The sequence below is a fragment of the Macrobrachium rosenbergii genome, chromosome 42, assembly GCF_040412425.1.
Source record: "Macrobrachium rosenbergii isolate ZJJX-2024 chromosome 42, ASM4041242v1, whole genome shotgun sequence".
Lineage (NCBI taxonomy): Eukaryota > Metazoa > Arthropoda > Malacostraca > Decapoda > Palaemonidae > Macrobrachium > Macrobrachium rosenbergii.
In genome coordinates, this window is record NC_089782.1 from 13442083 (window position 1) to 13586261 (window position 144179).

At 41.4% G+C, this 144179-nt stretch overlaps 2 protein-coding genes across 3 annotated transcripts; one reads left to right on the forward strand and one right to left on the reverse strand.

The window, feature by feature from the left end:
• Positions 1–17467: 17467 nt before the first annotated feature.
• On the forward strand, positions 17468–97319 carry LOC136827952 (uncharacterized). 2 transcript variants are annotated; one of them, XM_067085509.1, is made up of 3 exons: positions 17468–17955; positions 29065–29184; positions 88420–97319. In XM_067085509.1, the coding sequence occupies exons 1-3, from the start codon at positions 17775–17777 to the stop codon at positions 89910–89912; spliced, it is 1794 nt and encodes a 597-aa protein (XP_066941610.1). In that variant the 5' UTR covers positions 17468–17774; the 3' UTR covers positions 89913–97319. The 2 variants fall into 2 exon arrangements, with proteins under 2 accessions (XP_066941610.1, XP_066941611.1); XM_067085510.1 differs by lacking the exon at positions 29065–29184.
• Positions 97320–104956: 7637 nt separating this feature from the next.
• LOC136827947 (large ribosomal subunit protein eL22-like) lies at positions 104957–117455 on the reverse strand. Its single transcript, XM_067085501.1, has 4 exons — positions 117363–117455; positions 105956–106573; positions 105383–105504; positions 104957–105172 (listed from the first exon to the last, which is right to left on the reverse strand). Exons 1-4 carry the CDS (start codon positions 117369–117371, stop codon positions 105019–105021), a joined length of 903 nt encoding a protein of 300 aa, XP_066941602.1. The 5' UTR covers positions 117372–117455; the 3' UTR covers positions 104957–105018.
• Between the last annotated feature and the right edge of the window lie 26724 nt (positions 117456–144179).

The following is a 144179-nucleotide window of genomic DNA, read 5'->3' on the forward strand; positions in this document are numbered from 1 at the left end:
TTACCATAGGGAAGAGAGAAAGAAGTATCGACCGGGAAGAAGTTCTCCTACTGCAGATGCCTGGATGAAATGATACTTATCGAGTCTGTGGAGCTGGCAGCGACATTGCTGAGACCTGGGAATGGACTCCTTCAGGAGAAGTATCAATTTCCCATAGGTCTCGGCAATTCTTTTCACCGAACTTCCATCCTGCTTCCTCTCCTGTGCTCCGATTCGGGAAATACCAGCCCAGCTGGAGCTAATTGTCTCGGTATCCTGTCAAATTGCAGAAGCTTCCCCATGGTGGAGAATGGAGGTCTGCTTCCATTCCTCCATCCTTCTTTCCTCTTTGAAGTATGAGGAAGAGTTAGGCTAATGCTTAATTGAAGGAACCTTCGAATATGCTTGCATATTCCCCTCACATCGTTTGTCTACTGATGAATTCACCGATCGAGGAATAGGCGCACACCGGTAAGACTTTGTCTTGAAGGTGTGTGACCGAGACGATTAGTACCTTCTCATCACCATCCTGGGCTCAAGGCAGCCTTTTGGCCTTCTGAGAATTCAGGATGAGTTTTGCAACACTCAGTGGTTTCGTTGAACAACAAAACCACAGTAGTGGCATTTGTCAACAAATACCGTTGCATAGGTTAGGCTCTGCTGTAGTAAGTTAGCAAAACTAGCACCCCTCTTAGCAGTTAGGTAGGTCCATTTAGCTAGCTGCAGTGCAAAGCACAGCTCATTTAGGAATGCTAACTTACTAGCCGGAACGATTGACTTACTTAGCCAAGGCGTTCATGCCTGAAAGGGAAGGAATGCCTTTTTAAAGGGGGGAGCTCTTGTATACAGTATATTCCATTCATCCCTTTATCCAGTTAGATAGAAATTCAAATTTAACAGCAGCTGAGAAGACGCCATGACGAGGGCAGTGAACTGAGGTAGGCTTAACCCCCCAGATCACCTGTTTTGGGGTAAACAATACCACTCCTCAGCCCCCATCATCGAATGATTTGGGGGGTCAAATAGTCGTTTGGGACACAGGGGCGAATCCGGGCTGTAGATATATTATCCTTACCTTTAAGAGACTTGACTATAAGACCTATTTTCCCTACGACCTTTTGCTGGCTGTGTGACCGCTTTCAGATCCCTGATGTCCTGTGCCCAACCCAAGATAACAAAATCAAATGCGGTGTCCGAGACCTGAACGCCATGCACTCTATACCCAACCGCCATCATGTTGAGTGGTGCCCTTTTTCGTCTCCCTACTCTGGCAAGGGATGCGAGACTCCTGCTGCCTAAATTCGTCTAACGCCACGAGCTCTACGCAGAAGGAATAAGGTACGTCTGGAAGCATTCAGTCCCAAGCCAGTTTCTTTTTCTTCTTGTGAATTTCTCTCCATTTTCCAAATTTCCAACTTTTCATTCTCTTAAACAAACCCTCCTGTGTTCAATCAACCTAACAACCAAGCTGCCCCATGATTCCCCCCTAAGCTCAAATTAAATTAATTCAGTGATCAGAATTAGATTACTTCCTCCATAGTGTTATCTGTGCTAATTAAATTTAATTGATCAATTCCTCCATCATGCCTACTTAAGTTCATGTGAGAGAAACTCATGCAGTTTTGATTGCTAACCTGGAATTCTCTTCCAGAACCTGTTATCCAGCCTGTCTGATGGTCTGTGTCCCTGCCTAGAACAAAACCCTAGCATATACGTCTAACTGCCATCCTGCCAAGGTCTAATTCAATTCGAGCTTGGGACAAGTCATGAGGGGCAAGTGGGCTTGCTCAGTCGGATTGGACAAAGGAGGCTTTGTTTATGAGAAGGAAAAGTTGGAAATATTGAAAATGGAGAGAAATTCACGAGAAGAAACAGTTGCTGGCAGGAGACCGAAGGCTTCCAGACATACCTTATTCCTTTTGTGCATTGAGCTCGTTGCAAAAGACGAATTTCAGCTGCAGGAGTCTCGCGACCTGTGCCAACTTAAAGAAACGAAGAAGCACCAACTCAATGCTGTGGCGGTCGGGTAAGGGGTGCTGTCACCCAGGTCGCAGGGCATTCCATTCAATTTGGTTTTTTTGGGTTGGGCACAGGACATCAACGATCTGAAAGCAGTCACACAGCCAGCGAAAGGTCGTAGGGAAAATAGGTCTTATAGCTAACTCCTTAAGGGTCAGGATAGTAGCCCACTTACAGCACTTTTGTTCTTAATGGCTATCTAATCCCCCAAACATCGGATGATGCGGGGCTAAGAGGTCACTATGTTTTCCCCCAAAACAGGTGATCTGGGGGGTAGGCCTACATAAGTTCACCCCCCCTTCATGGCATCTCCTCCAGCCGCCATTAAATTTTATTTTCTATCTGATGGGCTAGAGGGACAAATGGAATATATATATATAAGAATATATATATATATATATATATATATATATATATATATATATATATATATATATATATATATACACACACACATACATAAACTTATTCACCCTTTGTCCTTATAATCAATTACACAAAGAGGTCTAATTGTGAGCCCTTCTAGTTCATAATTAGAGGAACATATCTGAATCAATGTGGTCCAGTGGTAAGAAAAGGTCTCAGCCATAAAGCAGCAAGTTTATATATATATATATATATATATATATATATATATATATATATATATATATATATATATATGTATAAGTAGATTCTACATATACTATATATATATATATATACATATGTGTGTGTGTAAAGTCACCACATCGGCGCCAGCGTAGTGTTTTGGTGGCGCCATTAATTAAGTCTCTGCTGAGCATGTTTTCTTTGGTGACTTCCCATTTTCTTCAAACTCAATTAGTCACGCCTAAAATGTGCCAGGTCACGCATTTTGAAGTGGCTCTCCACCCTGCGCAGCCACATCGATGGGTTCCGTTTTGTAAAGTCACCACATCGGCGCCAGCATAGTGTTTCGGCGGCGCCATTAATTAAGTCTCCGCTGAGCATGTTTTCTTTGGTGACTTCCCATTTTCTTCAAACTCAATTAGTCACGCCTAAAACGTGCCAGGTCACGCATTTTTAATCATTTTTACTTTATGAGTATTTATACAAATGTCACACATTGTGTATCACATGTTTCTTCATTCACAGGCATCAAGACTGTATCCATATTGTAGTTCTGGATGTTTTGTATTGTAATTTGTACTCGTTCACTGCATATTATTGTTTATTGTTTCGACCTCAGGTCACAGTCAATTCCATTGTCTCTCGCGGGCGGTGTCAGTCGGCCCGCTATATAAACTGCCTGGATCTGTAATAAAGTACCTGCAGCATTCACACTGTTTTAAGAAAAATCACCCATGAGAGTGTGACTTCAAAATAACCCAAGACATAAGCCCCTATTACAATCACCCATAAACTGCTAGATCAAGAACCCACTGTGAAAAACTTGACAAGACTTGACATTTTATATCGTATCTAGAAGATGAGTGAATGGAGGGTTGAGTATACCTTAGTTTAACCAGACCACTGAGCTGATTAACAGCTCTCCTAGGGCTGGCCCGAAGGATTAGACTTATTTTACGTGGCTAAGAACCAGTTGGTTACCTAGCAATGGGACCTATAGCTTATTGTGGAATTCGAACCACATTATAGCGAGAAATGAATTTCTATCACCAGAAATAAATTCCCTCTAATTCTTCATTGGCCGGCTGGAGAATCGAATGCGGGCCTAGGAGAGTGCTAGCTGAGTAAGATGTCGATCCATCCAATGAGGAACTGAAGTGCTTCAGCGTCGCAAAAGACCATCCTTTTTATAAATTTCAAGATTTAACTGTGTTACTGTAAGCAAATTTCTTAGTTCCAGAATTCCAATCAATCAAAAGTGCAACAAACAGTGTACTCCTCAACTATAAAATCACAATTTTTGAAAATATTTGTATTTTTCCTAACTATACAAACTTGAGGTCCTTTACATTAGGAATTACTTTCAGGCTGGAAATGGCCGTTGATCTTTTGAACAGGGTGGTTAGGAAGTTAACTACAGTCCGGTAGGTGGGAGTCCTGCTTGCCTGGATGTAAACATTCCAATTTGCCTTTCAGCCTAAGTGTCAGATTGAGGGGTGGCATGAGGTGGGCCTGAAAATGTAATGTAAAGGACCTCAGGTGTGTATAGTTAGCAAAAATACAATTTACTTTAAAAAATTGTGATTTGTTCACACATGATATACAAACCATTGGCCCTTTACATTGAGAAGACTCACTGGCTGGAGGGAGGAGTCTGAGTGAGTCTCTATGAACTGACTGGAGTTCACTGCACCTTGGGTTCCCTTCCTGGTCGAGAGAGCGAGGAAGGGAAAACCTGCCGCTTACGAAGTGATTGGGTTTTAAGAAATACGAGATCAATTGTCAGACTTCTGGCTTTTTCGTGTGAATGAGGAAGACATCATTTCATACAAAAATAGGCCGGGATGAACCTTAAAAAGTCGGCTACCGTAAGGCAAATATGAGTATTGGGTTTGTCTTATTGTCATGGTCTCCTTCCTCCCCTTGTTAGAGGAAGGAGTGGGTTTGCTTCTATGATCCTGAAAGGAAATAGAACGGAAGCTCGAAGTGAATGCTTACCTGCATCGACTGCCAGATCCAGCATGTAACGGCACGTCCACTCCCTACCCACAGGAAGAGAGCCAGGGGAAGAGGAGGAGAGGCCAGTCACTTGCACACTCGTTCTCACATCCACAACTGAGTATCTTAGGTGAGATGCAACCCTGTCCTGTTAGAGGAGCTGGGTAAGCTACAAAACTTCTTGAGCAGCCTCCACAGGTCCCAAGGAGAAGGTGTCCAAGGACTCGCGGGCAATATCCCAAAGGTCGAAAGAAGTGAAAGTGGTCTGTTGAGACCACACCCCCACTTTCAATACTTGAGGAACTGACAGGTTCTTCCGGAATATGAGGGTCTGACCAATGCCTGGGACTTTGTGAGCTCTCAGGCGGAAGGTACTGGTGTCGTCTTCTGCAGCAGCAGAGTATGCTCTCCTAATCGTCTAATGAAGCCAGAAAGAAATTGTGTTCTTGGACACCTCTTGGTTGAGCCAGCACTAAGAAAGAGTTGTCGACATTTAGGCCGGAGATGGCGAGTTCTCATCAGATAGCGCCGCAGCACTCTAACAGGACACAGTGGCATCTCATCTGGGTCATTACCAACAAAATCCTCTAGGGAGGGGATCGTGAAGACTCAAACCTAGCGTCAGGGACCGATGGGTTCTGAGTCTTCACTATGAAGTCCGGGACGAAATCGAGCATAACTGATCCCCATCCCCTCAAGTGTTTAACATCAAAGAAAAGTCCATGAAGTTCTCCTACTCTCTTTGCCGATGCCAGGGCAAGCAGGAAGATGGTCTTGAGGGTCAGATCTCTGCCTGGTGACTCTTGTAAAGGATCGTATGGTGCATGAGTCAGGCTCCTTAGCATGAGAGTCGCATCCCACGCAGGGGGCCTGAGGTCCCTCAGTGGGCAAGACCTCTCGAAGCTCCTCATCAGCAGAGAAATCTCGAAAGAAGAGGAGATATCTACCCCCTTCAGCCACAAGACTAGGCCAGGTGTGGTTCTGTAGCCTTTTACAGCTGAAAAGGAGAGAAGCTTCTCTTAGCAAAGAAAGGCAAGGAAGTCCGCGACCTGACAGCAGCTCTGACCAGAGAAATACTGTACCCCGTCTACGACACCAACCACAGAAGACGGCCCATTTTTCCTGCAGAGGACTGCCTGAGGTGTCCAGCCATCTCTGTTGCTGCATGGTGCGAAAAGCCTCTCACTTGCAGGAGATGCTGGATAACCGCCAGCCATGAAGAGACAGGGACTGCACTGCCTGGTGGTACCGCTCTAGGTGGGGTTGACACAGCAGGTTGGGGCAGGGAGGAATCCCTCTCAGTGCCTTGGAAAGGAGAGCTATCAGGTTGGGATACCAAACAGCCTGGGGCCATTTGGGAGCCACCAAAATCATCCTGAGATTCGGGGTGATCACCACTTGGCCGATCACCCTGCGGATCAGACAAAACAGAGCAAAGGCTTAGACATCGAGGTTGTCCCACGGGTATTGGAACGCATCCTCCTCAGCGGCCCATGGGTCCAGCACAACCAAACAGAAGACCTGAAGTTTCCTGTTGTGCCGGGTGTTGAACAGATCTATGACTGGATGCCCCACAGATTGAACAACCTCTCTGCGATGTCTAGGTGAAGGGACCACTCTGTCCATATCACCTGATTCTGGTGGCTGAGCTTGTCTGCCACTATGAGCCAGGCACGTATGCCTTTGTAGTTGAACTCTAGGGAAAGGAGTCTCCAGAGATCCTCCTGTCTGACTCGCCCCTCCCAGGGAAACCCCAGGAAGTTGAGGGGACAGGCGAGGAGGATCGGGCACCCCCGCCGGTCCTGCTAGCAGAACCAGCAGGAAGAGTGGTCATCAACCCACGGTGATGACAGCAACCCGGGTCCCAAGGAGAGCGTTGCGGTTCACACGAGCTGAGCTGGGCGCTCGACTCGACCAAGCCAGGCTGGTCACTCGAACATGATCGGGGACTTGGTGGAGTCGAACTCGCGGCTGGCTGACGAGAACTTGCGCTGTCCTCTTGACAGGCCCCAGTTTTCTTTGAGGCCAGGACCTCGCGAGACAACTGTACAGGGGACCTCCTCTGTCTTGCCAGGTGTTTGGACTCGAGAGACCGAAGCACCTACCCAGGAACCTGGCTTGGCACTGGAGGCAGTGCCAGCAGGCACAGCCGAGACACCAGCATGTCTTGGCTCCTTCTCCCGTCCTGTGCCCAAATCGGTGGAGAGAGCAGACTCTCCGGTACTGGTTCGGGATGCCCAAGTCTCCTTAGAGGCCTGGGTATTCAGAGTGGCTCGCGAGCAAGCATCCAACACTGACAGCCTTTGAAGCAGACTTCTTAGGTATGGCAACGGGTGTGCAGACCAAGGTTTGCATGCCCGCTGCTCCCAAAACACTAGACCCAGGGGTCAACGATTTAGTTCCTTGACCCAAAGGACTGGAAGAGCCGACGAGAGATCCCACTGTTTCCCCTGTGGAGGGAGACGGTACCTTAGAAGTCCTAGAACAAGATTTTTGTGGGAGGGGAGACAGCCTTCTTCTTCTTTGACCAACAAGCCTTGGAAGAAGAAGGGGAGAAGGTAGCAGACGACAATGACAACGAAGATGAAGACAAAGACGACACCTTCCTAGACCTCTTCAACTTCTTCTGCGTCATCTTCTTCAGGGTGGCAGTCAAGTCCCCCATCCAGGAAGGGAGCAGCAGATGTCACAGGAGCAGCCGGGGTGGCCAGGGTAGCAGGAGCAACCCCGGGCAGCAGATTTGTCAACAGTGGAGACAGGGGCAGCCAGTATAGCCTGGGAGCCAGGAGAGCAAGGAGCAGCGACTGGGGTGACCAAAACAACCTGGGCAGGTGGAGGAGCCAGGACAGGCCGAGAGCCAGGGAAGCCAAGGACAGCAAGTGGGGCGACCAAGATAGGTTAGGAGCCAACAAAGCCTGGAACAGTAGGAGCGGGAGCCACAAGATGAGGCATGGAAGAGGTCACTATCATTGAGGGTCCTGGCTGGGACAGTGATGCCGCCGAGAAGCCAGGAGGCAGAGGCACTGTGTGCTGAGATGCCGGCACGGCGGTCACCTGGGTCCCCAGGCAAGACGAGACAGTCACCGGTATCTTGGCAAAAGCTGTCATAGTCATAGTGCTGGTGGTAGCAGTAGCCATGGTGTGGGTTACTACCGGAGCACCAGTCAGATGTGCCAGGAGACCCTCCAGTTATGAGGCTCTAGGGAGACCCAGGTAGAAGTCAGATTCATAGTCTGCCCCCCCCCCCGAGGGGCCTCTACTGCCAAACCTGAAGAAAAAGTTGGGTCAATGGAGGGAGTCTCTTCTCGCTCAGGGGGGAAAAATTCACACCCAGGGTGAGGAGGGGCCCCAAGAAGGGGTCGTCCTGATGGTCCCCCCCCCCCTCCAAATCCTTCTACGCCCGAAGAAGTGAGCGAAGACGACGAAGGGGAGTCCTCTCCTGAGGGAGAGGCAGCCAGAAGGGTAAATTTGCCCGGAGAAAGAAACAATCCCGAACGGTTAGCCACCAAAGGAGTCAGTGGGGCTTATAATCCTCAGATGACGCCTTGGAAGGCTTCCTCTGGTACTGTTTCCTCCCCTCAAACTTCGCCCACTGCTCAGCCAACCAGGAGCAACACTCGGCACAAGTAGATAACCGTGAACACACGCCCAATGCAAGAGAGGCAAAGGGCATGCTGGTCCACATCAGTATTAGACCTAAAGTTGCACTTCCTCCCACCAACCCCAGGACACACACGATGGGGGAAGGAGGGCTTACGAGGTTATTTCTTTCATGGACTTGTATGCTGAGAACAAACACACAAAGCAATCACTAGCAAGGAAAAAGAAAAGATCCCATCAGGAAAACGGCTCAAGAGCAGTCAGGGCAGAGATCGAGCAACGTGTGCACCGCACGACGGCCGAAAGCAAATTGGAATGTTTACATCCTGGCAGGTGTGACTTCCGCCTACCGGACGGTAGTTAACTGCCTAACCACCTTGTTCGAAAGTTCAACGGCCATTTCCATCTTCGCTGGAAGTAATTCTTGATGTAAAGGACCAATAGTTTGTATGTTGTGTCGGAACAAAGACATGTAACAAAAGAAATAGTAATTTTATTTCAAATCAGAACCATCATGTTCATCCTCCATGTCAGTGATCAATCTCCACGTAACTCAGTACGCATCCTTTGTTATTTTCACTGATATCTAAACTTACTAGATAGGAGGTTTTGTCGGCAAAATCCCTGCAGAAGATTTTGTCGACAGGAGGAACAGTGCTCCTGTCTATACGAGTCCTTAGGTCACTCGTTATGCTCTTGTCTGCCACTGTTTTGACCAACTGTTCCTCACCACCTCGTTTAATGTGCAAACCATCACAACCTTTACCATTACTGAATAAGGCAAATCTTAATGAGGACACTGAAAACAGCGTCTTACACTACATTTCACCCAGAGCAAGACAATAGTTTACCTACCTACTACTTTCATAAGACTGTGGGAAAGCTTTAACATTGCATGCATTCATTACAATATCGTCTTTGGGGACAGAGCATCACTACCTCTTAAGCAGCAGTGAAGCCAAATAAATGACGAATCACTACCAGGTGCCTGGACTAACATCTTACTATCTGGATAATAAATTCTTTCTGTATTCTGAAGAGTGTCTTAGTTTGCACAATATACCCCCAAGTAGCATATAAATTCTCACTGGACTGCCGTCACCTTTCAACTTTCAAAGTAGTATGATGAACTTGGGTCATTATAAAATCAATATAGATGGACACCCCACTTGCAAGAAAACGAAACCATTCACACCACGAACAAATAAACTGAACAGTACCTTCAACCCTATTATACTCTTCAAGCAATGTTTTCAACTATTATCATATACCATACTTTTCAGTTAGCATGTGTGGAGTAACAAAAATGGACAGGATCAAAAACGAAAGAATAAGAGGAACTACTAAAGTCGTAGAACTATCAAAGTAGGCCCAGGAAAGAGGATTGCAGTGGTATGGCCATATGATGGGAATGGTTTAGACATATGTAGGGAGGAGAGTGATGCAGATGGAGGTACCTGGTGGGAGAGGAGAGGAAGACCGAAGCGAAGGTGGATGGATGTACTTAGAGAAGATCTGAGAGACAAACAGTTGTCAGAGGACGACGTGTTTGACCGAGCCAGATGGAGGAAAGCTGTCAGAAACATCGACCCCACATGGAAGTGGGAAAAGATGCAGAGAAAGAAGACCTCAATTAGCATACGACACAAAAATTGATGGGCAACCCAAAGGGAGACTTGTTTAACCACTAAGTGTTCTCGCATCTCTGATTATTTTGGGAAGCCAAGAGTACACTGAAAATGAAAATATTACTACGAACAAAGAGCCATCCGTATTCGTTCTCTTTATAAAAACTGCAGGCTCACTCGATGGGCCACAGTCGCTGATAGACCTTTGGAAGACGTCTTACACCACGAACAAATAATTGGACTGCAAGGAGAATCTACACCCTCCATCGTAGACAGCCACAATGCTGCCACAGGATATCACCAAAAAAAAATGGATATGTCAGAACTTACAGTCATCCTGAAACAAGATGAATATTAGATTCAACTTAAAAATAAACATCAGCGGGTGTATATTTTTAGGTTTATTGGTCCAGTTTTCAATCCAAAACTAAACAACAAAATTATTCTTGTGAACAATGCTCGTTTCTTGAAGTTTAGCATTGCTCATGATAACTCTGGACCATGATTTGCTTCTCACCATAGCTATGGCCTGCGTTAACCAGTATGTATAGCTATATGAAAAGCTTAGATAAATTTAAAATATTTATTGACCACCCTGCAACGACTCGGGTCCTGCGCACTATGCTTGCAATGTCAAAAAATGTCTACGCCTTCTAAAACACCTCTTTTTGTCATTTCTGAATTATTGTGACAAGTAATCTTCCGTTAACATCCCTAAGGCAAAATTCTAAACAGCAGAAATTGCGCCGCTTACGTTAGTAAAGTGAAGAGATTCTGCCATACCACCAAGGACAAACTATTTTCTTCACAAGCTGGTGCACAGGACACTTCCATCAAGTAAGCCACAACCCACGAACTTTATTTCAGGAAAAGCAAGAAACACGGGAGACTTACAATTGAATTTCAGTCTCCTTGTAGAATACAATACTCAACTCATTCATTCAGCTTATATCAATCAATTTTATTTTCAGTTAAAACATATTGCAGATCGTAGACTATACCTCAATCAGGGAGTATTTTTGCAATAGTTAACAATTTTGTCTCCCGATTAGGTGAATATAAGTTTTATCAGTTACTGTTAGGGAGTGGACCATCTTGACTTCATTACACCAGCCCTATTGTACATACTGACAATAATCACAAGCATCCACTGAAGGCCTACGGTACATGGAAAGAATGATAAATGTTTGAACTTTTAGTTTTTTTAAGCAGAGGCCAAAGGACAAGACATTTTATCTCAAGCCCTTTTCTAACCCATGGCTGAAGAAAACCAAGAAGAGAATCGAAGGGAAAACATGTATAGCTTCTCTGTGAACGAGCCATATCGCCCCCTAAAATGAAAGAGGGTATAAGACAGGACACACAAGTGGGAATAGAATTCCATTTAGCCATAAAAGGTTAAGACATCCAAAGAGTAAATGTGGGAATAAAAGGCCCGATAGGCATTGTGAGGTCACTTGACCAACTGAGGAAAGTACACAACATTGTAATTTTACTTTTATTTCACACGTGTGTTTTCTAAGAGAGGGTATTTTCATGCTCGTCTCAGTTAGGAAAATTATGATTCCACGAAGTTGTAAGGCATAATGCTTCTTAACTTACTAATGAAGTTTTGCCTTTTCCAAATTAATTAGTATCTATTTCCATACGTTGCAGGCCAGCTAAGTTTACCTTATAATGTTTCACAGCAATGTGAGAAAGATACAACAATAGTAATCATGAAAACCAAAGTGTCTTCAGACGTAACGTACCCTTACATAGCAGTAAAAGAACACGTACATAAACAACTAGAGGCCCATGACTGGTAATCATCCAGTGCTATGAAATTCCTATCGTCCGCAGAAATTTATATAGAACAGACTATGTCGCTTGATTAAGAATAAGTTAAGTATACATTAGTTTAACCAGGCCACTGAGCTGATTATCAGCTTTCCTAGGGCTGGCCCGAAGGATTAGACTTATTTTACGTGGCTAAGAACCAAATGGTTACCTAGCAACGGGACGTACAGCTTATTGTGGAATCCGAACCACATTATACCGAGAAATTAATTTCTGTCACCAGAAATAAATTCCTCCAATTCTTCTTTGGCCGGTCAGACTCGAACTTGGGTCTAGCAGAGTGCCAGCCGAGAACTCTACCGACTCGTCCAACGAGGAACTAAGCGTCTACACAATTGTATATAGGGAAAATTAAATTTGCGGGTCTCATAGTGCCTTCGGTGGAGTGCGATCGAGAAAAGGTGAACTGTAACTGTAACACTTCCTTCTGTAAACTTCATGTTCTGATTTGTCGGCATCTGAGTATTTTTCACTATCTCTTGTAATTTTTCCTCGAGTCCTTTCATAATTCTTAAGCTTTTCTTTGTCTTTTTTATGCCTATTGCACACAATTTTCTCACTGTTGGTCCAACAGCTTCCATACGAAGCTTAAACCAGTCTTCCACAATTTCTTTTATTAGTCTTTTCATCTGATTTGATAATGTTGTGGAAGAGCGCAATTTCCTTGCAATGCGTGACTCTGGCCACACCTCTAGTAGGGAGTACATTTTTGACCAAACACCTCTCGAGTATCCTATCCTGCGCAGGTTCCAGTTCTTTCTGTTAATTTTCTTTTATATAATTCAGTTTCCAGATATTTGAAAGTGTTGAAACCGCCACTTTTTCGTATGTATTTTGCTTTCCTCAAAAGCCATATCCTTCACTTTCATTTTGACCGGCAACATTTCTGTTTCCTTAAGACGGCATTCCACTTTTTTCCCTGTTTTGTCCCCACCATTCTCATTGGTATTTGTACTCATCAATATTTTTTCTGTACCTTCTTTACTCTGTGAAACAGTAGATTTCGTGCGAGTAGGACGTGTCTGTGAAGTGCTCTGTGTAAAGTGCCTGATTTGCGGGATGCCCAAAGTGAATACGAAGAAGAGGAAGGGAAAAGAGAAAACAAAGATTGTAGAAATTAAATCAAGTAGAGGAAAGATCAAACAATAATACGAACATTATCTCATAATTATCGAAGCGACACGTAAAGATGGAACACTAAGTAAAATACTGGAGAAGGATGAGTCAACCCAAATCGAGAGAGTCAGCAACTTGCGGAAATTGCTCTGAAGAAGTTGATGATGAAGGAATTTGCTGTGAAATGTGTGTTACATGGTTCCACTACGAATGCTCAGGTATTGAGGTCAGACACACACCTATACTTCGGAGTGACAGCATATTGTACATCTGTAAAAATTGCAAGAGTCATGAACAGAGAACATACAAGAAAACTTATTGAAGATGAACTTGAAGAAATAAAAGCAAACACGGAGATATTAGCCAAGTTGATTCAGGATTCGGCTCAGAAAGCTAGTGACGTAATGATCAACATAGATGAAATTCAAAACAAAATTGACAATGTTGATAAAGATGTAAAGACCATGACAAACATGGACAAAACTTATGCTGAATCACCAAAGACAAAAAAAAAAAAAAGTTCTTCTGATCACATCTACAAACTGAAGAGAGCACAGCAGTGAATGTAGAGAAATTATGAGTAAAATAACAGCGCCAGTTGAACAGGATAAAAAAAAAAAAAAAGAGATGGACACTTATTTGTAAGATTTCCAGACAGGAAAAACTTAGAAAAGGCAAAAGAGGAGATTCAGAAAATTAGCAATATATCAGTAAATGAGAAGGGTAAACTTAAACCAAAAATAAAAGTAATATATGTCCCGAAGGATGAAGATGACATTGTCAATAACATTGTAAAGAAAAATCCATGGATAGGTAATCTCGTTTCTGAAAATGACGACCTGAAAATTGTAAAGGAAATGAAAGCCAAAGATGACAAGTATAAGCATTGTATCATCAAGTGCACACCACAAATACAAAAGGCTATCTATGATAGAGGTGACAAATTGCGTACACTGTATATCCGTTGCAATGTATACGACTGTTACATGCCCTGTCAATGCTATAAATGTCAGGATTTTGGTCTAGTGCAACAAATTGTAGAAATAACTAAGTTTGCCCTACATGTGGTGAAAATCACAAATCAAATGAATGTGCTAGTGTCATCTTAAAGTCGTAAAAATTGTAAAGATGTAAAATCACGTCATGTATTTTACCTACTTTATTTCAGATTCTTTGTGTACCCCATCTTATGCATCATTGTACAATAATTCTGCCGATATGTATATCTACCTTTTATATGTCATGTAACAAATGTTGTACGTATTTTTAAAAAACACAAATCGTGTATGGACGCAGCGGGGGCCCTCGTGTCGCCCGCTACCTTTCCGTCCGCTTTTTGTCATATAGACACCTGTCGAGAATTTACGGGTCTGTGAAACAATCCCAGAAGAACCCCTAGGACACTACCTTCTTGACTGTACAGAAACAGAACAGTTAAGAACAAGTTATGAAGGAAATGAGACGTAGCTACCCAAATAACAAAGCACATACTGACAAACATCCATGAATTTGCAGGCTTGATTATTCTCTACCCACCACCACGGTAACTCTAAAGAAATACTTTTAACCACCCACTCTCCTTCCCAATTCTTAAATCAGACACAACAGACCCGAGACAACAAATCAAAAAGCCATACCATTCATCTAGCTGCTGAATCTTTTAGAAATCACTTTATATCAAAACCACCTTCCATCCACCAAATCAACACCAGTAACAAATACAAAAACAATACACACACAAAATTAGGACCGGACAAAACATGGCTTTAGATCACCACGAGCTAGCATACTAGCTACCTAAACCTACTACTCAATTCTTCTTTTTTTCCATCTGTTGGCCTCTCCCACTAGCCAACACTCACTGCTATCATACTTTATCCTCATCTGATGGGTACCTTAGGGTTCAAAGAATTGCAACCTTGCCTGTTAAATCTTTTCATTTCAAAAATCAACCTACAAAATGGATGATCATGATATGATCTAACCTACCCATCTCACAGACTCATCATCAACATAGAGTTACGGGCTGCTCTAGGAAATGAGCCCGTATAACAAGGCCAGCTAAATGTTGAAAAAACAACATCATTATTGAACCATACGACTGACCTAGTGATAAATCTGAAAAACAAAAACAACGAATCATTGTGAGTGACATACAAGCCTCACATTGTGCCTGATCTTCAAATGTGAAATCTCCAATACATAAACTAAAATACATTTAGTATAAATATCTGGAAAACCAAATGCTGTACACTGGAAAAATATCACTTATCAGAAACAAAACCAACTAAAGTGCAGATTTGATGAATTTACAGTTGAGAAATAAAACGAACATAAAGAAATCTTAAAATGATCAAAATCAAGCCAGGAGTGCAAGCAATAATGGTTATTCTAAAATAAACGAAATGACGAATACCTTTTACAGACAGACAAAAACAAAAACGGTGGTGGATTGGGAATCTTTGTCAAAAAGTATACAAAGTAGCTAATGAATCAAAATGCAAAAGTACATTTGAATACACCAACACCGAAAACGACATAAATCATAAGTAAAACAAGGCAAATAATAGATCGTTAAAGAAAATGCAGTGAAACTGTTAGCTGAAACAAAAATGAATTATTTGCGTGAAGCTGAAAGGTTTAAAAGAAAACCACGAAAAATGGAAGAACCATCTACCTGGAAAAAATCAAAAACAACGGGAAGTAGTGAAAAAGTTGGTCATTGTATCTCAGCCAGAAATCATTTTTTATAACGACTTGATTATGAAAACCAAGAAAAATATTAACAATAAAATGTTTAGTTGCAGAGAAAATCAAGAAAATCCATGACAATTTAGCTGTAATATTGGGACTAAAGAACCAAAAAGTTCTACCTGATGTAACTAAAGTATACTACAAAAACCTGATAAATAACTAACAAGAACTACTTTGAAGAAAAAAATTGAAAGAATCTGTCATAGTTAAGATAAGAAGAGGTCCCTCCTGATCTCCCAGTGATCACAATGAGAAATAGTAAATTCAGTCAGTTTAAAGAACTGAAATCAATGAATGACTTTATTAAAAACGAAAGTAAATTAAAAAAACCTTACTGTGAAAATGACCCCAAAATCCCACAATTTATATAAAAGAGGGACTCAAAACTTTCCCATCAGTTGCGGGAGCTATATTTTGATATTGTCAAAATGAGTCTAGCACATGCATCCTTCCCAAAGCTTGCTTGTATAAGGCCGGCCTATAAAGGAAAACGCGATAAAGATCTAAGCTCTCTATAGACCAATATCGAACCTATCGTACTTATCAAAACTTACAGAAATGGAAGTTAACAAACAAACGTGGAAACACTTGGAACAACTCAACATTATGCCTGATAATCAGTCAGCGTACATAAAAAAACTACTCAACAGATGCTACACTGTGCGCAATTATAAATTATATATATGGTAAAAATTATAGCAAATGGAAAATGTGGCATCTGGTTATGCTTAACCTAAGTGCAGCATTTTACACAGTCGACCTCAATCTCCTGCTTGAAGACCGAGAGCAGCAGGCATGGAAGATGATGTATACAAATGGTGCAAAAGCTACTTAGAATACAGGAAGGTTGCAGTGGTTATATCAAATGTGAAAGCAGAAAAGAAATGCCTAACAAAAGGAGTGCCCCAAGGCAGTGTTCTGGGTACACTGTTCTTTGGCATTTACACAATTGAACTATCTAGAATTCTAAATCAGCACGGGGTTAAGTATGAACTGTATGCTGATGACACTTAGTTCTGTTTTTCTGTCGAAACGGCGGAAGACGCCATTAGTAAAACTGATGCAATAACATAAAAAAATGGATGTCGGCGAAGAAATTGAAACTTAATGAAGACAACAATGAGTGTATGCTATTTGGATCTGACACTGCACTACGAAAATATGAATACTTCAAAAATATAACTATTGGTTCGTCAACAATATTGTAGCAGCAGTGAGGAACTTAAGAGTACTTATTGATAATAAATTGTCGATGAAGAACAATATATTGCTTATTACAAAAACCTGTAACTATCATATTAGCAACATTGCATTTATTAGAAAAAATACCTAAATGAAGATACTCTGAAAACAGCAATTTGCAAACACTTTCGAGGCTTGACTACTGCAACGTTATATACTACGGTCTCCCTAACTACCTACTTAGAAACTTGCAAGGAGTATAAAATAGAGCCGCTCGGTTAATAAAAGGACTACGTTCCCGTGATAGAATAATCTCAGCACTAATTGAGCTAAATTGGTTCCCATTAAAAACTAGAATAGAATATAAAATATAGGCTACTTATAGTCTTTAAAGCACTAAGATATAGTGAACCAACATATCTGAGAAACTGCAGACCTGAAATGAATATTGTAATCAGACATGCAAGTGAAGCGTGTAGGCTTTTTGAACCTAGAACAAATTGTAAGTCTGGCGAAAGAGCATTTGTACACTGCTGACCAAGACTGTGCGACAAAATACCGCCAGAAGTGAAGATCATACAAGAAGAAAGTAAATTTTAAAAAGAACTAAACTCTCCTATATTGCAGGAGCTACGATACTGACGAGAAAACACTAAAAGACAATTATAAAATATAAGAAGCACCTTATTTTGAAGACGTAGTACAAGGGTCCGCCAGAGAGGGAATCATCCCTATGGAGGGTTGTACATAAAACCACCAACCGTGCGTGAGTCACAAAGAAGTTGCACCCTCAGTTTCCTAAATGACATTCCCAATTGTTACTCCAGGGCAGTGAATCACAAGTTGAGCAGAATTAGGAGATGAGAGCTGATAGCGCCATCTATTGCTTAGAAAAGTAAACAGGAGAGATACTCTGTTGCAAGTATGTCAAAATTGTGTGACGTATAACCAGTCTTCGTCTTCTCCCTAGAGCGAGTGTGTAAGGCGAAAACCCAAACAAAAGTTGTGTTATGGTGATGTCGTCACTGCGGAAACCCCACTAACGCTTATTTTATTTGACAATAAAATATGCCTTCTTCATGCTGTGCCATTGGTTGCAAAAACCGTCATGTGTCGGGGTCGAGCAAAAGATTTTTCAGATTTCCAAAAGCTGATATAGAAAGGCGAAAGAGGTGGATCCAGGCGATAGGGAGAATAAACTGGAAACCAAACGATGGCAGCCGCATATGCAGCGATCACTTCGTCTTTGGTGAGAAATTAGGCTTTCGAGCTATCCGTCATTTGTCAGGGAAAAACCCTCACTGAAGCTTGTTAATCGTATGAATCCTGTCATTAATTTGTATTGAACTTATAGGTTATTTTAACCTAAGCTAATGTATCGCGGCTCCAGTAGCCTATGCCTACCACTTGTTCGAGAGCGAAATTACCCCATACCCATCAGCTTTTCGAATTATTAGTGATTGACAGTAAAGTAGTAGGTCAGTTATGATTTTGTAACTACTAGCCGAGTATTTTTTATCTGTTGTTTAACTGCTAGCTACTAGCTTTGTCCCCACTCTTATATTGTACTCTCAGAGGGATCCCAGTGTGAAAAATTATTTTTTTTGGGGGGGTTGGCGGTTGGCAGAGGAACCAGGCCCAGGTCAGTTACCGCCGCGGAACTACTATATAGTTCTACCAAAAGTTTATATCTTAATTCACAAAAAAAGATTCTCAGGTACATAGTTCATGCATGTAATCAGTAAACTACCAGTCCTCAAACAAATTATAGGCTTAAATGATGATGTGGTAAGGGCAGGTATAGGGGCATATCCTAACCTAGCTTAACTTAGGTTAGGGGCCTAGGTCCAACCCTTTGAACCCCAACCTAACCAGACCTAGAATATCAAAAGATTTTAGTTTAAGGCAGAGATCCATCTAAATCTTAACCCAGGGTGTCAGTTCCTACCTGACTTGGTTTGGTGATCCCTCCCCCCATCCCTCCACCCCCAGTTAACTTGATGTACAACTCAGTAAATTACAGGGATATAATACATTCTAACCTCACCTTCCCCAGCTTAACCTAGAGCTCAGTAAGTGAGCATGAAGTGTAAGGGATGCATACAGTATTGTACACTAATTGTGGATGAATTATAATTAAAAAATAATGTAATTATTTGTTACCTTCAGGATACGTTAAAGTTGATATTTTTTGCATCCAGTTGAGGTTGTAGGCCTATTGGAGTGCAAAAGCCACTTGTTCTCACTAGAATACAAACCTTTGTCTTTTATTTGGCCATACCTTCAACAAAAGTTGGTTCAGTCCTTGAAGCATGGTAACAGAATAATCGACTAGTGGCAAACAAGGGGCAGGGGAACTAGTCTTTCTTCAGCTTCGTTGCTATACAGGTGTCATGGCAGATGCTAGAATCCACAATGGGTGCTTTTGAAGTGATTTAGTTTTCTTATTGACCTTTTGTAAAAATCTTGGCCATTCATTTTGGCTTTAATGTTCATTGTTTTATGAATGTTGATGCCTGGAAAGAAAGTTTGATGAGCATGGATGTTCAGGACAAGACGATATCTTTGTGCTGTGTGTCAGTTAAGTGTGAACAGTGATCCTTCACTCGGTTGTTCATTTTTTCTTACAGAAATACAAATCATCTTTTATGTGGGAACATTCAGCACAAGCAGTTTAATGTCATTTAAGCTTGATAACAAGGTGGGTAATTGATGCCTGGTGGGTAAGTGGGGATCATTTGTAACCAAGCTCTCTTTCTTCAGATGCTGTTCAGAGTGGGTGTTGTTAATCAAGGGTATAGAGCAACAGTGATTTGTAGGGTTTTATGTTGTTAATTTTAATTCTTTCAGGAGACATTAAGCTGATCCCTGGGCCTGTACTCGTTACAGTAAGAAAAATTGCAAAGTACTTTACTCAGATGTTTGGGGCTTAGGTTAAATTTTCTTGATCTACAAAATTTTATTGGTCTCAAGAGTTGTGCCAGCAACTATGATTTGATGTTTTTATCTGAGACTCTTGTAAATAGTAACAAGGCAGAGGTTGAGTTTGTAATCCCGGGGTTTGATGGCCCTGATTTTATTTATCGTTGTAACATCCCACATGTGCAAGGTATGGCTGTATACACTAAGTCCAGGCAACTTATTTATTGTCAGAAAAATTTGGAGTGTAGTTGCCATGAAGTTCGTTTTAAAATTTTCTGGTAAGTTCTGTAATATTTACGTATTTGCTGTTTACCGCAATCCAGATATTGACAATTCTATAGCCTATATGACTGTCTTTTGGAAATGATTAATATGGCTCAGTCACAGGATTCAAAAGCTTTATTCGTTATTTGTGGAGACTAATGCAAAGCACAGTGAGTGGCTAAATTCAGATTCCACAGATCAACATGGCCAGTCTGCTCTTTAGGTCTTTGTGTCCTCCAATTTTGTCCAGCTAATTGAGGAACCCACGCACATTTCTGGTTATAGATTAGACTTGATATTCACTGATGTTCCAGCTACAGTATTGTGAAGTCCAAGGTCTGTAAATATATAGGAACTTATGATTATTGCACCAATGAGGTGGACATATCTGTCAATCAGTATACTGTATTCCTAATTCCAGCATTGGAAAAATGGTCTGGCTGGAATCCAGAGCCAATTGGGATCACATTATTAAAACTGTCAGGCACTTAATATTTTAGTTGCTATATCAGATCCTGATCCCAAGAAGCTGAATGAAGTGCTGATGGCTATTTTAATAAGATACCGTAAGATTGGGTAAATTTGGATGCAGGGTGAGTTCAGACGTTTTTTCAAAAAAATGTTATAGTAGAAGATATGTCATAAAAATAAACAATGAATTAAAAATTGTTGGTTATGATCCTAATCCTATTATTTTCCTCTTTTTATTATGGCAATGTCTTTTCCTAATGTTAAGTTTATGTATGGAAAAAAATATATCTGAACAGTATTACATTTTTTTTTTTATGTTGAAAAACTACTTTTGTGAAAAACAACCCAAAGCATGTAGAATGAATTGGGAGATGTCATTTTGTTAAAAAATAAGTAGATGGGCTATGCAAATCACGAATTTGCATCATTTACATGTTAAGTATACTTAGGCTAATTGGGCATTTAAATGATTCATAATTTTTTTCATTAAAAATGGTGTTGAGTTTGGACAGGTATAAAAGGTGGTTTGAATTCGGACAGGAGCAAATAGCTCTGAATAAGTATTAATATGAACAAAATAAAATTGTTTAGTCATATGGAAATTTTTTAATGAGTGATATATGTAAACATTAGCTTTTATTTATTTTACAGATAGATATGTACATCTATGGTACTTCATTGAGTGTAAATCATTGTGAAATTTAAAGATGTCAAAATCACAAAAGACAGTAGAAAGTGGTACAAAATCACAAAAGACAATGAAAAGTGATAGTGGTAGAGGTTCTTATATGAAAGTAAGGCCAGAGACAAAATTTCAGGAGGCGTGTGATGCCATTAGATAGGGCGATCTCAGTGTGTGACAAGTGGCATTCCATTATGGCTTCTCTAAGAGCACTCTACATGATGCTGTCACAAGAAAACACATAAAGAAATCTGGAGAACAAACTATATTAACAAATGAAGAAGAACCCATCGTAGTAGATTGTTTACTTACTCTTTCACAGTGGGGCTTCCCTCTAGACATGTTTGAGTTGCGTGTGCTGATCAAGATGTATCTAGATAGGCGTGGTGTTACCATTAAAAGAAGGGCACATTCATATTTGAAGCGTCACAAAAATTATCTGTCGCAGCAATTGAACCAGAACATTAAAGTGGCCAGAGCAAAGGCCACTCCCATTCATTTATACTTTAGACTTTTGGAAGCAACCATTGAAAATATACCTCCTGATAACATCATCAGTTATGATGAAACAAATCTGTCAGATGACCCTGAAAGAAAAAAAGTTATTGTTCGTAGAGGATTTAAATATCCTGAAAAGATAATGAATTCAACAAAGTCCTCAGTATCACTAATGTTTGCTTGTACAGCATCTGGAAAAATGCTTCCTCCATATGTAGTTTACAAAGCAAAGCACCTCTATGACTCGTGGACTGAAGGCGGACCTTCCAATACAAGATATAATTGTACTGATAGTGGGTGGTTTGAGAGTACAAAGTTTAAGGATTGGTTTTCAAAGTAATCCACCCGTATGCAAGATCAAAAGAAGGAGAAAAAAGTTATCGTAGGTGACGATCTTGCCAGTCATGTGAGTTTGGCTGTGGTGAGTGCTTGTGAGGATCAGAATATTTCATTTGTTCTCCTCCCTCCAAATTCAACACACCTCACCCAACCTTTGGATGTGTCAGTATTTGGACTTATGAAGACACACTGGCAGTCACTATTAAGTGAATTCAAAGCAGCTGCACTGGACAGGAAATGTGCTGCCCTCCCTAAGGCCAAATTCCCGACAACTGGTTAAACTCATGGAGAAACTTCAGGAAAACCAAGCAAAAAATATACAAGGTGGGTTCCGAAAATGTGGGATATATCCATTGAGCGCAGAAGAGGTAGTGTCTCACCTCCCAGAAGTAGACAGGATAAGTGCTATCAGTACTAGTGCAGGTACAGCTAATGAGCATGAAGATTCAGCAGGTCATGCAACTCCACTGCAAAGGCCTCCTCAAGCTGAACCCAACACCAGTGAGGCAAGTGGTGCCAGTACTGGTACTGATTCAGAGGTGGTACCAGTACGTTCTGCTCTTGATGCATCCTTGGTTAACATGCTTTCAAATTATAGGTATGGTCCTTCTACTTCAGCACCTACTCGTGGTAAAAAAAAAAGCTGTCAGTTCCCCCTGAAAAAAGTGTGACACATAAAAGACTTGGTCAGCATAGCATCTCAAGTGACAGTAGTGATAGTGGCAATATTGATGATGTTATTTTGAATAATTCAAGCCCTGAACCTGAACCTATAATACTCAAACGTAACAAAAAAAAAAAGTTGAATACTGGTATACAGCAGAGAAAGCCAATTCCATTAACCCTGGGATCAACTGCAAAACAAGATGGGATGACATGCAAGATGGATGAGAGAGAATTGACTGCTGTAATGATTGATAGAGGGGACTGAAATAATGCTTGAAGATGAAGCAGATACAGATGTGATGCTAGAAGTTGAAGCAGATACTAAAATGATACGAGAAGATGAGGAAGACATCTCTCAGGAGGACTTTGAAGGAACGGAGGCCCAAGGACGGAGTGGAGATAAAATCAAAACCAAAAGCAGTGACAATAATAATAAGGAATTTCAGCAGCAAGAGAAACCACAGGAAATGAAGAAGGCCAGAATCCTAAACTACATGAGTGGGTGGTAGTTCAGGTGTGTAGCAAACGGAAGAAGCATTACTATATGTCAGTAATTACTGAGGCGATGCCGAATATTATAGTCAGGTTTTTACATGTCAAAGGGACAAAAAATGTCTTTGTTAATTCAAATATACCAGATGATGAAAGCCTAAGAAATTGAAGAGAGAGATATTGTGATGCATGTAAATGAACTCAAGTTAGATAATAGAGAACGAATGATATTTGATGTAGATGTCAATAACTGGCCAAAGTAATGTATACTAGCGCTCAGGAATACTGTATGTCTTTCTATAGTTTTTTTTTCCTACAATGAAAATTGTTTGTGATAAGCAAGATGACATTTTTTTTTTTTTTTTATTAGTACTATAGATAGTATATTTCAATGGCTGGTAGCTAAGCATTCAGGAATTTGTCTTTCCAAAGAGAATTATTTTTTATATCTAGGAATTTGTCTCCAAAAGATTTATTTTTTTATTTCTAACTTACTTGTCATATGCTGGTGACCTTTAACTTTCAATAGGCAAAATGCCTTTATTTTATTGTATTAGTGTTTTCTTTTATTTTCTTTCAGCATTGTGTGTGGTAATGAAACCATTTCTTGTCATTAAGCATTAAAATAGTGTCAGAGCGTTTATTGCTATATTAAATGGAGATTTAGTTAATTTGTTTTGCCAAAGAAATAAGGAACAAGTCTGATAGTGTTGTATTATATTACTTTCATTTTTGAGCCATTTTTTGCTGATCTAATTGTCATGTTAAATAAAGTATCCACAAAGGAAGAAATATATTTTCTCATGTCAGTAATATCTCGAACGTTATGGCAGTTTGGTCCAAATCAGCACCAAGTTGCAGAGAATCTTTTTTTTAAAACTTTAAAAGTGTCCAAATTCACAATAGCTGTGTCCGGAAAAAAAGCAGAGGCATAGATGATCCATCTACAGCATATTTTAATGACTCGGAACTCTCCCTGTATGCATCTGAACTTGCCCAAAATTAAAGTTGAATTCAGACACCAAATAATGTATTATTCACATAATGAAATTGCTTACAAATTTTTGTGTTATCATTTGAAAGTCTCATGGGCCAGCTATATATATACAATACTTAACATCTGCTCTAGATAAAAAAAAAACAAGAGTTAGGTATAAGAAAAACATGAAAAAGCGTCCGAACTTGCCCAGTCTTACGGTATGTCCCTAGAAAGGTCATCAAATTTAGGACAAATGACCATGCTTTGATGATACAAGCCTACCAAGAAAAACAGACCAAACTCAATGCATGGAGAGAAAATCGTTCAAATGAAAATTACACCATTTTTGTTGAGTCTCGCCGCACTGCGAATAGAACTTACCATGCAACCGAGAGAAATTACAGTAATTCCTTGAAGAGGAAACTTGAAGGAATTACTCAGCCTCATCTGTGGTGGACCAAATTGGCATCATCTATGGCCCAGGCGCGTCTTCCATTCCACCACTACTAACAGGTGATGGTAGATTGGTTACTGGCCCTAGAGAAAAGGCTGAACTGCTTCATTGAACTTTTGATGCTAAGCAATCAGGAGAGGTCGTCCCTCTCTCTGATACTTGTCATACTGAACCTATTCTTATAAAAATTTGCATTTCACTCCAGGGATGTTAAGAAAATTCTGGATAATCGTGATAGCTGGAGTGGAGAAGATCCTGATGGTTTCTTCCTTTTGTTTTTTAAAAGTTTCTTATGTGTTGTCTCCCAAGATTGATTACTAGATTATAGATTTTTATGTCGACGCAGTATCTTTGTGGATGAGCGTAAGCTTAGCAATACAGTGCCTGTTCCAAAGAGCAGCATATCTACAGACTGGAGTAACTGCAGGCTGATCTCTATTCTCCCTGTGCTCTCCAAAGTTGCTGAAAACGTATTTTTAAGCCACTATGTAAGCAAGTGAAATCTAAATGATTGTTGGCTGATAGTCAATATGCATACAGGAAGCAGTTAGGTACCTGCGATGCTCTTTTAGACTTGACGTGCCAGTTGATAAGGGTTGTAAGTGCATAGTAATTAAAAGTGCTGCTTTCAATTTAGTAAATCACAAGGCACTTAGACTATTTATAAACTTCAGAATATTGGGAGTGGGTGGATATGTTTTAGGATTACTTCAGGATTTCCTTACAAGTAAGCAGCAGTGAGTTGCTGTGGATGGGGTCTTTAGTGAACCAAGACCTATTGGGTCTGGAGTTCCTTAGGGCAGTGTTCTTGGTTCACTGTTATTTTTAGTGTATATTATACAAGTGATATGGTTGTTAGCATGGAAAACAAGATTGTTCAGTATGCCAGTGATGCAACACTTGTGGGTGTAGTAGTCTCCACTTATGAGAAATGAAGCTGCCCTCAGCCTCAATTGGGATATGGACCGGATCAAGGAATGGTGTAGCCGGTGGGGTATGAGGCTGAACTCCAGCAAAACGAAAACACTATTGATTACCAGATCTTGTACATAGTTTCCACCCCGTCCTCCCCTTCAGTTTTAACCATTCTAGGTGTAACTTTTGAGAAACATCTGAAAGGTTCAGCAAATGCTGCATGAAAGTTGGGTGTTGTTCATAAGGCCTCATGTACTGTATTTATAACAGTGATAAAATCAGTGCAACCTGTTTTAGGGCATTTTTACTTCCTTTACTGGAATACTGTTCCCCAGCGTGGATCTCTGCTTCTGCTAGAGATTTATCTCTTTTAGAGTGGTTCATGGTGGTAGGTTTCTGTTTCGTAATAGTAGTAGTTGTGACTTGGACCATCATCGGATAGTCTCTTGTTTGTCACTTTTTCATAAGTTGTATTTCAGCAGAGATCTTTCACATTCACAGTTGATCCCTGATTCCCTTATCTGCTGAGAGCAACCAGATTCACTGAACAGCAGCACCAGTATGCGGTAAATATGCCTCACTGTTGGATTTCTCAGTTCCAGAGGTCCTTTATTCCTCACACCGTTGGACTGTGAGACAGCCTCCCAGAGAATGTTGTGCAATTGGAACTTTAGAAATTCAAGCGAAAATGCAGTGCATTACTACCTAATACTCTTCTTCATGCATTTTAATACATTATCTGTTTATCTATTTATTAATTTTTTTCTTTTTTAATAAGTGGGATCTCTTTCTGTATTTCACTTTACTTCCTCTTACTTCTTCCTAAGCAAGATCATATTCTTCGGAAGCTTGAATTTCAAGTCAGTGGCCTCTGTGGACTTGTCCCATATGAGTAGGTTTCATATACTGAATAATAATAATGATAATAATAGGAATGAGTATGTTTGGCTGCTTTAAGCCCTGCATTACCTTTAATCCTCATCTACAGGGTCAAGATCTGCAACCTTGACTCTCCCTGTAAGGAGTGTACTAGCTGGCCTCCCTCAAAGTGGAAGAGGTTTGGTAAGCAGGATGGGAAAGTTAAAGAGTGTTCATAAGTGTCTTTGGGATGGGGTAGGGGTCTGTGGGAGATATCCTACTTTTGACACCACCAAATCTTTTTGGTAACCATTCTGCCAGACTGTCCTGTCTCCTTCATTGCCCCTCCTACTCATTCTCCTGTAGCTCAATCTGAGGGTGGGCTTCTACCCCTGTATATGATCATGGTATGCCACCTCCTACTGCCTTGGATTCTCCTCCTGCACTTCTCTGCTTGTGTTTTTCTGGAAGTAAGGAGAGTGGAGTTGGCACTACTTCACACCCTGCATATCTCTGGATAGTGCGTGTGTGGACAGGCAGGTTTTATTGTACAGTACTTCAGGGTGTTGCAGATACTTGCATGCTCATGTTTGTGCTGACACTCAAAGTGTTCTGGCATATCTGTGACCTGATATGATTTTGCAAAATGTGCGTTCATGTTTACTCAGAACTTGTACTAAATTGGCTTTGACTGATCATGGGATTGGAAACTTGAACAATCTGTGAAGATGTCATCATTAGCTTGTGGTTGGGAGGTCAGTACCAATAGTTTCAGATGCATGGAACTTTAGTTGGAACTAGAGATTTGGAAAATAATAAATTGCAAGCTCCTCATATCCTCGCAAATATCTGAATATGAAAAGAGCAGGGGAAGTTATCCTTGGCAGGTTAAGGATTGGTCACATAAGGCTAACTCACAATTTTTAATGAGATGCAACTTATCAACCTGCTTGTACAGACATTGGTTCCTCTGATTGTTAGACAACTCTTGAAAGAGACATTTTTAGGTGCACAGATGGTGACTATGAAATGTTAAAACTTCAGGACCAAGTATTAAATAAGAAATTTTTAAAATTTACTTCCAGACACTGGAGTTTTAATGAAAGATTTAGTTTTGTCTACTGGTTTCTAGATATATTCACCTTATTAGGGGTTTTATTTTATATATTTTGCAAAATTATGTGATTTAACTTAGTTTTGTCAATGACCTATGGAGTCATGATGCCAGAAAACTTTAAATAACAACAGTCAGCACTACATCTCCCACTTCAGTGCATTGATTTTTCCTCCACACAAACGTATGCACAGACTGCAGTTCTTTTGTACATTGCTGTTTAGTGCACATAAATGCATATAACTGTTCACACTGGAAAAAAATGCTGTAAATATCATGGGGCAGATGATTGAGGGAGTACTTTATGAAAATTGTTCAAGTAAATTGTTTCAGATGCTGGCCTTCTGCTGAGAATATATACTTCTTGTAGTATTTTCTTTTACGGTGTTTTAGTACGTAAAGTATATAGTGAGGTCAGCCTCTTGTATGATATGCTTTTATTTGCTGTTTGGCATCAGTGACCCAGGCAGTCACAGTAAAAAACCTTAATTTCTGATTTTTTCAACATACATTTGGTGACAAGTACATATGAGAGATACAGTAAATGACAAAATAGACATGTCATGGCCTGTGATTTTTTTAAAGGCTCATCCAATTTAGGAGACGAATTTATTTACAGTTTTGATAAATTAATTAGATCTTTTAACTTAAGTAATCAGTTAATTAGTACACTTTAGCCTATTTATTTGTTTAATATAAGGAATGGTTTTTTCTGAGTAGATATTTATTTTTAGAGTCCTGTTATGTTGCTGCTGAATAACCACTCTGTGTCCCAGTGCCTGGTCTTTATGACCCTAACTCTGTACAGTAATCCATTTCAGTCCAGCTCAGACTCCCAGCATGCCAGACACCTCAGTGTTCAGACCTAAATAGCAGGTACAAGAAGCACTTAGCTGAAGCCCAACCAATATTTTTTGTAATTAAGAAATTTTATCCCAATTTGCTTATAATGATTTGTGATAGCAGTTTTTACGTTATGGAAAAAGATCTGTGGGCATTAGCACTGCAAATATTCTAGATTGTAGACAATAATTTCTGTTTAAATAAAAAGGACATTAAATTTTGAACCATTTGATGTTACCACAACAAAAGAAAGTGGGAACATACTTCAGCCAAGACCACTCAACAGTACCAATGAATGTATGGCAGTATTGTTTATTACTGTTAAATTTGGTTTAAAGTCTGGGCATTAGAACTTTGGTTTACATTGTCTTTATGCTTTAGCAATTTTGTCATTTTAGATAGGAACAAACTGTCAAATCACCACTGATGTGCACCAAAAACTTTCATCTGGTGGTCACCTAAAGATTAAGAATAAATTTAATGGAAGCATCCATTCTGTGGCTCCCAAGTGAGATAACTTAGTGAGACAGTGAAGGTTTAGTATACATTAATTTTGATGCCCCCAATATTGTCAAGTCTTCATTGGTACCATCCAAAAGTTAATCCCATTTAGGGCATCAGTTGTTGAATGTTTTCAAGTTTTATCCAAATCTTTTTTCAGATTTTACATAATATCGTTAACAGATGGAGAGGCACACAACTTTGGCAATGAGGAGTTTGCCTTACCTTCCAAAAACAGACTGATTTCCCAAAAAGCTTTATTGATGTAGGTAATGTTTATGTTAAGAAATTGCGTGTGTTTATTATTGTGGCATTGCTTCAGTTTTTGTGGTATGTTGTTCATGGTGTCTTTCTTCACAGGTGAGAAGAGTGATGATAAAGACTCCCCAAATTTTATCCCCACAATATTCACCCACACTAATTGTAAAGAGAAGATAAGATTAAGTAAAAGTTATGGAAGAACTGCAAACAAAAAGCCTGGTAATGTATTAAGAAATATATCAGCCTAGATTTAATGCATGTTTAAAATACAATTTTTGAAACTTTTTATTTTGTGTGTGTGCAAACCTATCACTTTTTGACTGCCTTTAGATGAGCCAGCTCCTTTTCCAGTCACTCAAAAAAGAACTCCAGGTTAACAATGCACATCCAGGCTCCCAAGTCCCTCGATATCAGCAGAAAATCAGTGATGTCAGACCCCTCTGCAAGCACTGTGGGATAGGAGGAGGGTCAAAATGCCTTGTAAAGTGATAGGAAATTAGTTCTTAAGATTTTATTTGTTTTGGGCACTGGAAAGCCATCACTTTATAATTGCCTGATTTGCTGTTTCGCAGGAGGAATCTTGTTATTCAGGCATTCGCATTTGGGGACTTTGTCTAGGAGTTCTGGGTACTAAAGTTGGATCATGAAATGGCTTAGTACCATGTTAGTAGTTTGTAGTACAGAAGTACTAAATCACTAGGAGACCGTAGTATTTTTTCATGTTTGGTGTAAAAACAGGTAACCTAACTGACAAAGCTTGGTGACAACTGACCAAGAATAAGACGAAAAGGAGTTGTAATGGAGAGCATTCTCCCTTTTTGAGAGTTAGTAAAAACTAGGCTTGCAGTTACGAGGGCAATAATTCCTCTTCCTCTTTTTATGATTTATGAGTGAAGTCCTTAGGTAAAATATGCACTAGGCAATTGGGGACTTCCACAAAGCAAAACTCATGATGGCAGAAATTTCTGTATTTCTTTTAAATGTCAGAGATGTGGATACAGCTCTGATTTCATAAACCCTGACTTTTAAGCTGGATGCAATAAGTTCAGAAGTATTAATAAAAGCTGTCATGACGACTTAACCTGGCTAGAGCAAAATTATATTTATGCATTTCATCTTTTGCATGCCAGTGGACAAATTCAGTGTATAGTAGTCAATCCAGAGCACATTCACCTTTGCATCCTGGTTTACATTTAAATGGTGCAGTTGTAAATGTCAATTACTTGTAAGATTTTAGATTAAAGTTTTGATAAGAAATTGACTTTTTAAAAGCATATATGAAATTTGTTTTCTATGTTCCCCAAAATGGTATCTTTCTGAAATATTTTTGAATGTTTTGTGATGAAGCTATTATATCTAAGATGAAACTACAGTATGTCCCCGTATTTATGGGTTTAGGGACCACAACCACCCGCGAAAAGCGAAATCCCCGATAAGTTGTTATCCCCCCTTCTAAAAATGCTTATAACTGTCTATTTTCAAACACCAAATATCCCTTAACCCTTAAGGGACGGCAGAATTTATCAATATGCAGCACCCAGACCAGGGAAACTTTGAGGTCGGTAAAATAAAATAAAAATCACGTCAATGAAATAGAATGACGTACATTCACACTGTATAAATAAAAAAATTCTAAAAAATTTTCCCTACCTTCCACGAGAAGTTGAAAATGACTATTGACAACCCCTTGTGGGGCCTCATTTACAAGACAGTCGTAAATTTTACCAACTTATATATGTTTTTTCTAATTAAGTTTTTTGGATTTTGTAAAATTATTATTACTGCTCACACAATATCAAAACAGATAAGAAATAAAAGCAGTAACAAATTTTTTGCATATTTGTTGTAAAATATTTACGTAAGTTTACGAGAAGGAAGATTCAGTAACTTTTTTTTTTTTTTTACGTGCTTTTTCTAACATTTCTTTGTAAAATTACATTTACAACCGACACACTGTCGTAAAAGACAAAAACAAAAAACAACAGCAACCTCTTCGTATATTTACAGGCAAATTTACACAAAGACTCTTGAGAGAGAGAGAGATGCAGTACCTTCCCCCTTAAAGTCACAAGCATTACTGATACTGGCCTAACTCTCACGTCTGTATAAAAGTTGCCATTAGTGAATTTATAGCATATAGAAGTATTGGCACCTTTGTTTCGAATCATTATTACCATAACAGTGGTGTGTAATTCTGCTTCACACACAAGTTCAATCCGTCCACCTCCCCAAACCTGTTTTACTTCACACTGAAGCTCAATCCGTCCACTAAGGTTTAAACTAAAATGCTTATAACTACCTATTTTAATGTTCAAACAGGAAATATATCTAAAACCATCATCCTAAAACACTTTAATATCATTTCAAAGCCAACTTACAAGATTACCCTTAAAAATATATGGCTTACAGCTACGTTGAAAACTAATCAAGTTACCCCTATATTCAGGCACAGCCATTTTCTCTCATACAGTTTTAGTTTTACTTTTGTATTTTTATGTTTATGATACAGTAATTCATATTTCATATTGACAAAGAGAGAGAGAGCAAAAATACATCTCACACACTAGTGACAGTACATACACAAAGCATCCAAGCTACAAGCTGTGTGATTGGCTACTTCCAACCCTTCTAGCCAATAGCATGTTGTACTACAAGCAAATCAGCATCAAGAAAAGCTGGGTGTCTTAACCCTTAAACGCCTACTGGATGTATCATACATCGACTAAAATTGTCTGTTGGGTGCCAAGTGGACGTACCGTGCACGCCGACTACAAAAATTTCAACCTTCAGTCAATTTTGACTCGACCGAAATGGTCGAAAAATGCAATTGTAAGCTAAAACTCTTACATTCTAGTAATATTCAATCACGTACCTTCATTTTGCAACAAATTGGAAGTCTCTAGCACAATATTTCGATTTATGGTGAATTTTTGAAAAGAACTTTTTTTCTTACACCAGCGGTAACTCGGCCGAAAATTTCAGAAATTCTTTCGTCCTTTTGTCGTAATTTTTGCACTGTTCTGTATTAGCCGTTACATAAAGTTTTATATATGAAAATGTGCGCAATTTCATGTACAATACAACAGAAAATAACTCATGGTTGTACCTTTTATCAGTTTTGAAATATTTTCATATAAATCACGATAACTGCCAAAGTTTCAACCTTTGGTCAACTTTGACTCGACCAAAATGGTAAAAAAACGCAATTGTAAGCTAAAACTCTTACATTCTAGTAATATTCAATCATGTACCTTCATTTTGCAACAAATTGGAAGTCTCTAGCACAATATTTCGATTTATGGTGAATTTTTGAAAAAAACTTTTTCCTTACATCCGCGCCAGAAATTCTTTCGTCACATTGTCGTAATGTTTGCAATTAGTCATTACATAAAGTTTTATATATGGAAATGTGTGCAATTTCATGTAGAATACAACAGAAAATAACTCATGGTTGTAGCTTTTATCAGTTTTGAAATATTTTCATATAAATCCGATAACTGCCAAAATTTCAAGCTTCGTCAACTTTAACTCGACCGAATGGTCAAAAACGCAATTATAAGCTAAAACTCTTACATTCTAGTAATATTCAATCATGTACCTTCATTTTGCAACAAATTGGAAGTCTCTAGCACAATATTTCGATTTATGGTGAATTTCTGAAAAAAACTTTTTCCTTACGTCTGCGCTGCGTAACTGCCGAACATCTCAGAAATTCTTTCGTCATGTTGTCGTAATGTTTGCATCGTTTTACATTAGTCGTTACATAAACTTTTATATATGAAAATGTGCGCAATTTCATGTAGAATACAACAGAAGATAGCTCATGGTTGTAACTTTTATCAGTTTTGAAATATTTTCACATAAATCACGATAACTGCCAAAATTTCAAGCTTCGGTCAACTTTAACTCGACCGAAATGGTAAGCTAAAACTCTTACATTCTAGTAATATTCAATCATTTACCTTCATTTTGCAATAAATTGGAAGTCTCTAGCACAATATTTCGATTTATGGTGAATTTTTAAAAAAAACATTTTCCTTACGTCTGCGTGGTAACTCGGCCGAACGTCTCAGAAATTCTGTCGTCTCGTTGTCGTAATATTTGCTCCGTTTTATATTAGTCGTTACATAAAGTTTTATATATGAAAATGTGTGCAATTTCATGTACAATACAACAGAAAATAACTCATGGTTGTAGCTTTTATCAGTTTTGAAATATTTTCATATAAATCACGATAAATAGAAAAAATTCGACTTTCGGTCAACTTTAACTTGACCGAAATGGTCGAAAACTGCAATTGTAAGCTAAAACACTTACAGTCTAGTAATATTCAATCAATTAGCTTCATTTTTCAACAAACGGGAAGTCTCTAGCACAATATTTCGATTTGTGGTGAATTTTTGAAAAACATTTTTTACGTCCATGGCGTTAATTCATGCATCATTTTGTGATAATATTTTCTCTGTGTTGCTTTGATCGTTTTACAATTTGTTATATACCAAAATCATCGCAATTTAGTGTACAATACAACTAAAAAAATTAACTCATTAGCTTTAACCGTTGTGCTTACAGCGCGATTTGTATACAATTATATAAGAGTTTTTTTTTTTTGCGCTGTCATATATTCCAATATTTATATATGATAATGATATTTTTTTTTTTCATTTCTGATGGTTGCATACTAAACTTCAGGCAATGACAAAAAGGAGCCAAAATGAAGTCTTAATCTTAAAAACTAAGCGTGCTGTGATTTTTTGAAAAAACTTTTTTCCGCTTCGGCGCTAACTCACACCGACGCCACGCATACGGGAGACGTTTTTGTAAATAGAGGCTCGGTGTTTAAGGGTTAATGAGAGAGAGTGAGAGAGGACTGATATTGTTTGCATCAGTAAAAACAATTACAAATGTTTGGATGATCTTTTTTTTATACATATTATGATGATAATAGATCAATATAATAATACAGTGTAAATGGATTCTGTAAGTGAAATAACATTTTATTAATATTTTACACTGTTTTTTTCATTAAATGATATGTATACTGAGAGAGGGGGGTTGAACTGAGGTATGTTTACATCGTTAAGCTGTTTCGTGATTTTGAGGGATTTTACTGAACATTTTGTTGATATTTTGATGTGTTTTTATTAATATTGATATTTGAAAATTAGTAAATTTTTTATCATAAAAAATGTTTGTTCCGACATGATATACAAACCATCGGCCCTTTTCATTAGAAATTACTTATTCCGAAGCTGGACACGGCCATTAAACTCTTGAACAAGGTGGTTAGGCAGTAACTAATGCCAGGTAGGTTGGAATACCTACCTGCCCAGATGTAAACATTCCAGTTTTGCTTTCAGCCATCATGCATTGCAGACGTATTTTTGGATCTCTTTGCCTGACTGTCTTTAAGCTCTATTATCCCAGTGGGATCTTTCTGTATTTTTGTGTATATATTGCGTGTGATAGCCTTGCATAAGCTGTCATTCCCCTGCGTCTGGGTCTTGGGTTTGACGGCCAAGGACGTATTTAGAGGGGCATAACTGAGTGGTAATGCTTCTCTTCCAGTATCCCTTTATTTAGATACTGAAGGCGTTCCCCTGTACATTCGGAGGTATTAGATTGGGACATATATCTTCGCTCCCCTACATTGATAGGGACGTAAGAGTTCGCTCCCGCCCTCCATGTACAAGGGCATGACTACTTCCTTTCTATTTGTGCCGAGTGTTGTTTTTGCTGCCTGTGCTATAAAGAGTTGCGGGTTGGGGGAGGTTACAGGCGTCGTCGGAAAGTATTGCTTCCATGGCACCCTTAGTGACCTCCCCTCCTTCCTTTTCTCTCCCTGTAGATTCTTCCTTATCTCTCCTTCGGGCAAAGACTGCGAGGCGGGGGGGCCCACGCGGGCAGTCGGGCGACCTCTTCTAAGGGGCCTCCTCTCGCTGTGTAGGGCAGTTCCCCTCAGAGCGAGTGGAGTCTCCCTCTACTAATCATTACTTTTTCTTTCAGGTTGACAGTGAGCATCACAGGCACAGCAGTAGTTGGCCGGGTATCTCAGTTGGGATGTCTTTGCATGAAGGAGTTCCGACGTTTATTCAGTGTTGCTTCGGGATCGACCACAGTACCTGGTTGGAATGGCATGGTTCCACGTTGGGATTGTTCCAACTCTGTTCTCGCTGGTGCAGATTGATCACTGTCATTGATGGCCGTCATGAATGCTGTGGCACTGCCTCTGGCGTATCTGTGGTCCATCTGCTCCTGCCGTTTCCTGTGTTATGCTCCTGTTGACTCGACAACAGTCTCTGGGCGGCTCTTTCTGGCCTCCTGCTGTAGCCGTCATGGTCGTTCCTGTCGCTGCTGGTGACTTGCATGTGACATTCCTGACCGTTGTTGTAGCTCCTGCCTTTCGAACCACTTTCATAGCTCCTGCATCGGCTGTCCTAATCGTGCCTGCTGCTTCTCCTGGTGGTCGTGTCCTGGGCCGCTTCCGTTGTGATCCTGCCTAGCTGCCCTGGAGGTTACGATGTTTCGTGTCCACCATCCTGTAGATGTCAGAGTTAAGGTGAAGGAAGTGGCCCTGTGGAAGTAGCCGCCGTCTTCTTCAACTTATCTTCGATTCATCTTTTGCTGCCTTTTCCCTTCCTCTCCCAAGGTTCGAAAGGGCCCCGGGAACCGGATAGACCTCCGTCAGCCAAAGGAGAGGAAGGCTGCTTCTTTCCCCTTGATGCCCTGGGATGCCTAAGGACTGCCTCCTTCTGAGGAGGCAGTGGGTCTCTCGTTGGCTCTTCCCAATCTTCGGGTTAGGGAACCGATTTGCATACCCCTAGGTTTTGTGTTTCGGGAGCCGCGGGCGCGCAGACCTTGGTTTGCGATCCCGTTCCCAGTCCTAGAGGTTCCGCCTCTTAAGACGGGGCTGCTTTGGGCGCTCGTTCATGAGCCTCTTCAAGTGCTCGAGATTCTGTGGAATATCAAGTATCCCAATCTGGTCTGGAGAGTACTTTTCCCCGCCCAGTTTGGGAGTATTGCAAGAGAAAGGCCTTAGGCACCCAGGTGTCTCAGCACTTCCTGCCAGCAATACAAGTGCTCCCCAAGTGCTTACCAGTGCTCGGTCAGGTTCCCAGCTTGGTGTCTCGATCCTATCGGTTCAAACACCAGAAGAAGCCAGGGAAGAGATTCCTTTCAGGAGTCCTGTGGGACTTCTAAGGGATTGACTCTCCTCTGGAAAACAAGTTTCGCTCATTGGCTCTTCCTGCTCTCAGGCAGGAACCGATTCGCATTCTTCTCGGGGTCTCCTGTTTCAGGGGCCACGAGAACGCGGCCTCTCGAGGCCATGCCCTCGTTGCCAGTATTAGAAGTCTGCGTCTAAGACTGGTTCTGTGCCTGGCTCTGTTTTATTTCTTAGGAAACCAAAAGCAGCCTCTCCCGATTTTTGGGAGTCTCGTAGGTCGCTTGAATTCTATGAATCACGAGCGCTCTCCTGACAAGAGGCACAGGACAAGAGAAAGTGCCGAGATGACAGGTGTCTCGGTGCTGAGACGCCAGGTGTCTTGGTGCCGAGATGCCAGTTGTCTCGATACTGCCCGCCAGCTGCTTCGGTTGCTTAGCCAGGTTTCATCTTTGTGACTTGAACCTCAGGGTTCGAGCATGCAAGATAGCAGACACAGAACTCCCTTTAAACCTTCTTCTTGAGGGGCCTCAGCCTCAAAGGAGTTTAGAGTTCAGGAAACCAGCGCTAGTTCACGGCAGACGAGTTCCACCCTGTACAATTCGATTGTGTACACGCGATCGGCTTGGTTCGGCTAGGCTCGCTCGGCTCGCCCCGCCTGCCTCCCAGTCCTCCGCATACCACCCAGTCGGATCGCGTTCACATGATCAGCTCAGTTCGGTGCGGCTCAGCTTGGCCCCACTCATTTTTTCCAAATCGGGTTCTTGGCTCTGTTCGATTGAACTTTCTGCTCTTCCCAGGGAAGCGCTTTGCCACAGCACAAGCGCTCTTCTTCCCCCATGTGGCAATAATCTCCTTTGGTCAATTATCGCTCACGGTCCACCTCTCCTGCTGGTCTTACTGGCAGGACAGGTAGGGGTACTCCTCACCTATTCTCTTTTCCTCTTGGTTGTTCTGAGAGGCGTGAGACGGACAGAGAGCACTCTGACGAATTTGTCTTTGGAGTTCGGCTGCCTGGCATGCTTTGGGTTTTGGTCCCCCAATTGTCACGTAGTACAACCAGATAGCCAAGGAGGGTTTCTTGGGATCTGTCAAGGTCTTCCTCCAAGGAGAGAGGTACAGGAGATCCACCCTTCAGAAGCAGCAAGGGTCTTCCTCTTCAAGTTGCGATCGCCCTCGTTTTTCTGAGAATTTCGCACCGATTCATCAGTGCGAGGCCCCACGGGACAGGACCGTGGCTCCCCCAATGAATAATCTTCATCACTTGCAACCTCTGCAGTTCCCAAGGGGCCAAGAGTTTCGGGGGCCATCATGGTCCTTGCTTATGAGAGCATTCTTGACCAGATGAATACATTTCTTCGGACAAGGAGTTCATTCAGGTTGAAACACCAAGCTCCTCTCCTGCCTCAACAGAGTAAGAATTCTCCTTGCCTCGGAGGGTTTTGCTGACTGCAGGTTGTTCCAACTCTGCTTCACCCAGACTGGGTTCTCTCTCTGCTTCTGCTTGCCATGAAGGGTATTCTCTTCCGCAACAAGAGACAGCGATCTTGGAGGGCACCTGCTAGTTTCCTCCAGGCAGTCTCCTGATGGATCCACAATCCTTCACATTTAGGATTTCTCTCCTCGGATACGACCATTCCTGGGAAGAACCCTGCCCTCTGGCAACTGGTCCTGTCTGGGGGCGGGTCTTCCTTTACCAGACCGCATTTCTGGTGCTAAGAAGAAGGACTTTGTCCTAATTCGGATCTCTGGTTTCGTAAGTTCCAAGTTGGCACAACCCAAAGAAACGAACCTTTACTTGGTTCTGCCTTTCTCTTTCAGAGATTTGCCAGATACCTTGGTAACCAAGGTTCGTACCAGGGCACTGCCTTGTCCTTTGGACAATCTCTTGGTCATCCCGGCTCGACCTTGAGTTCAAACCAGCCCCCTCAACTCCTAAGAAGTCCCAGTCTTCGGAAGAAGATCACGGAACACATAGCCCTCTTCTTCCCTTCTGGGAAAGTGTGCATAACTCTCTTTCCACCCTCTTTTCCATAAGGGAGGAGGGAAGAAGGGAAGAGAGAAAGAAGTATCAACCGGGAAGAAGTTCTCCTACTGCAGATGCCTGGATAAAATGATACTTTTCAAGTCTCTGGAGCTGGCAGCAACATTGCTGAGACCTGGGAATGGATTCCTTCAGAAGTATCTATTTCCCTTGGGTCTCGGCAATTCTTTTCATCAGACTTCCATCCTGCTTCCTCTCCCATGCTTCCGATTTGGGAAATACCAGCCCGGCTAGAGCTAATTGTCCTGGTGTCTTGTCATCTTGCAGAAGCTTCCCCATGGTGGAGAATGGAGGTCTGCTTCCATTCCTCCATTCTTCTTTCCTTCTTCGAAGTATGAGGAAAGAGTTAGACTGATGCTTGAACAAAGGGACCTTCAAATATGCTTGCATATTCTCCTCACATCATGTGTCTACTTCCAGATCCATCGATCGAGGAATAGGCGCACACCTGTAAGACTTTGCCTTGAAGGTGTGTGACCGAGATGATTAGTACCTTCTCATCAACACCCTGGACTCAAGGCAGTCTTTTGGCCTTCCAAGAATTCAGGATGAGTTTTGTGACACTAAGTGGTTTCGTTGAACAACGAAACCACAGTAGTGGCATCCATCAACAAACAAGAGGGAATAGTTTTCCTCCTGTTTTATCTTTCAACATTTGCAGGTGCTCGAGTGTTCTATAGCACACTCGATAACTCAGTTAGCTAGATGCATTCATGGTGGGCGAGCTCTGCCTCGGGTTTGAGTGATCGAGACAGAACGTGCTCTTCACTTTTTCCTCACGAAGATTCACAAAGAGACTGCTCAACTGAGAGATCACTACCGTCCTTCTGTTGCCTCCCTGCAAAGGCCGGTTCCTTGCTCCTTCGTACCAGACCCAGGGGCTGCTACGGTGAGGCATGTTGTCTCTTTGGGATAAATTGATATATGTTTTTCCCTCCATATTTGTCTGTTTTGCTAGGGGTTCACAGTCATTGCTCACCCCGACAAATGCTGGAAGACTTTGCCTTTCACCCGACCTGATAACTCTGCTTCTGAGGCATCGAGAAGAGTTCTGCTTGACCCAGCCTTCTGTAGCAGCTACACAAGAAGCGGTTCTTCAGGCAGTCCATCCCTGTGTGTTCAGGACTGGGAGACCTTCCAGGTTTCCTTGCAAGCATAGGCTTTCTCGCTGAATGGCAACGGATATAGCTGGAAATCTCTTGAAGTCCTCTGCAACACTGTCCCAGAGACTGAATCTGTCTTCGCTGGTGGGTGTCGTTGACAGAACTTCTCGGGTCAGAGTCACTCTTCAAGTCTAGACTTCCTCGTCTTCTCCACTGAGGGTTGCTGCTCTCCCTTTCATTTGTGAAGAAGGTAGGCCCTTGCAACCTAGTCTTCTATCTGAAGTAGCCTTCTTCTCCTCAGTCGAGATTTAGGTATGGATGAGAAGCTTCTTCAGTCTTGCTATCCCAGGTAACTTTTTCATGGGTAGCATGTGACCATCTCTCATCTCGCTCCGGCCTTGGCATAGAAGATGGAAGAAGAGGTGAAGGGGATCAATACCTCGACTTCTTCTCAAATGTCTTAAGTGGACTCCGAATCTATCGGCATCTATTGTCGGGTTCAAGTCCTTCTTGTTCCCTTCCTCCTTGGACTTTGTATCGATGATCCAAATCAGTCATTACTTTGTCCTATTAGGGAGCTGTGGTACTTTCCGAAAGGCTCGACATTCCTAACCTGGACGTTGTCGACGTTTTCGCTAGTACTATCTCTCTCAAGGAAGAAGTGTCTAAGGACACATCTTTCTCCTGGCTTCGTGAAGCGATTGAAGGAGGTACTCGGCAGCTGGCAATGACAGTACCGGTACTTTCCACCCGAGAGCTCACAAAGTTAATGGCTTGGTCCATCCCTCGCATTCCAGAAGTTTCTGTCGGTCTGGAAGCAAGACCACACTCTTGTTTTCCTGTGGTCTTTCCCACAGGCCCTTAGAACCTCTTTTCGTTGGCCCTGTGGTGGCTGCTCAACAAATTGTATTTTCTGACCCGGCTCCTTCAAGAGGGCTAGTAGCATCTCGCCTAGGGTGTTGGTTCTGGAAGTGAGAAGGTTACTGAGAGTGACTGGTCTCTCTTCCTCCTCCTTCCTTGTCCTCCTACTTCTCCTTCGGGATGAGAATAGGACTTGAACTAGTACTTGCTGGATGTGGCATCTGATGCGTTAAGACTACGAATTGAGCACCCATTCTATTTTTCTTCTAGAATCATAGAAGCAATTCTGCTCCTTCCTCTAGCAAGGAGAGGAAGGAGAGACTGGCAATAGGGGAAACTCTAAGATTCTTCCAACCTATTTCGTTTGAGTTACGTTTCCTCACTCATGCAAAAAGGTCCAGTATCTGACGTTTGATCTTGCAGTTCTTACACTCCGATCAGTATGTCAGAGACACATTACTCCTCCTCCCAGGTGTGCAGAACTCCAGTCAGTTCAAGAGACTCACTCAGATTCCTCCCTCCAACCAGTGAGTCTTCCTAATGTAAAGGACCAATGGTTTGTATATCGTGTCGGAACAAATCACAGTTTTTGAAAGTAAATTGTATTTCTCCTAAGTATACAAACCTGAGGTCCTTTACATTACATTTTATGCCTGCCTCATGCCACCTCTCAATCTGAACCTGGACCAAAAGGCAAACTGGAATGTGTACATCCGGGCAGGCGGGTATTCCAGCCTACCTGACGGTAGTTACTGCCTAACCACCTTGTTCAAGAGTTTAACGGCCGTGTCCAGCTTTGCCATAAGTAATGCCCTAATGTAAAGGACCTCAGGTTTGTATAGTTAGGAAAAATACAGTTTACTTTAAAAAATTGTGATATTTAGTCACAAAAATAAAATGAAAATACAGTAATTAATGAATGTTGCTCTATGGAAAACTGCAAAGTAGTGAATTTTCTGTGATGTATTTAAGAGATACATTCCACAGAAAAACCCGCGATTAACTGAAGGCACGAGTGCTGATACACGATCTAGCAGGAACCACTGTATTACATCTAAGCATTTTATTTCTTTTCTTCATCCTTGTTTTGAGTACTGTTTTCCAGTTTGGTCTCCTTCATAGTGGGGTAATGCCATCAGTGTCCCTCAAGTAGCGCACTACTGTATGCATTATTTAAGGTTCTTTGCAGTACCCCTTCATCTAGCTGCAACCCCTTTCATTCTTTTTGCTATACTGTACCTCCATTCTTATTGTCTTTCTTTCATCGTACTTTCCACCCTCTTTTAACGATGTTTCAGTTATTTTCAGCGCTGAATGACCTCGGAGGTCCCAGCACTTGGCCTTTGGCGTACATTTTATATTCCAATCTAATGACCGTCTGGTCTCTGGGTGCTGATTCTCATCTCAAACTCTTGGCTTGTTTCATCAGACAAGTTTATTTTGCAGCATAGATGTAAAGTGAGTTCATGATGTTTGTTGCATAAAATGTACTACAAAAACAAACATCCTCTACATACTTCTTTACTTAACCTAGCTGTTTTTGTTCACAACACCAGGCAGGAAGCTGCTAAAAATACAGTTGTTTTCTAGTTCAGGCTTAATACTACTCAATTTCCTAGGAGTTTTATTTTGGCTAAAACGAAAATGTGGAATGCTGTAGTTTGCAACATGCAGTTGTGGAGGCTCCTGATCTCCAAATATCTAAAGAAGTAGCAAATTCATTCTTGCTTTCTGTTGACGTCTTCTGAATTCAGGTGTATCCATTTGTATTTTTCATTCCATATTTAGTTATTTATCATCTTTCTTATAACTTGTCTCTCTTTGCAGGCTAATTTCCCTTTGGAGCCCTCTTGGGTTCATAATCTTTTGACTTTGTCCATAAGGGTTTTCAGCTGAACATTTAAAGAAAATTGGTTCCCCCCCCCCCTTTCTGAAAGCTTTGGTTTTATGAAGATAAATCCTGATGACTTGTAAAAAACAAAGGAGGTCCACCTTGTTCTCCTGTTGAACAGGAAAGTATGGAATAACAAATAAAGATGGAGAATGAGGTTGGGAGGAGGTTGTCTTTGTGTTTCTGAAACCAGGCACCTAGGACAGGCCAGTGATTATATGTTAGTTTTAGAAGGTAGTCATTATTATTTTATTTTTATTTTCTGCATTAGTGAAATGGCATGGGTGTTTTGAAATGTATAAAAAGCACGTTTAATTTTATAAGTTTTTATACCAAAGCATTCTTTATGTTTAAAAGTATATATCTGTTCTTGTTGTGACGTCATAGGACCAAAATGGCGGGAGGGAGCAAAATGTAAACAAATGCAGGCTTCAGTGTTGAATAGAGTGTAGTGAGGTAGAGAGAGCTCTCTGATGGTTAGGGTGTTAATTTTGGGTTGTAAGTCTATTTTGTGGTTTTTTGTAGTCGTAAGCTGGATTATATTATGAAAGAAGAACAACGTGGACAGGTGGGTGGATGGCATAATTGTAGCATTTTTGGATGGGTTAGGCTAGAAAAACTTTCAAGTGGTAGCAGAGCTTAGTTGGTTAAAAATGGACAGATCTAATGGTAAACTTTGGGAGATGAAATGGAGAAGAGACTGTCTGAGATTTAGCAGGACATGGGTGATTATAAAGGATGGAGAGGACAAGTCGAAGATTGGCTTGTGGTGTGTGGAGAAGTGAAATATCCGGGGATAGAGATAAGAATGAGCTTAAAAGGAAAAGCTTTAGAAGTAACAGAAGGAATAGAGATGAACTTAGGATAAAGAGGGTTCAAAGACTCCTCCACTTTTGGGAACATTGGGAAGCGAGAGGAGCAGAAAGCTGGATTGTGAAAGTATTGAGGGAAGGTTATTCAATCCCTTTTCTACAGAAGCCTCATTTAACCAACAAGCCCATCATATTGACAGTCTACTCTGTAGGCTCCGAGAGGTTTTCTGCCATCTCCCAAGAAGTGTCAGTACTTCTCAAGAAAGAAGCAATCGAATTGATCGAGGACACCTTCTCACCTGGGTTCCACAATCACTTGTTTGTAGTCCCCAAGGCCTTGGGAGGCTGGAGGCCAGTTCTGGACATGAGTGCCCTGAATTTGTATGTCCAGAAAACCAGATTCAAAATGGAAACAAGCCAGTCAGTCCTTGCATCGATTCGCCAAGAAGATCGGATGATTTCGATAGACATGAAAGATGCTTACTTACATGTCCCAGTTCATCAGGACATGAGAAAGTTTTTAAGGTTCATTTTCCAGAGCAAGGTGTACCAATTCAGAGCCCTTTGCTTCGGCCTGTCCACGGCTCCACAGGTTTTCATGTGAGTCCTAGCTCCCATAGCAAAATGGTTACATTTGAGGGGGTGTCAACATTTCGCTGTATCTTGACAATTGGGTCATTTGCTCCCAGTTGAAAGACAAATGTGCGGAGGACCTTCACAAGACCCTTCTTCTCACCCAGGAATTGGGCCTGCTAATAAACTTTCAGAAGTCTCAACTAACTCCCTCTCAGGTGATAGCATATTTGTGCGTGAGGATTCCTCTCCCTTCAGTCCTGTTCTGCGAACAACTGGATGAGCCTGCTTGGGACCCTCTCGTCCATGGAACAGTTTGTATCCCTGGGATGGCTATACATGAGGAACTTACAGTTCTTTCTGAAAGTCAGTAGAAACAGAAAGAAATACCCGGACACTTTTGTTTTTCCAGTAACTCAGGAAATAAAGCAGGACCTGCTTTGGTGGAAATCAAGAGGCAAGCTTTCTCAAGGGAAGACACTCCTTCCTCTGAGCCCCGACCTAGTGTTTTATTCAGATGCATCAGACCTAGGTTGGGGAGCTCTCCTAGGAAACAAGGAAGTCTTTGGCCTGTGGAATCCAGAACAAAAGGGGTGGCATATAAATGTAGAGGAATTGACAGCAATTCATTGGGGATTGCAAGCATTTGCAACAGAGGTATCTGGAAAGACAGTGACTGTCCACTCGGACAATACCACGGCGCTGTCCTATGTCAAGAAACGGGGGAACTCATTGGTTTACCCTTTGCCAAGCAACAAGAGCCCTTCCCATTTAGGCAAATTGAAATCAGACTCAGATCCTAACCAGGTTCATTCACAGGAAGTGCAATGTATTAGCGGACATACGTAGCCGCCAAAAGCCAGTTTTCCCCACAGAGTGGACTCTAGGCCTCCTAGTGTGCCTAGAGTTATGGAAACTGTGGGGAAGGCCAGTTCTAGATCTGTTTGCGACCTCAGAGAACCATTGCCTTCCTCAGTATTGTTCGCCAGCCCCTGATCCACAAGCATGGGCGAGGGACACAATGCTCATAGGTTGGTAGGACAACGACCTTTATGCTTTTCCCCCCATTCAAGATGGCGATGGAAGTCATAAACAAGCTCCGGAATTGCCGAAATGTAATGATGACCTTAGTACCACCATTCTGGCCAGCACAGGAACGGTTCCTGGACTTGCTGGAACTTCATGACAGAATATTTCCAACCTCGGCTGTTGCCTGAAAACCACTATTTACTCAGACAACCTCATTGCAGGCGGTCCCACCAAAGACTGTCCACTCTGGTTCTGACCTCATTCAGAGTGTCAGCAAATTGGCATGAGCAAAAGGATTTTCAAAGGCAGTTGCAGACACTAATGCTCATTGCAGACAACAATCATCAAGCAAGATACTTCAGGCCAAGTGGACAGCCTTACATGACTGGTGCAAAAGACGTAACGTCTCATCTTCTAAGACGACTTTAATGGAGATTGGTGATTTCCTGCTCTACTTGAAATCTTACAGAGGTCAGTCTTCCTCAACCATTAAGTGCTACAGGGCAATGTTGATCTCAGTTTTTAGACATGGGGAATAGATCTCACTTCTAATAAAGATCTGTCAGATCTCATCAAGTTGTTTGACACGACTAAACAGAAGGAAGAAAAACTGGTAACCTGGAATCTGGACGTAGTCATTAAGTAGCTTTCGCAACCACGTTTTGAACCTCTTCAGTCAGTCTCTTTGCGGGACCTCACAAGAAAGACTTTGTTCCTAGTAGCGTTAGCGCTGCTAAGCATGTACAGTAAGTGAGCTACACGCTAGACAAGAAAATTGGATTGTTTCAGGGTAACACAATTTGTTCCTTCTAGGTCCTAAGGATGTAGAAAGGCTTCTCTGCCCTGTAAGGGCATTAAAATACTATTTGCTAAGAACAGAAAAGATCTTTGGTGTTTCGAGCAACCTTTGATGCTCAGTAAAGAACCCCTCTCGCCCTATGAGAGATCTGATAGTAAAGGCTCACTCACAGATTAAGGAGGATGTGTTACCTTTAGTAAAGGTAAAAGCTCGTGAAGTGACGGCGGTAGCCACATCCCTGGCTTTCAGACATAATTGGTTTATTTCCACTATTATCCAAACAATGTTTTGGAAATGCAAATCGGTGTTTGCATCACATTATGTGTGTGAAATTGAAACTGTTTATGAAAATTGCAGTACCTTGGGTCCAATTTCGGTTGCTGGTACGGTGTTGGGAGGAATGTAGGAAGTCTTCCTTCAATCCTTTCATCTTTTGCCTTGATTAACAGAGGCAAGTTGTAGGGGAGCCTGGGGGTATTATGTACTTGGAGTGCCCTCCAGTTTATCTTTTAATGGTTGGGTAATGGTTTTTAATTGTTGGCATTAGGCGACGGCTGCATTGTTTGTTCTCTGGTTTTATTATATGGTACTGTGCCCAGGGCAGGGGCAACATTTTTAATTCTTTATGTGCAATCGGATACTCCTTCACAGCAAAGAATCCCCCTGATTTAGCCTGCGACCCCTGGCTATACGGCCACGCCTCTACAGGTTGAGATGAACGCCATCCAGAGGCAGTACCTTCCTGTAGCAGCTCTCTCAACAGGTAAGGAACCAGCAAGCATTTTACAAATGCTAGCAGTTTTTCTGTTTCCTTTACATTGCAGTTATTATGGATTGGAGTAGATAATCCATGCATCCCACCTCCTGCAGTGTGGGATTCAGCTATGTAATTACTTGGCAAGTTGCTTATATAAAAATGACATTTTTATAATAAAATAAAGTTTTATATATACTTAGCAAGTAAATTACATGATCAAAGCCCTCCTTCCTCCCCTCGCATGTATAGAAAGGCATAAACATATTGATATCATTTGCTGAGGTGGTTCCTCTCTTACCTGAAAGTGGGCAGGGTCAGTCACCTAGCCAAAACAAAAGTAGCGCCGCCACGAATTTCAAAATTCTAGCTGCCGACGAGTAGGAACTTATAGGTATGTAATTACTCGGTAAGTATATATGAAACTTTATTTTATTATAAAAATGTCATTTTGCTGTTCTTACATTAATATCTGAAAATTAGTAAATCATATATTTATCATATAAAACAAATAAACACATGTTACATATGCATAATATTCTCACTCTCTCTTATCTCAGAAAGTAAAACAAAAAAAATACAACTCACTCTCTGACTACGTATGCACAAAGCATCCAAGCTACAAGCTTTGCGATTGGCTATTTCCAATTCTTTCAGCCAATAGCGTTTCATCATGGAGAGAGGGGGGGAAGGTTGCCACGAGCTCTGTAATTGGCTAATTCCAACTCCTCCAGCCAATAAAAAAAAATTGTAACGTGCATGTGTATGCATGCTTGCACTCATTCGATGATGGCTTTGTGAACTTTCTGGAGTTTCATATTTTTAAAGGATATACAGTATTTAGTTCATTAGAGGATATACAGTATAAAGTTCCGAGAGAGAGAGAGAGAGAGAGAGAGAGAGAGAGAGAGAGAGAGAGAAGCGCTGGACTGAGTTTTGTGTATATCGGTTAAAAAATTTATATCTTTCTATCAACCACTCTCCTTTCTATCTATCTATCTATCTATCTATCTGTCTATCCATCTCTCACATTTTACATATCCTTTGGTGTGAGAGAGAGAGAGAGAGAATAGAATTTGCCCAGGTGCTGCCCCCTTCACATGTCAATATGTCAAGATGATTGACAGACCGTCATCCCTCCCCCTAAAGTCAGAGACAGAAAAAGACTGGGAAAAATGAATTAAATGATATTTTGCTCTTCATACATTAACGTTAATATTTGAAAATTGGTAAACCATTTATTTATTGAACTGAGGTGTTAATGTACATTGGTAAGCTGTTTTGTGATTTTGTGGGATTTTAATTTAGCATTTTATTGAAATTTTTTTGTTTACATTAATATTTAAAAATTAGTAAATAATTTTTTCATCATAAAAAATATATTTAGTCTTGAAAATAAAATGAAAATACTGTAGTTGTGAATATTGCTCTGTGAAAAAATTCGCGAATTAGTGAATTTTCTGTGATATATTTAGAGGTAAGTTCCACAGAAAAACCTGCGAGTAACTGAAGCCGCAATTGCAAATCCGCAATTAAGCGGGAACCCACTGTATAGTCAATTTCTTCCTCTTCTTTTAACGCTGGCATCGTTGTAATCTCAGCTGCAGTCAGTAATTCCACCACATCATGGTGATGATGTGTATGTTGTAGAAAGATGTTTGTGTCCAATTATAAACTTTCCCACTAAGAACGATGAACTCCATGGAGACTATCTTGTATCCACTGTCATACAACTGGGAACCCTCCAAAAGTAATTATGTAGACGAGTTCTCGCAGACCTTAGTGATTCTGTAGCTTCTACAAAAGACTGCTGTGGATGTTTGCATTGGAACCACCATCTAGTCATCGGGAACTGGTTTCAAGTTACACTTTGTAGCTGTCACATCTTGTATCAATTGAAATTCACAACACCCTAAAGCTATATATCTTATGTAAACCCCTTATTGTCACAAACATATTTAATATGGACCAAAGTGCATCTGTCCTTGTAATCTGTAGCTGAAGATTGAAACTTACTACCCATTATGTACATGTACTTTCTACCCACTCTAACATCACCACTGAGTTATTATATGTACAAGGAAAAGGTCTTATTATATAACTGCATAAAAGTTCATTATCACTTGTCAGAATTTCAACAATTAACCCTCTGTCTGACAAATATACTGTTATTATCTCATAATCTCTGTATAAATCACTACCTGTGAAAATTATGTTGGACCCCCACTTTTAGGCTGTACCCTTTAACCCTCTAACGCCGAGCCTCTATTTACAAAAACGTCTCCCGTATGCCGGCGGCGTTCAGGAGTTAGCGCCGAAGCGGAAAAAAAGTTTTTTTAAAAAAATCACAGCATGCTTAGTTTTTAAGATTAAGAATTCATTTTTGGCTCCTTTTTTGTCATTGCCTGAAGTTTAGTATGCAACCATCAGAAATTAAAAAAAAAGTCATTATCATATATAAATATTGAAATATATGACAGCGCAAAAAAAAATGTTCATATATAATTTTATACAAATCGCGCTGTGAGCAAAACGGTTAAAGCTAACGGGTTATTTTTTTTTTTTGTATTGTACACTAAATTTCGATGATTTTGGTATATAACAAATTGTAAAATGATCAAAGCAACACAGAGAAAATACTATCACAAAATGATGCATGAATTAAATGAAGCAGACGTAAAAATGTTTTTTCAAAAATTCACCATAAATCGAAATATTATGCTAGAGACTTCCCGTTTGTTGAAAAATGAAGCTAATTGATTGAATATTACTAGGCTGTAAGTGTTTTAGCTTACAATTGCAGTTTTTGTCCATTTCAGTTGACCGAAGGTCGAATTTTTTCTATTTATCGTGATTTATATGAAAATATCTCAAAACTAATAAAAGCTACAACCATGAGTTATTTTCTGTTGTATTCTACATGAAATTGCGCACATTTCCATATATAAAACTTTATGTAACGACTAATATAAAACGGTGCAAACATTATGACAACGTGACTGAAAGAATTTCTGGCGGATGTAAGGAAAATGTTTTTTCAAAAAATTCACCATAAATCGAAATATTGTGCTAGAGACTTCCAATTTGTTGCAAAATGAAGGTAAATGATTGAATATTACTAGAATGTAAGAGTTTTAGCTTACAATTGCGTTTTTACCATTTCGGTCAAGTCAAAGTTGACCGAAGGTTGAAATTTTGGCAGTTATCGTGGTTTATATGAAAATATTTCCAAACTGATAAAAGCTACAACCATGGGTTGTATGTTGCTGTATTTACATGAAATTGCGCACATTTTCATATATAAAACTTTATGTAATGGCTAATATAAAACAGTGCAAAACTTACGACAAAATGACGAAAGAATTTCTGAAATTTTCACTCAGTTACTCTTGCTGGGCGTAAGGAAAAAGTTTTTTTCAAAAATTCACCATAAATCGAAATATTGTGCTAGAGACTTCCAATTTGTTGCAAAATGAAGGTAAATGATTGAATATTACTAGAATGTAAGAGTTCTAGCTTACAATTGCGTTTTTCGACCATTTGGGTCGAGTCAAAGTTGACTGAAGGTTGAAATTTTTTGTAGTCGACGTATGGTACGTCCACTTGGCACCCAACAGACAATTTTAGTCAACGTATGATACATCCAGTCGGCGTTTAAGGGTTAATAGTTTTACCACAAAAAGTGCATTTAGTCATGAAAATGATATGAAAATACAGTAATTAGTGAATATTTCTCAGTGAAAAACACCGCGAATGGGCGAATTTTCCATGAATCGGTAGATACGTTCCACAGAGAAATCCACGAATACATGAGTCCGCGAATCGTGAGAACTCAAATATGGGGGGTTTACTGTATATGTACATAACAAAGTATGTTATGACAAAGTGCCTGCAAATATCAAGTAATGGAATATGAATAAAAAAAGATAATTATGTAATTTATAATTTATACAACCAACCTAATAAAAATTGTGACATTGATAAACTTAAAGAATTATTTAATAATGCCAAAGAACCTACATTAATAGTAGGTGATTTTATTGCCCACAACCCAATAGGGGATTGTAATTGTACAAACTCAAATAGAGCAGGAAGTGAAATAGAAGAATTCATAGATTCAAACGACTTGTGCTGTGTAAATGATAACGAAATCAGCACATATTTTTCAAAAATATATGGAACTTTTTCCTCAGTAGACTTAACTCTGTGTACAACAAGCATAGTAGACAGATTGGATTGGAATACAGTTGATGACTTGCACACCAGTGATCATTTTCTAATATTAATTTCATTAATACAAAATAATCCCGCCAAGCATGTCCTTCAATATAACATTTGTAAAGCAGATTGGGAACTGTATAAATTCCACACCAGGAATATCCCACCATTTGAGTATGTACAAGATCATAATGAGACAAATAGATTTCTTGCTGATTTTATTAAAAATGCTGCTGATAAAGCAATACCAAAATCAAAATCTCATTCAGCAAAACACAAAGTCCCATGGTGGTCTGAAAAACTAACAGAATTAATAAAAATAAAATACCCCATTGGAAGACGATGAGATAAATTGAATAGAAAGTTCAGTAAAATAAATTAAACATTACTAATATTTGAAGAAAATTTACAAAAACTAACTTTATTATTATTAGAAATTGATATATTAAAACCTCTATATAAGAAAATATCTGCAAAATGTAAAAAAAAGAAGTAATTCAAGAAGAATCATTTCATGGAGGAAATATGTATCAGATCTCTCTAATAATACTCCCATACAAAACATACAGGAAAAATTACGGAAAATAAATGGTACCCATGTTAAACACCTAGACATGCCATACTAAAAGATGGGAAAAGAATACTTGATCCAAAAGAAAAATGTAATGTAATAGGAGAAAGCTTAGCAAAAGTAAGTAGTGATAGAAATTTAGATGTACACTTCCGCATAAAGAAAAATAGTATAGAATTAATAACAATAAATATGTAAACCATAGATGTGTAAAGTCACCAAATCGGGCGCCAGGATAGTGTTTCGGGCGGCGCCATTAATTAAGTCTCCGCTGAGCTTGTTTTCTTTGGTGACTTCGTTTTCTTCAAGTTCAATTAGTCACGCCTAAAACGTGCCAGATCACGCATTTTAATCATTTTTACTTTATGGTATTTATACGAATGTCACACATTGTGTATCACATGTTTCTTCATTCACAGGCATCAAGACTGTATCATCTATATTGTAGCTCTGTATGTTTTGTATTGTAATTTGTACTCGTTCACTGCATATTATTGTTTATTGTTTCGACCTCAGGTCACAGTCAATTCCATTGTCTCTCACGCGGCGCCAGTCGGCCGCAATATAAGCTGCCTGGATCTGTAATAAAGTAGCAGTAACTTTACCTGCTCGTTTCTTTGACACCTTACAGTGGTGACCCTCGAGTATCCCGGAGCCATTAGCGGACTCTCACACGACTCAGTCTTGGCTCCAGGATTTCTCCAAAACGCTCTTAGCGGCCTAAACACGCGCTGTAACCAGCGTTTGAGCGTGCTGACTCTCGCGGGCGTACCCCCACCAGCCGCCACTAGCGGAACCACACGGCGCACGAGTGCGACACGACGCGAAAATTTTTACTCCAGTAAGGGGTCAAAGGAGCGAGCATAGACGCGATATCCCCTCCTTCATGCAGTTAAACGCGACCCGCTGACTCGAGGTTTACCTACCTCCCATCACAGCCGCCGCCCCCCCGCATCGGTGGCCCTCCCGCAACTCCACACCAGCGCCCCGAACACACGACGGCGGCGGGCACACACCGCGGGCACGCCCTCACCGTAGAAGCTGCCGCCACGCAGGGGAACCCATCGATGTGGCTACGCAGGGTGGAGAGCCACTTCAGAATCGCGACCTCACGGACGCAAAATCCTACAGGCCGACACAGTGCTCAACGCCCTTCCGGAGGACGTGTACAGAAAACTCATCTCGCGAGTACCAAACACACACCTCACATACAGCACCACAAAAAGTTCCTCCTCAAGCTTGCTCCTGCCCATCGCCGAGCCGGCCGCCGTGCTATCGACCAATAATCCACGCCACCACCAATCCAAGAGACGCTGGGCATGGTCGTAGATCTCCTGTCAATACCAGTCTTGGGTGGCACAAACAAGCGCAGGAGATAAGCTTCATACGGGAAATCTTCCTTCGCCAACTCTCTCCGGAAGTACGCAACCAGATCGCTCACCCCTACACCATGCCTGTCGAGGACCTCATAGAGGCGGCACAACACTTCACAGACTCCGGCAAGGCTTCACAGCGGCTAAACCGCCACACAGCCGGTCAGCTCCGTCCCAGCCTGAAGAGGACGAGCAGCCCGTCAACGCCATCGCCAACAGGCGCCCACCGAACCACAGCAGACGGAGGTCCCCGGCTTGTCGCTACCACAAGTGGTTCGGAAAGGACGCCCGAAACTGCCTGCCGCCCTGCTCGTTCAACCCGCTCAAAAACGGGGTGGCGCGCCAGCAGGACAGGCCGCCATGCCAGCCGAAGAACCCAGGGCCTCAAAAACAGTAGGTTTTACGCCCGCGACACCGTCTCCGGCAAGATGATGCTGGTCGACACAGGAGCCTTTAAGTCGGTCTTCCCAGCATCCAGAGAGGACCGCAACCAGACACCAGACCCGCCGCTTCCTGACGGGCCGCCAACGGAACCCCATCCTCTCCCACGCACCAGGCTCCTGTCGATCTCCATCCTGGCCAGAGTTACTCCTGGGACTTCATCGTCGTGACGAAACCCCACTCCTGGGGGCCGATTTTCTGGCGCACTTCGGCCTGCTGAGTCGACGTGGGGCGCAGCGCCCTCGATACCGACTCCTGCCGGTCTCTCCCGTTAACGGCGGGACCCAGACCCACCATCAGCGCCGTCGCCCCACCAGTATGCACACCTTCTGTCGGAGTTCCTGAGGTATTTAAGCCCGAAGCCGCTAAGTCCCCGGGCCCCAGCCAAGCACGGCATATACCACCATATAGTGACTAAAGGGCCCCGACATGCGAAGTTCCGCAGGCTTCCCCTCAGCGCCTTCAGGAGGCGAAAAAGCATTCATGAGATGGAACAGATGGGCATCTGCAAGAAAGCCTCCAGTCCATGGGCCTCTCCACATGGTGCAGAAAACCGACGGCTCCTGGAGACCCCATGGGCGACTACAGGCGGCTCAACATTGCAACGGAGCCCGGCCACTACCCCCTCTGCCCATATGCAAGACCTCACAGCCTCCTTTCACGGGCCAAAATATTCACTAAATTGGACCTTCTTAAATCTTATTTCCAGGTACCTGTTGCGCCAGAGGACATACCAAAGACAGCCATCATCACGCCCTTCGTCCTATGTGTTCGCCTTCTCCACCTTCGGGCTGAGGAACGCCGGGCCACCTTCCAGCGGCTCATGGACAGCATCCTGGGGGACCTAAAATTCTGCGTCTGCTACGCCGACGACATTTCTCATATTTTCCAGGTCTCACAGCAAACACCAGAGGCACATCAAAGCAGTCCTCCAGCGCTCCAAGAAAACGGCCTCGTCGTCCGTTTAAACAAGTGTACCTTCAGCCCAGAAAGCAGAATTCCTGGGTCCGAGGTGTCTCCGACAGGCGTCCGCCTCTTACATCGAAGTGGCAGCCGTAGCCAAGTTCCCGACACCCACCTCCATCAAGGCCGTCCAGGAGTTCCTTGGGATGGTAAACTTCTACAGGCGGCCATCCCGGATCGCTGCACACCACGGCCCCTGACGGAAGTCCTAAAAGGTCAACCGAAGTCCCTGTCTTGGGGACCCAGCCAGCAGCAGCCTTTTCCTGACGGCCGCCCTCACCAAGGCAACCGCCTTGGCACACCAGGATCCCAAGGCTCCTCCAGCTGACGACAGACGCCAGTAACGTTGCCTGCGGTGCTGTTCTGAGCAAATCATCAACGGCGCCCCAGCCCCATCGCTTCTTCAGCAAGAAGTTCAGTCCCGCAGAGTCCCGCCACAGCACCTTCCGACAGGGAACTCTGCGCGATGTACCGCGCAGTTCGCACTTCAAGTTCCTCCTGGAGGGGACGCCCCTTCACAATCTTCAGACCACCAGCCACTGGTTCACGCCTTCACGAAGGGACGATGGTCTTCCAGACAGCAGCCACCTCTCAGCCATAGCCGAATTTACCTGTTCCGTCAGGTACCTCCCCGGCAAGAAAAATCCGTAGCAGACGCCTCCAGAGTCGAGTTGAACGCAGTGCAGCTGGGTGTAGATTACCAGGACCTTGCCAGAGAACAGGCCGCTGACCCAGAAACCCCAGCATACCGCACCGCCATCACATCCTCATGGCGGGACGTGACCCTCGCCCGGAGGCCCTGCAGCCTGCTGTGACATCAGCACAGGCCAGCCCCGCCCGCTGGTTCCAGCCTCACGCCGCCGCCAGGTATTCGACATCATTCACGGCCTCTCACACCCCTCCGCAGGACCACGGCCAAACTGCTTTCAAAAAGTTCGCCTGGCACGGGTGCAAAGGACGCCACAGCCTGGGCAAAACAGTGCCTGCAGTGCCAGACCAGTAAAGTGGGTCGCCACATGCAGTCGGGGTAGGCGAGTTCCCACAACAGGGCGCCGCTTGCCACATCCACATCGACGTCGTCGGGCCCTTCCCCATCAGGCGGATCCAGATACCTCCTCTCACGGTGGTAGACCGTTTCGGCGAGGTGGCCCTGCCACACCCATGCAAGAAAGCCACCGCCAGCGCGTGCGCTGAGGCCCTGCTCTCCAGTTGGGTTAGCCGCCGGCGTCCACCATCACAACCGACAGGGGCCCGCTTTCCTCCTCCGAAGTTGTGGACTGCCCTGGCTCAACTGCTGGGAAACCACGCACCACACCACCACAGCGTACAACCCAGCGGCCAACGCCTGGTGGAACGGTTCCACAGGTCCTTAAAGTCATCCTCATGGCCGCTGCACCGCCGAGGACTGAAAAATCAGCTGCCGTGGGTCCTCCTCGGGTTGAGACCGCCCCAGAGCCGAATGGCACCCATCCGCAGCTGAACAAACCTAGGGAACCCCTCGTGGTGCCGGAGCTCGTGACGGATGATCGCCACTCCCATCTCTGCAGAGGCTCCGCAGCGTGGCGGCAAGTTCGCTTGCAGGCGCTCATACATCGACAAAGCAACCCACCTTCATGCCGCGCAGCTGTCATCCGCCACCCACGCCTTCGTCAGAGTCGACGCCAGTCGTCCACCACTAACTAAGCCCTACAGGGACCCTTCCGGCGTGCTGGGGCGGAACAGCAAGGCGCTCCAGCTGGCACTCCCCAGGCAAGAACGACTGGGTTTCCATGACCGGCAAAGCCCGCCTTCCACCATCGGAGAGTCCGGCAGCGGCGCAGCACCCCTTCCGCCCCAAACGCACTCCAGCACGCCCTCACCCCGCGGGCGCCGCCGCCCCAGGAAGGAACCGCCAAACAGCAGCCTCACAGGCGGAGGCCCCTCAGTTATCTTCAAGGGAGCCGCGCGGGCTTTCAGCGCCAGCAGGTACAGGGATTAATCAGACGCGCCCTCGTCTTGGGGAGATTTGTAAAGTCACCAAATCGGCGCCAGGATAGTGTTTCGGCGCGCCACAAGTCTCCGCTGAGCTTGTTTTTTCTTTGGTGACTTCCGTTTTCTTCAAGCTCAATTAGTCACGCCTAAAACGTGCCAGGTCACGATTTTAATCATTTTTACTTTATGGTATTTATACGAATGTCACACATTGTGTATCACATGTTTCTTCATTCACAGGCATCAAGACTGTATCTATATTGTAGCTCTGTATGTTTTGTATTGTAATTTGTACTCGTTCACTGCATATTATTGTTTATTGTTTCGACCTCAGGTCACAGCCAATTCCATTGTCTCTCACGTTCCGGCGTCAGTCGGCTGCATAAATAACTTGCCTGGATCTGTAATAAGTAGCAGAACTTTTACCTGCTCGTTTCTTTGACACCTTACAGATGTATATTATAATAGAAAATTTAATATGGAAGAGTTGGAATTTGCTCTCTTGAACAGCAATAAATCTGCCCCTGGAGGTGACAGTATTTGATTTGAGATGATCTGCCACTTAGCACCTTTGGCAAAGTCGTACTTATTAGAGTTTTATAATCATTTATGGCTTCAAAATTTGGTTCCTGATGAATGGCATAAAGCTATAATTATTCCTGTCCCCAAACCTTGAAAGGATCCCAGTAATGTAAACAATTACAGACCAATTTCTTTAACAAGTTGTTTTCTGGGTTTCTGACCTGTCAATGGTGAAATAACCATTCAGCACATATTTCTGAGGTAAATTCATTTGCTAGATATACCAGAGAAAAGCTAAATGCAAAGCTGGGTTACTACCCCCAGTGCGAAACTCCATAAAATGGAGTCGTGTATATGAAAGAGTGAGTTTGTCACTATCACAGGCCTCCACCCTGTAGACATTCCCAATCTCAAAAGTCCCCAGAGCAAGGTGTTCCAAATAAACAGGAGAAATCCCGCCTAGTTCCGAGAGCCGCTTTCAGTGGTTGGGGATTCAATAAATCTATGTTCACACAAACTATCTCTTCCGCCGCCAAACGGAGGGAAATGAGCCAAAGCAACCAGACAGTTCCTCACGCACCAAGAAAGCTTCCTCACGATTCAAGAAAGAGTCTAGTTCTCTTCAGTTTGCTTCAATAACGGATCTGCTTCTGAAACCAAACTGAAGGATATAAACAGGGTATGGCGGAGATCGCGGCTAACATCAGGTTCAGAGACAAGGTGGTCCCAACTCCACCAATTTTGAAAAAGAGACTCGCCCTGGACAACAGTCAAGAGCTTATCAAAGTCAGTACCACTCCAATTTCCTCCATTAGTGACCTGCACCGATGTTTCTAAGCCGTGGGTGGGAGGATACTCTAACACAAGAAAGTACAGGGAACATGGCTCATCATATTCCTTCCGCCAGTTCCATATCAATGTTCTGAAGCAATGGCAGTTTTTCTAACTCTAAAGAAGCTGTTTCAAACAGACTAATCCATCAGACTGTGGTCTCACAGCGTGAGTAGTGTGCATTGTATAAACGTGGAGGTTCCAAGTCGAGCCGGATCAACCGGGCACGATAGCAATATTCTCCTAGCAAACAAGCACCGTGGCACCCGCCGCCACTCATCTGGCAGGAGTTCGAATGTCATTGCAGATTCCCTATTCAGGACAACTCCGTTGAGTCGGAATGGCCCCTGACAAAACATCATTCGAAAGGGATTTGCAGCCAGGTCCCAGGTCTCAGCATCTTCAACAGAATGCAACCACAAACTTCCTACAGTGTGGCTCCCAACCTGGACCTCGGCTCACCCACTGATGCAATGTCGATAGATTGAACAAGTGGCGGAGGATCTCTGTTCTCCAGTAAACTCAGCAATGAAAGTCCTGGCAATACCAGGATTATTCAAAGGCCAGGTGGCTCTAGCACCCAACTGGCCAAAGAGCAAATTGCTCTCTTCTAGAACTGAAGCTTCATGCATACAGATACCCAAACCAAAATTGACACAAATAGTACAAACTGGACTGTGTCAGCTTCATGAATACAGAATGTCAGCTTTATGATTTCATGAAATTTGCAGCTCAGAAAGATGCTAATATTAATCCAGCTAATACTTTATTTCTAGAATCAGATAAAAGGGAATCTACACTCGCATTACCATGATTCAGCAGTCAAGAAATTAGCACTTTCTGAAAGAATTAGCAAACAATAATGACTCACGAACCTTGCAACTTATCCTTTTTAGTATTTATTCGAAAAAGGCCCTACTTCATACCATTACTACAGCCAAATCAGCTTTGAAAAGATATTTTTGCATTAGTTTTAATATTAATTTAACGATTCTTATTTCTTCTTCAATCCCTAGAGCATATACGCTTGAGATCAGTAACCTCACCACATGGTTTCTGGTTCTAAAATTAGCATCAGAAATTGATAATCAGAATTGTTCATTCTAAGCCTGCATGGCTGACCTTATTCCTAATTAGTTTAGCTTCAGGTGCTGTAATTTGAGCTACGCCTCTATCTAGAGTCAACCATGTCATTTCTCCCACTGAGGAGAAGTTCTGCCAGCCCCCTCACCTTAAATTTCTAGCTAAGAATGAAGATCCTCGTGTAGATGGTCCCCTGGAAGGTTATCCTTCCACAAGACCATCATTATGTCCAGTCTTTACTTTAAAGGCATATTTAGACAGAACCTTTCATATAACTTCGAGCCCTCTTTTTGTGAGGGAAGGTGGAGGAACTGTTTCTATGAAGGCCATCAGACAACAGATTTTGTATTTTATTAAACAAGCTAACCCAGACTCAGTTCCAAAGGTTCATGATATTAGGCAGTGGCCACCTCCACTAATTATTTCATCATATGAATTTTGAGGATCTCAAGAAATATAATGGGTGGAACTTTGGTTTTCAAACGCCACTACGAAATCCCTAGAGGCTAGAGCTCCTCACTCTCTCACAGTGGCGGCAGGAAGCATTGTTCCTCCCTAAATGATACCACGATATATCTCGATTCTTTCTTGTCACTCTTCTCTCACCTACCTGCCTCATTTATTCCCTTTAATGTCCTCCAGGTCAGGTGCATACTTCATAGCCTGGGTCTCCTGACCTATGTTGTATATTGTCTTTGTCTCCCTTTTGTTAGCATTTGCTATTTAACGCCTATGTTTTAATGTTTTTCTATGTTTCTGTAAAAGGTCTCTACCTTAATGTTATTATGTCTTTATATGTTTTCGTTTTGGATAATTAAAACTCACTTGGACTAATAGTTTTATTTCTTTCCATTACAAAGGTTTCTTTTGATCTTCTTCAAGCTGGTATTTTTGATTCTCTGTCATTATTTCACCGGCTGACACAGGTCGGAAACCCAGAAAAGGGATTTTAACAGAGGAAAAATCTATTTCTGGGGGAAGACCTGTGTCACCCGGTGACCCACCTCTATTCTTTCCTTTCCCCCCCTAGTTAAAATACCATGCTTGGGGGGGGTTGCTAACATGGAATGAAGATGGCGGCTGGTTTGTTGATAGTCTGAGAAATGGTGCTGTAACTTCTGCACTCGCTCTGGGACTTTTGAGATTGGGAATGTCTGTTGGTGGGCGAGGCCCGTGATAGTGACAACCCACCTTCATATACACGACCCATTTTATGGAGTCACACTGGGTAGTAACCCAGCTTTGCATTTAGCTTTTCTGGGATATTTAAATGAATTTACCTAGAAATAAGGTGCTGAATGGATATTTCACTGGTGACACAGGTCTTCCCAGAAATAGATTTTTCCTCCGTCAAACCCCCTTATGCAGATTAATAGAGTAGCCTGTAATGCCTCCGACTAACATGGCACATTCAAGAAACAATGACTCCACCAATTCAGGTCACAATGTGGCAGATCTACGGGATTCTCTGTCTAACTAGCTGTCTTTTTTTATATTGGAAAGGCATGTGATACTACATGGAGATATGCAATATTAAAACGCTACGCAAAACAGCATCCGCTACATTACCCAGGTTGATCCAAACTTTTGACAAAACACACCTCAAGTGAGAAATAATGATATATTGTGAAGTACATTTCACTTGAAAAAGAAAGTTCCACAATGAAAGTGGTCTTAGTATAACATTGTTTACTATAGCAATAATAATAGATCAGTAATAATCTACCATTGGAATTAAAAGTAATTTAGATATAGATGATTTTGCCATATGTTATCTAGCATCTCGCTAAAACATGTAGTGAGCAAATCATTAATAAGACTATAATAAAAATAGAAGAATGGGCCTCATATCTGGGCTTTAAATTATCCATACAAAAGACTCGAGTAGTAATGTTTTATAAAATAAAAGAGCACAAAGGGTAAGAATAGATTTAAAAATTAGAAACCATAATATACCACTAGCCAAACAGCAAATTCTTTGGAATTAGTATTTGATACTCACTTGGAACTGAAAGTGCCCACATAACATACATGAAATCTAAATGTAAAAGACATTAACCCAATTAAAAACAATCAAACACTTACTTGGGGGCTGATAGACATACCCTTGCCTTTAATGTGGCTACAACAGTAAGTGTTCATTGGTTGACTATGGAAGGGGAATATATGGCTCAGCATCAGATGCAACGCTGAAAAACGTTAGGGACCCAGTTCATAACTTAGGACTTTGAATATGTTCAGGAGCCTTTAGATTATCACCAACCTCATCTTTACAAGTTGAATGGTGACCACCACTGCCCTCCATAGAGAGTTTGTAACGATAGAAGAGTGCCTGAGAATCTGTGACAAGTGATTCTCCAACAAAAAAATTATATTAATTAAGAGATGTATTTATAAACAATCACTTGCCACCTTTCCTCTTAGAGCTTAGAAGACTATTTGAGTCATTGAATATAAATGCACTGCCTTCAATGGTAAAAATTACCTTCTCCGGACTATGAATAAAATAAGAACTTGCTTGCACTTGTAAATTTCTGGTATATGCAGCTTACCTCAGTAATACATTATTGTATTTCTCTTGCCTCGGCAGCTTAATGTACCATGGTTAGCGTTTCAGTTTAGTGCAGTGACTGGTCTCACCCACTCAAGGAGAGTATCAGAACTACTTGGCAACATTCGGCTATTACATTTCTGCCGGCACTCAGCCAACACAGATCATTTTTTGTCAGCTTTTTCAAATCTTGTCAGGTCAGAGACCAGATTTGTGATGTTTTATCTCCTGATTTCAGGAGCCTCAAGCTATGCATTCAGACAGTTTTATTGTGCCATTTAATATGTCATATTTCACAACAGTAGCGAACTCATAATCAATTGTTTAACTAATGGCTATGTATTTTAAACTCACAATTTCTCCTTTACCGGTGATGTAAATGTGTTCAAGGTCGAACAAATAACATGATTTTGTTTTCACCAAAAAGCCCCATTCTTATTAGAATATGAGACTGCAAAGGATGATACTGTGTGTACTTGTCTTGCCCCGCAAAACTTACATTGCAATATACCCTGAACACCTGACCATCTGGTCACCTACCAGCCTGAACCATCCCCATAGCTTTTACCCACTAAGTGGGTAATAACCGTCAGCAAAGTACTAACGCTTACAGGAAAATCTAGTCAAATGAGTTAACTGGGAAGTACCGCTGGCAACATCAAGGGTGTCCCGCCGAAAGTGAGGCCGCAGATACCTCACTGCTTTGCCCGCTATGCTGTGTGTGGTGTGTCCCACATCAGCGAACTTTTGGTCATTTAGCCTGACTCTCTGTTCAAGAATTTGGACATCGTGATCACGATTTGGACATTTTCAACACATTTTCTCTCCTGCATGGATATTTTATTGATAGGATTGAACTTCTCCCGATTAGCTTTTTGGGACCTGTTTGATGTCAAACAAGAAGACGCCGTCTGCTAGCGCCGATAGTTCCACTTTTTTTTTTACATCTTCGACGACAGAGCCTTCTTCTGCTGGAGATGCTGACGCTCATCGGCCCTACACGTTCTGCAAGCGTAGGATGAGTACTCTCAAACACGATCGACATTCTGTTAATTTTATGTGTAGGAAGACACCGTAGTATCAGTCAGATAGGCAAGTAGTCTTGGTCAGTAGATCAGATGGAAGAATTATTCAAAAAGTTAGAGTACGCTACTAGCTGAGTATGTCTGGTCTATTTTTCTAGCTTTATGAGTAATTAACGGAAACTAGAGATAAGGATAGTAGTAATAGTGTTGTAGATACTAATCGTTTTTTCAGCCCCTGCTCGTTCCGAACCACCGAACGTGGTGCCGGGGTCATGAGAACCGGGAACCTCGAGCGTAGGATCTGTCGCCTTCGGGCGCCGAGCAGGCAGTGTTGGCAGCAGATTCCCTTCCTCTAAAAAGCAAGTTCTAAGGTGGATTTAGAATTAGGAATCTCTCTTAGGCTGGGGTAGGAATTCTAATTACGGCGGACAGGAAAAGTAGTTGAGCGTGGTCTTCTTTGGGTTTAGGCCCTCATTTAGATCAGTTGTCGGTTTTATTTCCTGTTTGTGCTGTGTAATCAAAAGGTTTCAGATCCATGGAGGCTCAGATTTGGTTTCTGATGCATCAGTTCTGAATTTTTGTTTTTCCTGAATACCTCCTTCAGGCCGTTCCTTTTCCTTTTGGGGGTTTAAAATTTTGTTCGTCTTGCGATGGTGGTAATTCTGGCGATCGAGTTTTTCCAATATTCATGATCATGTCTTAAAGAATTTTCTGGTTTGATAATGTCTATCAAGATTATCAGGGGCGGGGGGAACCAGTCTATTTTCTTTTAAATTTATGGCCTCGGTTGCTACGGAAATTTTCCTTTTTTTTTTTTTTTTCTAAGCCACTTTCTATTGCCCTTTCATCTTCTTTCGGTCTGTCTTTTGGAGGGTTCTCAGGGTCTTTGCATCCTGCTTTCTTGGCTTTTAACACAGCAGAGCAAGGCTTTCTTGCTTCAACCCTGCATTTAGAGCTCAGCTGCCCTCTTCGGTTAAGGGAAGGTACTTTTTACGGATCCATCGTGGCTCATCACCTTTGCAAATCCGGTAGTTTCTCAGCATCCGGTCTAGTTGCTTCTCAGGTGCGGCGGAGGCATCTGGCAACCTTTATTTCATTCTTTGCGGGTCTTTAACTGTAATGTACCGACGGCGGATGCGCAGCAGTTTGCCATCGCCCGCGCGCCAGCTGCCTGCGTATCAGCACCCATAGTTTCCTAACCGTAATGTATCCTCCTACAAAGCTTTGCGGATGCTACGCAGTCGGCGTATTCGGCCACGCCAGCTGCTTCAGTGTATCAAAGACCGTATAATTTCCGCAGCCTTTCCATCTCTCCAGGATAGTTGGTAACTACCCTCTTCTGTTACCTTCGGTTCGGTACCTCGTAAGTTTCCCTTCAATACTCCTTTGAGTTTCGGTCCGGTTGGGACCAAGGTATACCTTGGTTGGGACCTTCTCCATCTGTCCAACGTCGGCATTGGGCGCTCCTGTGGTTAATAAGTAGTGTATTTTTCTTCCTCCTCTTCGGCTTCTTTCTTTTCAACTTTCTGGCAGGTTTTCTCCCTCCGCCCAGGCATCCATGTTGGTTCCCACACCTGGTCTTCAGTTCCAGATTCCCATTCTCATTCGGTTTTGATACATCCGACGGAGTAATGCAAAGGCGGCCTCTTCGCTCAGGAGTGGGCGTGGTCCGCCAGGTGTTGCGCCATCCATGTTGGGTGGTGCGGGTTTGCAACTCTATACTTGGTGCTTCCAGTATGTCATTGATACGCCAGGTTTCCTTCACGCACTCCAGGTGTAGTGCCTGGGTTTTCGAGTTCGCGCTTGCTAGATCGGCCTGCCTCTTTCTTCAAGCTGTCGACGAACCGGACACCGCTTGGTCGTGTTCAGTCCGGCTACGATTGCTTTATTTGAAGAAGAGGATCCGGTACCGGATATTAGTTCTTCAGGCTACCGAGAATGAGAAGTGATGGTAGACTTCCCTTACTTAACCTCAATCTCAAGGCCCGAGGAGCTCACACTACCAAGCAACGATGTCTGAGCCCTACATGATAGAACTGGTAGTCGTCAAACAAGATGATTCTCTCCTCCGGTTCAGCACTGCTCGACACCTCAACACTTCGGTGTCACAAGGCTGGCATACCAGGTTAACATGTCTGACTGTACAACGCCTTTGGCAGAAGAGGAGGGGCTTTTGAAGCTTCCACCACTCATCCGGACATTCGAGAGGTTCTGTTGAGGGCGCTTTTTGTGCTCTGCAACAGTCTTTAGGGAGGAGGATTCTCCATGGTCTGCTCTGTAGCTGCCAGTGTGTGTCACAGCAAGCTGCGATTAGTGTGGCTGCTCTGGGTTCATGAGGTGGCCAGTATAAGAATCTTGTTGCTTCTAACTCATGTCTCCATGCAATTATGCATCATTGAAGGCACAAATGTGGAAGTAGAGGGTTCCTTGCCCAATAGGGAAACAGCCAAAATTCCACTCACAGCTTCCTTAGGGAGAATGTCTTCTCTCTCTCTCTCTCTCTCTCTCTCTCACCTAGGGTCTTGTGTTCCTCGCATGCTTTCTTCAGGTATGTCTCAGGAATCGCTGGGACTTCCATGAATGAGAATGCAGGTATAATCTGAACGATTCCTCGCTTGTCGGATCGTCTTATCAGTTGAAGCAGTTTATCTGCCATCCGGAAGGTCTATAGTCTCCCTCTTCCGACGCTCATCTGTACCAGATGCTCATATCAAGGTTGCGGAGCAACTCAGAGGAACCCAGGGCTTCGGGCCTCTGAGGGACTTCCGGAACGTAGAGGAGTCATAACCTTTGGGAACCTCAGGGCTGTAAGGAAGCTCATGTTTCTCAGTCCTAAAAACACAGCAATGGGTCTGCTTTACACATCGTGAATCCTGCCAGTCGTGATCTGAGAACTCGGGGGGGCAGGGGACAAGATCTAGAACTTGGAGGTAAGTACTTTCCTCACTTATCTGGTCTCATTCATCAGGTAATCAGGCCCGCGGTAGTGTCAAGATCGCCTATGACTCTAGCTCCTGCTGGCTCTAACGCCGTTCCGAATTCTAATGCTCCTTACAGAAGTCTCTGATGTTCCTCCCATGCGGAAGATCTTTAGACAAACCGATTTTCACCCATTATCATCCAAACTCTTAAGTGGATGAATCAGTTATGGCTACACTGCCGAGCAAACAGCCAGACAGTCCAGACACTCTAAAGCTGCGTCTATGGCTGGTGTTTTCAGCTTATAGTCAACCGTTAATAAGAATCTAATTGTTTCAGCCAAGCGTAGATAACTATCAGTAATATTTCATTTTCCTGGGGTACTTCTATGTGGCTGTGTAGAACAATTTTATTAAACCTTAAATAAATTTGACATCATCCCAGTATATTAAGCACTGTTAAAAGTTACATGCGTGATAAGCGTTGGCAGATGAGTTGGTATTCGTTGGATGTGTGAGGTGAGCAGCATAAATGACATTCAGGCCTCTGATTCACTAGTTTGCCAGGAGTTTTATGGTGGCTGTTGACTAAGTGTGGAATAATTTTCAAATACGGTCATGGAATGTCTACAGTCTCCCAAATGATTGAGGAAAATTCATTCCTTCATTGATGTTTCCCGAATTCATGTGTTTGGTTTGATTTTCTGTTCTCATATTTGTTTTCTTACCCTACTCTTCCCATGAAGTAGTGCAAATCAGAGCACTTTATATGTGGCGTACTGGCGTACCTAGGGTCCACTTTGCAGCGTCCTACAACACCATTCCCTGTGCGTGCTCAGTTCATAATCCCTTTACCCTCGCCTAGTGTTGTTTCCATGGTGCAGATGGGGTTTCCCAGTTACATGATCAAACCTCCTTCATAGGGTTTTCGGAAGATTTGAAGAAGAAAAGTTATTTGCCATTTATAAGTGAATTCTGTGGTAAAGTTTGAACTGGTATTATTTCACCCCCTGGTGTGTCATTCTATACACAGCTAGAGATCCCAGTGTGTTGAAAACTATCTAGATCAGCTAGTTAACAGAGTTTAGGCACATCATTTCATGTTTATGTTCTGTATTTATAGAGAATGGAACTTTTGCAGGTTCCTATTACCAGAACCTTGACGGAACCGGGAGGCGATGGCGAACAGAGATAGATCTGCGTAGGCAGAAGAATGATGAAACAATTTTGGAGAAGACACTGCGACTGCTGGAAAATGCTGAACAAAGATGCCAGGGAACACCTCGGCTGTGATCACATACAGGTGGTCGAGCTCATGGTATGTCCCCACTCAGAGTTTTTGTTTTTGTGAAATTAGTTTTAAATTGCTGTTGAGTTAACTATAAGTGCTAGATTTCTTGAGAGGTTTAGGGACTGGTATAGGGCCTCAAATTGCTGGTGCTGAGACACTGATAAATTTATTGCAGGTGTTTTGAATATAAGCAGTTGGAATCACCTCATTAACTGATGATCCTTGGTTTAAAGTTCAGCCATTTTGTGGTATACAATAGTTTTCAGAATTCAAAGTACACCCTACAGCCATGAATCTATCTTCCAAATTTATTAGTTATTGCAGCAAAGAATACTGTGGTTCTTGATGTTCATTAAATGGGTCACTTCTGATCTGCTGAAATATATCTGATATACCCACTCATAGAACATATGCAAGTCAGTCTTTTCATTTCTTGGGATTTGGTAACAAGCTGAAAGTTTGTTTCTTAATGAAGTCTTTAATTTAATATATTTTGATTTTGACAGTTTGCCACAGTAGCCATTCTGAATAATAGGCATAATGAAGGACAGACATTTATTGGATGTGTAAATCGTCTGGTAGCACTCTGGTAAGTAGCAATGATGGAAATTTTTATTCCACTGTAGGCTAGGACTAAATCCAAATAGTATCTAATGTGATTTAAAGTGCACTAGACCTGTGGTGAAATCTTGCAGGATTATTCTAAGCGTAGCTTTGTGTGGAAATGTTGGGGTAAAACATACAAAGCGGTCTTTTGCATTTTATTCTCACTATCCTTGTATTTGCTTTTTTTTCATCATGGGCCTAGGACAACAGATTCTAGATGATTGGGCTATAGGCCTTGTATTGGTTAGTAGCCTAACCAGCCAATACAACGCTTTTGCAACGTAATCAATAATAATCAGTTGTCATAGGCCTGTCAAGAAAAAAGAGGCAATACAAAGGATAGAGAGAAGTTAAATGCAAAAAGACAACTCTGTATGCTTTACCGCAAATATTTTCCAGACAAGCTACCCTTTGAGTAACCTTGCATGATTTTTGCCTATTTTATTGACATAGAACTCACTTGATTTTAGCTTTCTAATAATGAGAGGAAACAGGTATTTAGTGTTCTGGTGCTTTGGAATAATTAAAATTTTGAGTACCCAGGTCCAGTAAGTGGTGTAGCTAAACTCTTACTGTATGAAAGCCCACTTCAGAAAATAACTATGAAGAGGATGACATGCAGGTAAATGTATATATATATAAATTGGGTAGAACTATAGGATAGCTCCGCGTCGCCGACGGCACTATAACTTGACTTTTTCTACAGTTTTTCTGGTTGCTAATTATGAATTTACCTTTCATTTTTGGCGCTCGAGTCCAATTAACCTGTAATTAACCCTCGAAGTCCATCCAACAAGGGGTTTCCATACGATCTTCACAAGACAGAGCACGGGTGCGTCTGTTTTCGAATGGTTCGTATCTCGTCCGCAAGTGCAATAACTTGTTAACGTATGGGTACCCCGGGCCAGTACTAAACACAGCGAAAGCTTTTAATCAGTTTTGAAATATTTTTATATAAATCACGATAACTGCCAAAATTTCAACCTTTGGTCAACTTTGACTTGACCAAAATGGTAAAAAAATGCAATTGTAAGCTAAAACTCTTACATTCTAGTAATATTCAATCATTTACCTTCATTTTGCAACCAATTGGAAGTCTCTAGCACAATATTCAATTTATGGTGAATTTTTGAAAAACTTTTCCAAACATCCGCACACAGAAATTCTTTCAGTCACGTTGTCGTAATGTTTGCACTGTTTTATATTAGTTGTTACATAAAGTTTTATATATGGAAATGTGCGCAATTTCATGTAGAATACAACAGAAAATAACTCATGGTTGTAGCGTTTATCAGTTTTGAAATATTTTCATATAAATCACGATAACTACCAAAATTTCAAGCTTGGTCAATTTTAACTCGAAATTTTGTTGATAAATGGTAAAAAAACGCAATTATAAGCTAAAACTTACATTCTAGTAATATTCAATCATGTACCTTCATTTTGCAACAAACTGGAAGTCTCTAGCACAATATTTCGATTTAAAGTGAATTTCTGGAAAAAAAACTTTTTCCTTACTATCTGCCTAGGTAACTCAGCCGAACAACTCAGAAATTCTTTCATCATGTTGTCGTAATGTTTGCATCGTTTTACATTAGTCGTTACATAAACTTTTATATATGAAAATGTGCGCAATTTCATGTAGAATACAACAGAAGATAGCTCATGGTTGTAGCTTTTATCAGTTTTGAAATATTTTCACATAAATCACGATAACTGCCAAAATTTCAACCCTCGGTCAACTTTAACTCGACCAAAATTGTCAAAACGCAATTCATTTAAAACTCTTACATTCTAGTAATTTTCAATCGTTTACCTTCATTTTGCAATAAATTGGAAGTCTCTAGCACAATATTTTGATTTATGGTGAATTTTTGAAAAAACATTTTCCTTACGTCCAACGCTTAATTCTCGGGATAACATCTCAGAAATTCTTTCAATCGTTGCCGTAATATTTGCACCGTTTTATATTAGTCGTTACATAAAGTTTTGTATATGAAAAAGTGCGAAAATTTCATGTACAATACAACAGAAAATAACTCATGGTTGTAGATTTTATCAGATTTGAAATATTTTCATATAAATCACGATAAATAGAAAAAATTTACTTTCGGTCAACTTAACTCGACTGAAATGGTCGAAAACTGCAATTGTAAGCTAAAACACTTACAGTCTAGTAATATTCAATAAATTAGCTTCTTTTTTCAACAAACGGGAAGTCTCTAGCACAATACAGTATTTCGATTTATGGTGAATTTAAAAAAAAAATTTTTTTAACATCAGTAAACCATAATTCATGCATCATTTTGTGATTATATTTTCTCTGTGTTGCTTTGATCATTTTACAATTTGTTATATACCAAAATCATTGCAATTTAGTGTACAATACAACTAAAAAAATTAACTCATTAGCTTTAACCGTTGTGCTTACAGAGGAGCACTGGGGATTTGTATACAATTATATAAGAGTTTTTTTCGCTGTCATATATTGCAATATTTATATATGAAAATTATATTTTTTCATTTCTGATGGTTGCATACTAAACTTCAGGCAATGACAAAAAGGAGCCAAAATGAACCATTAATCTTAAAAACTAAGCGTGCTGTGATTTTTTGAAAAACTTTTTTCTGCTATTAGCGCTTAACTCATTAGTACTGAAAACTTGGGCTGCATATGGGAGACGTTTTTGTAAATAGAGGCTTGGCGTTTAAGGGTTAATCGGGCTAATTCAGGTGTTCAGGGAGTATATTGCAATATGAAGTTTTATAATAAAACTAATATTGTAATATTTACCTGAACACCTGAATGATTCCCACCCTCCTCCCCACTTCAATTTGAATAGTGGATAACCCAAGAGTATCTCGGCCTCACTCGGCCGGGACTTGCAGCAGTGTTGCCAACGGTAATTCAGGTAACTCATTTGACTAGATTTTTCCTGTAAGCGTTGGTAACGCTGACAGTTTATTACCCACTTAGTGGGTAAAAGCTATGGGGATGTAGTTCGGGCTGGTAGGTGACCAGGGCTAATTCAGGTGTTCAGGTAAGTATTACAATATTAGTTTTATTATGAAAACTTCATTTTCCTTTTCCGAAAAGCGTATAATGTGTTTGCTACCAAACTGATTTCCTTTGTAAAGAAACTTACAGTGTTGCATTCGCTGCTTCTTCTTTAGTGTAAAATATTAATGGTACGTTATATATCCAACCAATATTTTGGTTTTTGAAAGGCGTAACTATAAATCTCAAATGTGTGACAGGAATTGAGACGTGGATATGATGGTATTCTGTGTAATTCATCTTGGTCCGTAAAGGTTAACTTTCCTTTTCCAAGTAGTGTAATAAACATAACCTTGTATTCGCTCCGGACCAATTTTTTGAGAATGAAATGCACCAGCAAGTCTCAAATAATGTTTGATGACTATTGAGATATGTATGTTAAAGGAATTGAGATATCTGTATAATGGTACTCTGTGTACTTCATAAATTTGTTCTTAAAAAATTAATTGAATATATTATTACACTTTCCTTTGCAGAGAACTGAAAAGTTTAAGGGCAGGAATACAGTGGGAGAGAATTGTGCTCATTGTTTTGGTTATGACGTGCTTTTGGAGGATGACAGGAATCGTGAAGAGTTACACATTTTTTAGCTCCTTCTATGAGTGCCCAGTAGCGCTCTCCTGCTCGAGCTACTGGCTTGACGACCGCCAACTGCAGAACGCTCGGACCCTGCTCGAGCTACTGGCTCAGCAGCGCCAACTGCAGAATGCTCGACACCTTCTGAAGCTACTGGCTCAGCAGCTACCAACTGCACAACGCTCGGCGCCTGCTCGAGCTAGTGGCTCGATGGCCGCCAACTGCAGAACTCTCGGTGCCAGCTTTCAGGCGCTTGGCACCCGCTATCGGGCGCTCGGGGCTCACTCTCTGGCGCCTCGGCGTTTGCTCTCAGGCTCTTGGCACCAGTTACTGGTACCCTAGCGCCATCTAAGTCATCTCTCTCCCACGCTAACCTTCCTGCCCATTTTATCCACTTGCTCTCACGCCTGGCTCCCTCGCTTCCTTCTCATGCCATTGCCAGTCTTATTTTAGGTTAACAAATGTTAACCTTGTGGTAGTGAAGTATTGTGCAGTGGAGGAGGTGTCTACTCATCCCTCGATCCTCCTAGACAAAGGCCCCTGTCATACTCCCATACACCGGGAGGAGACATACTGGAAGTCCAAGGGAGGTCGGGGAGTTACACACGGGTCATCGGCCCCTGAGTCGAGCCTGTTGCCGGTCCCAGGTATCAGCCGCCTGGAAAGGTGTCTTTCTGGATGCGTAGTGGAGGGTGTGGCTGCTTGTCCCGCTGATTCTCCTTGGTGCAGGTCACTGCCATACTTCCCTCTACCTGGGAGGAGGCATACTGGTAGCCCAAGGGAGGTCAGTGGGGTCTGCCCACGGGCAGTTGTCTCCCCAGTCCAACCTGTTGCATCCCAGGTATGTATTTGCAAAGACAGCCACTGGAAAGGTGTCCGGAAGTGCATCTTTACTTTTCGTTCAAAGACCATGGAGGATTCTTTCAGTCCCCACATCTTTTTACAAGAGAATGAGGAGCCCTCCTTCCTGCAGCAAGTGGGACACTCCAGAACTAGTCATGCGCCAGGAGCAAGGTTCTACTGCTCTATACTTCTCGGGTGAGCAGCTTCAGGTTTTGCATTTCCTCAGAACATCCTGTTTCGTTGGGACATCATATTGACCGCCTTGAAGCAGACAAGCGTCCGGTATCAGCCAGGCTCCCTGTTGCAGCCAAGCGCCCTGATGTGGCCCAGCACCCTGATGCAGCCCAGCACCCTGATGTGGCCCAGTGCCCTGATGCAGCCAAGCGCCCTGACGCTGTCAGGCGCCCTGAGCGGGTCGGATGTTCTCTTTCATCGGAGCGCCCTTGTCACGTTACGTGATGGTTTTGCGGGAACTGCTGGTTCCCCGCTCGTTCCCTTTTGTGGATTGCTGCCTCCTTACCTTCAAGTTTTTTTTTATTTTGATGTTTTCGTGGTGAGCTGCCGTTTTTCTGTCTGCAGTCGGGTCTGGTAGGGCAGCGAGAGTAGCGGCAGTGGCAGCAGCAGCAGGCAGTTTTTGGAGTCGACGTTGGTCGAGTTTTTGAGCAGCAAATTGGAGCACGCCTGAAGTGGAGCCTCCGAGAGGTGGAGTGTGACCATGAGTAGTCGTGTGACCACGAGCTGCTCATCTTTGATGACAGCGTGAGGCTGTCCTGACGTCTCCATCGGGGTATTCTGGTTGGTGGATTTTTGTCCCTGTTGTGCAGCTGAGGGCTGTCTTGGTGCCCCGATGGAGGACGTATGTTTGGTATTTTTTTTTCTGCCTGCTGCTGTTTATTTTTGCCTCTTTTTTTGTTTAAAGCTACCTTTTATTTTTGAAGTTAATTGTTTATTTAACTTGATTTTGTTTAGAGCTGCCTTTTGGTTTTTTTGTATTTATGGTTTTATCTTTTACCAGACCTGACTCACTTGTAAATATTTTTAAAAATAAATTAATATTAAGCTTATTTTATTGTTTTTGTTGTTTTCTCCTCCTTTGTTTGTTGCATCTGCCGTCAGTCATGACAGCCCCCGTCCTGAGTATGTTAAAGAACCTGCATAACGGCCCACTGGTCGTTACAATGGCGACTGTGACAGGGCGGCTCTGTTTTGGCTGGCGGGTTGTTCACGGCATTGGGGGATCATGAGTGTAAAAAAAAAAAAATAATCATTTTTTTTTCTTTTAGGTGGGGAGGTGTCACGTTACGTGATGGTTTTGCGGGAACTGCTGGTTCCCGCTCGTTCCTTTGTGGATTGCTGCCTCCTTACCTTCAAGTTTTTTTATTTTGATGTTTTCGTGGTGAGCTGCCGTTTTTCTGTCTGCAGTCGGGTCTGGTAGGGCAGCGAGAGTAGCGGCAGTGGCAGCAGCAGCAGGCAGTTTTTGAGTCGACGTTGGTCGAGTTTTTGAGCAGCAAATTGGAGCACCCAGTGGAGCACGCCGGAGAGGTGGAGTGTGACCATGAGTAGTCGTGTGATGCAGCTGCTCATCTTTGATGACAGCGTGAGGCTGTCCTGACGTCTCCATCGGGGTTTTCTGGTTTGTGGGTTTTTGTCCCTGTCGTGCAGCTGAGGGCTGTCTTGGTGCCCGATGGAGGACGTATGTTTGGTATTTTATTTTCTGCCTGCTGCTGTTTATTTTTGCCTTTTTGTTTAAAGCTACCTTTTTGTTTTTGAAGTTAATTGTTTATTTAACTTGATTTTGTTTAGAGCTGCCTTTTGGTTTTTTTGTATTTATGGTTTTTATCTTTTACCAGACCTGACTCACTTGTAAATATTTTTAAAAATAAATTAATATTAAGCTCATTTTATTGTTTTTGTTGTTTTCTCCTCCTTTGTTTGTTGCATCTGCCGTCAGTCATGACAGCCCCGTCCTGAGTATGTTAAAGAACCTGCATAACGGCCCACTCGGGTCGTTACAGCCCTGAAGCTGCCGAACTTCCAATAGCACTTGAACCTCATCAAGTTTCCAAGCACCTTGCAGCTTCAAATAAGCCTTCTGCTTTGGACCCAGCACTTGAACCTTTGCAACAAAAAAACTGGATGATATCCTTCATCTTTTACAGAAACCTGCAGCGCAGACTTTCCCTGGACCAGATTAGACGACATCTCTGATTTCTTCTTTTGAGGAAGATGAGGAGCAGGATATGTCTTCTACGCCATTTGCGGCACTCCATAAAGCGCCTTCTTCAGCAGGTCTCGGATTTTTTCACTCCATCCTCTCCTTCTCCAGGCTCATCTTACATGGTGAGCTGTCAGCCTGTGGATTCGACTAGTCTTCCTAAGATGGTTCTTTCTGAATCTTTGAAGAAAGCTCTTTGCCAAGTAGAGGAATGGCTTTCTGACAAGATGGATCAAGGAAGGGTCTGTTTTAGTGTTCTCCCCCTCATCTCTCACGTAGACGGTACTTGTCGTTTGCAATGGGAGAAGCTCCTTTCTGGGGAGTGCCTGCCTCCTCCCAAGGGGACTTTTCTGCGCTCATTGACTTGGGGTGGAGATCGGCTCTCGCATCGGCGAAAACATTCTATTCAGCAGCTCAGGAGATGGATCACCTGTTGAGTATTTTTAAAGCCTTCGAGGCGTTGAGTTTTCTCGACTGGTGTTTGGGAGCTGTTGCCAAGAAGCTTCAAGAATCTCCTTCCTTGTGTGCTGAAGCCTCAGACCTGGAGAATTTTCTCTCTTGCACAGATAGAGCCATCAGAGATGGATCGCAGGAAGTAGCTGCCCTGTATGCCATGGGCGTCCTGAAGAAGCGCGAACTGTGGGTCTTGTTTAGAGCGAAGGGTGTTTCGACCCCACAGAAATCGGCCCTCCTGGTTTTCCCCTCTGGATAAACAGCATTTGTTTCCTCAAGATCTTCCTCTCGCAAATGAGGATTTAATCCTTCATGCTTCTGTGGGGATCAGGCTTCGTCTCTTTTGGGAAAGATGGAGCAAAAGAGGAGTGGATCAGTGGGTAGTCAGAGTTTTAAGAGAGGGATACTCTATCCCCTTCAAGGAGAATCTGCCATTGACCGACACTCCTGTCGTATTGACAGCTTACTCCATCGGCTAGGAGAAGTATTCGGCCTTGTTGAAGGAAGTGTCCTCTCGTCTGAACAAAAAGGCAATAGAATTAGTGAAAAATGCAGATATCCCTGGACATGCAGGACGCTTCTTTCCGTATTCCAGCTCACCCGGATTCGAGGAAATGCCTACGTTTCGTTGTCGAGGACCAGATCTTTCAAATTCAAGCTCTTTGTTTCGGTCTCTCAACGGCCCTGCAAGTCTTCACTTGAGTGTTGGCTCCTTTGGCGCGTTGGCTACATTTAGTGGGAGTGAGAATCTCGCTGTATCTGGACGATTGTCTAATTCGATCACCCACGAAGAATCAATGCATGAAGGACTTATAAAAAACTCCTCTTGACACAGGAATTAGGACTAACAATGAACTTCAAGATGTCACAAATGACTCCCACTGAGAAGATTCTTTATTTGGGAGTTCTGATAGACTCTCTGAGTTTTCAGGCTTCTCTGTCACTCAGAAGAGTGGAAGACTCTCTGAGGAAGGTAGACCTCTTATCGCGTCATTCTTGCTCCGCCACCCAGTGGATGAGTCTCTTGGGGACCTTGGCTTCTCTGGAGCAATTCGTAAGACTAGGGAGACTTCACATGAGACCTCCAGTTTTATTTAAGAGCTTGCTGGGATCGGAAAGTTCATCAGGACAGCCATGTCTTTCCAATAACCTCAGAAATAAAGGAGGATCTGCGGTGTTGGAGGTCTGCAGAAAGACTTTCGGAAAGGAAGTCGCTCACTTCAGTGAGCCCCGACCTAGACTTCTTTTCCGACGTGTCGAATGTAGGTTGGGGAGCACTCCTTGGGAATCTGGAAGTCTCGGGGAAGTGGTCTTCGGAAGAGAAAGAGATGCATATGGAGTTGAAGGCGATAAATCTAGGTCTACAACATTTTGCGACGCAGTTACACAACAAGACAATAGTGGTACATGCGGACAAAACCACGACCCGAGTTGTTTTTTCCTCACCTGACTTTCATCTCACCTGGCACCTGCTACAGCCAGGTGCCTGCTCTACCCCGAGCTTCTAGGAGCGCCCACCAGCTCCCGACTAATTAGTTAGCTGACGATCAGCTCTGCTGGCCCCACCCACAGCCTGGCATCAGCTCAGTACACCCGACACCAGCTTCTGGTGGTCTAACACCAATTCTCCTGCGTCCTTGGCTCTGGAGAAGAGTTGGAAGCTCGTTTTATGTTGGGGTTTTACAGTATGACCTGAGCAGGATTGGAACATAGGAGGTTTTTTCATGACCTTTAATGTTCTAGCACCCTCCATCTAAGAACGTATGGTCCTCTCTTGCGAATGGACTTGTTTTTTCTGATGTCACTCTTAGTTTCTGGAGAGCTATTGGCCTACTTTTAGTGGAAGCTAGACACATCAGTACAACCTTCTCTCGTAGCTTTCAGGCACGGTGTGCCCCCGACGTCCAGTCTATAATCAACCTTCTCCGAGACACTCTGAGAAGTAGGAAAGCATTTTGCCCCTTATTAGGGAGGCTAAGGGTGTCAGAACAGCTTCTACCTACTTAGCTTTCAGGCACTGTATGCCCCTGACGTCTATTCGACAATTGTCCTTCGGGAAGTGTAATCGATCTTCACTAGCCTTTCGAAGAAAGTTTAAACAGTGTTAGATTCTTGCAGTACCTTGTGATCATTATTAGTAACTGGCATGGCATCGTAGAAGGAAGCATAGGATTCTCTCCTACTATCTATTTACCTGGAGCACCCATTACTGTCAGTGAGTGGGTCGTGGTATGTATTTCAGTGCAAGTGACAGTCATATCTGGTTGTTTTTATTGGTACTGCGCCCAGGGCAAGGGCAATTATATATGCCTTGTCGGCCATCGGTGTACACCTTCGTCGCAAAGCTTAATCTTATACTTCGTCAGCCATCGGATTACTCCTTCGCTGCGAAGTGTCCCACTTAAGTAGAAGCGCTCCTGGCTTTACTGCCACACTGCTACATGTTAAGTTGAGCAGCAACCAGAGGCAGTTCTATACTGCAGGCTCTCTTAACTAACAAGGAACTACAAGCATTGTATCCAATGCTGGCAACTCATCTATTATCTCAAATCATTACATGAATTAATGGTTGGGATCAGAATTTGTCCATGATTCCCCACCACCTGTCAATGTGGAATCAGCTAATGTAATTACTGGGTAAGTTGCATATATAAAAATGATATTTTTATAATAAAATGAAGTTTTATATATACTTACTTAGTAATTACGGACAGAGCCCTCCCTCCTCCCCCTGCATGGACATAAAGTATAAACATAATGACGAATGTTTGCCGAGTAGTTCCTGATACTCTCATTAGTGCGCGAGACCAGTCACCTGCACTAAACTGAGGCGCCAACCCGCGAATTTTTTAATTTAAGCTGCTGGGACAAGAGAAACTCTAGTTAATGTAATTACTGGTTAAGTATATATAAAGCTTCATTTTATTATAAAAATGTCATACTTATCAGAAAGTTACTCCTATACCCCAGAACACCAAAGACAACATACAGTAGAGCATATATGCTGAAAAGGTCCACTTTACACAAAATATACAGATGGATCTAAATCAGAGTATGGAGTGGGATATGCTGCAGTATCCCAAGACAAAATTTATCAATTCTCACTACCTGATAATGCCTCGATGTTTACAGCTGAGTTATGCGCAATAGCATCAGCCATAAAAATAATTAAAGAAACCTCATGTAATAACTGTAATTTTTAGCTGCTTTAGAAGTGCCATCAAAGCCATTCAGAGTTACAAACCAGAAAATAACATTGTGCAACAAATAAAGTTATTAGTTCATAAGTTATATAATAATGGGAAAAATGTAGAAATATGTTGGATCCCTGCCCATATAGGGATTAAAGGAAATGAAGAGGCTGATAAAGCAGCTAAAGAAGCAACCCGTTTGACACGATCCAGTGTAAATATCCCAGTTAACGATTATTTAACACACATAAAAGCAGGCATTATAAACAAATGGCAAAGTAAATGGAATGAAGAACCTGAAAATAATAAGTTGAAGCAAATAAAACCTGGAGTTATAAAATGGAGTTAATCATACCAAAGAGAAAGACATGCGCAAGTAATTTTAACACGTCTCCGAATAGGCCGTACTTGTCTGACACATGGACACTTAATGAGCAGCCCACATGAACCAGCTCCCGAATGCCCAAAAGTACAATCAGCATCAGTTATCAGCTTTTGGAAGTGGATAAGTTGGTGAAGTTTTATCTGTCTGCAACGTTTTCAATTGACTCAATTTTTATATACATGAGGAAATGTAGATTAATTGATAAAGTATAAAAATTCATTTATGAAAATACAAAATCTAACAGGGCAACTAATATATAAAAAAATTCAAATTTAAAAAAATTTTAAGTTATTCAGAACTTTATCATTACTCAGTTTTATTTATTTTTTTAATTATATAGATAAAACTTGAGTAAATGTATTTAATGTGTGCATGTGTTCTAGTATGGAAGCATATGCCTTTTTGCATATTTCTAAAATTTCATTATTCATTCATCATTTAGTCCCAGTGTTTAGCCTATGGCTTAGACCTGGTACTCTATTTCATTTTAATCCTTTTGGGCCAGCCCTATGAGAGCTGTTAATCAGCTCAGTGGTCTGGTTAAATTATTTTATTATTAATAATAATAATAATAATGAGGGAAGATCGACTGATAAAAGTCAAAGTCCAGTAAACCGACCGACATCCCTGTATCCACAGAAATCAAAAGACTAGACCCAGCTGCGTCCCCTTTCACCACCAGCTTCCGTTCTCCTATATCTCCCGAAAGCCGTACATGACATTATCATTCTACCCTTTCCCTTTTGCTTGTTCTGCCCTGCAGAAATTCTGCCTATTTTGGGAACTTCGGGGATAACCTTCTTGAGGAGGTTTCTTATAGCTACTTTAAAAATTCTGATTTACTGACCAATCATTACTCTTTTTGAGTAACAGACAGAACCTAGCTCTTCAAGAATTTCAGGAGAGGGTGATGGAACACTCTGTGGTGCTCATGTTGGACAACACCAAAGTGGTGGCCTGTGTAAACAAGCAAGCTGGTGTCATGCCAATTACACCCCATGACAGTGCTCATTCATCAGTGGGTGATAGATCATTCATTGGACCTCTCTGCCAGCTATATCCCAGGCAGGAGGAATGTACTGGTAGACAATCTGAGCCGTCGAAGTCAGGTCATAGGGATAGGGTGGTCTCTGCACCAGGACATAGCAAACAGGCTCTTTCATCTGTGGAGAAGTCACTCAATAGACCTGTTTGCTACAAGGTTCAACGAGAAACTAGAGGTCTTCTGTTCCATGGTTCCAGATCCCACTGCAGTGGCAGAAGATGCCCTGCAACACCCTTGGGACAGTCTGGAGGTTTATGCCTTCCCTTCATTTTGCCTAATCCGTCAGGTTCTAAATAGGGTAATGGCCTCTCAGAATCTCCGATTGACCCTAGTTGCTCCCATGTGGCCTTATGCGGAATGGTTCCCCGATCTCCTAACACTACTGCCAGAAGCTCTGAGAGATTCCTCCATGGCACAACCCTCTGTGTTAGCCCCGCTTCCAGAAATACCACCACTCGGTAGGGTCCCTGTCTCTTCACGTCTGGAGGCTATCCAGTATCTCCTCCAAGCAAGAGGCTTTTCTCGCAGAGCAGCATTGGATGTTTCTGGCTATCTCAAATCTTCCTCAGTTGTGTACTATGGCAAATGGGCCGTTTACTGTGGTTGCTGTTGTCTGTGAGGTCTCTCTCCAGTCGAACATTGTTCAGCAAGTAGCCGACTTCCTTGTTTTCTCCGCAGAGAGAAACGACTTTCCGTGTCTTCCATCAAGGGTTACAGAGCTGCCTTGAGTGCAGTCCTAAGTATGAGGAATGTCACTCTTTCTTCCTCATGGGAAATCTCAATGCTTTTCAAGAGCTTTGAGCAGTCTTGTCCTACAAAAGAACTTAGACTGCCCAGTTAGGACCTGGCTTTGGTACTGGGCAGCCTCACCTGTGCTCCTTTTGAGCCTTTATGCCGTGTGTCAGACAGGAAACTGACTCTCAAGACGGTTTTCCTGTTGGCCCTGGCCTCTTTGAAATGAGTTGGTGAACTCCATGGTGTATCCTTTGATGTCAAACTTATGAGGGGTTGGACATCCGTAGCCTTCTAATTTGTCCCAGAATTCATGGCTAAGACTCAAAACCTCTCTTCTCTTGATGATAGATTTGAATCCTGTTCCATTCCGTCTCTTAATGACTTTGTTGACAACAATCTGGACGAATTGCTCCTTTGCCCTGTCAGAGCACTACGCTGCTATCTGAAAAGGACTCATTACCTCAGACTGGGGTGCCAAAGAGTTTTCCTTAGCACTGGCCAGAACAAGGAAGAAGTGTCCAAGAATACGATCACTTTTGGGCTTCATGAAACTATCAGACAAGCTTATAGTTCGACTTCATGCTCCAGTCCTAACACAGTGCATGCGAGAGCACGTGATGTTAGAGGGCTAGGCCCTTCTTTGGCATTCAAAAAGAACTAGTCTGTTCACAGGATTCTGAAGGTTGGCACTTGGCTTTGTTAGACCACTTTCACTTCCTTCTATCTGCGGGACGTTGCCCACAGGTCCTTGGACACTTTTTCCTTGGGTCTGGTGGTGGCTGCTCAACTGGTTGTATAACTCGTCCAATGCCCCTAGCGGGACAGTTTGTATCTGACCAAAGATTATGGTATGAAAGTGAGAAAGAATGAGATGACTGGTCTCTTTCCTTTTCCTTTCGCTTCTTCTCTACCTGGCAGGCAATGAGAAATCGTTCTATATGTGCTGGATCAGGTTTGATACAGGTGAGGCTGCAGTCTTTTTGTTTGAGTTTTGCTTATTCCTACATGAATATTAAAACTTTTGCCAAAGCAAGTCCCTCCTCTCTCTAGCAAGGGGAGAGAGGATTGATAGCAAACTATTGTTGGCTACAAAGGTTTGTTATCTACAGATGTAGTTTTTTAACTTCCTTCTACATTGTCACATTACATTGTACGAAGGCCCAGAAGTGTGGCTGTTAAATAATCACTTATTTATCATGCCTGAGGCTTCAGTTTCCTTCCATAGGCTTATATAAGCCAGGGAGAGTTACCAGGTGTGCTGAATCTCCAGTAAGACTCAGGTTTGTTCGACATGTGAACAAATGACAAATTTTTTAATCAGTTTGTATTTTTCTTAGCTAACAAACCTGCGGTCTTATACAGCCCACCTCTAGCCACTCCTTAATCAAGTTTACCTGTGCTGGAAGAAACTGAGGCATCACCTCCTCGATTCATATGTGATGGAGGTGACAGTTGCCACATAGGCCTATCAAGCTACCTCGTTGCCACCAATTCCTCGTGTGTTTTCTTTTTACCAGTTTCCAGCTGGTGCTAGGAGAATTATCCATAAGTTAAGACCACAGGTTTGTTAGCTATGAAAAATACAAATTGATTAAAAAAAATTTTTTCATGTTTCCTATCACTCTCCACTTTACCACAAAAACCACTGGAAGCAAAATTTGATTCTCTCTGTGGGAAGTTCCTCTGGCCTACCGTCATGGATTTTGGCATGCCATTGAAAATGTACTATCTACCGTTGGGCATTTCAACATGATTCCTAATTTGGATAACAATAAATGATTCCTCAGAAGTAGCTTCTATCGGACTATCAAAACTGTTAACTATAGTATTTGGCACATTGTGCAACAATCATGAGAAGTGCAGTAACTAATGAAAATTTTGTAACGAAATAGAATCGCCATCTACCCAGTCCGAGCCTCTTAATTTCTATACCAGATCCGAAGCTGCATGAAACAACTGTGAGCTATAGTCCACCATGGAACTCTGCCCCTTCCTAGTTTTATAAAATGTTCTAGTATCCCAAACCAAATCACCACATTCATCCACCCCATACACAGTTCTTAGAAATTTTAAAATCATCCCAAGGACGATGTTCTTGAATTCAAAACTCCAGCAGCATTTCCCAATATCTCCAACATCCAAAACCCTTTAGCTTCATTAAATGCATCTGTATCATCTGTGATTTTTCTGATAGTTAAGTGATTGTCAACACTTTCAGTAAAAATCTCCCAGGGGCTGTCTCAAACTACCACTTACCAAACTAGCAAACGGTTGTACAGGTGACGTGAACGTCGTAATCCTATGAATCAGTGTTGTATCTACCTGTTCCCCGTCTGACATTTTGCAGACTTTCACCTTCTTATATCTGTGTAAACCAAAAATACCCCTCACCCCCGATAAAATTGGCCTGATCTTAAAAGCAAGTACCCTAAGGAAAGAAATCACTTCCTATACACGCTCCATTGACGTCCACGATGAGCTGATCAGCAATGTCATATGTTTTCAAGGCTGACTCACACGACTTCCCACCAGAAAAAAAAAAAATCAAGTAAAATCCACCTTTTGATATCACCATTGCTTGTCTCCAAGCAGTATTTGCTGACCCCGCAACAGAGACCCACCCTTGGCACTAAGCAGAGAGACAACCCGTTATATCCCCCACACAGTACAACCGATATAAAAACTTGACAAGAAAAAAATAAAGAGAAAAGAAAACTGAATAAAGTCACCACATATGACATTATATCCCCCCACAATATCATATCATCTACTCCATGCACATAAGAAAGATGTTTCAACTCAAAATGAACTGATGGAAAAAAAAAAAAGAGAAATTGCTGAATATACAGAAATAAAAAACCCAAAATAAAAAAAACTCACTTTTACACCTTCCCTCTATATCATTGCAACCACCGACAATCCCGAAATCACAACTGCACTTGCAATCTAGGGCCCAAAAATATACAATTATGTTTAGACCTGCACTAAAGCACTCGTTAATCCACTTATCATTGAGACACTAATGGAGTTAAACTGACCGCCGACCACACCCAGAGCCAAAATGCTAACTTGCAGTATCCCCTCTGCAACAAGGTACCAACTCTTCCAACCTCTCAAGCTATGCTTAAAGATCATTAAATGAAATCCTATTTCTGTTGTATATCCATGTACCTAAATCCTATATCATCATTCAAACATCACTCTTCTGAGTGAATTCATAACACTGAAAAATTTAGTGTTTTACCGCTGCCACCAATTAATCTGTAACATGGAAAACAGATTATTAACACTTACCCTTAAAATGGTAGCCATGGCTCTCTCTCTCTCTCTCTCTCTCTCTCTCTCTCTCTCTCTCTCTCTCTCTCTCTCTCTCTCTCTCTCTCTCTCATGAAACTAAATGCACTATATGCAATGTGTGTAAATCAGACCTGGTTTACAAAAATAATTTATTCTGCAAACTAACATAAGTCATGTTAAAAATGTGATATGATAATAGAAAGTTATTGAACCACTTCCCAAGCCCATTATCCACTTGTAAAATGAAAAATGAAGTGTGATATTAATTCCCATCTCCCATCCAGTGACTGAGTATTTTTCCATTCTAACTTTTCATGTCTCTTTGTCACCAGTTCTCTTAAGTGGCCAAGTTCCTGTGCATGACTTTGTATGGCAAACTATGACTGTCCATGGCTTCCATGAGCACTTGCATGAAACATCTGTAGAGAGAGAAGCATCTCTCATTAGACTTAGTGTGACTGTCCATGGCTTCAGTTCCTCATTGGGCAGGTGGGTTCCATTCTCAGCTAGCACTCTGCTGGCTCCACATTTGAATCTTCAACTGGCCAATGAAGAATTAGAGGAATTTATTTCTGGTGATAGAAATTCATTTCTTGCTATAATGTGGTTCAGATTCCATAATAAGCTGTAGGTCCCGTTGCTAGGTAACCAATTGGTTCTTAGCCACGTAAAATAAATCTAATCCTTTGGGCCAGCCCTAGGAGAGCTGTTAATCAGCTCAGTGGTCTGGTTAAACTAAGGTATACTTAACTTTTTTTTTGTTCATGGCTTCCATGAGCACTTGCATGAAACATCCATAGAGAGAGGGAAACGTCTCCTATTAGACTTATTCTGCGACACCCCATAACACCACAAAAAATTATAAGAAATGGTAACAAAATAATAGGCCACTAAATGAGAAGTGATTGTTTGATTTCAACACTCACCCTTCCAGCAACGAATTTGGTCCCAGGGAAAGCCCTTCTCACGCATCTCCTCCAAATTGAAATGTATGCCTTTTTCACAAAAGTGCTCACCCTTACCCTACAAGCTGCTTTACAAATCACATAAACGTACAAACATATTTTCCACGACACACCCATATCCGGATTTAAACAGGACAGAGCTTCTCGACCATTTGAGACAGAATGCTGGCACAACTTCTGCCCACGTTTGTCTCCAAGTCTTCAAGGTGACTTTCACCCCAGCACAGGATGCTGAGTTTGCAGATGATTGGGTTTGCAAATACTGTACCATCCACCTGTACATTTGTTGATTATCGCAAAAACATTACATGTCACGTATTTACGAACTCATGGAAACATATACAGTATACTACTATGGAGTAATCCATGCCTACCTATCTTCAGCTATTATTGAATCGTCTCCGAAAAGCAAAATCCTAACTCTATACACCTGGGTCACGTGGTGTGACCTGGATCAACCTACCGTCTTCCATTGTGATCACAGCCATCCTAGCTTTCACGCATTTTCCGAGTCTTCTCGTATTCATTCATGCTGTTCTCTGTTCTTTGTGATTGGAAGTATGTACTCCCCATGCCAAGTGATTGTCTGGCTGTATTTGCCGCTCGTAGTTTTCGTGTTGGTTTTTGTCCCTTGGTGCAGGACAAAGAGTGGCGTACTAGAACGTGATGCTGGTGCGTCTTCATCTCGGAGCAAAGAATAAGGGTTGTTTCTTTTTAGTTGCATATAGCCATAATAACATAGTGGGAGGTTTTTTTTTCTTTGGAAAGATCTTTTCTGGGGTCTGAAGAGTGATTTTTTTACCAACATGATTACACACGTTGGCATTTGCCTGACATTCTATTGTTCTTGTTCTGTCTTGCTCTGCCCACGGTGATGGAAGAAAATGGGAAGCTTGAAGTATGTTCTGCTGGCCATCCCTCAAAATGTCTTTGAGGGATGTGGTGGAATTCCTTCTCTTCCTGTGTCAAGAAGAGTACCTATCCATGTCTGCAATTAAAGGTTATAGGGCTGCCCTCGCCCGAGTGTTCAAATCTAGGGACATAGACCTTTCAGCGTTATGGGAGCTGTCAGGCATGATCAGAAACTTTGACAAGAATTGCTCCCCTCAGAAACTGAATCTCCCTGAATCGAGCATCACCAAGGTCTTGGCTTCCCTGAGGAAGCTATCCTGTGAACCGCTCACAGGGGCATCAGACTGGGACTTGACCCAACTCTTAAAGTGGTTTTCCTGTAGGCATTGGCATCAATGAAGAGGGTAGGGGAACTTCATGCCCTCTCATACGACATTACCCCCACCCATGGGTGGACATTGATTGGCTTCACCTTCCTCCCAGAGTTCAGGCCAAAGACCCAGAACCCCTCCACACACGACCCAAGGCTTGATGGTTTTTCCACCCCTCATTAAAGGACATCGTAGGGAGGATAAAGGGCAAAATGTTGTTATGCCCAGTCAGAGCCCTGAGAGCCTACCTTAGACATACCACCCCCCACAAACCAGCCCATCGGAGACTTTTCTAAAATAGGGTTGGGAGAAGCGAGAGATCTCGAGGGACACCATCTCCTTCTGTCTGCGAGGTGATTGTGAGAGCATAACACTTGGATCATAGCGAAGATATGGGTCCAACCAGAGTCAGGGCTCATGTGGTCTTCAAGACCTAAATTTCATAATCAATCAATCAATCAGAGGGATAGGACCATCAGTGGTATTTAGGAATGCTGATGACATTCACCTCTTTCTGCCTCAAGGATATAGCACACAAGTCCTTAGATACCTTCATTTTAGGCCCAGTAGTGGCAGCACAGCAGGTCATATAACAACATAAAGCCTTGAGGGAGCTCGGTGTGGAGGGGAAGACATCATAGGCAACATACACTTCATGCATGCCCTTGGGGTATCGAGTAGGAACACTCCTACATGTTTACCTGAGAGATCGTCCTCCTGCCTTCAGGTGAGGCTTCATATATGAAAACAGGTGTGTATACATGTCGTTTACGAAATTACCAAATTGCATAAAAAGAAATTTGTATTTTTCCTTACATACGAACCTACGCTTTCATATAAGTAAAGTTACCCTCTTCGTATTGCCCCACGTATTTTCGATCTCTCACTCCTCCTAGGAGGATGAGCGTAGCTACGTATGGGCTGACGCACAGAGTGGAAGATGGTAGGTCGATCCAGGTCACACCACTTGACCCGGGTATAGCATTAGGATTTTGTTTTCCAGAGACAGTTCAATAACAGCTGAAGATAGGTAATTGCAGATTCCATATATGGAAGCATAGGTTCTTATGTCAGGGTGTAACGACCCGAGTGGGCGTTATGCAGGTTCTTTAACATACTCAGGGACGGGGCTGTCATGACTGACGGCAGATGCAACAAACAAAGGAGGGAAAACAACAAAAACAATAAAATGATCTTAAAATTAATTTATTTACAATATTTATAAGTGAGTCAGGTCTGGTAAAAGATAAAAAAACCATAAATACAAAAATAAGCCAAAAGGCAGCACTAAACAAAAGCAAGTTAAACAAAAAGTAGCTTTAAACAAAAAAGGCAAAAATAAACAACAGCAGGCAGAAAAAAAAACCAAACATACGTCCTCCATCGGGTCACCAAGACAGCCCTCAGCTGCACAACAGGGACAAGACCCCACAAACCAGAATACCCCGATGGAGCGTCAGGACAGCCTCACGCTGTCATCAAAGATGAGCAGCTCGTGGTCACGACTACTCATGGTCAGACGTGCTCCGAGTGGCGTGCTCCAATTTGCTGCTCAAAAACTCGACCAACGTCGACTCCAAAACTGCCTGCTGCTGCTGCCACTGCCGCTACCTTCGCTGCCCAACCAGACCCGACTGAAGACAGAAAAAGCAGCTCACCACGAAAACATCAAAACAAAAAACTTGAAGGTAAGGAGGCAGCAATCCACAAAGGGGAACGAGCGGGGAACCAGCAGTTTCCGCAAAACCATCATAACGTGACACCTCCCCACCTAAAAAAAAAAAAAAGATTATTTTTTTACACTCAAACTCCTCCAATGCCGAAACAACCCCGCCAGCCAAAACAGAGCCATCCTGTCACGGTCGCCATTGTAACGACCGAGTGGGCGTTATGCAGGTTCTTTAACATACTCAGGACGGGGCTGTCATGACTGTGTGGCAGATGCAACAAACAAAGGAGGGGAAAACAACAAAAACAATAAAATGAGCTTAAAATTAATTTATTTACAATATTTATAAGTGAGTCAGGTCTGGTAAAAAGATAAAAAAACCATAAATACAAAAATAAGCCAAAAGGCAGCACTAAACAAAAGCAAGTTAAACAAAAAGTAGCTTTAAACAAAAAAAGGCAAAAATAAACAACAGCAGGCAGAAGAAAAAAAAAACCAAACATACGTCCTCCATCGGGTCACCAAGACAGCCCTCAGCTGCACAACAGGGACAAGACCCCACAAACCAGAATACCCCGATGGAGACGTCAGGACAGCCTCACGCTGTCATCAAAGATGAGCAGCTCGTGTTCACACGACTACTCATGGTCACACTCCACCTCTACGACGTGCTCACTCGTAGGCGTGCTCCAATTTGCTGCTCAAAAACTCGACCAACGTCGACTCAAAAACTGCCTGCTGCTGCTGCCACTGCCGCTACCTTCGCTGCCCAACCAGACCCGACTGAAGACAGAAAAACGGCAGCTCCACGAAAACATCAAAACAAAAAAACTTGAAGGTAAGGAGGCAGCAATCCACAAAGGGAACGAGCGGGGAACCAGCAGTTCCCGCAAAACCATCATAACGTGACACCTCCCCACCTAAAAGAAAAAAAAAAAAGATTATTTTTTTACACTCAAGCTCCCCCTCCAATGCCGTAACAACCCGCCAGCCAAAACAGAGCCATCCTGTCACGGTCGCCATTGTAACGACCGAGTGGGCGTTATGCAGGTTCTTTAACATACTCAGGACGGGCTGTCATGACTGACGGCAGATGCAACAAACAAAGGAGGGGAAAACAACAAAAACAATAAAATGAGCTTAAAATTAATTTATTTACAATATTTATAAGTGAGTCAGGTCTGGTAAAAAGATAAAAAAACCATAAATACAAAAATAAGCCAAAAGGCAGCACTAAACAAAAGCAAGTTAAACAAAAAGTAGCTTTAAACAAAAAAAAGGCAAAAATAAACAACAGCAGGCAGAAGAAAAAAAAAACCAAACATACGTCCTCCATCGGGTCACCAAGACAGCCCTCAGCTGCACAACAGGGACAAGACCCCACAAACCAGAATACCCCGATGGAGACGTCAGGACAGCCTCACGCTGTCATCAAAGATGAGCAGCTCGTGGTCACACGACTACTCATGGTCACACTCCACCTTAGGCGTGCTCCAATTTGCTGCTCAAAAACTCGACCAACGTCGACTCCAAAACTGCCTGCTGCTGCTGCCATTTGCTACCTTTGCCCAACCAGACCAGTTCTGAAGACAGAAAAACGGCAGCTCACCACGAAAACATCAAAACAAAAAAACTTGAAGGAGGCAGCAATCCACAAAAGGGGAGCGGGAACCAGCAGTTCCGCAAAACCATCATAACGTCAGGGAAAATACAAATTTATTTTTAATTTGTTATATTTACTTGTTTTCAGCACGTCAAAAAAAAAAAGTTAAAGTTCAATACTTCCAAGAAGTTATTTACTTTTATTTAACGATGTGCTGCCAGATATTTGGGAGTAACAGCAGAACTCATATCAAAAGAAGGTCAGCAGATCATTAGTCCAATACAGTACTTCTTTGGAGGTATAACACAATACCCTGAGGGTGTGAGACTATTTTCTGCTACCTTTGCCGTAGGCATACTCGTTTAACACAAGTTATTAATGACTGGCAGACTCCATCCACATTAATGATTGCATGGTCCACAGGTTGTTAGGCATTTGTTGATTGAATACGCCAGTCTTGGGAATCTCAGGATTCTTATTCCTCAATGAAGCTCATGGCAGTGATGGACAGGTACATCCTTATCAGGATTCTTGGAGATGATGTTTTATACGATGATAGTGGCATTTTGAGGTTCATATTAGAACTGGTTTTCTTAGTTATTAAGAATAGATACATTTTAATTGCTTAATTTCCTGAAGTTGCATTATGAGCATTTTAATAACCTTAGGAGGTATGGTGTTTTTTACAAGGTGTAATGACATAGTGAGTTTTTTGTACAATATGTTTGGAAAATTATATTTATAGCACACCAGAATCCCAGTGATTTTATAAATGCTGTAAAGTTAATTATCATGTTTTTATAGGGCAGAGGATAAAAATTGCTGAGGATTCTGCTGGGGTATCCAACAACAAAGATTGTGTGGATGCATCCAGCTCCCAGGGTCAATCTTCAAAAGTTGTCAGTGCATCTGAACAGCCATCATATACTTCTGTACCAAAGGTAGGCAGTGACTCAGAAACAAACTGTAATCCTGCCTTTATGGAACCTGAAACATTGCTTTATTGTCTAGAAGAAACTGAAAGTACTGTTAACACAAATGTGGATGGTCAGAAAAATTCCAAGTTGTTCCAGTTAAAGAAAAAGATGCCAAAGGTACGCCCCAAAAGAGCCAGGAAAGCCCGTTACGATGCTGATTACGTGGAGATTGATGAATTATTTTGCAGTGAAGAGGAAGATACTGATTCTGCTCCAGAAGTCCAAGGTTTCCGTATGAGAGCTGAGACTGCGAGTGATCAAAGTACTCAGACCATTTTGCAGCATACCTACATTAGGAATCTGGAAGACGAATGCTATAATTTAAGATGTGAGTTATCACGAATTAAAGGAAAATATATGTTCAAAGACATGGAGCTTGAGATGTTTAAGGACAATGATGAAAAAGTTAAATACTTAACAGGGTTAGAAAACTATGATATGTTAAAGGCTCTCAGTGACATTATCAGCGACTGTCAACGACATCTCGTTAGATTAAGCTGTTTCCAACAGCTTATGGTTACCTTGATGAAGATTAAGTTGAATTTGCCAATGAAATTTTTTGGAGTGTTATTTAATGTCAACCTAACTGGTATATCCAGGCTATTTAATGAAACAATTGATATCCTTTTCAAGAAGCTAGTCCCGCTTTATATTGTGTGGCCCAGCAGGGAGGATATGAGGAAAATACTTCCTTCTGAACTGAATGACTGTCAGAACTGTGTATATATAACAGATACATTTGATTTACAAGTAGACCTGTCGAGTGGGCCATCATCAACATTTAACAAAGTTGATGGTGGAAATAATCTAGACTTGAATACTTCAAGTAAAGGCCAGACCGTAAGGCGATTTCTCATGACAGTAGCCCCTCAGGGGTCTGTGATTTTTATTTCAAAGGGAGTGCTTGGAGAAGTAAGTGACAGAACTCTTGCTCTTGAAAGTGGGTTTTTTGAAAACATCACCCCAGGGGATGTTATCTTAACAGAAAAAGAACTGGGTATTGATGATGCTGTTGCTGTAATGGGTGCAACTCTCAGAAGCTCTAATTCTGTAAAGAGTTCTGGGAAAGCTTTGATGAACCAGGGAGTGGAGGAAAATCCAAGGCTGGCACGTATTAAAAGAGTTATCCAGCTTTTAAAAAAGAAATATATGATTTTGGATAACAAAATTCCCATAAATTGGGTAAAGGTTTCTGAAAAAGAAACTTATACAACACTTGACAAAATTGTTCACATAGTTTGTGCTCTGTCAAATATGGCTAATAGAGTTTGGTCATATGAAAAGTATCTCCCTCCAAAGATGCAAAGTGTTCCTACCTAGGTAAGATAAGTTGAGAAAATGGAAGTCTTACCAAGAAAGAAATAGTTTAGCCAGTGGGGAAAGTACAAAGCTGTAGATGTTTTATTTATACAATTACAAAGAAAAAATGCAGGAAAATATGAGTCATTGGTGTTAAATATTGTGCTGTGAAGGTGCCAACACAATATATAATTCTTTGGTGGCTGTTATGTTGTTAATTTTGCATATTTAATGTGAAACAAAATACTTTAAACGTAACAAGTTATTATTTGGGATTAATTTTACCTGCTGTTAAAGATAGCTTATATCTCCATGGCGATAGGCGAGTCAGCATTCAAACAAAAGATCGAAAGGCTGCCCGGGTGACTGCTTAGTACACATGTTCTCCACCAGGTGTGTTTCGAATGTTTCAGCTCTTATCAGAATTTTCCTTGTTGCCATTTTGTATAGGTGTTTGTTGGTATTTCATGGATGTATGCTTCTATCATGGTACTCTATATTTATTTATCTTAGGATGCCTTCCTGGAATCAAGGCTAAGAAAATAAGGTTCTGAAGGAATGATTACTGCGTTAGCAGGATGTACTGTAGATTTTTTTGGAGATAAACACTGAGCTGGCTGCTGTGGTACAAAATGTGATCTTAAGAATAGATGTGAGGAAGTAGGGATTTTCAAAGGATTTTCTGCATAAGTTTGTTAGTATAGGAAGAGAAGGGAAGCCGATAGATTGCAAACGCAGCTAGTTTGGTCAGGTCACCAACCTGTCATTTCTCCCTCTTCTCCAGGTCATTTGCCTGTAGCTATTCATATTCAGTCTAGGCTCTTCCTTTGTTAATGCTTTAGTTAGTACTGAGACTTCTTTAGCTCCACCTGCTGCTCCCGTCTTTACATAGGATTTTGCTTGTGAACACAAGCTGGAACAGCCATTAACTTTCACACAGGATCCTTAGATACCAACAGTAGTGGGGGAAGCCCTGCCCACTCGTTGGTCTGCACTCCACATTGCTCTCAGCCACTGTAGTGTGAAGACATCTATGCGCTTCTCTGTCTGACTGCCATTCACTTTCCTTTTGTTATTTTTTCTGTGCTGTATGATTGTGTGTGATTGTTTGCTTATATTTCCATAATGTATATCCTGAACTTACAACAGCCTAGGGAGAGGAAACCTTTAATTATTAGGCATTGTCCAGGTGCGTATCATGCAGGAAGCATGATTGCAACCAAACTAGCCCTTGTAGTGAGTGTCAAGTCTGGCCTTCTGAACAGTGGGTGAGATGTCTTCAGAAAAAGAAGAAATAGAAGAAGGTTTCTTTGATGTCATCGGAGTGCAGTACTCCGCCAGTGACACTGAAGATTCTCCTTGGTTCCTTCCTGCCCCCGCCCAAGTGCTCCACCTGCTGTTGCCCCTCTTAAGGAAGAGGTTTCTCCTTGGCCATCTCATACTGCTTCATCAGTAGAGAGCCAGCGGAGAGGAGCGGATGACCAGTTTGACTACTCTCCGGCAGTCTCCTTTCCCTCGGAGGCAGAGTTGTCCTCAGAAGGACACTCCTTGGGGCAAAAGGAGAGTGCCTCACCTAACCCAACTTGTCTTGCAGGTGTTGTGGAGCCCGAGGGGCTTAGGGAGTTATGGCCACCTCTAGGCCTCCCGGGGGAGCCAAGTGTTGAGGGATTTATCTCCCACTTGAAGGCCTCCAAAGGCCTTCCAGTAACTGCTTCCACTGTGACTGTGATGACTTCCATGGTTACGGTGTCTACTGGCTTGAGGGCCACCAGTATAAAAATGATAGCATCTCACTTGCTTCCAGTAGTGTGCCCACAGGTGTTACCCTCTACATCTTTATCCCTTGGTGATGACCTCCTCCACATCCTGCTGTCCAAGGCCCACCTCAGCTGGAAGGTGAAGTCAAAGAAGAGGAATAGGAAGTCTTCGTCATTGTCTTCGTCTTCATTGAGTGCTGTCACCTCCTCCCTTGCTACTTCCAAACCTAGAAAGCAGAGGAAGAAGGAGGTTGCCTCACTCATCTGTCAGAAGTTCCATATGGCTTCTGATGGCCAGCCTTCCCCCAAGGAGAAAGCTGCTGGGTCTCTCACTAGCAGTACTCCCAGTACTGCAGCTCCCATTGCTGATGGCATGGGAGCAATTGCTGCCTGGGGTTCCACGGACCCCCGGCGCACTGGTACCTGTCCTGGAAATTCACTTTCCCGGGCTGGTAAGGGTCCCCAGTCTATGGACCTGGGCACAAAGTCATCTTACAACATTACCCTTAAAAATATATGGCTTACAGCTAAGCATAAAAACTTAGATTACCTCTTTATCCAGGGACATCTATTTTCTCTCATGCAATATTGAAGCTGGCCTGTTAGTTTTTTCAGTAGATAGGGGAGACATTGGTATTCACAAGGTTAACTATGTTCTTGAATATTTCAGTATATATGGGAAAAAAATACATATGATGGATATTTTGCTGTGTTTACATTAATGTTCATATTTGAAAATTAATAAATAATTTTTTTAAATAAAAATAAAATAACATGAAAATACAATAATTAGTGAATATTTCTAGACAAAAAATCTGCAGATTACTGAATTTTTTGCAAATAATTCTGGAATAATTTCCACAGAAAAATCTGCAAATGGGTGAAGCCGAGACTCCAGAACCGCGAATAGGCGAGGGTTGATTGTAACTAATACTGTATATCTTTATTTTGTTATCAGCAAAATTGCTTTTCTGTGCAACTTTTAATTTTACATACAGGCAGTCCCTGGTTAACGGCGGGCTCGGTTAACAGCGATCTGGTTTAATGGCACTTGTCTAGCGATGAAAATCAGCAATTTTTGGTGCTGAAAATCGCTGATTTCCGCTCATCGGCGCCAATAATTGGATATTGGCGCCCATACATACCTAACAGAGGCACCGATAACCGAAAAACAGCGCGGCACCGATAACCCCCGAAAATTGCCGAAAACCGCCGATTTTCGGTTAGCAGCGATTTTTGGTTATCATCACACCCTCAGAAACGGAACCCCGCCGATAACCAGGGACTGCCTGTACGTATTAATTTTGAAAATTGGCCGTGATTTTTTTCAACTACAAAACAGTTGAACTTGGAGGTCAAATTTCTAAATTTCCCCGCTAGAGAATTCTCATTATTAATTGTAGAATAAGTGGTAAAAATTTGAAGCAAATCCCTTCCGTCATAAGGTAGAAACAGTCATTTACTTTATATGGGGCCGTATGGTGTCAATTAGTCCAAGTCGTCTTTGTACCTTTCAGGAATCAGTTCAGCATTCAGGTTCTGATAGATGGCCAATTGCAGGCCTCCTGGCGTGCTTGGAGAGACTTACGAGCAGAACCTTAAGTGGACTGAAGGAGAGTTATGATTCCTTTTAGGTTCCTCTCCAGTGGTTTTGCCTCTTTCAGCTGTTCCTTTGTGTTCTCTCCAGCAGAAGTATCTCATTCTTTAGTGGGAGGTTGTAAATTAAAGAGAATGAAATGGAGCAGGTGTCTGTAATTCACTGGGATTTTACCTTTGACATTTTCCTAGCTCCATAAGCAACTGGAGATTGGCACCCAGTGTTTGACATATTGAGACTGAACAACTTTATGTGTCTGTCCTCATGATTTTTGGTTTTTCTAGCATGGTTTAATGACTTTCCAAAAGAATGATAGGATATTTCAGTGGACGTGCAGAGACATTTTTCTCATACCAGTACATCCTCAGTCACGCAAGTTCCGTCGAGGTGTAAGGTGTATATACAGAGAAGGCATTGCTGTTCAAGTTGCTTTGTTTTGGCTCGTGTACAGCACCTCTATAAGCATCCACAGGGAATGTGTTGCCCATAGGCAGATGGTGTCAACTTCTAGGAATTCTTTTCCACAGAGTCAACTAGTTCAAGGTGGCCAACTCTGTCAACAGTATTCCAAAGGTTAAGGATCCATTGCTTCACTTGGCTCAGTCTCTGTGAATTATGATTTTCAGTTGACTTCCGTAACTCCAGTATACATTCTTATCTGGTGATGTGGGTATACTTGCAATTTGCAGGCTTGTCTGTCAGAAGATTAATAGGCACTTGCTTCTAGAAGAATTTTAACTCTTAGGGAAGTTTCTTACGTGGTTAGGGCTTTCTTTGTTAGGAAACATGGCCTTACCTAAGAATTTTTCAGAATAATCAGGCAGAATTGCAGTACAGTCTCAGCATAAGAGATTACAACTTCCAGATAACGTTCATTAAACTTGTAAGTAATCCAGGGCCATCATTGTCGCCGTTTTGTAGGACGGACACTGAAACTTAAGAGTGGCCTATTTTTAAACATACGTCCATGTAATGTTTTTCCCCTCTGTCTTGTAACACCAAACAAAGAATTTTGACAAGTGTCGCTACACTGACTTAAAATACACTATAGAATAGTCAACACTTACCTGATAAAGCTTACAATACAATGGTCGACACTTCATCTGGTAAAGCTTACAAGACATCAGGATGGTGGAAAGACTGTCAAAGAATCCTAGTAGGTTTATCCTTGGTCAGAAACAAAGTCATAGCAGAAATATTGCTTCTTTGAGTGAAATGAACATGATATTTGTTTGATAGTTCATTCTGCAGGACAGTGTTTTTGGTGATTGAGTATTCAAGAAGAACAAAACTTCCTACAAAGTAGGCATTACATCCACAAGTTAGACAGTTTCTGTGGGATGACAAGGGTACTCAGGTGTGGACTTAGCATGCAGATGAATAGGAACAGTCAGTCGATTACTGCTCCTTTGAGGGCCCTCAGGCTTGAGCAGTGGATGCATTTCTTTAAGTTTGGCCTAATTCAGACTTGTAGGCCTTTCATCTTTATCTGCTTAAGAAAGTATTGAGCACATTTCAAGTACAAGAATTGCTCTGACTCCTGGAGAGCCCTAGTAGCCTCAGAGCAAATGATTTTCAGACTTTCTAGCTCTCTCGGTAGATGTCTCTTATTCTTCTGCATCCCACACTTAACTGCTTGGAGATGCTTGACTGTCTCCTGCTAATAAGGGGTTTTTCAAAGGTATCATGGGTGCTATCCTTAATCAAGTGGAAAACAAATGTGACCTTGTATCTGAAGCAGTGGTTTGTGTATTGCTCAGGATGCTGTTATAGAGGTATTTTCAGCACCTGTACCACTGTAGACATCAAAGTCTCTCTGATTTCTTAGATATGGTAAGAGTTTTTTGCTTTGTTATTTCAAGGTTATTGTTCCATGCTTTCTTTGGTATTGCATCATGTGCAATTAGATCTGGCTGATGATCAGCATCTTTAGGCTGTGAAATCAGTCAAGATTGAAGCCCTACAACTCGGTATTAATCTCTCTCTGGGATTTAGATGCATGCCTAAGTTTTATCTGCAGATCATTTTTAGCCTCAAGGATGAGTTCCATTGAATTATTTACCACAGTCCGCAGTTAGAGTAAATTTATTGCAAGCACTCTCCTTAAGGCTGTTGTAAGGGAATGCGATTTTATCTTTTTGCCTTAGAGCTGAGAATGACGTTAAGGCAAAGTTTTTCCGAGAGCTGTAAGATTTCCAGTTTAACCTCTTTGGTGGAAACATTTCCCTGTTCTGTTGGGGTGATTAAAACTTACTTCAATAGGTTAAGCCTAGAGGAGACAAATTTATCCTTATTTTTGTGATTTTAGAAGATCTAGAATGTCTTTGTCAAAGGTTAAGCCTGAAATAGGCAAAGTTGACCTATTTTGTTGTTGTAGAAAATCTAGAGTGCCATTGTCAAAGGTTGAGCGTGGAAGAGTCAAAGTTAACCTTTTGTTTTGTGGTTTTAGAAAACCTAGAATGTCCTTAACAGAGGTTAAGTCTGGAAGAGGTAAAGTTAACTCTGTGGTTTTAGAAAACCTAGAATGTCTTTGTCAAAGGTTAAGCCTGGAGGAGGCAAAGTTAACCTTTTGTTTTGTTGGTTAGAAAACCTAGAATGTCTCTGTCAAAGGTTAAGCCTGGAAGAGAGAAAGTTAACCTTTTGTTTTGCAGTTTTAGAAACCTAGAACGTCTTTGTCAAAGAACACAAGGTTCTCTGTGACGTATTTGATTAGGCTAGTGTATGAGAACCAGCTCCATACCTTTTACCTTTATTGAAGGTAAATATTCTTAATGTGAGAGCTGTTGCAACCTCATTTAGTTTTACGATGACCATTAGTTGCCTGAGGATGGGATTAATGTGGCCCAGTAGAAGTGCAGTTTGGTTTTTGCTGCACATTATCTTAAGTATGCAGAATTGTTTTATGAAAACAGTAAAGCCCTTAGTCCACTTTTAGTAGTAGGTAAAGTCATTTCCTGAACTGAAGAAAGAGAAATCTTTTAGGTTCTTTGTTTTAAATCCTAGGTTTTAATATTTTGGGGATCATGAAGGTATATATTTTATATAGGAGTGTATCTGTATATCATAAAGGTAGTTATTTACAGTGACTCGTTTCATAGGGTTTTTGGACCCAGGCACAGAGGTCTCCTCACGCTGCTTCTGTTTCACTCTGGCTGAATTGAAGCTGCTTCCTCCACAAGGCTGCTCTTCGTTGCACACATATGAGAGCCTTGCTCCCTGAGTGGAATCCAATTTATGGTGGCAGTAAGATCCAGAAAAGATTCCAGATCAGGCAAGAATGTTTTGGGTTTCATGTAAGAAACCTTTAGCTTGATTGGCTGAGCAGATTCCATATAGCACCACTACCCACCATCCTCATCTCAGTGTGTGAATCAGCTGTCTTTAACAGTAGGTAAGATTCATCCCAAATAATATAAATTTTCATAATAAAATTTATTATTTGGACACTTCCCTACTGTTAAAGTAGACCCCACCCAGCCTCCCCACAACTTAATTGACTGTCAAGGAGAATTTTGACAAGAGCTAAAACATTCCAAACACACTTTGTGGTGAACAGGGGTACTAGACAGTCATCTAGGCAGCCATGCAATCTTTTGTTTTGAATGCTGACTTGCTTATCGCCGTGAAGATGTAAGTTATCTTTAACTGTAGGTAAGTATCCAAATAATCAATTTTATTGTGAAAATTTATATTTTTGTAAGCTGTTTTTTGAGTGTATTGTGTCTTGTTTCATTATGAAATTTTGTGTAAATTCTGTAATATATTCCTCTTGATCTTGTTTCTCAAAGTAGCTGTACCGAATATTGTACATATGCAATGTGAATTCTCATTTTAGATTTTATATATGCTTTTGATACTTTCATTGGAATATCTAGATTTCATTGAAAAAAAATAAAACTGTATTTTGTTTATATTGTATTAAGTACAGTAGTGATTTTTATATAAGAATTTATATGTGAACACAGAACTGTATGTTGTAGAATTGTATGGTTTAATAAGATGGAAATAATTTCTATCCTTGCACTGTATATAAATTGTAATAGTTTAGCCAACAATAAATTTTCTAAATAATTATATACTGTATTATTATTGTTAGGGTCCTCCAGACTTGAGTGAGGGATGGAGGCATCAGAGAGTAACAGTTTAATCAAGTAAAAATTTAACACCTCCTGAGTTCCAGTGGAGAGACCAGACATTGAAATTATAGAACACACTGTTTCCTTGAGAACACTGAATTGTGAAGCTGGCCAATAAAAAAAAAAATGTAAAAGCATTGATGAAATAGAGTGCTAGAATACTGGTGATTACAGCATGTGTATTTCATTCTGGTAAATATTAGTGCAGTTATGCCACATTATACATGGGTAACCCATTTCATGACCCCTGCACATCCCTGAAACTGCATACAAGAATAAACACCTTATGTAACTGAGTACAGACAGAAGCTTAACCCTCTAAACCAGTGGTTCTTAAACTTGGGGGCACCAGAAGCTTCCAAGGGGGACACAAGCAGGGTTGCTAGATGGTGCCTGTTGTTTTTTTAATTTGTGACGTTAATTGCAAAATTGCCAAAAACATTTTCACTGCTTCCAAATGTTTTATAATTATTATCTCAAAACATGCCAAAAATTCAAAATATAAGAAATTTACATTTCAAATCTTGTTTATGAATTGTCTTTTATTGTTATAAGATTTTCCCATTTTCTATGAACATTGTTTGTTCCATTGAAATATAGTACAGTGCATTCTTATAAAACATTTAACAGCAATGAAACAAAAATCTATCATTCATCCATATACTCATATAAGCAGTGAAGTAAAATAGTATACAAATAGACAACATATTGTTTATAGTTGGCAAAATTTCATGGGATCTATACATAATGCAGAGAGGGGCTCAAGGAAAAAAAGTATAAGAACCACTGCTCTAAACAGTCTTCTTACTGGCCTTGGCTTCATCAAAGAAATTAGGCGCACTTCATGGACTCTCTTTTAATGTTAAACACTCGATGGGTTGGGGGTCCATAGCCTTCAAATTTGTCCCAGAATTCATAGCCAAGACTCAAAATCCCTTGGTTCACAATGACAGGTTTGAGTCATTCTCAATCCCCTCCCTTGGAGATTTTGTAGGTAACGGCCCAGACAAGTTACTTTCATGTCGTGTCAGGGTACTGCATAGCTATCGAAAAAGGACTCAACATCTCTGACCTGCATGTCGAAGACTTTTTGTTAGCACAGGCCGTAACAAGAAAGAAGTGTCCAAGAACACCATCTCCTTTTGGCTATGTGAAGTGATTAGACAAGCATACAGTAACTCTTCACATACAGATGTCAATACAGTGCATGTAAAACCCCATGATGTTAGGGCTTTGGCCCTTCCATTGCTTTCAAAAAGAACTGTCGGTTCATAGGATGCTAAAGATTGGTACGTGGCTTCACCAAACGACTTTCACATCCTTCTATCTGCAGGACATTACCCATAGGTCCTCGGACACTTTCCTTTGGTCCAGTAAAAGTAAGTAAGTATACCTTAGTTTTACCAGACCAATGAGCTGATTAACAGCTCTCCTAGGGCTGGCCCGACGGATTAGACTTATTTTACGTGGCTAAGAACCAATTGGTTACTTAGCAACGGGACCTACAGCTTATTGTGGAATCCGAACCACATCATAGCAAGAAATGAATTTCTATCACCAGAAATAAATTCCTCTTAACTCTTCATCAGCCGGCCGGGGAATTGAACTCCGGCCGAGCGAGTGCCAGTCCGCAGCTCTACCGACTCACCCAACGAAGAGCTTCCTTTGGTCCAGTGGTGGCTGCTCAACAAGTTGTGTAGCTCATCCTGTGCCCCAACCAGAATAGTTTGTATCTTACCTAAGATGTTGGTTATGAAAGTGAGAATGAATGGGATGAATGGCCTTCTTCCTTTCTCTTTCTTTTCCTCCTCTTCCGGTGGGCAGCGGAGAGATTTGAACCATCATTTGCCGGAACTGGTTAGATACAGATGAGTGAGCACTCATTCTGTTTGTCATATTTGATTGTTCTTAAGCAATACAAATTTTTTAATAGAAGCAAGCTCCCTCCTCTCTCTTAGAAGGGGAGAGAGGAACTGACAACAGACTAAGGTTGGTAGCTAACATGCATTTTGTTGTCTCCAACAATTACAGGTTCTTTTCCTTCTTCCAAGACAATGTAGACAGGAGTTGTTCCCATTGTCTCTTAGCCTGGATGTCTGCCTGTTGAGTAACCCTATGCTCTAACAGCCGGCCAGGAATTGAGCCCATGTGAGGTGAACCATCAGTTGGTTCTAAAGCCAAAAGTCACTCCTTACGTTAAGACCAAGAAAAAGTTGATCCTTACATTAAGACCAAGGGTTTGTTTTGTATATGGATAAATGACAAATGACAAATTTTAAATCAATTTGTATTTTTCATAACTAACAAACCTGCATTCTCAACGTACATGACCCATCTCAAGCCACCCCTCATACAGTTACCTGGGCTAGAAGAAAACTGAAGCTTCACAACATCCACTAGGGGGAAACCAGATCAGACTCTGCCCACCTCTTTCCCCATTGATTATCTCCCATTGCCACCAAAACCTTGTGCTATTAATAGCCGGACTCCAGCTGGGTGCTTGAGAAAATCCCCTTAGGCTATCTCCCATTGCCACCAAAACCTTGTGCTATTAATAGCCGGACTCCAGCTGGGTGCTTGAGAAAATCCCCTTACATTAAGACCTCAGGTTTGTTAGGTATGAAAAATACAAATTGATTTAAAATTTGTCATGTTTGAAAGATGTAACAAGAGGAAAATCTCACAGTTGCAGTATGAAATAATTGTTAGGAGAGGGTGGATAGCAAGATGGAAGAAAGATAATATGGATGGAGTACAGTAAAAGGAATGAAAGGGGTTGCAGCTAGGGCTGAAGGGACACTTCAAAGAACCTTAAGTAAAGCCTCCAGTGCACCCCGTGTGTGCACTGACAGCACTGCCCCCCTACAGGGAGTAGTATGTATTGGTTGTACATGGTAAAGAATTATTAAAATCATGGATAAAGTATTTCTTTTACAGTATTAGTAAGAAAATTTTGAACTACTGTAAATTTGCAGTGTAAATGTAAATTTAAGATCAGTACGTAGCACTAAATGTGCAGTAGTCTGGACTGGGAGCGATGATCTAGCATAAACATTTTTGTTTTATGTAGTGAAAAATATGACAAAGCACCATGAAATAGAAATCACAATGGTAAAGAGAGGGAAAGTATGTAAGGAAGGTTCTTAGCATAGCATCAGAATGTTTTTCTCTCTCTCTCTGACTTGATAGCCTATTACAGTTTTGAAATACATATAGTGTAGCTCAAAAGAGACAAACAAAAAAAAATGAACTTGGTAATTACTGATAGCAGCCTCCTTAGTGCTTTAGTGTGATGACGATAACAGTAATGAAATGAAGATGAATGATGGCGTGGGCAGTGTGTGTAAGCTATTGACCCTCTAGCAATACTGTAGTGCAGAAACGGTATCTGGGTCGTCTTCAGAGCTTGGAGGAAGCAGAGGAAACTCAAGGGAAGGAGATGGTGACAGCTGTATAATATCAGGATCTGATGAATTTGTAGGCTGGGGATCATCAGTAGTTGACACTTCCTTTCTTTTTCTTGAAGTGTCATAATTGTCTATTCTTACCTTTGCCCTTTTAGTTCGTCTTACACCTGTCATAGCAATATTTCCTTAGATATTACACAGGTTACTTTCATTGTGGTTTCCATGGAAGGATTGCATATTTTATTGATTGTATGATTGTTCTCATTTACATTTAGTCAACTGGACAGAGGCAAAAAGATAGTTTATTCCAATATTGCACTGGAAAAGAATATCAGCAAGTCTAGTTTTATAAAAAGAAAGTTTCGGTCATAACATAAATATTTGTCAAGGCATGTATTGATTCTATAATTTCCATAATTTCAAAAGAAATTTGTAAAATGTTAACATTTTAAGATAAGTGTTAAGAGATGTATGGAAAAAGGATTATCATTAACATTATTTTGTAAACGTAGTACCTGGCCTTAGCACTAGTGATTTTTTTGCCCCTTCCCCTTTGACACCTGTCAAGTGTGGTGGCTTAGTCCCCAACACTAAGTTTGTCTGTATTGTCCCCTAGCACATATATTGTGATATCTACCAACGCGTATCACTCCTTTGTTAATGGCTTAAAGTCAAAACTGGTCAGGACTTATACCCAGTGTCTTATTGTTTCACTTATAGTGACATATGATATATATATTGACTATAAATTATGTACCCTGGAGGCTTACAATATTGTATAGTAGTGGGCATGGTAGGGTTAGGTAATTGTGCATTAAGTAAAATTATTAGTTAGCTTATATCTCAGCACCAATAGGTGAAGAGACAGAAGCTAACTTTTACTGTAAGTATCCTAATAATAAAATTTATTATGAAAACATATATTAATTTGGTTATTAAAAGCAAATATTGTGTAGATAAAATAATTGTAATAATTTTATATAGAAGGTATCGCAGACAACACCCTACTTATGAACTTTCAGAGATATGAACAAACAGGGTCAAAAGTTAAAATTGTGTTTGGAGCACTCCCCTTTGCCACCCATTATTTCAGATTTTGCTCTGGGTGCCTATTCTGCTAGTAAGAATTTTTTAAAAGAATAAAACACAGGTAGAAATTGTTCCTTTAACCCCTTCCCTGATTATCCCTAGCATTCTCATGGTTAACTACCACGTATTCTTACAGTCATAAGAATATTTGTTCATACTCTTAAAATATTCCTACAGCAAAACCAAAATTACTACGATGCCAAACTTCTTCCTGACTTATTAATCCGACTACATTTAATCTGCATCCCTCATTTTAAGGCTCTTTAATCTTTTCATAAAATCCTACTTATACTTCCCATGGGCTTTCCAGAAGAGACCATTCCGGGGCAAGGATGACATAATTTAGACTTTGAAGAGCCAATAACAGTATTTTTTTATCGCATTGTATCATTTCCATCAGCGAGTCCAGGCTAGTAGCTAATGGGCATTTGCATAATTAATTTAGATTAGAAACTAAGTCATCCTTATCCTACTGCTATCAACACAGTTTAATGTATATCAAATCTTCATTACTGCAGCTTTTTTACTATTAATCATTCTTCACTCGTCATCAAAATGTTTTTTCGCTCACTTTACATCTTTAGTGTTAGAAATGCAGAACAATAGTGTCAAGGTGTTTACCCTATTTTGACTGGTTTAAGGAAGATATGGCAGCATTTTTGCCACATCTACATTACATCCCAACTTAGGTTAAGGGTTTATGAATCAAATATGGGAAAAGCAGCAATGCCAAAAATGTACTACATGTTCATAGTCATTTTGGTTTTACTATACTTATTTATATCTTGATTTAATTTGGTTTGTGATGAATACCCATTTTCTATATATTTTTAAAATCATTCAGTATTTTAAGGAATTACTTTGGATGTTAGAACAGTAAAAAATTAAAATTTAGATTCAAGCTACAGTCAAAATCTAGCATCCAAAGTAATTCCTTATAGTACAGGCAGATTTTAAAAATATTAAAATATAAAAATGGGTATTCATCACAGAGTAAAATCAGGAAGACAGAAATAAGTAGGAATATTGTAGAGTATGAACAAATGTTCTTGGGATTATAAGATTTCATGGTAGTTAATCACTAGAATACTCGAGATAATCTGGGAAGGGGTAAAGCGTTCATTTACCAGAAATGACATCTCAAAAGTTTCAATTTTTCAGAAGCAATATCAAGTTTAAAACTCTCTATAAGTGTAATAGTGAATGTCATGGCCTCTAGCAGTTAGTTACAAATACAAACAAGGCACTTTTTCCACCATATGGAACAAAGAATTGGCTATATGCTGGTATCAATTCCTTGTCACTAATGGTAAATGAGCGAAAGGAACAGGTTCATGTTCTTTCCATAAATTCTTACTAGCAGAATAGGTGCCAAGAGAAAATTTTGAATGTAAATGTTAAACAAATTATGCACTATATATTAAAAACCAACATACGAATTCAAAAAAGTCAAGATAGGAATGGCCATTAAGAACATAACTTGTTCGTAAGTAGGGTAGTGTTTGTAGCAGTTGAGGACTTTTAACTTACTCTTGGTACCCTTGGAGCATTTAAAGCGAAGATATTGGAGAGTGGTATAACAAATATAATATACATATATATAGTAATCCTTCAATTACTGGTCTCTATTGCCCAAGTAGTCACAAGTCTAAAGAAAAGGGACACACGAACTGGAACTGATTTATTATCAGAACTTTCCTATTTTAACTTGGCATTGTGGACAGAAATAGTAAAAGGTAAATTTGGCATTGTGGACAAATAGTTAAAAAGGTAAATTTGTGTCCGCAGGGAACAGCTTCACAATTAGCTGCCAAAGTTGACAGCTAAGCCATATTTTGTCTATTGGATGTCGAACAAAGTATTTTGAATTGGATCTCTTGTACTTAAATCTTATCTAATTAACCTCATTCAATGCCAGAGCAAGGGGCAATCCTTCAGTTTCCGTCTGGGGTTTGTGTTTTGCATTGCTTTATTGAAATTAGTTTTTCATCATCAGAAATTTAGTCACCTTCCCTTAAAAATTTTGTTCTTAGATCAGTGATGTTACTCAGAATTATTTGATTTTTTTGTCATTGAATGCATTTTCATTGTCACTATAGTTCTGTTATCTTGTTAAGAACAAAACCTGTGTTTCTGTGGTTGTCTCAGCTACTAGTAAACTGAAGTCATACATTATCCAAAATTGCCAAGGATATTGGTCTGATTCCAGTATTATGAACCTTGACCAATGGTCTTAGCTGGAACTTGCATAAATGTTTAAACAGTTTAGATTGTTGAATAACATCCTTAACTTTTACAGGGCTGGGCCAAAGCATTTCTTCTTAGGACATTAACTTTTGATAAATTTTAACAGCAAACTAGACCAACAAAAATATTTATCATTCATGGACTGGGTCATGTAGGTTATTCATTAAATACACATGGTCAATTGTGACCATTCACAGATTGGATTGGCTTAAAGGCTAAGCACTGTGACACCAAGACTATTCAAGTCAACCTCAAAGACAAGATTTGCTTCAGTCTAACATCATTTTGGGATGACAGCAGTCTTAGGTTTACTCATCTTCAGTTTACGACAGCAGTCTTAGGTTTACTAATATTCAGTTTACTCCACCAAACCTGTCATCAGCTACAATGTATAGGGTTTCAATATATGGGGAGGGTGGCTATCCAAGGGGAGGCAGCAGAGATGTCATGAGGGGGTGGGGGTACTAGGGTGGAGAAGATTCAGGAAAGGGGACACATTTTGAGTTAAGAGTCATTTGCCATAAGAACATATGGCCACAGTTTACGTTAATGAAGAGGTTTGAGTTGGCCATAGTTTGCACTGTATATAGAGGCACAAGTTAGGAAGTTTGAATGTATTCAAGAGGCCAGTGGAAGAGTTTGATTTCAGGAAAGGTACAATTGCTGATCATAGGGCCAAGTTTGAGATGAGAGTTTGATGCCCTGGGGGAAGAGTTTGAAGTATATCTTGAGGCCAATAGGAGTTTGAGTTCAAGTAAAATACAAAAAATGTACAAAATTCTAACAATACAAAATATGGGAAAGTGAATTAGTAGGAAAAATCATACAAAAGTTTCACAACAACACTTTATTGTTGCTGTCTTCCATTTTTCTAGCAAGAAAAACTGGGAAAATTTACTCGTCACCATCGTCGTCATCATCCTCGTCATTGTTGATCTGGAAGTAACGAAGCTCATATGTATCTTTCATAGTGGGTGGAGCAACCACTCTCAACCAATCTCGGAGGTTGTTCTTTTTGAGGTACTTCTTTGTAAGATACTTTAGGTACCTGGAAAAAACAAGCTAAATCAGCAGCAAATAACAACAGTTCTTATTCTCCACTGTTATTACATTCATCAGAAAGGTGAGTGGTTAAAATGTCAGCAGTGGTGCCTCAGGGAGGGAATTGCATCATTTGTAAATTAAAATATATGAGTATTTCCTCAAGTACACATCCTAAGTCATCAATATTTATATATATAAAAATTGTATGCCTCACCTTTTTGAAAACTGGACTTCAGCATTAACGGTGATTTTATTCTTATTTCTGTCAAGACTTAGTTTGTTTGACAGATTATTTTTCTTTCCATTAATCTTTATATGACCAAGCAAATAGGTTTCCTGTGAAAGAGTAAACAAATGAACTGTAGGTTAACCCCACAGTTACTGTTAGGACATAAAGCCTAACATGTAACTCAGTTACAGATTCCATTTAGTATATCACAAGACATGTGATAAGAATGACTTAACTTTGCTTAGGGAAGGTAACCCTAACAGTTAATCCACTCTTTTCTTTCATTACTTAAGGCACTGTAACTGGGTATTCAGCTAGGGAAGGTAACCCTAACTGTTTGATCAGCTAGGGAAGATAACCCTAACTGGATTTTGAGAAAACATTAATAAGGTAGAAGATACTGTATTATGTAATAGTTCAATATGAGCACACCAGGCAAAAACACTTAGATGGCTGTAACAAAAAGTCAATAAAGGCATGAAAGTTATTATTGCATGGCCAATTGCATTCTAAATATTTCATTAATGAATAAAAAATTAATGAAGCACGGTACTTCACAAAGTCGGCAGCATTCATAATTCCATCCTCCACTGGTTGTCTGCAGTCAGGGTGGAATTGGAAAGACGCCTTCTTGCGTTTTGTAATTCTGCCAGCCTTGTCGTCCTGAACACCTTTCAAAACTTGGCCTTTTGGGCCTTTACCACCAGCAGCACACTTGGTGTCCTTTGTGGCCGTCACACGTTTACCTCCTTTGCTGGCAGCCTTGCCCTTAGCTTTACTTGCCAATGTTCCTTTAGCTTTTGCTCCTGCTGTAGTTTTAGGTTTTGGGGCCTTTGGCTTTTCTACTTTGTCACCTTTCTCTACTGCAGGGCGTTTAGCTGGTTTTTCTGCTCCGGCTGGCTTCTCTGCTGCTGGGCGTTTCGCTGCCTTCTCTGCTGCTGGTGCTTTAGGGGTCTTCTCTGTTGCTGGTGCTTTGGTAGCCTTCTCTGGAGCCTTTTTTCCAGTTGCTGGGGCCTTAGCACCCTTGTCTGCGGGGGCTTTAGCCTTGTCACCAGCAGGAGCTTTAGCTGCTTTTGCAGCTCCTGCACCTTTGGAGGCATTGGCAGCTGCAGGAGCCTTTTTGCCCCCCTCAGCACCAGACTTTGCAGTCTTTGTAGTCTTTTTGGCTGGTTTACTCTGTAAAATAAAATTATCAAAATTATTTTGGCTGGTTTACTCTATAAAATAAAAATTAAAAATTATTCCAAATCCAGTATAACATGCTGAGTTGAATTCAATTCAGAACAGCCTAATGGATTACAAAATGTAGGCCAGAGGCCAATCACTGGGATCCCAAGAAGTCATCAGTGCTGAAAGACAAGTTGAGTAAAAAGGTTTTGAAGGTGTAACAAGGAGAGAACCTTGCAGATGCACTAGGAGAGCATGGAAAGTAAAATGAAGAAGGGTATATGAATGGACATATAGTAAAAGGAATTATAGCAGTTGCAGCTGGGGATGAAAAGGACACTGGAAAGCACATTGAAGTAATGACCACTGTGCACTGACCATACTATCCCCCCCATGGGGAAAAATAGTAAATAAAGCACATTAAATATTACACACTACACAGGTTACATTAACTAATTATTTTAGTCAATAATGTCTTATTTTTCTAGCAATCTGTCTACTTCTATCCAGGTTACTAAAGTGCAATAGCAGCAATTATGGTAATTTCTTTACATATTTTATTCACATTTCCCATTACACTTCACCTTTAACTGCATATTCATCAGATTATAAAAACTACTCTTAACATTAAAATGTACAGTACTGGAGTAATAAAACTACAGGCGGTCCCCAGTTATCGGCGGGGGTTCCATTCCTGACAGTGACGATAACTGAAAATCGGCAATAATAGCGCCTGTAAACGGGGATCAGCGCTGAAAATCCGGTTATCGTTGTCACTAGACAAGCGCCATAAAACTGGATCGCCGATAACCGGGGACTGCCTGTACTTTTCTAATATTATTATATACTCCTACATTAGATTCTTTCTGAAACCGAACTGTGACCTTGGTACAATAATTTCTTTTGGTAAATTAATTTCTTGATGTTTTGGTTCGCCTTTGCAACAGCATCTCCAAAATACAATAAGCTCGAATGATACCCAATACATGTACAGTTCATGTAACTCGAACATCTGTTCACGTCTGAGACCCATGAAGTTTAAACCCAATTGAAATTCATACTTCCTAAGAATGTTATTTGAATAAGTTATAAACAATAATGGGAAATATTAAAAGCTAAGGTTAAGCATACAACATCTTGATCCAGCCAAATCTACAGAACTGGCATTTGCCCTTTAAATGTTTCAATTAACCCTTTTAACACAGACTGGACATATTTTACGTCGACAAAAATTGTCTGTCCGGTGCAAGTGGACGTAAAATACGTCGACTACAAAGTTTTTTTAAATATTCGCGGAAAAATACTTGTAGGTCTCGTTTACGAAAAATTTTAAATTGCGCCTTGAGGGATGCTGGGAGTTCACGGATCAAGCTGTTTTGTTTACAAGCGTGACCCAGCTGCGCATGCGTGAATTTCTTTCTTACCCCAAGAGAAAGCATAAGCTAACTCTGCTGAAAATCTCAGAAATTCTTTAGTCACATTGTCATTATTTTTGCAGTTTTCTATTAGCCTTTATATAAAGTTTTATATATGAAAATGTGCGCAATTTCATGTAGAATACAACAAAAAATAACTCATGGTTGTAGCTTTTATCGATTTTGACATTTTCATATAAATCACGATAAGTGCCAAAATTTCAACCTTCGGTCAACTCTGACTACTGAAATGGTAAAAAAATGCAATTGTAAGCTGAAACTCTTACATTCTAGTAATATTCAATCTTTACCTTCATTTTGCAACAAACGAGAAAGTCTCTAGCACAATATTTCGATTTATGGTGAATTTTTGAAAACTTTTTCCTTACGTTCGCATGCGCTAACTGCTGAAAATCTCAGTAATTCTTTAGTCACTTTGTCGTAACTTTTGCACAGTTTTATATTAGCCATTACATAAAGTTTATATGAAAATGTGTGCAATTTCATGTAGAATACAACAAAAAATAACTCATGGTTGTAGCTTTTATCAGTTTTGAAATATTTTCACAAAAATTACGATAAGTGCCAAATTTTCAACCTTCGGTCAACTTTGACTCGACCGAAATGGTCGAAAAATGCAATTGTAAGCTAAAACTCTTACATTCTGGTAATATTCAATCATTTACCTTCATTTGGCAACAAACGGGAAGTCTCTAGCACAATATTTAGATTTATGGTGAATTTTTGAAAATAACTTTTTTTACGTCCACACATTACGAATTCATGCATCATTTTGTGATAATATTTTCTGTGTTGCTTTGATTGTTTTACAATTTGTTATATACAAAAATCATCGCAATTTAGTGTACAATACAATGAAAAAAAAAAAAAATAATGCATTAGCTTTAACCGTTTTGCTCACAGCACAATTTGTATACAATTACATATGAAGTTTTTTTTGCGCTGTCATATATTCCAATATTTATATGATATTTTTTCATTTCTGATGATTGCATACTAAACTTCAGGCAATGAGAAAAAAAGGAGCCAAAAAATGAACTCTTAATCTTAAAAACTGAGCGTGCTGTGATTAAAAAAAAAAAAAAACTTTCTTTCCGTTTCGGCGCTAACTCTCAAAATCAGTCGGCATATGGCAGACACTTTTGTAAATAGAGACTCGGCGTTTAAGGGCTAATATTCATACCATGGACCATATAACCATACCTTCCCACTTCAGGTTAAAGCACATTCACCACATCCACCAAATGGCAAAACAACACGCCACTGCATTTGATGTAAGGTGTTGTGCATTTCAATATGTAAATAAAGTAACAGCCAACAAGATACAGTTAACAGTTCACATCTAATGGATTGTGTATTAACCCTTAATGGATGGAAATCCTCATGAGTATATATGACTGGTTTTGGGTGATGGACAGGAATCCTCATATGAATATTAATATTGCAAGCAACACAGTTTGGCTATATCGAGCGGGAGAGTTTCCATCACTTCACTAGCCCACAAAATGACTGGTGGCAACTTTGGAACCAGCTCAGCCAGTGGGCATCTCAGGGAGATCAGTATTGTTCTTGATTTGACTGGGGGATGTCTTGCTCCTCTATTTCATATGTCTTATTTGCCTTATATTTTATGTTATGTCAATTATAATTGTAATTCTGCAAAATATTAGAAAAACCATGTATACCTCCAGAAAAGTTACTGCATCTCCTGATCTTGGTAAATTTATATAAATATTCTATAACTAATAATGTACTCAGAATTTGTTACTGATTTTAGTTACCTGTTATATTTTATGAGCTGTAATTATAATTTTACAAAATAATATAAATTAGAAAAAACATGTATACTTGGTAAAATTTGTTTTATAAGAGGCCCCACAAAGGGCTGTCAAGTCACTTTCAACTAATCGTGGAGGGTAGGGAAAAATTTTTTTAAATTTTTTCTTACACCATGTGCATTTGCATATCTAAAGTTTGACCGGTCTAGGGGTGTGCACAATACATAATTAGCCCATCCTTTAAGGGTTAAATATGAATAGCCCTTCTATTCCTAATACAGCATTTTCATTTTAAAACAAAATTACAAAATAGGTTGTAGTATAGAAAATGCAGCAACAAGCTCCATAAACAGAGTAAGCCTTACAACTGCAGCCAATGTGCTCAGTATAGGACCTATTTCTACCTAACCATTTTTCGTAACAGTATAGGACCTATTTCTACTTAAACATTTTTCTTAACAACGAAATTAATATACTGTATACATTTCTTGTATTGTCACTGTGGGCATGCTTAACATTCTACAGGCTCCCTAATATATATATATTTTTACAATGAAATACATTTCTTGTATATACAAATTTGTAGTATTTTTTTTATACTGCAGGGGAATAATAAATGAAATGAAGCTGCTGTTCGTATGTGACATTTGGGCTATGAATATTGTGCTATGCATAATATATGTATAAATTTTGTAGGTGGTTTTCAATCCCACCCTTTATTTTTTGGTTATAATAGTGCACAATGTTAAAGTCAAGAATAATGCATCTTGATTATTTGTTCAACTAGTGTTGATATGCATGGTACCCTCATGCCCAATCTGCCTTGTACCCACCTTTCCATACTCTATTCTAGAATAAATACTACTACTGAAGTGTAGGTATGTACGTCACGGTTTTCTGCACTGTACTGTCCAAATTTCCTAACCCTCGGCTTTCTACAATGTATTCCAAATATTACTATACTGAAGTGTATGCTTGTCACAACTTTCTGCATTGCACTCTGTCCACTTAGCTCCGAAGCCCCATTTGCCAACCACCCACTTTTCTGGAACGTATTCTAATTACTAATACAGTATTGTAACATGAGCATTTACATGTAAATGTTTTCCCTCATTTTCTCAAAAACCCTATAAAACCAGCATAATGTTCCAGTTGCCCTACCTCATCTACAGCCATATGCAAGTTATCCTGTTAATAACCATGATTTCCATTACTACACTATATAAACATATCAAAATGTTTAGTACAATGGGAATGGTGAAACCTTAGTTAAAGCATCCATTTCTTTTATCTACTACTATTGTTCAAAGGCATACCTTGGTACTACAACTGCTATTTCTATTCTGGTCCAGACTAGGTATATCATCAAATTCCTTATATCAAATCCTTCTTCCAAAGTTATAATTTTCATAAGACTTGTATTTGAAAATCGAAAATCCTAAATCCCAAGTTTCACTATTTTGGTAGTAAAACTGCAGCAGTTTTTTGGTAGAGCCACAGGCAAGTTGCACACACTATGTCAAATGCCAGCACAAAAGAAGATCAAAGACATTTCTGGGCAAATGCTGTGTGGGGGGCCAAGCATGGGTAGCATACAATGAAGCCAATTTACTTCAGGATGAAATGCTGTGTTGGGGCCAGGCTAAGCATGGGAAGAATACAATGAAGAGGCCAATTTACTTCAGGGTGGAGGATGGTGAGACACTTTCTAAGGAGGGTACAATGCAGAATGATGGGACTACGGTAATACTTTACAACAGTTGCACAGCCTATATCTCAGTAAACAGCCCGTTACATGCAAAAAAGAAAACTTACTCTCCATCCTAAAATACACCTGGCAAAACATACCATACCAAAATACAATAATTTCATAATCACACAATTTTGTTATAAAATAGGCTTTTTTCAAAGTCCCCAGTAGTTGTTACTGGTGACACGCAAGGGCACTCTCCACTTGTTCTTCCGGTCACCTCAGTACAATGTTCTGGTCAGGGGCATTTCGAAGGCTTAGTCAAAGACTTGTACGCATGCGCAGACCAGGTTTGGGCTACTGCACAGGCATTTTTTTTTTCCTTCTTCCTAGACCTACCGTGTTATCTGATTTATATTTGATCCAGCCCAACCAATCACAGGGCTAGATCATAGGGTTAGGATTGTACCCACTAGGGCTTGGTTTGTCGACCTTGCTCTGAATTCGGCCATTTGATTTCCGCCTGCTGACGAAATGGATCTTTGCTTCAGTTGTGAATTGACTATAGTTGATATTTCCAGTATATCTAGGGATCGGAAGTTGCCTCTTGAATTTCTTTGCACAGCAGTCTTAAATTTAACATATAAATACCTAGTTGCCTTATTGTTGTTAAATTAGCTGACAATTCCGTTGAGATAAAGTCTTCAAGAATTCAGCTGGTCAACGAGCACGTTGTCACCTTATCAAGGCTGACTGGAACTGTTCAAGAACATGCAGTGCAGCATCGAGGTTCCCCCCCCCCAACTTTAGCCAGTGTACTCAAGAGGTTGCATGTGTCGCCAGTGTATGTTAATGCACCATAAATGACTGGTACAACTTCTGCCAGGAAGTTGTACTACACACTAAGTACCAGCAACCAAATAGGTGGCCCCAGAACAATTGTCGACATATAGACGAAGCCTTTGGCAAAAGAAAATACAACAAAGGGAGGTATACTGAAGGAGTGTAGGTGTTGGGGGTGGGTTCAAATGAGAGAGAGAAAGAGAGAGAGAGAGAGAGAGAGAGAATGTTAGTGGTTGTTGGGCAGTATATTCCCTATTGCAACTGTAAGGCTACATGCATGAAACTGTGAACCACTCACGAAACTTTGTGGATCCAGCTGTGGCATCAACCCAGAACATCGAACGTTGCAGGAGGGACTCTCAGGCTGATGTACCAAAATACGGTACAAGGGAAGAAGCCTTCGACAGATACCTGCCCATCACCTCTTATGATGAAAATACCCAGTAGCTGTGTACGAAGCCCAGTTTTGTGTTCATGCATACTGTTGCCACACACTACCCACCTCCAGTTTCCCAAGTATTACACAAATTTGAACCCTCTCAATAACAAGTTAGGTTCACTGATGTCTATGTCAGGTACGGTAAATGGTCCCTAGGCAATGATTACGTAAGTGTTCTTGTTGGCAAGCAGAAGACAGGGCCGCTCAACCCTGTCCAAATGTCCACGTGTTAGGCCTATGGGTTTTTTTTTTTTTTTAATTATACATGTAAGAAGTCGAGGTCAATCATGTCCGAACGTACAGTTAACCCATAAGTTTGAAGTAACCAGTTGAATGGAACCTAGTATGCAGATTGTTAGTTTAATCTTTCAGTAAATATTTCTTAGAGGTACATTAGGCTAGCCTAACCGATGTGTCCAAAACTAACCCATAAAGTAGTTATTGTATGTAGAGTGGCGTGTCAGTCACTCGGTACAGAGTAGCCTAACATATTTCCCCCTTATCAGATTATTTAGCCTTTTGTATGCAGTGGTGGATCAGTCTGTCAATAATGAAGATTGTTTCTTATGTAGGGAAGTAGCCAGAGTGAGAGGTCAGTCACTCAGTAATACAGAATATTTAGTACAGCTATGGAGTAGCCTAATCGATGTCCCCCCCCCCTTATAGTAAGATGTGTTCCTCATGGGACGGGTGGGTATTGTTCTAGTCCCGCGTTCAATTCTCCAACCAGCCAATGAAGAATGAGGAATTCTAGTGATAGAAATTAATTTCTCGTTATAATGTGGTTCGGATTCCACAATAAGGTGTAGATCCCGTTGCTAGGTAACCAATTGATTCTTAAGTCATGCAAAATAAATCTAACCCTTCAGGCCAGCCCTAGGAGAGCTGTTAATCAGCTCAGTGGTCTGGTAAAACTAAGGTGTATTTTGTTTTTATTCATTTATTGCATGTTCATTAAAACTACACCAAAAACATTTTTTGTGCATTTTCTAGTGCAAAATAGGCTGCGCAACTGTTGTTTAGAAGGGACTACCTCAGAACAAGGTAAGTCCATTGTCTCTGGCATCTGGTGGGAAGTGGGTGCTTGGCCAGGTCAGGGCACACCACCCTAAATGAGGTGACAAGGGTAAGGTTTGGTTAGGTCAGGACCTGCATTCTAGGTTAGGTTAGGTTTGTTCATGTCTACGGAACCTGTTCCGTCGTTCTACATTTGTCCCGGCTGCAGGCTATTGGATGATGATGGGAGTATTCAGCATTGGAACTACCCATAGGCCAATCCATTCATACTAGATTTCCTGATTCCATTTTCGGGGTAGTTGCAGAATAATGGGGCTACCTCCAAATGGAAGGCAAGTCCATTGTCTCCGATGTTAGTGTTACTTGGGTGGGGGTCCAGAGGGGCAAAGCCCTCTCCCCCTTGGCCAAGTTATGACAGCACCTTAAGTTAGGTTAGGACAGGTTCCACAGACATAAACCTAACCTTTCCTAGAATGCCCGGCCCTGACCTAACCACACCTTGCCTTCCTAACCTTAATTAAGGCGCCAAGCCATAACCTGTCTCCCAAACACAAGTAAACTAAACACAGAAAGGACATGAGTCCCATATCTCAAAAAGTTGAAAGCTCTGTAAATTTATCAAAGGCCCCTGGGAAAGCTAGCCCTTTCAAAAAAATTTTTTATAGATGCTGACAAACAAATAAGTCATATTGGAAGTTGAATAAATTAGATCCTATTGAATTCCTTAGGGGTGTTGCTCATAATTACGGAATGAAAAAGTAATTTCTAAGATAGATTGGCAATTTTATAACTTATAACAGTCATTTGAACTGGTAATTCTCATCAAAATGTCGAAGAAACAATGTGAGCAATGGATACTTTTATTTTTGGGCAATTAAATGTTTTCCTGTTATTTTGGAGATGTTGCTTTATTCCAAAATTTAAAAGTTACTCGCCAGTTGAATTTTGTTGGCAAAAGTAGAGGTTGAAAACTAAACTGTAATGATCTTAAAGAATAAAAAAGTGCTGAATTAGCTAAACGTTGTGGTTAATGAAATGTTTGACTGGCATTCCGTTTAGCCTAAAGACTTGCCTATCATGCCCCTTCTTATAGCTAAGGAACAGCAAAATTGTAAACAAGTATACTAACCCTGACTCAGGGCACGTTAGCTTGGTATTTTTAGGGTGTTTACTGGTTAGAAATTTTGGGAGACACTGGAGTAAGCAATGGAGGATATTAGGGTGGGGCAACATTTACCAGAAATGTTGGCTTAACTTTCTATCACCCTAGTCTTTTTATCAGGTTATGTTAGTGTAGTCTTCTGAGGTCACAGTTTAGTTACAGCCTGCTTCCTAACAAAATATTACTTTTAATTTATTGTACTTAAAACCAGCAATTTGTAAAATCCAACAATTTGTGGCTTTGAAAAATTGCTATGAGATGCATTCCTAAAGTTTAGGTGGGGTTGCTGTGGTGTAGGTTCCAACATGGAAACTGGCGGTTAAATCGATATACAAACAAGACAAACTTTGCTTTGTTAAGTGCCAGGTCCTGACCATTAACCAGATGATGAACCAACCTAACCTAACATAGCAGTTCTTCCTGATGAACTAACAGCCTTGTTTCAACCAGCTGAATAGGCATGGAAACAAAAGGATGAACCCATTTTTGTCAAGATATGGAACCTTTATGAACCAACTCTAAACTACCCAAATTGTCAATTGCCATAGTGTAGCTCACCGCAGACAGCCTGCTTAGAATTACTCAATTACTTCCCCGACATTCAATTGGCCACGCTGAATCAGCTACACAAAATGGGATATGCCGAAACGTACCAAACCCTGGCCATCATCATCCAATAGCCTACAGCCCAAATGATCATTCCTTGCCAAGTTTTTTTTTGTTTAACACAACCTTTAACAAGGATGCAACCCAACCTATCCTAGAGCCACATGCCCCAACGTGAGGGCTTTGGCCACTTGGAGACACTTGACATCATGACTAAGCTGGCAGAACAAAGTGCACAACCGTTCTCCATGATTACCTAGATTTGGCCTACGCTTCTATAGATGTGATCATACACGACACACATTGTTTATGTCATGGGTCATGAATAACTTGGGAGGGGGTGTTGTTTGGACATAGGTCTAGCATCTGAAGTCAGGTTAGGTCATGGATATTCCCTTAATCTTCATTCACCCCCAGAAAGTTTACCTCCATTAGCCTACTTTAGCAATCAGTGTCAGGTCAAAACCAACAATGAATAGGTAAAAATGTCGGAGTAATTCTAAAGTTTAGGTGGCTGTCTGCGGTGAGTTAGAAACTGTGGCAACAAACAAGCGTTTTCTATGTTATTTTAGGTTTACAAGAATTTAAAGTCTAACATTTTGTCGGCCGGCTGTAAAACAGCGGGCAGGTGTAATTGACCTTGAAAGACCAAATTGTCAACTCAGTGTAGCTCAACGCGGACAGCCTGTCTAGAATTACGGCATTCCCCGACAAGCCCCCACCTCCTGAATCAGCTACACAAACGGGGATAAAATTGTAACCATCAAAATCATCATCCAAGGCCTACAGTTAGGTTGGTATTTTTAGGGGTTTTTTTGTTTAACACAATTTTAACAAGGATGCAATTAGCTATGGAGGTGGGGGCTTGTGAGGGCTTTGGAACTTGGAGACACTTAAACATCACACCACTGTTAGGTAATACAAGTCGTAGTAGTCTTCAAGGGTCAATGACAGCTTATTGTTTACAGCCGGCATGACAAAATTTTTGTTTTAAATTCTTCTAAAGGAAGTAAAATAACATAGGAAAATGTCATTGCCAGAAAGTTTAGTCCATTAGCTCACTCACCGCGGACAGCAAACTTACAATTACCAATTTCGCCAGCAAATAGGCCCAAAGTTGACAGCACAATGGCAACCCCCTAGGCTATAGCCTCAGAAGTTTTAGCTACTTAGGTTGGCGTCAAATGCAAATCAGGTTCAAGTTTCAAGTAAAATTGAAATGTTGAAATATGCATATAAATTCTAACAGTGATTCCAAGACCGTCCCCGCTAAATGATCCAGTCCATAACCTTCCACACCACCCTAGGCTATAATATAAGGGGGTCGGTGGTGGCATGAATTACCTATAACAAAAATCCTGAAAGAATTTACAAAGGCGACAATCTTCTTTTAAAAAGACTGGTTAACAACTGGCCAATTAATAACCAGCAGAGGTGTTTGATCACATACTGCAGTACGTCCTTGCTCCCCTCCTAATTGTGGACACCAACCACTCTCGAGAATATACGAATCGCCGTTGTTCTAAGACGGTTTGAGCTTTGTAGATTGCAAATAAATAGTGGGTACATAATACGGTATAAAATAAAATAGACTATTTCACTATTCTTTGTATGATGATGATGATTCAAACGGATATAAATACCCTATGGGGTACACACCATCACAACACGCCAAGTTAATCATACGTAAATATCAGAATTATACTATTCGTAGCAACAAAATGTGGTTTCCTGTCACCATCACAATTAAAAGCAACAAAAATCACTACTTAAACCTAAACCAATCCTCTAAAATTCAGGATATGTAATAGAACACGGAGACCGTACCTGCGTCATGGTTGTGGCAACCGCTTTCAAGAGCAAAAGAAAGGGAGCCAACGAACCAGATACTTACACAGAATACGGTACCTCACAGAGCTAGTGTTGTGTATTTCAATTTGAAGTACCGTTTCTCTCAAGTTCTTTAATTGTATATTAACGAATACATTGTTTATTTAACATAATTATTCGTCATATTTTCTTATTTTTTAAAGTGTTTATGTTGCCTAAATATGAAAAATTACTTATTAATTTCGATTACAATGAGAATCAAATGATATTCAAAAAGGTAGAATATTTCCAAGATTTGATGCCAGGTACTTAGGTTCAGGGTCATCTAAAGACACAGACACTGAGATACAATGCCCAGACTTTATATCTGCGAGATAAAGTTATAATTTTAATGCATACACCCAAATAATAATAATAATAATAATAATAATAATAATATTAATATATTTTGTTAAATAGGAAGAATGAACGGCAACTCTCCATAGATAATACAGGACATAAGTCCGTGAACAAATGCGCCTTTTCGAGCAACATTGCAGAATTAGAGGAATAGCGATACTAATATATATATATATATATATATATATATATATATATATATATATATATATATATATATATTTATATCACTATATCTATTCTTCTATTTTTTCAGTGTTGCTCGAAATGGGTATTTGTTCAAGGACTCATGTCCTGTATTATCTATGGTGTGTTGCCGTTCACTCTTCCTATTTAACAAAAAACAAAATTATTATTATTATTATTATTATTATTATTATTATTATTATTATTATTATTATTTTGAGTGCAATGGCTGAATTTTGCGAATTGATTTTATACTGAGTTTTCTCAAATCTTCTAATAATTCTGGACGTCCAGAAGATAACCATCGAGCTGGTCGAAACATGTCGACAGAAAAAGTACCAAAAAATACCAGACAGACGTCAGAGAAAGAAGAAATACCACCGAGAAAATCTACGGGTTTACGTACCAGGTTCCAGTAACCTGCTGTAATGCTTTAAAAATAAAGAATTTTTGCTCTAAGAAATATGCTGTTTCAGCCATCGAAATATGATCATTGGACAATTATCGACTAATATTGATGTGCAGAAAAAGCGAATTATTATAAGAATTGAGAAAACTTAGTATAAAATCAATTCGCAAAATCCAGCCATTTTATTCAACAAAACTTTCCTCAGAGGGCCTTCTTCCTCCGTATTATTATTATTATTATTATTATTATTATTATTATTATTATTATTATTATTATTATTATTATTACTGTTGTTGTTGTTGTTGTTTGGGTTTATCCATTAAAATTATAACTTTATCTCGCGGATATAAAGTCTGTGCATTGTATCTCAGTGTTTGTGTCCTTAAATGGCCCTGAGCTGCAATAAATTATTATTATTATTATTATTATTATTATTATTATTATTATTATTATTATTATTATTATTATTATTATTATTATATGCAGACCAAAGTACTTGGTGTCAAATCTTGGAAATATTCTACCTTTTTGAATATCATTTGATTCTCATCGTAATCGAAATTAATAAGTATTTTTCATATTTAGACAATATAAACACTTTATAAAATGAAAAAAAATTATGAAAACTTATGCTACATGAACAATGTATTCGTCAATGTACAATTAAAGAGCTTGAGAGAAACGTTATTTCAAATTGAAGAACAAGATATATATATTTATATATGTGTGTGTGTTTATATATATATATATATATATATATATATATATATATATATATATATATATATATATATATATATATATATATATATATACACACACAAAATCCACGAGGGAAAGAGAAAGAATGGAGTGCTGCAAGGCCTTTTGACTGTCGTCCTTTACTTAGCAGACTGAAGAAATATAAAAATAAGTTTACAAAGAAGGCTTGTATAAATGACAAATGGGGATTACAAAGGAAAAAACATGTACCAGGAATCCAACACAATTGAAGAATTAGCAGACCTACCAAAACAGGGTTAATATTTAGGAGATTTTACCCAGGATTAGGCTCAACGGCTCAGAAGCAGGGAAAGGACAATTAAAAAATTATACAAGGAAGGTGACTGACCTCTAAAAAATGTTATAAAAGTACAACTCAATTATTCTAATTTTGGTAAACAATAAAATTTTTACATGGTGAACATTTTTACAAAAAAATATATATATATTAAACATATGAATTCATAGAAAATATATGTAAGGTAACTAATTTTTAATTAAGTCAGTTATTTTATCTTTTACGTTGTTCTTGAATATTTCACTTATACAGGGGTCCAAATAATACATGCCAAGGCTAAGATTAAAATTACAATTGGATATGAGCTGCACAATAGTGGATTCTAAAAGATTTTGTGAAGAGAAATCTTTCAATCTGGCAATCACTGAACTTTGAGTCCAATTTATCCTTTGAGAGTTTTCACTTAAATGAATGAATATAGCATTAGATGACTGCCCAGTTTTGATAAAATACTTATGCTTCTTAATCCATACATCTAAATCTTTGCTCGATTGGCTGATATAAAAAGAGGGGCAGTCCAAACATGGAATTTTATATATTATGCTGTTGTTTTCCTTGTATAATCTTTTAATTGTCCTGTCCCGGCTTCCGAGCTGTTGAGCCTAATCCTTTGTAAAATCTCAAATATTAACCTGTTTTGGTAGGTCTGCTAATTCTTCAATTGTGTTGGAGTCCAGGTACATATTTTTTCCTTTATAATCCCCATCTGTCATTTATACGAGCTTTCTTTGTAAACTTATTTTTATATTTTTCAGTCTGCTAAGTAAAGGACTATAAGTCCAAAGGCCTTGCAGCACTCCATCGTTTCTCTTTCCTTCGTGGATTTTGTTTTTATTTATATATTCATCACGTTCCAAATTTTCATGATTCAGTTAAACATATATATATATATATATATATATATATATATATATATATATATATATATATATATATATATATATATATATATATATATATATATATACACATATATATACATATATTATATATATATATATATATATATATTGCAATGAGGGAGACCTCTTCTAAGCCACCTTGCCCTCTAAGCTTTGCAATAAACTTGATTTGCTTTTATTTCTTTGAAACAAATACAGTAACGTTCATAACACCGCTGACTAACAAAAGCAGGCTGTTGGAAAATATCACCCCTTCCTTAAAATCTCTCATTCCTCACCCCTTGGTGGTCTTTTAATCCTCTTCCTTGACCTAGTGACTGCTTGAGACCTTTCTTCCAGGTAATGCCTTTTGGAGACCAAATCCTTGCCAGCCCATAGCAACTGGCTACCATGTGACCAGTGCCCTGCCACATGGCCTGAACGGCATAGAAAACAGACTGCCAAGCAAGTAGACAACACCACCTGGAAGGAGGAGAAAAATAATCTGCTGAGGCCTTAAAAGGCATCACACAAGTGGTGCTTCCCCAGATACGCCTGGGAGAAATGCCTGGCAGCAGAATCCACATGCTTGCGACCGTTTTGAGCTTTAGCCTTTCTTATGTGCAAGCCCCTTAAATTCTTGCCCTCCAAGCTGGCACTGAAGACAAGGACCCCGTCTCCGACTAGAAGGTAATGTACCAGAAGTGAGGTTTTGAATCTGTCACGAATCTTTTATTCATCTACTGAAATTAATTTCATTTCCAAAGTGAGATTTTCCACAGAGACCTGACTTATTTAGTGCAAAATTCACATGTGTTTTACCAGTGCTTAGAATCTAGTTTCTTTGGCACTTTCCATGCATCCCCTCGATTCTCTTTAATTGTGCTACCCAGTTTTTTGTAAGTAGCCAAATGCATTCTCGATTGCAGATGGAGTTGCTAGCTGTGGAATCAACTGTTCATCTTGTGCTTGCGCCATGGTCCTAACCACTGCCCTTCACCCAATGCTGTTCTTCGAAGAGGATTTTTCCCCAGTTCTGTTATCATTTAATTTGTTGTAAATTCAGTCGTTCGGCAGGACTCTGTTTTATCTGTCAGTTTCGAATTTCCCCATTCTTCTGACTTAATTGTTAATTGTAAATATAAGTGATTTTAAGTGACCCTACGTGTTTATCTGCAACTTTCCCTGTTGAAGTAGGGCCTTCATCTTAGATTTTCTATTTGTGTTTTACCTGAGTCAGCTCCTTCAGTCAGATTTGAAAGTTTCCATGGTAAGTTCCTCACACTCATCAGGGTAAATCTTAATGTTGGCGTCCGAGCTCAGGATGCACAGTCCGTTCTCATGTAAAAACCTAACCTATATATATATATATATATATATATATATATATATATATATATATATATATATATATATATATATATATATATATATATATATATATATATATATATATATATATATATATATATATATATATATATATACATACAAAATATATATATATATATATATATATATATATATATACACACACACACACACACATATATATATATATATATATATATATATATATATATATATATATATATATATATATATATATATATATATATATATATATATAAATATATAAGGAATTTGAAGTAAATTAGGAAATGTGATTGAGAATATACTAAAAGGCCAAATTAATGAAGACTTTGCACCTTGTATTGCATTAGCACTAGCTGCCTATCAGAGTTAGAATAATGCTTAATATATTTGTGATGATTCGTCAAACTATCAAGACTGGATGCCCAAAATATTAAAAATATTTGCTCTTATTATACAGTTGATGAATGCTGTGAAAAATGATGGTTGCAAGTTTTCTGAGCCAAGATACTGTTAGACTGTTGATTATTCAATCAGCTCCAATTTAATATTCGGAGGACTAAATATCATCCTTCAAGAAAAAATGAAAGACAGTCCTATTTTCTGAATGTTAGATAGCATGGATTTGACAATTACTTAATATGGAGTGCACTGTATGTTTTTTAATGTCTCTGCTAACGTATATGCATACATGCCAAATACTGTTTTTCAGAAGGGTTTTCCTCTGCTGCGTTTGGGTTGTCTTCTTCAAACAGGCCCACATAGAAATATTAGAGTTCCTTTTCTCCAGCTTGCACATTTCTCTTTACAGCATTTTCCTTCTTTGTTCTTAACTGCTTACATCTTGTTTTCTTTCCAGCCACCCATTTTTTTTCTTGAAGTCGCTTCTACTATTTTGCCAGCCATCAATTTCTTTTTTACCCTTTCCTTTTACTACGTATTCTATTAACTTTTTCCAATGTTTTAGAAGTCTCCTCTTCCTCATTTTTATTACCTTCCTCCTGGTCTTCTTTGTGAGCTCATGTTTCATCAACAGTGTCTTACTCTTTATTGTTTGTTTGCCCTTGTTCCTGGGCTTTCTTTTCACATTATGCTATTTTTCAGCTGGATCCTCTCTGCCATTTTGCATATCTGTCTTAGAGATTACTTTATTCCTGCAGTATTTGCAACATAACTGTTTTCAGTTGCCCCTTTGAATTTCTTGTGACGGTTAATCCTCATCCTCATAATAGTTCATTTTTATCGATACCCAATTCATACTTTTCAATATTGCCCAATGGTCCGTGTGTTTTGTTTGCTTTGTTACTATGTATGGTATATATATCTCATCTTCATCTATACAATTTTCATTCTTCCATATTCATCCCTCTCTTTTATAATTTAATACCAGCTTCTTCCCATTCTCTGTTCTTGTCCATTTTGGTATTTAACATTAGAAATCATTATCCTTAGTCCTATGACTTTATTAATTTTACTCAGTATTCTACCTGCTTTGGCATTTCTTCATTGCTGCCTGGTGTTACACTTCCTACTTGATAGCTAAAGTCACTCAGTATTATTATCTTTTCACTATTTACTTCGACTTTTCTTACCTCATTAATTAAGGACTTTTACAATTATTTTACTTTGGGTATATATTAACTTTATCGTTATCTTTGTCTTTCCATTATCTATTTTAAGCCAATGGCTTCATATGTTTCTTTTTCACTTTTTATCTTCACAGCCACTTGTCCAAGTTCATCCCGTACTGCTCCTCCTCCTTCTCGGTTCTGTTATTAGTAAATACCTCATCCTGCTAACTCTGTACTATTATCTTTTGCCCCATGTGTTTCCGTAAGACAGACTATTGAAAGTTTAAATGCACTGAGTATTTCCTTCGGTGATATTTTTTTTTTACGTGACACGTACTATATTTTCTTTTAAATATTCCTATTTTTCTACTTCTTCTTACCCTCTTTCTACATTTTCTTCTCATTATCTCTCCTTCTTACCAGTTTTTTTGTATCCATTCTTTACTGTTGTATGTACTTCCCATGCAGTTTAATTTTTAATTTTTGTGGTTTGCCTTCTACATTGTTTTTCTCTCTTTCATTCCAAGTCTTCAGCCAAGGCGATCTGTTCATAACTGTTCTATATTTTCCGATAAACGGGACATACTATCTTATCATATTTTATTCACCTGACTATAAACGTTCACAAGAAAACGAACTCATTGATCACTAATGATATATCTTTAGCTACCATGATTACCTGGAATATTTATATCTTTATTTATTTTCCAGGTCACTTCAGTGCTGAAAACACGTGGAGAGAGATTCGATCTATCTCTAAACTTGTTTTCTTCATCGCGTTCTTTAGCAACACCATAGTTTGAAATGTTGTGAGCTCATGCACTGGAGATATAGTTCACTTCTCCTCGACACTAATATCTGATATACCTGTACTGTAATGTACCAAATCACTTGGAAATGGATGCATCGTATGTCCTGTCAAAGTTGTTGTACAATTACCATTAACCATTCGATGCGACTCCACTAAGTCATGAAAGATGATTCCATTGTGGCTGACCTGGTCTTCCATTTATTGGTTAAAATCACGACAGATGTGAACTTTTATCGCTGTCATGTCTATCATTTCCAGGGGTAAACCAAATTCCTCTACAAAAACACTAAAATTTGATAGTGGAGATCTAAAAGCAACTCGGGAAACCAGTTTCGAATGCATTCATATACCTTAGAGTAGAAAATCTGTTATGATAAAGGATCTTCGGCTCTAAGGTATTTGAAGTTTACTTAATGCATTCGAAACTTGTTTCTCGAGTTCTCAAGAATATTAATATGACAACTGTTGAAAACAAGAAGTCGTCCCTAACCTACTCTCTCTCGGAATAAGGTGGTATGATTAAGAGGGGTCAGTTCATATCCCAGCGATACCAGAATAATTAAGCCACGTTTCAGCAATAGCATGTTAATAAAAGAAGTCTCATCCATCAACTTTAATTTTCAGTGTTTTGTTACTTGTAGGCTGAATATTTGCAAAGCCGACTTCAAGATATTAATATTTGTATCTGTTCCATGCGGAACTTTGCAGTTTCTTGAAAAACCCAGTGTTCGGTTTCTTGCCTTTTCTGTCCCGTACAGGTTATACATGACCACACCTGAAATGCTTTCTTCCATTACTTCTTTACATGACTACCAGCACAGCTGACTTCTCAGTATGATCAGAGCTCTACCAGTAGAAAGAGGTCACCACATGATACCTGTCATGCTCGTCATACGTATCCCCATCATATCATACCTTATCACCATTACCATAAACAGCCTTCCGAATTTCAGAATTACATTTTAGAACGAAAAATAAGTTTGTGTTGTTTATATCAGAGACCAGCGGTGATCAACAGTGTTTTCCAACTATTGCATCAATCGTATCATCTTCCTCACATTACAAATGACTATTTTTGTTTCAGTTTCTAAATCTTTTGCGGCAATACCCCCTACTATGCTGTGTTTTCTGGTCGCTGCATACTGCCTCCATCCGCAAAATTAACATACCAGTGGAGGTAGTTCTCGTAACAAGAACCGAAATAGTTTTAGTGTCATTAGGCACCTCTCCTTTCTTTTCTTTATTGCAACTCACAGCCATTCAGTTTACTTTATGAGATTATCAGACTCCAATGATTCTATTTTCTTCGTAAGATTTCCAACTTTTAAGTCAATATCCCGAGGAAAATTCAGTGTGTTACTTTCAGTTTCATCCCACACTCTTTCAAGTTCAATAATTTTGTCATCTCGAACAGTAATCCCCTTATCTTGCAGCTCAGTTTCGACTCTCAACACAAGTATTTCATCCTGCATTTCGTTAAATTAATTCACTATTGGGTGTGCTTTAACAAAACGTCAAGGGGTTGTTCATTTCAATCACCTAATAGCACCATCGCCGAGGTTGTAAAGTCACCAATTCGGCGCCAGGATAGTGTTTCGCGGCGCCATTAATTAAGTCTCCGCTGAGCTTGTTTTCTTTGGTGACTTCCCGTTTTCTTCAAGCTAAATTAGTCACGCCTAAAACGTGCCAGGTCACGCATTTTAATCATTTTTACTTTATGGTATTTATACGAATGTCACACATTGTGTATCACATGTTTCTTCATTCACAGGCATCAAGACTGTATCTATATTGTGTCTCTGTATGTTTTGTATTGTAATTTGTACTCGTTCACTGCATATTATTGTTTATTGTTTCGACCTCAGGTCACAGTCAATTCCATTGTCTCTCACGGCCAAGCGTCAGTCGGCCGCAATATAAGCCGCCTGGATCTGTAATAAATCAGCAGTAACCTTTACCTGCTCGTTTCTTTGACACCTTTACAGTGGTGACCCCCGGAGTATCCCGGAGCCATTAGCGGACTCACACGGCGACTCAGTCTTGGCTCCAGGATTTCTCCAAAAAAAAAAAAACGCTCTTAGCGGCCTAAACACGGCGCTGTAACCAGCGTTTGGCGTGCTGACTCTCGTCGGCGCACCCCACCAGCGTCACTAGCGGAACCACACGGGCGCACGAAAGTGCGTATCGACGCCAGTATCCTACTCCAGTAAGGGGTCAAAGGAGCGAGCATGGACGCGATATCCTCCTTCATGCAGTTAAACGCGACCCCGCGACTCGAGGTTTACCTACCTCCCATCGCAGCCGCGCCCGCCCCGCATCGAGGCCCTCCCGCAACTCCACACCAGCGCCCGAACACACGACGGCCGGGCAACACAATCGCGGGCCGCCCTCACCCTAAAGCTGCGCCCGTTTACGCAGGGGCAACCCATCGAGGTGGCTGCGCAGGGTGGAGAGCCACTTCAGAATCGCGGACTCACGGACGAAATCCTACAGGCCGACACAGTGCTCAACGCCTTCCGAGGACGTGTACAACAAACTCATCTCGCGGGTACCCAAACACTCACCCTCACATACAGCACCACAAAAGTTCCTCCTCGGCTTGCTCCTGCCCATCGCCGGCGGGCGGGCCTGCGTGCTATCGACCTTGCCAATAATCCACGCCACGACCTCGAACCAAGAGACGCTTGGGGCATGGTCGTAGATCTCCTGTCAACACCAGTCTCGGGTGGCACGAACAAGCGGCAGGAGATAAGCTTCAGTGGAAATTTTCTTCGCCAACTCCTCCCGGAAGTACGCAACCAGATCGCGCACCCTACACCATGCCTGTCGAGGACCTCAGCAGAGGCGGGCACAACACCTCACAGACTCCGTCAAGGCGCTTCACAGCGGCTAAAACCGCCACTCAGCCGGTCAGCTCCGTCCAGCCTGAAGAGGACGAGAGCAGCCCGTCAACGCCATCGCCAACAGACGTCCACCGAACCACAGTAGACGGTGGTCCCCGGCTTCTGTCGCTATCACAAGTGGTTCGGAAAGGACGCCCGAACTGCCTGCCGCCCTGCTCGTTCAACCGTTCAAAAAACGGGGTGGCGGCCAGCAGGACAGGCCGCCATGGCAGCCGAAGAACCCAGGGCCTCAAAAACAGTAGGTTTTACGCCCCCCTGGCGACATCGTCTCCGGCAGGATGATGCTGGTCGACACAGGAGCCTTCAAGTCGGTCTTCCCAGCATCCAGAGAGGACCGCAACCAGACACCAGACCCGGCCGCCTTCCTGACGGCCGCCAACGGAACCCCATCCTCTCCCCACGGCACCAGGCTCCTGTCGATCTCCATCCTTGGCCAGAGTTACTCCTGGGACTTCATCGTCGCGGACGAGGAAACCCCACTCCTGGGGCCGATTTTCTGGCGCACTTCGGCCTGCTAGTCGACGTGGGGCGCAGCGCCTCCTCGATACCGACTCCTGCCGGTCTCCCGTTAACGGCGGGACCCAGACCCACCATCAGCGCCGTCGCCCCCACCAGTACGCACACCTTCTGTCGGAGTTCCCTGAGGTGTTTAAGCCCGAGCCGCCAAGTCCCCGGGGCCCCAGCCAAGCACGGCATATACCACCATATAGTGACTAAAGGGCCCCGACACATGCGAAGTTCCGCAGGCTTCCCCCTCAGCGCCTTCAGGAGGCGAAAAAAGCATTCGCGGAGATGGAACGGATGGGCATCTGCAGGAAAGCTCCAGTCCATGGGCCTCCCCCTCCACATGGTGCAGAAACCGGACGGCTCCTGGAGACCCCTGCGGCGACTACAGACGGCTCAACATTGCAACGGAGCCCGACCACTACCCTCTGCCCAATATGCAAGACCTCACGGCCTCCTTTCACGGGCCAAAATATTCACTAAATTGGACCTTCTTAAATCTTATTTTCAGGTACCTGTTGCGCCAGAGGACATACCAAAGACAGCCATCATCACGCCCTTCGGGTCCTATGTGTTCGCCTTCTCCACCTTCTCGGCTGAGGAACGCCGGGGCCACCTTCCAGCGGCTCATGGACAGCATCCTGGGGACCTAAAATTCTGCGGCCTGCTAGCCGTCGACGACATTCTCATATTTTCCAGGTCTCACAGCGAACACCAAAGGCACATCAAAGCAGTCCTCCAGCGCCTCCAAGAAAACGGCCTCGTCGTCCGTTTTGACAAGTGTACATTCGGCGTCCAGAAAGCAGAGTTCTGGGTCACGAGGTATCTCCGACAGGCGTCCGCCTCTTACATCGAAAGTGGCAGCCGTAGCAAAGTTCCTGACACCCACCTCCATCAAGGCCGTCCAGGAGTTCCTTGGGATGGTAAACTTCTACAGGCGTTCATCCCCGGATCGCACACACCACGGCCCCCTGACGGGAAGTCCTAAAAGGTCAACCAAGTCCCTGTCTTGGGGACCCAGCCAGCAGCAGGCCTTTTCCTGGACGGCGTCCCACCAAGGCAACCGCTTGGCACACCAGGATCCCAAGGCTCCCCTCCAGCTGACGACAGACGCCAGTAACGTTGCCTGCGGTGCTGTTCTGGGAGCAAATCATCAACGGCGCCCCAGCCCATCGCCTTCTTCAGCAAGAAGTTCAATCCCGCAGAGTCCCGATACAGCACCTTCGACAGGGAACTCTGCGCGATGTACCGCGCGAAGTTCGGCACTTCAAGTTCCTCCTGGAGGACGCCCTTCACAATCTTCACAGACCACCAGCCACTGGTTCACGCCCACGAAGCAAGGGGACGCATGGTCTTCCAGACAGCAGCGCCACCTCTCAGCCATAGCCGAATTTACCTGTTCCGTCAGGTACCTCCCGGCAAGAAAATCCCGTAGCAGACGCCCTCTCCAGAGTCGAGTTGAACGCAGTGCAGCTTGGTGTAGATTACCAGGACCTTGCCAGAGAACAGGCCGCTGACCCAGAAACCCCAGCATACCGCACCGCCATCACATCCTCAAGTGGCGATAGACGTGACCCTCGCCCCGAGGCCCCAGTCTGCTCTGTGACATCAGCACAGGCCAGCCCCGCCTTTGGTTCCAGCCTCACGCCGCCGCCAGGTATTTGACATCATCCACGGCCTCTCACACCCCTCCGGCAGGACCACGGCCAAACTGCTTTCAAAAAGTTCGTCTGGCACGGGTGCAAAAAGGACGCCACAGCCTGGGCAAAACAGTGCCTGCAGTGCCAGACCAGTAAAGTGGGTCGTCACACGCAGTCGGGGGTGGCGAGTTCCCACAGCCAGGGCGCCGCCGCCACATCCACATCGACGTCGTCGGGCCCCTTCCCCATCAGGCGGATCCAGATACCTCCTCACGGTGGTAGACCGTTTCAACGAGGTGGCCCGAAGCCACGCCCATGCAAGAAGCCACCGCCAGCGCGCGGCGCCGAGGCCCTGCTCTCCAGTTGGGTTAGCCGCCGGCGCCCCGACCACATCACAACCGACAGGCCCCGCTTTCCTCTCCGGGCTGTGGTCTGCCTGGCTCAACTGCTGGGAACCACGCACCACACCACCACAGCGTGCACAACCCAGCGGCCAACGGCCTGGTTGAACGGTTCCACAGGTCCCAAAGTCATCCCTCGCGGCCGCTGCACCGCCGAGGACTGGAAACATCAGCTGCCGTGGGTCCTCCTCGGGTTGAGGACCGCCCCCAGAGCCGACGGCACCCCATCCGCAGCTGAACAAACCTATGGGAACCCCTCGTGGTGCCGGAGAGCTCGTGACGGATGATCGCCACTCCCCATCTCTGCAGAGGCTCCGCGACGTGGCGGCAAGTTAAGCCCTTGCAGGCGCTCATACATCGACAGAGCAACCACCTTCATGCCGCCACAGCTGTCATCCGCCACCCACGTCTTCGTCAGAGTCGACGCCGTCCGTCCACCACTAACTAAGCCCTACAGGGGACCCTTCCGCGTGCTGGAACGGAACAGCAAGGCGTTCCGGCTGGCACTTCCAGGCAGGAACGACTGGGTTTCCATAGACCGGCTAAAGCCCGCCTTCCTGTCGGAGAGTCCCGGCAGCGTCGCAGCACCCTTCCGCCCAAACGCACCCAGCACGCCCTCACCACCGCAGGCGCGGCCGCCCCAGGAAGGGACCGCCCAAACAGCAGCCTCACAGGCGGGAGGCCCCTCAGTTATCCTCAAGGAGCCGCGGCACCCTTCAGCGTCCCACCAGGTACAGGGATTAATCAGACGCGTCCCTCGTCTTGGGGGGGGAGTATTTGTAAAGTCACCAATTCGGCGCCAGGATAGTGTTTCGGCGGCGCCATTAATTAAGTCTCCGCTGAGCTTGTTTTCTTTGGTGACTTCCCGTTTTCTTCAAGCTAAATTAGTCACGCCTAAAACGTGCCAGGTCACGCATTTTAATCATTTTTACTTTATGGTATTTATACGAATGTCACACATTGTGTATCACATGTTTCTTCATTCACAGGCATCAAGACTGTATCTATATTGTGTCTCTGTATGTTTCGTATTGTAATTCGTACTCGTTCACTGCATATTATTGTTTATTGTTTCGACCTCAGGTCACAGTCAATTCCATTGTCTCTCACGGCCCGGCGTCAGTCGGCCGCAATATAAGCCGCCTGGATCTGTAATAAATCAGCAGTAACCTTTACCTGCTCGTTTCTTTGACACCTTTACAAGGTCATCTAGAAACAATTCTTGCGATACCAATCATCTTATATACAGCCCATCCATTCCTCATCTTTTCCTTTATCGGACTTACAAGGTGGACAAACGAACGTTCCGCTTTTGCTACACATGATTAAGTATTATTTACACACGTATTTTCTACGAATGTGCAACTCAAAAACGTAAAAAATAGACAGACTTGGCTTTTCTTAATTTGCAAGAACACTAGTCGAGCACGTCCGCTTTCCAACGCTGCCACTCGCCATCTATTTCTTTAGCATCATCTTTTCTCAGTCTCTATTTTGTGTTTATGTACTTTTTTTTTTTACTATCTCATGTCCAAAATTATACAGTCCTCTTTCAGTGACACTCTGGAAAGTTTTTCACTTGTATTTTGTTTCTAGTATTTTGCCTAAATCAAAAATTGAAGTTATCAAAGCTTGGGCAATAGGCCGGTATTTTTTCTAGTATTTTGCCTAATTCAAAAACTGAAGTTATCAAAGTTTGGGCACTTAAGGCAGGTATTTTTTTTATAGTATTTTGCCTAATTCAAAAATTGAAGTTATCAAAGTTTTGGGCACTTAAGGCCGATTGTTCTTCATTTCTGTCTATCTTTACGAGATTAGTTTTCACTGTAAGTTATATTTTCTAGTACTGCAGGACTTTGTTGTACTTTTTTGCCCCATGCCTAAACATTTACATTATTTCATTTTACACTGCCACCTGTCCCAAAGTTTGCAATCCTCTTTCACTAGTAATGCAGAGCCATTTGTTTCATTCGTATGTTTTCTTTGTTAGTTATTTTTTTTAATTCAAGAATTGAAGTCACCATCATTATTTCCATTTGTATCCGTGATGACGATAATTTTTGCCTCGTTATTGCACTCGTTAATACTGTAAAACTTGTTTTCTTAACCCTGCTTGGATATTTAAACTTTTCTGCTCTCTTCTGTGTCAAACTTTGCCGTTCTCTTCATTTGTATTGTTGAACAATTTCACTCGTATTTTTCTTCAGTTCCGTGTAAGTTTTCATAAATACAAAAATAAAGTTATTAAACTGATCACTAGAACCAAATATTTTAATTTTATTATTCATGTGAGTTAGTTTTTGTTGCAAAATTTTACTCGTTGGTACTGTAAAACTGTGCTGTATTTTCTTGTCCTTAGCTGAGCATTCTGGCATATAAACGGTTTGTTATAGCAGCAAACAACTTCACATAACTATATTTAGCTTTAAGTTCATTTACAGTACAAGGCTTCCTACTCTTTTAACGTTTCGTGGGCGGCTGTCATTCAAAAGCATCTTGATAAGAAGAAGAAGTAGTGATGTTTACACTTAATGTTTACCTTCGTCAAGGCTTTTTGACGTCTCCTGGTGCTGTTCGTGAATGATGGCTAAATTCACGATTTAACAAATGCAAGTTTTATATTTTATCATAAATTATTTGAATTATAGATGCAGTGCATTTATTTTGAAGCTGCTGATGCTAATAGATTATTGTAAGTTAGCTTCTTGTTATCCTATAATTGCAACCTGGTGTCTAAGGCTAGTTTTGATAAGTAACCTGTGGAGGCTGTTAAGCTAGTCATTGTTGCCCATAATGAAGTTCAGGATGGAAATTTGATTTATTCATCTAAGGATATAAACCTTCGTCTTTAGTCTATATGGATAATAGTACCTTCAGTGAAATCTGGCTCGATCATTGAAGCTTAGTACCCAGGTAATTGACCAATGGGAGCTATGTGGTGGCGGGGGTTACCACCCTCTCAACTTCCTGTCAACCCCACTTTTTTCTCCTGTGGAAATGCAAAGCATTACCTTTTATATAGGAGTAATCCTAAGTGCAAGCTGGAAATGGTCCTTAAAGCTCGATAACAAGGTGGTTAACTAGTGGTGGGTGGGTGAGTCCCCCATTCACCTGCCATAAGCTAACACTTTTCCTTCGGTCTTCATTGGGTGTGGACGTGTGTGTGTGTGTGCACTTTGCCTGACTTGAGTTGAAGTTGTTTTCTTTATATATATAATATATATAATATATATTATATATATATATATATATATATATATATATATATATATATATATATATATATATATATATATATATATGCATATATATGTATATATATGGTAGTAGTTCATTTTTGCAGTGGATAAAAACAAAGAGAGGTGACAGTGTTTTATGTCCTTTGTGTTAGCAATCCAGTTTTTTTGTTCAGCAGGGGTAAATCTTGCAACCATGATGCCCTGCAAGGAGTGTGCTGACTGGTCTCTTCGGTAGTAAAGGAAGGCCACATATCATTTGCTTGTGACTTTTGGGGTGGGTTACTCATCCTTTGTTACCACCAGGTCTTTTTGGTTCCTTACTCCCACACTGCCCACCCTCTTTCCCCACCCCTGTTACTTACTTTTCTCTTGCTCAATCTTCGATAGTTATTATGGGTAAAGGTGGGTGACTAGTACATAGGCTACTTTCCAACAGTGGTGGCTCAATTTTTTATGACAAGTTCCCCCCAGATGAGATCACAGTTTGAGCTTTTGACCTGTAAAGTCCCCGCTCAATGGGTTTTCTGTAGTGAACCTCCCATTTTCTACAGTGTCTTTCCCACAAGCTTAGGTCTCGCTAAATAGCCACATTTTATCTATGTAAATATGGATCTATTATTGATTCATTTGTACCTGTTTACATTGTACATGTGTCAGAACATTATTGTGTCAATTCTTGTACTTTTATCTGTACATGTTATTAGTATTTATCTGTCCTGTTTCACATTAAGAACAATTGACCTCGGGTCACTTGTATCCTATTGTATGCCTTTGTATGACGTCCGCACGCCGCTTTATAAGCGGCCTGCTTTCTTAATAAACCAGCAGTGCATGTCCTCGCCTTTCCCACAAGCTTAGGTGACGCTAAATAGCCACATTTTATCTATGTAAATACGTATCTGCTATTGATTCATTTGTGCCTATTTATATTGTACATGTGTTAGAACATTATTGTGTCAATTTTTGTACTTTTATCTTTACATGTTATTTGTATTTATCTGTCCTGTTTCACATTGAAAACAATTGACCTCGGGTCACCTGTATCCTATTGTATGCCTTTGTATGATGTCCGCACGCCGCTTTATAAGTGGCCTGCTTTCTTAATAAACCAGCAGGACATGTCCTCTTGCTCTCTTTTTTGCACCTCTTACAGACCTACCAATACCTACCCCTGCATTGTCGGCAGCTTTGCTGGATTACTTCCAGGGGATGGGGTTTTCCCTTGGTATTCTGAGTGACCTGTCTTCGGCTGCTTTTCTGAATCACACAGTTTTGGCTAAGAGGTAAACCCATTCCTGCTAAGAAATAGCCTGTGAAGTTACCTCCCAGTGGTATCAAATACAGGCCATACTCTTCCGTCAAATCTGCTGTAGCTGAAGAGAGTAAGACTAATAGGCCTACATGGAGTAAAGTGATTGATAAGTTAGGTAAAGAAATGCAAGCTTGCATCCTCCTCCTCTTCATCCTCATGTGGAATGAGTTGTTGTTGCCTCAGAAATCCTCTCATAATAATTCCTGTCAAACTTTGAGTTAGCACATTCCTTTTCAAAGGTTGGTAGTGGTGGTCTCTCACATTCATGTCTACCATAAGTAGGGTTAACACCAAGTTCTTTGAGTGTGTTCTTAAACTGGTTTCTCTGTTCCTTTTAAGAGGTGAGGACCTCTTACCCATTCTTATTCAGGCTACGTATGCAGAGAAGAGCTGGCATGACCTTGCTCCTTGCTTGCAAGATTCATACAAACAAAAGGTTTGCACAACAGAGTGTCACTGTGCAATACTGCTAGTTATCATGACATGCTGCATGTGTGTGTGATCATGCTGACAATCAGGATGTCCCTTTATCTAAGATTCCTGGCATGTGTGTGCTAGATAAGTGGTGTGATTATTCACCCATAGCCTACAGTAGTTCAGCTCCTGCTGATCATACAAAAATACAGCTAGACCAGAAAATGACCATGGTTTGGAGTGTGCTTGATCTGTTCTTTAGTCATCCTCAGTTTGCAATATAGTGATTGGTACTGATCATTCTTGTCCATGGTCTTTTTAACCCAGCTTGTCAATAGAATGTACTCTAGGGTTTACTTTGGAGGAGATACTGTTGAAGTTGTTGCCTGCCTGTGGTGTCTTGGATAAACTTTAAAAGTTTGACTTATGGTTCAGAAGGTTTTCTCTTGTCTGCAGTTTGAGCAAGCTAATTCTGCTGCTAACACACAAAAGGATGCAGAGACTATTCTTTCAGTCTGACTCATCTGTTGCAAATGACTTCCTGGAGAAACTCCGACTAGAGGATGCTTCCATCTTGGTGACTGAGTCAGGAGCCATGAAGTCAGTTGCCATGGCCTCCATCTAGGCAGCCTCATGACTCAACCTTTGGTTGAACACTTACTGATTTTGCTGTCACTGTAGTCTCCTCTTCAGATGAGAAGGCAAAGTAGTTATTGGTGTTGGGAGGAAAGGCATTGCCCTTCCTCTTGGAGCAGAGTACAAACCTATGAGCAGTCATTGTTCTAAGAAGATGCAACTGTATGTCAATACTCTCCTTCAAGTAAGTTTCAGCTGAGAGCAGTCTCGCTGTGCAGAATGGATTTGTCTTGGTTTCCTTTTTACCCTTTCTGAAGAGTGAGGTTGAAGTGGCAGTAGAGAAGACGCATTCTGATACCTGGCATACCTTGGTCCACCATCTCCTACAGGCCTTCTGGGTTGCCAAAGGGCATGGCAGCCTAGCCTTCAGGTGCACCCATGACTTACATGTCCAGTATTTGGAAGATCCAGGCCTCCTTGAAATCATGACAGGGGGCCTAGGTCTCTTCTTCCTTGTGAAAGGACTAGGGGTCTTCTCAGCCCTTTCAGTCCCCTATCCTGTAGTTCCCGCTCAAAATGAGAGCAAGATGAAGACAGGAGGGGGACACTGAGGTACTGTTCCCATTTCCAGTTGCCTTGAGTAATGGTAAGCCTTTGATCCCATTGGGTGATTGGGAGTGGCAGGGCAGACCCAGTGGTTGTCTGTGGCCTGTTGGACAGTTACAGGCTACCTTTCAAGAACCACAGACCTTTTCTCACTTGGACCTATCCTCCAGGCTCTCCTAGAACTCTGATTCTTCAAAAGCACACCAGAATTCATAGATAGATGACCTGTCCTCAGGTTTTTACTGTCTGCATTCTTGGTAGAGAAGTCGGCTATGACTGGAGACGTTGATGTTAGCTTGGGCCCACGTGCATGGGATATATCTTTTGTGTTATCTTGACAACAGGCTGGTTCCACTCCTCACAGATGCAGTTACCTGAAAATGACACTGCCCTGTTGCCTTTTGTTGTGACTTCAGTATTGTAACAAACTGGGAGAAGTCAGATCTCATTCCCAAGTAACATGCAAAATACTGGGGATGCTGATAAAGACGACAGAAGTGAGAGATTTTTATAAGACTTGCTTTATTAAGCTTAGGGGGTTGAAAATGTAGTTCCTGTTGCCAAATAAACAACCAAATTCTGGTTAGCAAGTCATCCTTGGAGACACTTGTGCTACACAGGCACTTTGACCAGTGCTCACTTCAGTGACAACAAGCAGCACCGGTTGACCTCAAGTGAACCTCCCTCTCACCTCATTTTCTTGAGCCAAGAAGTGAGGGAGGAATTTGCTTGGTGGCTATGATAGAAAATTCCTGGTAGGAGTTGCAGTGGACTCCCCACATTCAGAGATGCCTCTGTCTTGAGACACATTGTTGTTGGGGCAGGATGCACACCTGAGGGATTTCTCCATTTCATATGTATGTACAGAGAACATCCTTCACTTGCATATCAGTATTTTGGGAATGTATGCAGCACAGTTAGTTGGAACATACAGAAACTGAAATCCTCCACTCACCTTCCCTAAGCCAGCAGTTTTTCTTTGACTGTCTGTGGGCATAGGCACATGCTGCATTCTTTCCAGTTGTCTTGTTGAAGCTCCTTCTAATTTTTGTAGGCATGTTTGTGTATTTGTGCTTATACCAGGGATGTGAAAGCAACTAGAAGTGAAAAACATTCGTGTAAAAAGGATGTGAGTGGACATGTAGCCAATGTATATATGTCTTCTGTGTTGGTCAATTCCCACCATTTTTGTTCCTTCTGCAATGTCAGGTCCTATAGTCCTGATTCTCCCTGCAAGGAGTGTGCTGCTGTTCTCCTTTGTAGTGGAGGTGTAGCAAGAAGCAGAGGAAGGCCAAGGAGCTTTTGCAAGTGTCTTCATGAGGAATTCTCTTCCTTTAAACCAAATCTCTTTGGCTCCTCCCAAACTGCCCTATTCCTTTCCCTACCCCTCCTGCTCATTCTCCTGTGGCTTTGACGGGGCTGGTTATGCATGTGAAGGTAGGTGATTAGAGCTCTCTCCAAAAGTGGTGACCCAGGTACAAAGGCAGAGCTCCCTCCAGGTGAGACCCCAGCTTATGTAAGTGGTTTGTCACTGCCTACATTACCTTTTCAGCTCTTCCTAAGCATTCCAGGAGACCCAATGTTTGCAGCCTGTTTTGGACTACTTTGCCGTGGCTAACTGCCCCTTCTCCTGCTTCTGCTGCTCCTGTTGCCACCCTGCTAAGGATCTCAGATGATGACAAGAATGAACCGCATCAGCACATCAACTTTTTGGAGTTGTAAGCAGAGTTTGTAGCCCTGCAAGCATTCCTAGATCATTGTGTTGGGTCACTCAGGAGTGTTGAGCAACAATGTGACCATTGTGGCTTATGTCAGCAAGCAGGGAGTGATGATTTTCCTTCATCTCTGTCATTTTATAAAGCAAATTCACAAGTGGGTGGTTTGCCTTGTTGTCAAGGCAGATAGTAGGGAGAAAGTGGTCTTTACTCCTTCATGCTGGGAAAGCTGTTTGACCTCTAAGGAACTCTGATCAATCTTTTGCCATGCAGCTAAGTTGAAGCTCCCAGTGTTCTTCTTTCTGGTGCCAGATCCCTTGAGCACCCCTGGTACAATCAGAAACCTACCCGTTTCCTCCAGTCAGTCTGGTCTATTAATTGATCAACTGTGAGTTGATCAACCTTGGTCTCAGAATGACTGGTAACTCCTCATTGACCCCATGCTGAGTAGCTTCCTGTTCTGCTGGCTCCCTGGGTAGGCCCCCATAGAGAGTCCCTGTGGTGCTCTCTCCCAACCAGGGGAAGTGGGCCATCTAAGATTTTGTCAAGGAAGGGGTCTCTCTGATTTGAGAGACCCCTTCTGTGACAAAATCACAGAAGATGGCCCACTGGTTGGGATCTGTCCTTGTCCACCTTCATTAAGGCAAGTTCTTCTCATTCTCCATGGTGAAATGCATCTCTGCCTTGACCCAGACTAAAGGGCATAGACCCTGGTTCATTTGAGCTGTCTATGCCTGTAAGGTGCTTTGAGCAGTTTTTTCCACATGGGGGCTTTGGCCTTCGACCTGGAATGTGACTTTTATCCTTGACAGCCTAACTCAGGATATCTTTCCCACAGCAAGTCTTCCTTGTTTTTGTGCTTCCTATGGCATCCCATGCTGACATTCACCTCCCTGGGAGGATAACTATTAAAATGAGCACTCTTGTCACTTCTTAAACACCGGAGAAGCTTGTCAGTTGCTTCTTAATTCTTGGAGAATTGTAATGGTGTGTGCTGTAGACATATGAGATGTTAGGATCTTTTAGTTTCAGAGAAGCCCGACTAGCATGAAACGGCACATGGTGTTAACCAGGGCATTCTTTTTTTCAGGAAGCTAGGCAGATTCTACTTCAGTAAACTGCTTCCTTCTCTTTTCCCTTACATAATCCAACCTCCTTCCTGTGACACTGGTTTGGAAGGTTTGACAACTCTGGTTCTTTAGACTACCAACTAAGAGTTCCTCACCCTTGAAGATTGGGTCATTCTTGGTTACCTCCTCGTTTTCTGGAAAGCAAGCCACAACCATACTCTATCTAAGTGATGCTTTTTTTTTTTTGGTGCTTCTGTCTGAGGCCTGTCCTTGGAGCTGGCAATGTCGTGGAATGTCATACTTGAAAGGTCGTACTTGGCACAGTATGTGTGTGGAACCACCCTTATACACAATCTCAGCCTTGATCTGAGACTTTTGACCTTACCCACCTTCATGGTGGACAAGAGCCATTATCAGAAAATATGAACACATGAAAAGCCATAGAACACAGCTTCAAAAGCAGTAGTGTCCACCACAGTGTGGGTAGTCACACATGTACACACAAAACCAGATTGACGCTGATCCAATAAGTATATACCTTGCTACATTGCCGGGGTGACTTCTCAGCCACAAAGCATGCAATATTCAATTCTTTGTACAGTAATTCCACCAAATGAATCATTCTTTAACAATTTGACATTGTTGGACATGCCTGATCATACATTTGTTAACCTTATAAAGAGCCTGTCGATAGTTTTAATTTTCTGCATTCTTGGGTGGAAGTGTTTAAACATAACCTACATATCTCAGTTACTATAGAATCCCCACTTGGAAGGAAAAGGATCTCTTATTGTAGTACTTGGTGCATTTTGTCTCTGTGGCTATTTTATATTTTGATGCAAGACAGTAATGTACTAGAAATTCTGAATACCAGAAATAATGAATGTTATATGGAATGGGTAAAGTTTATATGTGATGCTTGCTGACCAACCGGCAATGCCTGTAAAAATCTGAATAACAACCTATGGGTAGGCCTGTTAAAACTCAGAATAACAGTCTACGGGCAGTTGGAGGGCAGAGGGGAGGGGAGGGGACAAAATAGGGAAGAAGGAGAGGGAAAGGGGAAAGAAGTGAGAAGACATAGGAGGAGGAGGGAAAGGGAGGTGGAGGAGGAGGGAAGAAGGGTAGGGGAGGGGAAAAGGAGGGAAGGGGGAGGGGAAGGTGAAGGGAAGATAAAACATGGGTGGTAGGTTGTCAGCTTGACAAACAGCTTCAGAATATCCGTAAGTTATTAAGATACAGTGTCCATTGTCAATATAAATATTAAATTATTATCACAATGGTAATTTTAGACACTGTAAAAAGAGCTGCAACTGTTTTCTGTTTCCTGTGCAAGTTAACAAACGCATTTCAGTTTCCTTTGGTGTTTCTGAGGGAAAGCATAGGTCAAAGTCTGAACGGTCTAATGTAGAAATTGTTTATATATGGTGATTTTTTAGTGGATTAAGTACTTAGATATGATGATGGTAATACCTCAAGGTACTTAAGAATTTGGATTTTTATTTAAGTAACTTAACAGAGTAATTACATAGCTATAAGTTTCTGCTCGTCAACAGCTAGAATTTTGAAATTTGCCGCAGCGCTACTTTTGTTTTGGCTAGGTGACTGACCCCGCCCACTTTCAGGGTAAGAGAGGAACCAGCTCAGCAATTGAGATCAATATGTTTCTGATGGCTGTGGTTACAGTGGTTAGCAACAGTGTTTTTTTTGGAATTTTTCTTCTCAGTTTGGAATCATTTGGTGAAGTATTCTCACTTTTGGCAGCCTTTTCGACACCTTTATATAGTGTCTGGTATTATTTCAGACAGAATTACCGATTTTGACTGTTTTTTGCTGAACCTCTAGGCTTTTTTGACTTGTGATGTGTCGGCTATGTCCGATTCTGGTTCTCAGAGTTTTAGGTATTGCAGCAAAGGCTGCAATACCCGTCTAATTAAAGCCTGTTATGACCCGCATACACTCTGCATGACTTGTAGGGGACAAATATGTTCTCCAGACTTGAATTGTGAAGAATGTGTTTTGTGGGATGTTAAAATGTGGAAGACTCTGAATAGTCATTTGAACAAATTAGACAGACGAAAAGAGGAAGGCAGCTGTTAGAGCTAGTAGTAGGAAGACTTCAGCTAGTCAGGTTTCTGGTAAGTCCCTTAATGATGACATCTCTGATGTCATGTCTATTTTTCTGCCTGATCCCACTTCTCAGTCTCTACCAACCACTCCTCACCCCGGCTCACTTACAGTACTCCCAATCCCGACCCCATTACCAGCCTTGAGTCAAGAATTAACCTTAAATTGGGGGTATTAATAAACACATTGGAGCAATTAGGTGTTTTGGGGAAGGTCCTAATGGACAAAGTTAGTGTTAAAAGTGCTGGTGAAGTGTCAGCGGAGGAGGTGACTGTATGTCCCGCTGATTCTCCTAGGCAAAGGTCCCTGGCAAACTCCCCTAAACCTGGGAGGAGCCAAACTGGCAGCCAAAAGGAGGTTGATTGGGTCTGCCCACAGGCAGTCGCCCCCTCAGTTGGACCTGTTGCTGCATCCCAGGTTATGATGAAGTGCCGTTGGAAAGGCATCTCCAAGGAAGTGGATGTCTTTCATCTAGTGTGTCTAGTAGTGATTCGAGTCCTCAACGCCAATGGCACTCTAAAGGAGAATCTTGCCCCTTCAAGGGGTGTGCAATGGAAGTGTCTCAGCTTCTTTCAGTCCCTGGTAAAAGGTTCAAAGAACCTATTCAAGAGCAGCTTCTGTCATGTAGTTTTTGGGATAGTCCGGGACAATTCTCCCAGGATCATCCTGAGTTAGTGGGACAGTTTTCGTCAGTTAAGCGCACCATTGCTTGTAAGCACTCTTTTGCTTCTAGGACCTTGCCTTCTGATAAGTGCCCATCCTTAATTTCAGAGAGTACATTTGGGCATGAAGTTGTGTCTGAGCAACCACTAGTGCCTGTGCACCCAGCTCTTGAAATTGTAGCTCCTGACCACTCACCGTTGGCTGGATCTTTAGTGGCTTCCAGAAAGAAGTCTTCAGTACCAAAGCGCCCATTAGTGGCACCAGAACTCCCTTTGACTCCTGGTCATGTTGTTGCTGATTGTATGGTCCTTTCTGAGTGCCCATTTTCTTCTGTACATCCGTCGGCCCCTGAGTGATAGTTGGCTCCTGAGCTCCCGTTAGCTCACGAATCCCTGTTGATCCCCGAGCGCTTGTTGGCTCCCGAGCGTCCGTTGGCGCGTGCCTTCATTTTCCCGCAAGAGAATTTGCTGGCGCCCCAATCCATTCTAGCCTCCGAGCGCCCACTGGCTGCTGAGCTTCCTGGAGCACCCGTACTGCCTGTCTCTTCTTCGGCGCTGCCGACTCCTGCCTCTGCAGTTACAGTATCACTCCCAGCAACGTCTCCCTCTCAGTCTCTGCCTACAGCACAACAGGCACCCCTCAGTAGTGGATCCTTCCTTCCAGTTAATTCAATGCCAGTTAAATAATATCTTGGGCTTAATTAAGAAAACCCCTTCAACTCCTCAGCCTGTCGCTGAGCTGTCTCCCATTTCGTCAGAGGAGGAAGAAGATGTGGATCCTGTCACCCCTCCTACAGCCTATGCCTCCTTGCTAAGGTTCTTGCTGGCAACATTTCCAGATTTTTTCTTGCCTGCAGCTCCATCTTCTCCGGCTTCGACTTACTTGATGGACAATTGGACTGCTAATTCTTCGAGACTTCCTAAAATGGTATTGTCCTCTCCAGCAAAGAAAGCTCTACATGTGGTAGAGAGTTGGCTTTCAAGTAAGAGAGAGCAGGGAAGAGCCTCCTTTAGTTGCCCTCCATCCAGATTGTCACAGAGGAGATATTTACCTTATGCAACCGGAGAGGCCCTGTCCCAGGGAGTTTCTGCCTCCTCCCAGGCAGACTTCCCTGGGTTGATAGACTCCTCCCAAAGGTCAGCATTTAATTTGGTGAAGATTCTTTTCTCGATGTCAGAATTGGACCATTTAATCAAGCACATTTTTAAAGTTTTTGAAGTGCTCAGCTAAAGACCTTTTGACTGGGCAGTAGAAGCTCTTGCCCACAAGATTAAAGATTGTCCACATGTTCCGGAACACTACTCTTTGGACTTTTTAGGGGTCATCTCCTGCCTTGATAAAGGTATAAAAGACGGTTCTCTGGAATTGTCCTTGCTTTTTGCAATGGGTATTCTTAAGAAAAGGGAGCTTTGGTGCTCCTACACCACAAAGGGAGTCACCCTTTCACAGAAGTCCACTCTCCTTTTTTCCCCGCTTGATCAGAAACCCCTGTTCCCTCAAGCAACAGTTCTGCAGATTGCCTCTGATCTGCAGAAAAAGTCTACCCAGGACTTCCTTGCTCAGTCAACAAGACGCCCTAGAGAGACTGCAGCCTTTAGTTCGAGGACAGTGTCTCCAGTTTAATCTCAGCCTGATTCACCCCTCGGGCAATCAAGAAGTCTCCAGTAAGCCACCTGCACATAAATGAGGATCTTGTCTTCCGCACTCCTGTGGGAGCAAGACTCCTCCACTTTTGGAAGCATTGGGAAGCGGGAGGAGCAGAAAGCTGGACTGTGAAAGTTTTGAGGGAAGGTTATTCAAGCCCTTTCCTATGGAAGCCTCCTTTAATCAACAAACCTGTCATATTGACAGCCTACTACGTAAGCTCTTAGAGGTTTTCTGCCCTCTTCCAAGAAGTGTCAGCACTCCTCAAGAAAGAAGCAATCGAATTGGTCAAGGACACCTTCTCACTGGGGTTCTACAATTGTCTGTTTGTAGTTTGCAAGGCCTGCGAGGCTGGAGGCCAGTTCTGGACGTGAGTGCCCGGAATTTGTATGTCCAGAAAACCAGATTCAAAATGGAAACGAGCCAGTCTGTCCTTGCATCCATTCCCCAAGAAGATTGGATGATTCTGATAGACATGAAGGATGCCTACTTCCATGTCCCAGTTCATCCCGACTCAAGGAAGTTTTTAAGGTTTGTTTTTCAGAGCAAGGTGTACCAATTCAGAGCCCTCTGCTTTGGTCTGTCCATGGCTCCACAGGTTTTCACATGAGTCCTAGTTCCCATAGCGGAATGGTTACACCTGATGGGGGTCAAAATTTCAGTGCATCTTGACAATTGGGTCATTTGCTCCCAATCAAAAGACAAATGTGCGGACGATCTTCACAAGACCCTTCTTGTTGTCCAGGAATTGGGCCTACTAATAAACTTTCAGAAGTCGCAACTGACTCCTTCTCAGGAGATAGGTTAATTGGGGATAAGGATAAACTCACTGATTTTTCGGGTTTTTCCGTCCCCCCAGAGGATAGACTCGCACCTTCAGAAGGTAGACAAATTCCTCTCCCTTCAGTCCTGGTCTGCAAACAGCTGGATGAGCCTGTTGGGGGGACCCTATCATCCGTGGAACAGTTCGCATCCCTGGGAAGGCTACACATGAGGGACTTGCAATTCTTTCTGAAAATCAGTTGGAACAGAAAGAAATACCTGGATGCTTTCGTTTTTCCAATAACACAGGAAATAAAGCAGGATCTGCTTTGGTGGAGATCAAGAGACAAGCTCTCGCAAGGAAGTCACTCCTTCCTCTGAGCCCTGACCTAGTGTTTTATTCAGACGCATCAGACCTAGGTTGGGGAGCTTTCCTGGGAGACAAGGAAGTCTCCGGCCTTTGGAAAGGAACTGGTAGCAATTCACTGGGGATTGCAAGCATTTGCAACAGAGGTGTCCGGAAAGACAGTGACTGTCCACTCGGACA

Excerpts from the sequence above, each read along its gene's own strand:
- LOC136827952 (XM_067085509.1), top strand. The coding sequence starts at position 17,775 with ATGCCTTCTTCATGCTGTGCCATTGGTTGCAAAAACCGTCATGTGTCG. Across the intron at positions 17,956-29,064 it reads CAGCGATCACTTCGTCTTTG|GTGAGAAGAGTGATGATAAA; the intron begins GTGAGAAATTAG and ends CTTTCTTCACAG. Across the intron at positions 29,185-88,419 it reads AACTGCAAACAAAAAGCCTG|GGCAGAGGATAAAAATTGCT; the intron begins GTAATGTATTAA and ends ATGTTTTTATAG.
- LOC136827947 (XM_067085501.1), bottom strand. Across the intron at positions 105,505-105,955 it reads TTATGAATGCTGCCGACTTT|GAAACCTATTTGCTTGGTCA; the intron begins GTGAAGTACCGT and ends ACTCTTTCACAG. Across the intron at positions 105,173-105,382 it reads GAAGTCCAGTTTTCAAAAAG|GTACCTAAAGTATCTTACAA; the intron begins GTGAGGCATACA and ends TGTTTTTTCCAG.